Source organism: Sorex araneus, chromosome 1 (genome assembly GCF_027595985.1).
Source record: "Sorex araneus isolate mSorAra2 chromosome 1, mSorAra2.pri, whole genome shotgun sequence".
Lineage (NCBI taxonomy): Eukaryota > Metazoa > Chordata > Mammalia > Eulipotyphla > Soricidae > Sorex > Sorex araneus.
The window spans coordinates 293,858,961-293,997,708 of NC_073302.1; the positions used below are offsets into that span (position 1 = coordinate 293,858,961).

Sequence of the window (138,748 nt, forward strand, 5' to 3'; positions counted from 1 at the left end):
ACTTGTGATGTGTTGACTCCCTCTTGCCTGTAATTGCTTTGTGATGCTGATTTGGTTTGTTTTGTTTTTCAGATGTTGCTAAAATAAAAGTGTTAAGTGTTTAGTCAAATCTCAAAGTTTGAAAAGCCAATAGTCTCATTCAGGCACACATCCACCCTCAGCAGTCATTACGGTTCTTTAAAAATGGAATAAAAATGGTTTTCCACCAGGGCCAGAGTGATAGTATAGTGGGTAGGGTGCTTGCCTTGCACACAACCAACCCAGGTCTGATATTCGGCATCCCACATGGTCCCGAGTACCACCAGGAGTAATTCCTGAGTAGAGAGCCAGGAGTAAGCTCTGAACATTGCCAGGTATGACCCAAGAAGCACCCCCCCACACACACAAAAAAAGTTTTCTTCCAATATATTTCTCCAAATGACCTGAAGTTGTTTGAGCACAGCCACCAAGGCAAAACTGTAAGCTACTGACCTTGGCCAAGGGTGCAGTCAGACATCTAAAGACCTCAAGGACACCAAGACCATTTGGGTAGTTCATCCCTGTTTGTGGGCCAGTGCAGTGCTCAGGGCTTACTCCTGGCTCTGTGCTCACTCCTGTGCTGTTGAGGACAGTAGACCCCTGCTCCCCACCCCACCCCGAGGACGAGGGAACTGGACCCCTATTCCCGCTGCCCCCATCAGAGCAGCCAGCAGCCAGAGGGATCAAATGCTGGGCCAAGACACGGGCGCTACCAGGGCTGTGTGTGACGGCTCCGGGGGCTCCCGGCCTGGTGACCGCAGGCAGGGCTCCGAGTGTCCCTGACCTGGGCTGACCCTGCTGCCCGCAGCATGCTGAGGTCTTTCTGCATCCGTCCTCCCCCCTCCTTGCTGCTTGCAGTGCCTCACCCCCAACAGATCCTCTATCAAATGGGGCTCCGGCCTTCGTGGGCTTGGAGTGGGTGCTCCCTGGCGTGGCTGAACCCCGCTTCTAAAGCTCTGTGACTGTTCCCCATCAGGCCTGGCTGAAACCCCGCACCAGCAGGACTTCCAGCTGTGAGGCCGTTCTAAGGTGCTGGGGAGAGGCTGGTTGGCATGTGCACGGCAGTGCCTTCCCTCGGCCCTCTCTCTCCGGGCTCAGGTGCTGGGTCTTTGCGGTGGATTCCTGTGACCCTCTTGCTTCTTTCCCGAGTCAAGGATGCAGCTGCATGGAGAACTTGCTGGAAACCAGTCTACCTATACACAGCTCTGTCAATCACGGTAGACTAAGAAGTGTGCAGCCTCTCAGCAGTGCTCAGGGCAGTCTCCGCCAGCAGGGCACCCTCAACCTTCCGGGGACCACACCGCCAGGTCTCAGCTCACCCCCCACCCCAATGGCCCATGCAGACCCTCCCCCCAACACTCCCCCCCCAAAACACAGTGAACACTCCCCCCCCAGAAAAAAAAGCTGTAGGAGTTACTCTTTTATTTATCACAGAATATCACGATTCCCATTCTCTACTGCGGATACGCGAAGGTCAGTGTGGGGGAAGCACACGAAAGGGGTCCGAGAGTGACTCCAGCACATTCCCGGGGGGCCCCCAACGTCCTCGAAATCTTCGCCACCATGGGAGCCCTGAAGTTGTTCTTCCTGAGTGTGTGCAGGGGGATGGCCCAGCGCACAGTCTGCGGGATGACCTGCAGCGAGTCTGCCGGGATGCAGGCATACACGAAGGGCAGGTGCCGGCTGCCTTCACAGCACGAGGGCGCGGCCCTCGGGCAAGGCTTCCGGGCTGGCTTCGTTCTGCTTGAGGCATGGTGGGGGGCTCCGGGCTCGCAGCAGACCCCCGCCTTCTTCCTGCGGCGCTCCCCCGGACTCCGCGGGTGGCCGTGACCGCGATCCTGGTGGCCGTGATGCTTCCGGAGCAAATCGGCCTTGGCCTTCTTCCTGTCTCTGCTTTCGTACCCCCAGGGCGGCCTGCCTTGGCTCCGGGCGAGATGTAATTTGAGGTTCGATTCGGTTAAAGGGACCAGAGAGCAGGTGGTCTTGTTTCTCGTAGTCCGAGCACCCTTCTCCTTCGGGCAGGACAGAGGAGACTTCCTGGAAGGTTCCCTAGGGACGAGGGAAAGTTCAGGCGCCCGGCCTGAGGGGTGTCTCTGGGAGGGGGCCCGGTGCCTCCTGCCGCAGTGGGACTCAGGGTGAGGAGGGGCGATGGCCAGGGAGTGGCGTTCGCACACCCAGATCTGACCGGGGCCTAGAGTGTCCCTATCCAGGGACTTCAAGTCCATTTTGATTTTCTTGATCCTGGCCTTTTCCAGCGGGGTGCCGGTCTGCACCTCGTGCAGAATCGACTCGGATTCCTCACCCAAGTAGGAGTTGGCCTCCAGCACCACAGTCTCCTCACTGCTCTGGCCGGCGGGGGAGAGACTTTGCCCCGATTTGCTCAGGCCTGTCTTGGGGCCGGGAAAGGCATCCGGTGGCAGTGCTGATGGGAATTTGATGACATCAACAACATTCTTCTGAGGCCTGGGATGCAGAGAAGGGGCTGCTTCTTGGAACCATACGTGACCGTGCCTGTGTTTGTCGGCAGGAAGGCCTGTGGCATCTCTGCGCTCCCGCCTGCTTCCCCCCGGGGCCGAAGCGGCCCCAAGGAGCGACTTCAGCGATTTTCTGATCCATAAGGAGCTTTGCAGACGCGGGTTTTTGAAAGAGAAGGGTTTCTCCGCCCGTTCTCCTCCGGCGGGGGGAAGACCACCCCCTGGAGCTTGCTGCCGGTGGACGTTGTCACTGTACCCAGGGAGTGCTTGGGGCTTCAGAACGCTTCTCGTGCCGTGAAGCCCCAGGAGGAAGCGGAAGTATTTGTACTGTAGATCAAGATCTATCTGACGCAGAGATTTTTCATCGAAGAGCAATACAGCTCTGTCCGGGGGGCCCGGGGGCCCGCGGGCCTCGGGGCGGCTGAGGCAGCTCCACGCTGCTGGCTTCCTCTCCTGGGCACGGGCTGCCCTGTGAGACGCCCTGACCATCCTGGGCAGGGATCTCACCTGGAACTCCAGCGTTCTCCTGGCGAAGTGCACGAGCAGCTTGTCTCGGTGCTCCATCGGGCACAGCTGGAGGACGGGAGGCCACGAGCTCTCCACAGCTGAGGCTGCCAGCGCCCTGGCCCCGCTCCCCCGCTGTGTCGCACCCGGCCACCCCAGCCCCCGTGAGCTCCTGTCAGAAAAATGAATGATGAGACTTTTCAAGGGGCTGCCCTCGGCCGCGCCTCCGGGGCCTTGGCGCGTGAGGTTCAGCTCAACGGTGTCCGTGCCGTCGACGCTCAGGCAGCACACCTTCGGGTGTGGGGGCGCGCTGCCCCCCTGGATGCCTGGGGAAGCTACCTCCTCTTTCGAACCCGAAGCGTGCTGCTGCCGGGACTGCGCTACTCTCTCCGGGATCGGACTCAAACAGATCTCCCGGGTCTTACACTCCAGGTGTCTCTGGAGGGTCCTTTCTCCTTCAGGGGTGAAACGCTCCGAGATGGATTGGGCCTGCGACCTGGCCTCCGACGTGGAGGTTGTGGGTGCAGGGGTAGCTTTGGCTGCTGCTTCTGGCTGGAGCACAGGAGGGTTGGGGTCCTCGTAGAGCCTCGAGGCACCATGGCCTAGAACTGCCTTGTCTTCTGTGTGTAGTGCTGGAAGGACCTCACCCTGCCATCTGCTGCCGTCTGCTCTTGGGGTGACTGAAGGACCGTTGCGTTCCTCTTGTGGTTGCACCCCCAGGGCCTGGGAATCCCTGGGAAGCGTGTTAAGCAGCTTGTGGTCTCCCGTGGACCAGACACTCCACATAGTTTGGCTTATGCCCTGCGACTTCTGGGGTTCCAGGGAACAACTCTCTTTCCCTCTTTCTTGGTGTCTCTCGGCTGCAGTTGCTTCTTCTGCCTGAGGTACAAGTACCCTGGAGAGATAGAGGTTTCCCAGGTACATTTCGGCACCATTTTCATCCCACAGAGTAATCTCCTGGGGCCCGATAGACTCAAACTCCAGCTGCTCGACATTGCCAAGAAGCTGTAATATTGGATGGTTTCGGATTTTCATAGTTAAACACTGGGGCGTCAATTCTCTTTTCCTATGTGCTATTGTTGATCTGCCCTCCCAGTCATCGCATTTGGGAGAACGAGGAATAGTGGGATATTGTGAGTAGTTCACAAAGTCACGTTTTGTTGACGGTTTTTGTAGCTGAGTGTTTTGTCTTGAGTCAGGTGCCTTGGGTTCCTTCCGGCGTTCCTTTGGTGAGATTAGGCAGCCTGGGGCCCTCCAGGGCAGAGCTTTCTGTTTCATGGGGTTGCTTCTGTTCTTTTTGAAGTTCCCTCCTTCCTTCCTTTCATTTCTCCCCTCCAGATACGCAGGACTAAGTGGAAGACTCCAGCATGGGCAAAGAGAAGTGTGTAGGGGATGGAGGATGAATGGCTTCTGTCCCAGAACTAGCCACGTCAGTTGGTCATCTCTTCTCTGGGCATCACACTCTGTAATGGCCAGGTGTGTGTCCGATAGTTTTTGACATCTGGGGTACCCTGCAGTTCGCATGTCTACAGTGATTGTTGAGAGCGTCGTCTGCTTCCCATGTTGCAGTGGAAACTTCAGGTAAAGGCCAGAGCCCAGTCTGGTTTTGGCTTCCCTTTCACCGGGAAACCCCCTTCGTGTTGGGATAGCAACTTGGTAGTCCATATTTGGGGGGATATTTAAGCCTGTGATACTCGTTTTCTCATGTGACCCCTCTGTCCACGGGTGTAGCATTTTGTTTTTTTGATAATAACTTTGTACATCTTTTTTTGTCTCATCACGTTTACATGATTTTGCAGAGCCCGGAGGTACTTTGGATCCAGGATCTCGTGGTTCATCTCCTAAAACAGAAAAGTTCTTGGTACTTGCGGGAGTGCCGCATGTGATGCATATCTCCAAGGGCATTTTTTTTATAGATGAGAAGAGAAGCCTTGGGTTTATTTTTTGGTTGAAGGTGTCCTTTATTTCCAGTTCTTTCTTCCAATTGTCTGTTGTCACTGGCTTCCCTGTGGGATAGGAAAGAAGTATAGTAGAAACCGGTGTTTTGTATGCTTCTGATGCGTCCTTTGGCTTTGGAACGATTGCAAAATGTTCTAGACTTTCCTCGTTTCTGCTTGTACCACATCCGGTGAAATAAAGATCCTCGGGATTTGAAACTAAGTGGTTCAATTTGCCTTCAGGCTTCACTTCTGGGAGGGGCTTTCTCTGCATGCTGATGGTGAGTTGGGAGACCCTCGGCTCTGCTGCCTCTTGTCTTGCTTGAGGGTGTTGTGCTGTTTTAACCACCATGGCACCCTCTCTCTCAACTGACTTTCCAGTAGCCCTTTTCTGGGTAGCTGGTGATTTCTGGAGCGTATACCTTGAGGGACAGGCCCTTGTCTTTGCTGGGACTTCTCCGTCAGTTCTGTTCCCGGGATCCAAATAAAAGGTAGGTTCTGTTGGGGTGGAAATAAGAGTCCTGGTGAGAACCACACACGGGTCATCCCCAAGAACATTGTTATTCTGCTCTATGATGTTCAAGACAAATTCCTTTGAATCAAGTATCTGTGAGATTGGCGAACCCCTGGGAAAGTTGGGTTGCATCTTGACCCTCAAATTCACTTCGTGCTTCTCTTCTTTCTGGAACTTGCATGGTTCATTTTTTCTTCCACCACCATCCTTTGCTTCCGCACCTTGTGTTTTCTCTCTGTTTGATAAGGTCAAGAGCACTATGGGCTGTACAGGGGGTCTTTGGACACCAAGCATTCCCACATCCACCTGTGTACCTTTATCCAAATGAAGATTCTTCAGGGGAGCCTGGGAAACATAGATTTTTCTTTGCATCTTACTGCGTGATTGATTTTCATCCTCACGTCTCCTTTGCTCCCTCCCTCCAATGTCGAGGTGCATCTCTGTCCTGTGACGTACAGAGGGACACTGCCAAGTCCTTGACTTCCCGGCCATTGGGGCGAAGAGCATCTTGCCCCTCTCCTCCACTATTCCTTCTTGGCTGCTCCTTCTTCCCTGAGCTTTCTGTTCCTCCTCAGTTGGAACATCTTTCAAACTACTGGGACTAACGGGCTCTGTAGGTGTTCTTTCCTTCACACTGGAGGTTCTCTGCATGGCAGTCTTTGTATGTACGAGCATGCCGTCTCCTTGTCTGTTGTTACCTAATTCAAGAGTAGAGATGGAGAGTGCTGAAAGAGGAGACTCAGTCAGAACCTCTCCTGCTTCCTCTCCACTTTCTCGTATCTTTTCTTCTTGGTGTTTGGAGCTCAGGAGGTGGCCTGGTTCCTTTCTCTCCCCTGGCTCTCCCAGTGCCAAACCTTGTGCTCCCATCTGCGGACGGATTAAAATATCAACACTCATTGGCACTATGTGTATCGGCTTCTTAGAATCCAATGACTCTTTGACTTTGACCGTGGCTACAGAGATTCTTGTCACAATTTCAATGCTTTCTCCCGTGTTTCCAGCATCCACCTTCATGGGAAGTGGGGGAGACTTGGGAGCACAGAGGTTAGTCCACCTAACATCACTCACTTCCCATCGACCTTCTGGAATCTCTCTCTCTTGCTCTTCAGTTTTCTGAAAGTCTCTTTGACTGTTTCTCAGTAACATAAGTGATTCCTTGGTTTTCAGACACATTTCTTTGGAATCCATCACGGTGTTCATGGCCACGTTTTCCTCTCTAGCCTCGTTGCACTTTTGTAATGTGGGCTCTTTGAATTCTTTTAAAGAACTGCAAGGCTCCTGACCGATTATTGCGAAGTGTGCGATTTTGGCTACATCTGAGAGTTCCGCAGTTCTCAGATGAGGTGGTTGCAGATATTTTGTTATTCTGATCATATATCCTCCTTCTTCGGAATTGTCCAACTCGACATGTGGTAGAGTAACTAACGTAGTACGAACGTTCTTCAGACCCACAACTAGATCATTTTTATTTTCCCACACCATTCGCTCGAGCTCTTTAATTTTCCACTGCAATTTCCTGGAATTAAGTCTCTGTGCATGAGATGATTTCTTTGCCTTGGGATCCATATATTTGTGGGGCATTTTCTCAGCCTTATTCATCTTATGTATTAACCTCCAATCAATCAATGACTTAGTGCATACTTTGTTGTCTGACTTGCCTAGTTCCTGTCTCTGAAATGGTGGAGAGGAGCGTTTTGTTCTGTCAAGTGGGTCTTTCTTTCTCCTCCTTCCCATGTTCCCTTCCAGGTAAGAATGAGCAGGAAAGGGAGCAAAAGATCCCTTCTGAACCACTTCTGGCTTGCCTTGGCCTTCCTGCCCATCTCTCCTTTCCCGTGCATCATTCAAAGATGATATTGTTTTGCTGGGTAGATGCCCCAGCGGGCAGCTCTCTGCTCTCCAAGTCAGTACTTGGGTGCAGAGCCTTTCCTCCTCACCTTCTGTTTTCACTCTCTCCTTGGCCTTCTCATGTCCCACACAGTGACCAGGTTTTCTCGTTGAAAAGCACAAGTCACTGCCTCCAGGGGAATCTGAATTTCTTATTTCCCCTGAGCTTGGGGGCTTGTGAACTTGCAATTGAGAAATAAATCCAGTGTTTGCCAACGAGTTTTGGCCTCCCTCCATTCTTGTCTTCGACCTATGTTGAGAGGCGCAGGACTTGGTCAGAGTCACGTCCCTCTCATCACTGGCTCTGTGCTGCTCTAGTTTGCCGTTCTCTTCAGCTCCGACCTCAGGTCTGTTTGTTCTGCTCAGAGGGCCCTGTGCAGCAATGCCGTGTTCAGGAAGGAGAGGGGCTGCCTTAGCCTGGAGAACTGTACCTTTGGGTTGCCAGTGGCTAGTCTTGGCTTCTCTGCTAGCCCCCCCTCTCTCTGGAGGGTATGATTCTCTTTCCTTTGCAGACTTATCAACAGGCTCTGACATTTGCCCAGAAGAGAATGGCTCCTTGGTATCGAGGGGTGGCATCAGACTTCCTGTTCCTGATGCAGCTTCTTCTTTTAGGGTAAACTGAAGATGAGTGGAAGACATGAGAACAGAACAGCTTTTGTTCTGAAACACGCCTTTTCTCCTACTGTATAATAGCTCCCCTTTCACTGAATCTCTGATGTTCGCTTGCACAATATTTGCTAAAATGGAGACAAGAGATGTCTTTTTTGCTGGGTACCTGAAATCCATCTGGTCTTTGTCCAAAGTACACGCTTTATCTGCTTCTTTCTGGGTAATGGTTTTGACGCTGTGTGAACAGCCTGGGACATCATCCAACGCTGACACTGTATTTGTTAGCTGGTCCGCAACTGCGCCCCTGTGCCAGGAAGGAGGGAGATAGCCTATTGGGCCTCTGTCCTTGTTGTCGACACTGTTGGCTGTTTCACTTTGAGGTAGGACAACTTTAGTGAGAACCTCATCTGGTTCCATTCTTCTTTTTTGGGCACATTTCAATTGGTCTTTTATTTTTGTCTGTTCTTCTGTAACTTGGGTGCCACAACTCCCAGAGGTAGCCAGCACCTGTGGAAGTGAGAAAGTACTTGCCTTGGAAATTCCACCTTTGGAGTACATTAGATAGCTCATAGCTACTCTGTCCTCTCCTCTGTCCTCTCCGTTCTGTGGCTTGTACTGTCGTGCTCTTTTGACACACACAGAGATATCATCCCCATTTAATTTTGCATGTAATGTCTGTCCTGCATCAAATGATGTCTGTAGCCATGCTTGTGGAATACCACATCCTGGTATTCCCTGAACATCTTTTTCTCTCATGTCCAATTCATGATAACTCGCAAGAGAATCAGAATTCTGTCTGGTCAGAATTACTTCCTCTTCACCTTTACTCTTTCCACTCTTTCTTTTATACTTTCCACTTCTTGAATCTCCTCTTTCGTGCTCTTGAAGCTTCAATAATTTGTGCTGGAAAAGTGCTTTGTTGCCTTCATCCTTTGTGCATTGTATATCTTCCTCGGCTTGTATATTTATATTCCCTTCATCCTGCAGTTTATGTGATTTTACTTCTTTGACATGATCAGCAATTCTAGCCTGAGTGGACTTATTACTTGTTTTTTTCACTGCAGTGAATGATTTCCCCTGTGATGGATTTGGAAGAGGGGATCTTGCTAAACCAATTAGAAAGTCTGATTTTTTTGTTTGTGTGTATGATTCCACATGAGAAAGGGCAGGTATAAAAGTGCTATTGCTCAAAACCATGCTTGCTTCACTCTTAAGTTTTTCTTTCTTTTTCTCTTGTTCCTGGGAAGCCAATTGGTTCTCACATGAAATTGCTGTTGTCTTTTTCTTCCCAAGTATGGATTTTGATGTCTTTTCTCTCTCATATTCCGAAATTATATGCCTGTCGGTGTCTTGTACACTAGTTGACCTGTCACCACTGATAGACTTTAAAGAGACTATTTTCGGGGTCTTTAACTCATCCTGAAGTTTTGGACACAGGAAAGAGGATATTGTATTTACAGCAATGACTTTTTCATCATTTGTTCTTCTATTCACTTCAGAGTAATGTGGAAAAGATGTGGAGGCACATGTTTCTTCCATAACTTCAACTTTATTTGGATTTTTCTGTATCTTTTTATCTTCCTCTTTGATCAACTCTAATCTCTGTGTAATAGGAGACATTGTCTCCTTCTTGGCTATTCTGTCCAGAGAACCAATTTCTTCCAAAGTCTTTTCCACCATTCCTTCATCTTTCTGTGACACATGCTCTTCTTTTTTCATTTTTCTTGCAATGTTGTTAGTTGGTTCCTCGCATATTCCCTTTGTAGTTAATACGTCCTGGAGAGTTATTATTGGATAGCTGGATCTCATTTTTCCTTGCACATGTACTTTAATTCCTGCATCCCGGTCCATGTAGGATGAAGAAATATAAGTATGTGGTTTATCTAGGTTGTGTTTATCTTTCTGTGTTAATTTCTTTTCTTCTATATTGTTCCACTGGGGTTCTTTTCCAAAAAGTAGGTGTTTGAAATGTGTTCTCTTTCCTTTAAAAGCAATACATTTGAGGCCCATTATGTCATTCATTTTTGGTACATTTTCCATTTTTCTGTGTGGGAAATAACGTCTTGATTTTACTCCATTACCCAAATCACCTATATTGGTGGACTCTACAGATGATGTTGGCCTGGTGCTACCAAATGCCTGGAAGATGAGTGGTGGAAGACAAATCTTTGGTATTCCTGAATTTTCTCCTTCTGCTAGTCTTGAATTCAAGTTGGAATATGATAAAAATGGGAGGAATGGACACATGTTTGTTGGTTTTACACCTGATGGATCTTCCCCTCCCTGTCTTGTGCCCTCTTGTTTTATTGTGTTCAATATCATGGGCAAATGCTTTCCATTGTGTGGTGACACTGATAATTTCCCTGTCCTCAAAATAGCTTTGATATTCTTTACCCCTCCCACATTGGATTCTCTTACTCTATCTTTCTTTTTCAGCAGTAGAGGTTTCTGTGTTTCTCTTTCATTATTTGAGATTATCTCATCAACAGTTTCTTGATTCAACTTGAGGCGAGGTGAAGAATGGATAAAGTTATGCACATTTGCCCCAATAAAATCAGGTTTAACCTTTCTATGCTCCATATTTGCCGTTTCCCCTGTTATGCTCCACTGCAGGTCTAGCCTGTGGTTCTGGGTTCCATGGTCAGTGTAATGGAAAGGATGTAAAAGTTCTGTTCCCTCCAACTTCAAAGTTTTCCTTCTGGAACATATTATATCTTGATTAAGTCTTTGTCTTATATTATTCTTCTGCCTTTTTCTTTCAGGAAAAATTGGCCTATGGATGGAAAGGGAGTATGAAAATATTCTAGGTAGATCTTTTTCTTTTTGTACTTTACTATATACCTTACAGGATTGCCTTTTATTCCTAATTCTTTGCTTAGTGTTGCTGCCATTCAATAATGAAATAACCACCTGGACTCTGGCCAATAATTTTTTCTCTTCTGGTAATAAAACATTCTTAGAGTTTGAAGTGTTGCTGTTTGATTCTAAATGCAGCCCCGTGTTTTGTTTCATCTGCTCTAGAGGATTCCATTGTCCAGTCCTTTTCAGTCCACAACTATATACTTTCTCAGTTTGTTTTTTCGGAAATAAGTCTGACCTCCTTGTCCTCCTTGGGACACTGACGACCTTCCATAATGCTTCCTTTATTGGAGACATTAACTGTTGCAGGATCCAGGAATCATGTTGGGAGTGAGGTAAGTTTGGCTCCAGAGAGTCCTCCTGGGGAGCACAGGGGGGCTGCTCCTGGTTTTGTCCCTCACGCCTTAGGCTTTGTCGGTTTTTATTATTTTTTGTAGACTCAAGTGGGATGTCTGTTACCTTTCTTGCTTTTCTAGCCACTGGAGTTGAATATTCGCAATATGACACATTGATGACATGTGATTTTACTTGCTGCCATGGGATACTGACTTGAAGTCGGTCTACTGTGGAGTGAGAAGCTGACTTGGGAAGAGCCTCACAGCTACGTGTTTCTGGCTGGTCTCTCTCTCCTGGTATAAGTGAGCCAGTTCCTTCTGCACATGAAGGATGTTCCACAGGAATATCTTTGCTTGATACTTTGTGTGTCATTGAACTCCAAACATTGAAACACATACTTTGCCCTGTGGCCTCTTTTTCTTCTTTTGGCTGCAACAAACCATCAAACTCTGTTGTGTTACTAAAATGTGTATCAGGTAATGATTCCTTCGCCTTTCGAATCATCATCTTAGGGTCTCTCAGTCTTTTCCAGTTTTCAGATCTATCTGTTTTCCTCCACCCTCTAATTTCAAGTAGGTGTATCTCAGAGAATGGAGCAGCCCCCAGACCGAGATCTTCTTCGATTCCTGTGTTTGCTTCTTGCTCTGCTAGATCAATGTCCATTCTCTGAGGAGTGACATTGTCCTTGGGGCATACTATATAGATGGAGGATGCTTCCAATTTGAAAGGACCTATATCTCTCTTTCCATCTTCTCCAGATTCAGATGGTTGGGTATCATGTTGTTCGGTTGTCCTTAACAAAACCTGAGCATCACACTGTCTCTCCCCAACTTTTGCTTTATGTAGGAAACTTCTCTTTCTAGAAGATTCTTCACAGATATCCCAGGAACCAGATGATTGGTTCATTTCTGGGTGCAGTGTAATAGGCACAGGGGGTTGTGTTGATGGTAGGTCTGCATTTAATGCAGTTCTAGCTCTCACTGTGTCTACCCTCTGTTTCTGTTCCATAGTAATGCTTAAAGTAGCAGGATCTGCCCCATTAGATGACTGTGAACATAATAGTTTCTCCACTGGAAACTCTATCTTTGCTGGCTGTGCAAGACAGTTTGATGTTCTAACCTCCTCTATGTGCAACTTGCTTTGGACTGCTGTATCAACCACATCCAGCGCCGAGCAAATGGATTTCATAATGGGATCAACCACATCTTTAACTATCTTCATCACTTTCATACTGGTTTCTAAATGGGACTCACGATTTTTCCTATGTTTGGAGGCGAATTTCCCATTAAGCACATGTGAAAGCGATGGTTCCTTTTTTTTTATTGTTAAACGTATGGGATCTAACATCACTTTATTCCCTGATACTTGGCTTTCAGAGTCAGATAAAACTGGCCTGTAGCAATCTAAAGGTTCCAAAAAAGCTGTCGTTGAATTTTCTCCTAACTCTGCCTTCTCACCTGTGAGGTGATTATCTGAGGTTTTGTGAAGTGTTCTCATACATTGAGTGTCCCCAGCTGTCATATGGGATGGAAGTTTATCACTCACTAATCTGGATGGTGAGATCTCCTCTCTCTCAGTGGCACAGAGTGAAGCCTTTCTGGCACATTTCTTCGTTTGCCGCTTTGCTTTGGAATGGCTTCCTGTAAGATATCTTGTGATATTAGGCAACTGTGAAGCTGATAATGTCTTTTCTACCTTCAAACTTATGTGTTTGGGAATCATACTTTCCTTGTCTCTAAACTCTAATGAGTAGCCTTGGCTTCTGGGTTTAGATAAGTGAAAGTTGGAGAAATCCGAAGATTTTAAGACTGTTCTTAACTCACTCTTAATCCATGTCTCCTTTTCAAAAGAATCACAATCAAATTTCCTCCTAGAATCTCCATCCTCAGGAATCTTATGTACTGATTGGGTCTTTGGCTTCCGCTCTCCCCGAAATGGAGTCTTTAGACTTGCCACAGCTTCTCTTCCCTTTTGAGGATGAAGATGTTTTCCCATTCTTTCAACCTGAGAGAAATCTGTGAGATATCTAGAAACAGATTTCAAAATAGTTTTCCTAATGCTCTCTTCTCGCTTTACCCGTTCCACCAGACAAGATACATCCCAAGTCTTTCTCCCTTCTGAACTACTCAGTTCAGATTCCAACTTGCAAGGAGCAGGATTTGTTCCACAAAGGACTCCAGACTTAAAATGTTGGGCATTGTGTGGGGTTGATGACAATTTGGGGGTATTTTCCTCTTCCTTTTTTTCTTGTCCATTAATTTCCATTGTGCTGCTGGATCTCTTTTGTAGTTCTGTTGAATTGGTCTTCAAAGCACCTCTATCACACGATTTATCTAGTTCTCTATGGGTATAGTTGCCTCTTTCTACTCTTGTTTTATCTCGCTCTGCTTTTAATGCTTTGGATAATGTAATACATAACTTGTTAGCAATTAAAGTTAGTGGGAGAAATGAAAATTCATGAGTTGTCCTTTGCTTTCCTGGCATGCTTTTTCTCATAGATCTTGAATTGTTTTCCTGTTTTTTCCTGCCATACAAATGATTAGATTCAGTAAGCACCTTTGCCTTTCTGATTTTACATCTGACACCCATAAGATCTTTCCTCTCTAGAAATTTTAATGGCTTTTTCTGCCTTTTTGAATTAGATAACTTAGACATTATCAATAATGTTAGTTTCTCTCTTTGAAACTCTTTATATCTATTGACAAAAAGATCACCCACTCTGTTCCCAGTGCTTTCACTCCTTGGGTCTGTATATAGGAAGTTCCATGATGCAGTATATGAGGCGTCTTGGTTATCTGTCCTGAACACGTTTCGAGTTTTTATGTTTTTGTCGACATCTTCAAGTTGCGAGGAAACATCATGGTGGACGTCTAATGTCCTTATGGGATCCCTGTCAGATGGAACACTCAGTTCTGTTTCAGCAATGGAAAAATCACCCGGCATTGTTCTCACCTCTTTTGGACGTGAACTCTTTTCATATTTCCTAAGAAGTGTGTCTTTCAAGTCTAGACCTGATTTCACTGAATGAGGCGCCTTTGCTTCAGTTATATTTAAGTTGAAGGGGTGATCACTCTGGGGAGCTTCCTCTCCAGCATGCTCCTCAGCCTCCTTCCTGTCCTCGGGTGCACTGGCCTTTTTCTTCCTGGAATTGGTCCCAGGGGTTCCCTCTCTATCCGGACTTTGTCCCTGCTGAGGCAGGAATGAACTGGATTTTGATTTCCCCACTATGTCTGTCTCTGCTTTCATTTGATTATCAGAGGAAATTGGTACGGCAGAAAAAAGGACATCTAGGATGATGTCTAGCTTGGGCTTACCGTGGTTCAACATGGCTTTGAAGTTGCATTTTAATTGCATGGTGTGGCTTGGTGCACCCTGTTTTGTAGTATTAAATGTCTGGGAAATGGGTACCTTCTTTGTCTTCAGGAGTATGTATTTTGGGTTCACTTTCTTTCTCCTGGTAATATGTTTTAAATCGTATCTTTTTCTTTTCAGTTCAGGTGTAGAAAGAATCGGTAAATCCAAAGATGCTAGAATCTTTTTTGGTCTATGCAGCAGTAACCTTTCAATCTTTTCCTCAGTAGTAAGCTCTCCAAGTAACCCAGAATATTTGACATAACTGAAGAAGTCATAACTCTGTGACACCAGGGTCTTTGGAAGTAGGTTTTTTAGATAATCATTGTGAGGGATATTAAATATCCATGAAATGGGTGCTTTCTTAGTCTTCAAAATTACACGTCTAGAACCCTTTTCACTTCTCAGGGTTTCATGTGTTAATTCAGTGAAATCAGGTCTAGACTTTTTAGATTCAGACAGGCCCAAGGTGGAGATATCTGAGGACTCTGGCATGGTTGTCTGTTGATCCTTTTTAAATTCTTCTTTTTCTTCATTATCATAACTAGCCTCTTCCCCTGCAAGGCTCATGCCACTTGGGAGACTTTTTTTACCTGCTCCAATTAAAACTCGACCTACTGGCCGTTTCCTTGGCATTAGCAGAGGAAACTTGGAACTCTCTGGACAAATCACGTCATTTGGTGTCTCATGCTTCGTCTTTGACTCTTGCACCGGTGTGGGTTCTACAGACCGTGCTTGTGAGATGACTTGTTCTATGATAAATAGGATTTTCTCACTTCCTTGGTTTTCTGGCATGTCAAGGTCAGACTTCTTCCTCTGCCCTGATTGGAAGGTGAACTGTTGAATTGTATTAAATACACTCTTTTCACTCTCTTCTTCTTCCTCCTCTTGAAAATTGGTGGAATGTGAGGTCATATCCCAATCCAGTGGTGAAACCTCCTCCCTGATGTGTTTAAAACTAAGGTTCTTTTCTCCTTTGTCTATTTTGCTATGGATACTAATACTAGGTGTAACAGTCACAAAGGCATCCATTGTATCTGCCATGTTCAGACCTAGAGTGACTTTCGTTTTGGATTCAAAGCTGCTACATCTCAATGTCCCTCTATGTTTCATGGTACTACCACCACGAACACGAAGCATACACAAAGTGGATGGTTTCTTCACTTTTGTAATTCCACAGCTAAGATTTGCTAAAATGTTCATGTCTGAATTCTGTTTGAAGTTTCTCTTCCTTTTGCTTGCAGATAAAGCAGTCCTGAATAAATTAAAAGATGTTGTATTTTCCTTTTGAACACTACCAGCTTGTTCTTTTGGATCATTTGCCTTAGATGGAAGATCATGTTGTTGTTCTGCGGAAGATTCATTCATCTTTGCTTCCCCCGACTTTGGAGGTAACAACCCAGACTGTCTCTCCAGATTTTCAGGTGGAAGTTGATACAATACGGGGCATGAAACAGAATGCAAAATAGTTTGTGTAAGATGAGTCTGTGGTTCCACTGCAATACTTGCACTTTGTGGCTGTCTTGAGTCCTCGTGTAGTTCAAGAAGGTCACGATCCTTCTGATATACATCAAATAAGAAGCCTTGGCAATTATCTAGAGTCGGTAATGTTTTATTTTCTTCAACCTGCTTCCGATCCTCCATACTGTTAGAAAAACTGCTCAGACCAACAGAATCTGGGTCACATATTCTCTTTCCATTTGGCGATGTCTCTTGCATTTGCTGCATATGATCACAATTTGTGTCTGTCTTTTGCCTGTTTGTCTCCAAATTGAACTTACTACTCATTTTGATGTTAAGCAAAACAGGAGCCTCAGAGTGAATTATATCTGAAAAATTATTTCCTATCTTTCCCTTTAGCTCTAAATTTTTTGACTTCCTCTTCAAATTGCCTTGCAGTTCTTTGCTCCCCGTGCACTCAGGCATGTATGAAGTCAATGGCCTCAGAGTTCTAGATCCTGGTCTTTGGAACATTTGCTTCCTTGTTAATTTCAATATATTTATCTTTTTATTATATTTCAAATCATTGGCAGGAGCCTGCAGGAGTGGCACTTGCAAATCATTTGATAACTCTGGATTTCTCAGGAAAAATTTAAAACAAAGGTTTCTTTCAGGTTTCTCACAAGCTGGTGATCCGTCCCACATAGTTGGGTTTAGACCTTTATCAAATGACGCATCATTCCCTGGCATGGGAAGTGGGATCTTTGTATCCTTAGAGACCAGTAGGTGATTTTCTGTCTTGGTTGCTTGGAGTCCTGTAGGTGCTCTAGGAGTCCCCTGGACTCTCTCCGGAGCAGTCTGTGCCCACTGTGTGTAGTCCTGCACATCATGCTTCTTACCAGGCAGCTTCCATGCTAAAGAGCCTGGTTCTGGCTCTACTGTGTTAGGGCCATTCTCTAGCTGACTATTTGTATTGAGCTGAATGTCTGGGGGGCCATGTGGAGCTGCTTCTGGACCAGGCTTCCCCCCTTGTTCCTCTCCATCTTGTACCTTTTCTTCTCTGTCATTCATTGCATCACCCTTAAGAAAAAAATCCACATACCATGGCTTCCCTTCATTTGCCTGTCCTTCTTGCTTTAATGGAATATGATGGGACCCATCTATGTCTCCTTGCAATCGGCTAGGCCTGGGAGAGAAAAGTAGATTTAGAGATTTATAGATCGGTTCATGTACTTGGTTGACCTTTTCATACCCGGTCTTCAGGTTGAGTTCTGAATTCTTCCCAGCTTGAGCGCTAAACTCTGGCAGGTGTGTTGGCTTCTCTTCTACAGTCTTGGCCCCCTTAGGACACTCTGTAAGCAAAAATCTTACTTTCTTAGTTATCGTTTTTGAACAATGTAAAGCAGGCACACAGTAATCTTTAGTTTCTGAAAAAGAATCTAGTTCTTGTTCTGGTAAGTCTAACTTTGTTGATAAAGAAGAACAACTCATTTCCTCTGTGTCACTTCTAGAATATTCAAGTCCACCTTTTCTTGTTTGATCTAAAGTCCACAGTTGTTTACTGGATGTCAGAGGAGTCATCCCCATACCCACTGAGTCTTTGAACTTATATTCCGCCATTAAGCGTCCCTGCACATTTTCAACCTCCACCGAATCTGTGGGGTAAGAACAAACAGGCCTGGTAAGGATTTCTGCAGAAGGGGTTGGCTGAGGAAGTTCTTTTTCTGTTTTAAGTTCCTTCTTCAGATCTAAATTCACTTTGAGGTTCAAACTCTTTTGAAGGACTTCTGTAGGGTCTGCTTCTTCATCCCCTCTCACTCCATCTTGCAATTTAGCTGCTAGTGAGCTTTTAGAATTACTTCTTATATTTATGGAATCTGAGCATTTTCCTTCCTTGTCAACTAGTGATTTCTCTTGGTTTGGATCCATGTGACTGAGCGTTTTTGGATTTAACGTGCTATGTATGTGAATATGAGGTAAACTAGATTTGTGAGGGTAAATAACATTCAGAAGCCGATCTGTCTTCTTATATTGTGGCATCTGTTCTAAGATGTTTTTATCACCTCTCAGTCTTTCTCTGTGACTTGGTGTGCCATGTCTATGGTTATCTGGTATTAGTGAAATTTCTGGCTCTTTTGATTTCATAGTGACATATTTGGGTCTGAATACTCTTTGCCTTCCTGGTAACTTTTTTTGGATTTCCTGCCTCCTCAAATTTGGTGAAGTAAGCAGATGGTTAATGAAAGACCCCACAACAATTTTGGACAAAGCTTTGCTTAAGACTTCCTTTTCTCTTGCAACACCTGCAATCTTTCTGGGGTCCCCACCAAGTGGGGGACCACATTCCGTGGTTCCACTGGAAACTTCATCGATGGGTATATTCTCCAGCATGGCAACAGGATTCTTTGGATCTGCACTTTTTCTCCCCCTTGGTGTCTCTATGCATTCCTTCACATACCCATCTCGGCTGTACCCCTTCATGGGACAAGTCCCCCAAGTTGTTTGTGTTTGAGGAGTCTGTAGTTTGATCTCTGGTTCTCTCTCTTGTTTTTTCCTCTTTCCTACACTGCTCTGCTGTGCTTCAGATTGGACACATTTGGTCTTCTGGTGCACTTGCAAGCCCAACGGGAAATTTTGGATCAGATGTGGAGCATCTTGCTCATTAATAGGTAGTAGCCCCTGTGCAAAACAGCTCAGTTCCAGATGTGGAGCATCTTGCTCATTAATAGGTAGCCCCTGTGCAAAACAGCTAAGTTCCAGATCAGATGTATTTTGATGACTCTCCTCCTGATGACACAAAGAGAGTGGAAGGCATGAAGGATGCCGTACAGCAGAATTTTGCTCCCCTTCCTCTCCAGCTTGCACTTTTTCTTCTCCACCACAAAATAAAATAGTTTCTTGTGCTTCTTCCTCTTTGTCAAATAATTGGGGCATCTCAAATCTATATCTTTCCTCCATGTTTATTTCCTTTTCATTTGGATTTTCTTCTTGTCTCCTTGCTAAATGATCTATTGTTCTTAGTATATCTGTCTTGGCTTTTAATCTGCTCTCCACTTCCATAGTAGGAGGTTCAGAAATAGCATAAGGAGTGTCATGGAAAGCATCACTTTGTGTATTTTTTGTGTTGCTTCTAGGCTGACATCCCAATTCTTCACTTTCACTTATTCCATAATTCTGGTTACCATATTCTGTAATATTAAGTATGGACGGTATCTTTTCCTTCAAAATCTTATCTTCTGCACTTTCTTCATTTTTTACACATAATAATTGCTCACTATTCCCATGCTTTTGGGTTCCTAGTGAAAAGGATAAATTGATGTCTATAGATTTCAGAGCAGTTTTCATAAAATCTTTTTGTATATTCCCCTTTGGAAAGCTCCTTTCCATATCTGGCTTACTGGTTGTTATTTTTTCTCCATTTGAGACTAGAAGATGAGAATTTTCTGAACTTTTTAACACCTTCATTGTTTTCAATCTTCTGTTTGATTCCATTTTGAAAGAGGAAATCAACTTCTGCATCAGTCGTGATGTAGTTCCATTAAAAAATATCTCGTATTCTAGATCTTGCTGACCGGATGTGGTTTTACTACTTGAGGCACAAAACTCTGCAATATCAAATTTGATTGCTTGTGTCAGTGAGTCTTTAAAAGACTCTTGATCATTCCAGTTTGTTTCTGTTGAAGAACATGTTGCAATTCGTTGAGTATTGACCATGAGAGGCTGTGCTAGATTAAGTGAAACTTTTGGTGAAATGTTTAGTCCCTCTTTATTTCTGTGATGCTGCTTTATATTAACAGTATTACCTGAGACTCCTCTTTTCTCAATAGATTGTTTTTCTACATCTGATGACTCATTTCGCTTTAGAAAAAAAGCTTTACATACCATCAAGCCTAGCACAACTTTCACTAGATTTCTTTTGGAATACTCCTTAACATAAGGAAGAACCGGCCTGGAAATAAGATACAAAGCTGTGCTTGATAGGGCTTTCCTTTTATGCTTCTTAATGATAGGGAAAAGAGGTAATGAGTCAGACGGAGAATCCTGCCTTAATTTTGATGAAGCAATTTGTGGTTGGTCCTTTTTCTTTATGCTCTTTAGTTGTGGTGTTTCTTTAACAACCAAATATGGCAGTACAGCAGAAACCAGATGCTTGGCATTCTTGTACCTAGTAGCTTGATTCTGAGTTGACTCTTTAATTTTGTTCGAATCTTGGAACCAAATAGAGGATTGGGCCTCATTTAAGTGTTCATTAGATTCTAGGATCTTGATCAAATCTTGAAACTCAACAGAACATGAGGTATCAGTCAAATGTAGGCTCCTGTCTACATCTTTGGCCTGAGTGGACTCTTGCATGCTGCTACAAAATGGGTTCTTCTTCACATCTTGTGGCAGAACCAAGCATGTGGCTTTTGTGTCATGCTGGCTACTGATTGATCCCTGGTTGGAAGCAAACTGTTGCCCCTGAGAAGTTAATTTGGCTTCATAAAAGTGTTGATTCTTAATAGTCTTGTGTCCAAGAAAGGAATTTTGTGCTTGGATCACAGTATCCACTTGAACAGAATGTTGCTTCTGAATCAATGATTCTTGAGATTTGGGGAGCAGAAAAGAAATTTTACCCTCAAAGGTCACTTTGGATTTGAAAGAAATTTGATTTCTCACATTTTCTTCCAGAAGACTAATTTGGTCTCTAGTGAGAAATAAGTGAGCAAGAGGGCACGGGGCCACCTCTGGAGTTTCACTTTCTTGACTAACTGTAGAGGTCTTTGTCCACCTGTAGTTAGAAGAATACATTAAAGTATTGGGATTTTTGGTTTTCATTATTGAAAATAATTTATTTGATGAAAACTGTACTGGTTCTTGTTCCTTTTCTGGATGGTCTTGATGACTCAGGAAAATCTTCTTTACTTCTGAATGAATCATTGACTGAGATGAGTTACTCCTCTGTGTGGATGCCTCAAGACTTTCACTAACGTAACTTACATGGTATTCACTCTCACTGCCACAAGAACATTGTGGGAGAAATGGTGTTTCATCTGGAGATGGAACTCTGTCTTCAAAAGGACCTTCATTTCTTTGAGGTATAAGTGGGGAACATACAAGTGATGAAATCATTGTTCTTTCTGAAAAATCATCAGTACTGAAAAATCAAACAAAGTAAATGATTTATCATTTTGGTCTAGATTTAAAGAAGCTCAATAAAAGATATGAAAATATGGCATATTAGAGAAGTAAGTAGGAAATTTATTGCCGCATTATTCCATTCATTTAATAAATTACCAAGATGGTAGCACTGTAGCACCGTCATCCTGTTGTTCATCGATTTGCTCAAGTGGACACCAGTAACATCTCCATTGTGAGACTTGTTGTTACTGTTTTTGGCATATCACGGGTAGTTTTCCAGGCTCTGCTGTGCAGGTGGAATACTTTCGGTAACTTGCCGGGCTCTCTGAGAGGGACGGAGGAATCGAATCCCGGTTGGCCATGTGCAAGGCATATGCCCCACCTGCTGCACTATTGCTCCAGTAATTTAATAAATTACCAACAGAATTAATTATTTCACAAACCCGAAAATCATAAACATTTTACTAAAGAAAGTCTGTATGAGTTTATTTATAGGGTACAGTTGCAGTTTAAAGATTTTGTCTTTGGGGCTGGAGCGATAGTACAGCAGGTAGGGTGTTTGTCTGGCACGTTGAGACAAACCCTCTATCAAACCCAGGTTTGATCCCTGGCATCCAATATGGTCCCCCGAGCACCGCCAGGGGTAATTCCTGAGTGGAGAGCCAGGAGTAACCCCTGTGCATCGATGGGTGTGTCCCCCAAAATGAAAACAAATTTTAAAAGATTTTGTCTTTTTACAGAGAATATAAGTTTGTTTCTGTTCTCTGTACAAAAAGTTTGAAAATGAAAATACTCATAGGGGTGGGGGGAGGTAGCTCATTTGTAGGTTGCATGCTTCACATATAACAGACCTGGTCTCAATTTACAACATGTATACAAAAAGAATAACAATTGAGGGGTCACACCCATTGGTGCTCACTGCTTAATCCTGGCTCTGTGCTCAGGGATCATTCCTTCGGGGCTCAGAAGACGATACAAAGTTCTGGGGATCAAACCCAAGTTAACTGCACACAAGGTAAGCACCTTACTCACAGTACTACCTCTACAGCCCCAATATTGAGATTCTAATAAAAATTCAGTCACTACAACAGAATGTCAGTCATAAATGATAGAATTTTAATAAATCCCTTACTATTTTTAGCAGATTTTTTTGTCTTTTTTTTCTTTTTTTGGTCACACCTGGCAATGAACGGGGGTTGCTCCCAACTCTGTACTCAGGAATTACTCCTGGTGATGCTCAGGGGACCATATGGAATGCTGGGAATCGAACCCAGGTCGGCTGTGTGCAAGGCAAATGTCCTACCCACTTGTGCTATCACTCCAGCCCGATATTTTTGTCTTTTTTTCAAGGGAACCAAATTTTGCTTCTTGGCACAATACTGGGTTGGATCAATAATTCTAGAAATGCCTTCTACAACATTTCTCCCTCAGATGATTTTCTTTCCAATTTTTTAAATTTTATTGAATCATCGTGAGAGAGTTACAAGCTTGAATGTTTGGGTTACAATCTCAAAATGATCAAACACCCATCCCTCCACCAGTGCACATTCCCCACCACCAATGTCCCGGGTATACGCCCCCTTTCCCACCCTCCCCTTGCCTCTATGGCAGACAGTATTCCCCATACTCTCTCTCTACTTTTGGGCATTAGAGCTTGCAACACAGACACTGAGAGGTCATCATGTTTGGTCCATTATCTACTTTCGGCATGCATCTCCCATCCCAACTGGTTCCTCCAGCCATCATTTTCTTAGTGATCCCTTCTCTATTTCATCTGCCTTCTCCCCTCTGCTCATGAAGCAGTCTTCCAGCTATGGGGCAGTCCCCCTGGCCCTTGTATCTACTGTCATTGGGTATCAGGCTCATGTGATGCTACCCTACACTCCACAAATGAGTGCAGTCCCTCTATGTCTGTCCCTCTATTTCTGACTCATTTCACTTAGAATGATACTCTCCATGTTTATCTATTTGTAACCAAATTTCATGACTTCATCTCTCCTAACAGCTGCATAGTATTCTATTGAGTAGATGTACCAAAGTTTCTTTGACCAGTCATCTGTTTTAGGGCACTCGGGTTGTTTCCATATTTTGGCTATTGTGAACAGTACTGCATTGAATATATAGGCACAGATGTCATTTCTACTGTGCTCTTTTGAATCCTTGTGATATATTCCCAGAAGTGGTATTGAGGGGTCATATGGAAGCTCAATTTTTAGTTTTTGAAGGACTATCCATATTGTTTCCCAGAAAGGCTGTACCAGTCGGCATTCCCACCAACAGTCAACTCATCAAACTAAGAAGCTTCTGCACTTCAAAAGAAACAGTGACCAAAATACAGAAAGAGCCCACAGAATGGGAAAGAATATTTACCCAATACCCATCTGATAAGGGATTAATATCCAGGATATACAAGACACTTGTAGAATTGTATAAGAAAAAAACCTCCAACCCCATAAAAAATGGGGAAGAAACGAACAGAAGTTTCCTCAAAAAAGAAATACAAATGGCCAAAAGGCACAGAAAAAATGCTCCACATCCCTAGTCATCAGGGAGATGCAAATCAAAACCACAATGAGATATCATCTCACACCACAGAGACTGGTACACATTCAAAAGAACAAGAGCAACCAGTGCTGGCATGGATATGGGGGAAAAGGGACACTCCTTCACTATTGGTGGGAATCCTTCAGATGATTAAGCTTGATCAAACAATGTTCAATCTAACAGGATAAGCATCAGCTGCATCTGAACACTTACTTGAAATGTAAATTCCCAGACCTCACCATAGATCTTATGAATCAGAAACTCAAGGAATGGGGTCCAGAAGTCTGACTTTCAATAATTCAGACAGACGTACTACAAGTTTTGTTTTATGAACGGGCAAGCTTCAATTCAATTCAAGCTGAGGTTCAAGTAATAGAACCCATGCCTTATAGAGTGAGGCCTGGGATTCAGTCCCTGGCACCACTTGGGCACCTCTCCCACACCAAGCACCATGGGGTATAGCCCCAACAACAACAACAACAACAACAAAACGTAAAAAATAAATCATAAACTGAAGCTCATATAAAAAGGTCTGATAATTCTAGAAACTTTGCTTAGGAAATAGTCTTCTAAATTACTGGAAGAACGAACATATTTTAACCACTCCCCATCATAAACAAAGTAAGATTATATATACAATCAAAAAGTTTACCCAGCCATCAAAATTATTTTTTCTAAATATTTATTTACAAAACAAAATATCACAATTTAGATTATGCTGATTAGAACTTACAGTATTTGGAGCAAAACTTTGCACTATTCTTTTAGATATCACAAGTAAAATATTCAAGTGCCCTTAATGATTCAAACATTTAATAATGCTCAATAGGCTCCAGATACACTTTTGTTATCTCTTCTGTGAGGCTTCATCTCATGTATCAACTTGAATGGGTCAAGGAATACCCAGAATGCTGATAACTGTTCCTAGGTATGTGTGAGAGTGATTCTGGAAAGGATTAGCACTCGAGTCAGTAGGCCAGTTAAGGAGATCTGTTCTCGCCAATACGGGCACCACCCAAACCATTAAATGACCCCTCCAAGAACAAAAGGTAGAAGAATAGTGAATTCTCCCTTGAGAGGAACATCCATCTCTGCCATCAGACAGCAGGGTTCCTGCCCAGCAGGAGTGCAGAGCACAGAGCCAGAAATGAGCCCCAAGCACCTCTAGGTGTGGCCCCAAACCCCAAAGCCAAGAGCAGGGCTCCCGAATCTCTGGGAGTTCCCTCAGGGCCCAGCCAATTGCTATCTGACCTTCGACTTTACGTAGAATCACATCACCAGCTTTCCCGATGCTCCGGCTCGCAGAGCGAGAGTTGTGGGACTTCTTCATAGCCATCTGTGTCAATTCCTATGGTCTCATAATTACACCTACAAATTGAAGCTAGTGACTTTGTTTCTGGAAAGCCCTGACTAATACAACTACATAATACCCTTTCTATCAGATTACTTTTAGTAACAAGATCTGTTTTACTAAAACAAAATCTTATTTAGCTCTTCACTCAGTATAATCTATTCTCAACAGAGCAGGCAGAATAATTCTTTAAAATGTGACAGAGGGGCTGGAGCGATAGCACAGCGGGTGGGGCGTTTGCTTTGCGCGCAGCCAACCAGGGTTCGATTCCCAGCATCCCATAGGGTCCCCTGAGCACCACCAGGAGTAATTCCTGAGTGCAGAGACAGGAGTAGCCCCTGTGCATCGCCGGTGTGACCCAAAAAGCAAAAAAAAAAAAAAAAAAAAAGTGTCAGAACTGGGGCCAGATATATAACAAAGCAGGTAGGGTGCTTGTCTTCCCTGCAGCTGACCCAGGTTTGATCCCTGGCACCTAGATAGCCCCCCACCCCGAGCCCCACCAGGAATGATCCCTGGGTTAAGAGTCAGGAATAAGACCGAGTACCACCAGGTGTGCCCCCTCAAAACAAATAAAAAACATACGATGGAACACATTCTCTTGTACAACAATCTGTAATTCCTATATTTAGTTCTGCCTCCTAAAATGAAATTCTAGTGCCACGGTAAAAATATTTTTGTTTTGTTCTACATGGCCTAAGAGGTCATTATAGCTACAGTTTTGAATAGTAGATAAATGTAGCATTTGCCCCAGGCTACGTCATCATAAAAGGTTGAATTATGATATGTAAACCCATTGCGGCTCTTTTTCTTGCCTGCCAGTTCTGTGGTATTTAATGTTTTTAATTTTTTAATTTTTATTTTATTATTATTTTTTTTTTTTGCTTTTTGGGTCACACCCGGCGATGCACAGGGGTTACTCCTGGCTCTGCACTCAGGAATTGCCCCTGGCGGTGCTCAGGGACCATATGGGATGCTGGGAATCGAACCCGAGTGGGCCGCGTACAAGGCAGCCCTACCCGCTGTGCTATTGCTCCAGCCTCAAATTCTGTGGTCTTTAATGATATGGGAGCCTCTAACCCCTGGATATTTCAAACCTAACACTTATCTATCGACTGACTTTGGCCAATCACTTATTCTGAGAGTACCAAAGCAACTGAGCTGCCCGTGGCATTTCTCCCACCATGAGGTCCAGTACACTAATAGCCCACATCTTCAGAGATCACCATCGTTTCCCAGAGCAACGCTCTAATACTCATACGAAAATAGAGCAGTCAGGAGCTGGAGCAATAGCACCGTGGGGAGGGCGTTTGCCTTGCTCATGACCGACCCAGGTTCGATTCCCAGCATCCCATAAGGTCTCCCAAGCACCGCCAGGAGTAATTCCTGAGTGCAGAGCCAGGAGTAATCTCTGTGCATCACTGGGTGTGACCCAAAAAGAAAGAAAAATAAAAGAAAATAAAGCAGTCAGATTAAATGAATAAAGGTCTTTGACACAAATCAAACTCAAAGTATTTCTCAGATTCATTCTTCGGGCAGCAATTACTGAACTAGTGAAATACAAAATGGTACATCAGTCCTTTCTTACCCACCTGCAGCAGTGACTGCACAGAATGGAACATAAGTGCCCCCCCATGGTACAGAAGGGACCTTTGACCTGACTACCCCTCTCCATCCCACGACTTCCTGAGCCCATGGAACATGGTGTCCACTATGAACTAATCCCAGTTTGAACTAATCTCAATTTATTGCACACCCCCCACTCATTTTTATTTCCTGGGCCTCTGGTTCATGTCTCAAAATGCCCTTTCCCATTTCTTTTGGGGTGGTACCTGGCGGTGCTGGGAGCAGGGGGGGTGTGGGTGGTGGGGTCTTTCCTTGAAGTGATGGTGATTGAACCCGGTCCTCCCATGCAAACCAGCCCTGGTCTTATCTCCCGGTTCCCTGAAGAGTGTTATTTAATGCAAACGCTCTTTCCCCAGCGAGCACTCACTCAGCCTTTAAAGCCCAGCTCTGACAGAATCTTCCTCATGAAGTGATTCCAATACTATGAGCTGGCTAAGTACTCACAATACTGCCGTCACTGAGTTACTACCCTGCAGACTTTGCTATAAAGTTCAGTAAGTTTTTACCTAAATGTCTCATCCATAAGAAAGCAAACACCTAAGAATGCAAGATAGTCTGCTGAATGAGAACAGACACTAGCCTAGGGCTTGTGTCCCCGTGCAAAACCCAGTGTGTATAAGCGGACAGATACCAGTGGTTGTTGAGTGGATTTTCATGAAAACAGTGAAAATGTTAGTAATAACAAGAGGAGTGGACAGTGTTTAGTACCTACTGTGACACATATTTAGAATATTGACCAATTCTGATTGTAAATCCCCTGTATGACAATCTTGAGTTGCCCGGCTCACAGTTTGCCTGGCCCACATTAAGTACTAAAGGAATGTTTTCAGTCAACTTTTGTGAACTGCAATTTTTACTGTTTGGGGGCTGAGGATCAAATCCAAGACATCCTGAGGCGTGTGCTTTGCCAAATAGCCACATTCAGCCCCTGTAAATTACTCCTTCGTGTAATGAGAGGAGGAGAGCTTAACCTCTTAAAGCTACTTTGCCGCCCTCTGCTTAATTTTCCTCACCCTTCAAAACAGTAGTAGAACAGCTGAGTCAAAGGATAATTTCAAAAATAGAGGAAAAGCCACCAACACAGCTTGGAAGAAAGCAACAACAATTTAAAATTAGTTTGAATCACAATGTTGAACATCTGTGGTCCACAACACACAGGGAGAACTCCTTTCCAGTAATTAAGGTGTAAATGAAAATTTGAGTAATACTTTAAAAGTTTGATTTAAAAATATATCACTTACCTTTCTTCCGTAGATGAATATATTGATTGACTATCTGGGAGAGAAATGAGAAAAAATAAAGTCAGCACCAGTAGAAGTTCAGACTGACAAATTTTAAATTAAAAATTATAAAACAGCGTATTTACCAAATGCCATGCTTCTCAGACTACTGTCTTCATTCTATCTCAAGGGAGATGGCAAAATGTTAGCAAAGTGATATAAATATGAAACTCCATCAGTTTAATAAATTATTCTTAGCAAGTTGTGATTTGGCAAAATAGAAATCAAGCACTGGCTCTTACCTCCCGGGAATCGGAAGTCCTCTCTTCTGAAAGGGCAAGTTTCCTTTGCAAGGAGGTGCAAATCTTTATAAATACCATCTCCAAGACAATTCCCAGGTAAATTATAAAGACAATTGCAAACCAATTATTTTGAAACACCTCCGACTGCAGAAATTCCCATGCTGCAAGAAATCCATTATCTTTCAGCACATCCAATATACTTTTCAAGAAATATTGGCTTGACATTTTTACAGAAATGGGACATAGGCTGATATCTCATTCTGAAGTCCTGGATTTTGGATGCTCCCAAATAGGAAAAGTTGACGAGTCCATCTCATATCCACATGCCACAGTCTGCCTGGGGAACTGCCCGATGCTGTTCTGTGTGACCCAAGCCAGGGGGGCTTTCTTGGGGCCCGGGAAGGGGAGGGCATGTCACAATGGGTACTAAACTGTCATAATGGGTATTGACTTTGGTGGTAATTCAAGTTCAGAGGTAAGGTCTGGTTGAATTACAAGTAGTGTTATCCTTTTATTTTTCGGTAAACGGGGGCTTCCCAAGTTTTGCTCAGAAAGCCGGAGGGTCCCTTGTAGCATTCTCGACCCATGGTGTCAGCTTCACTGTAAGCCAAAGGATGTAATTGGCTTAACCCTCTAGTCTGGCATTATCCAGGTCACTTCAGTGGATATCAGGGGCCTTCAGGGGCCACACCTGGTGGTGCTCAGGAGGACCATGTGCTACTGGGGTTTAAAACAGATCAGCCTCATAGAAGGCATGTGTCTTACTTAACCCCTGTACTATTTCTCTGCCCTTAAAAAGAATTTCTTAGATAAAAATTTTATACATCATCCTCTGTGAACTCCACAAGAGACACAATTCTTAAAAAAAAAAAATCCCTTAACTCAATTGGATTATCACTTGCTCTAGAATTAAAATATTTTAAAATCAGAATTGAAACCATTTTCCATTACCACCAGGAATAGTAAATTCTGTGGTTCTTTTTTGTTTTGCTTTTTGGGTCACTCCTGGCTCACGCACTCAGGAATTACTCCTGGCAGTGCTCAGGGGACCATATGGGACATATGGGATGCTGGGAACTGAACCCGGGCTGGCCGCATGCAAGGCAAATGCCCTACCTACTGTGCTATTGCTCCAGCCCCGATTCTGTGGTTCTTGGTGATCAGGAAAATACAAATTGTGTTGCCAGATTAAAAAATATATTAAAAAATTATGAGAGATATCATACTAACTTGAATCTTATATTAACATTTTAATGTCTCATTATTGTCCCATAGGATATGATTGCTTCTCTCTGGAGGTCCTGCATAATTTTTTTCGTAAGAGTACCTCAATTTTTTTTTTTTTTGGTTTTTGGGTCACACCCGGCGATGCACAGGGGTCACTCCTGGCTCTTCACTCAGGAATCACCCCTGGCGGTGCTCAGGGGACCATATGGGATGCTGGGATTCGAACCCGGGTCGGCCGCGTGCAAGGCAAACGCCCTACCCGCTGTGCTATCGCTCCAGCCCCCAAGAGTACCTCAATTTTATATTTCTTTTTATTAGAGAGGCTTGAAGAGAGTGTTCCTCTTTCATAATCTCCTTTGAGCACGTAACGTTGTGTGTGAAAGGCTTATTGGGTTCTTTTCCTCCTGCAGCACTGTCGGTAACAAGACCAAGGGCACAACCTACAGTCTACGGTCCACTAGATCATACCTGCAAGTATTCATGATTTTTATTCAAGTTCAACTGTGATCTTGGGTTTTGTCTTTGCCAAAAATAGCCCTCCTAAATGCACGGGAGGCTTATCACTTCTAGAAGAAATTTCAGTAATCTCTCTGACTTTTCTTGGGACAAATACACCCTCCTCCATGTATGTACACACACAATCCACCTTTTTTTCTGCCTTTTGGGCCTCACCCAGCTGTGCTCCTGGATTAGTACTGGCTATAGACTCATAAACTAAACTTGGCAGTGCTCGGGGACCACATGGGATGCTAGGGATCGAACCCAGGACAGCCGTGTGCAAGGTAAGTGCCCTACCCGCTGAACTATCACTCTAAGTGATTTCTGCTGGGTTTTGCTATAAAATTCAATGCAGCTGGTAAAATACTAAATTTTTTTTTGCCTCATGGCATTCTCTAATAAGTACCTTAATGGGCGAGTCCATGCTATAACATTGTTCCTTAGCTCTCAGTGATTAGTATGTTGACTCACTGACATACAACCACTACGTCAGTGAACAGCATTTACAGAACTGGAAAGAAGCCTTTAGGTAGCATTCCTGCTGGTTCTATTTCTGCTGAGGTAACGCTTTGGCTCCTCCAGGCCTTTCTCCCGTTAACTACTGAGTACCTACGAGTAAGAGCCCTACCAGGGGTCGCTCCTGGGTACAAGCCAGGAAAGGTTCGAGAACTGTTCGAGATGGTTCGAGGAATGCCTTCTCCCATAGCTCCCCGTCAAAACTACCATATGAGCCAGCAGTTCCACTCCTAGGTAGGAATCCAAAGAAGTCAAAACACGTTTGAAGATCCACTCACACCTGTTATGTTCATTGCAGCACTACCTACAACAGGCAACATTTGAAGACAACCCCATGGCAGACGAGTGGATAAAGAACATACGGTCCACATGTATGACAGAATACTGTCACCAGAAAAGATGAAATCTTGTCTTCTGTCGCAACATGGAACCGATAGGGGCCAAGCTAAGGGAAGTAAGTCAGGAGAAGAACAAGTATCAAATGCTCTCTGCTATGTAGGCTCTAATAAACCCTCGAACTCTGCCTACAGACCTAAGATTACCAAAGGGAAGGGCAGGACAGGGTGTGGGCTAAAAGGAGCAAATGAAGTGGGATGGACACAGTGTGTGCTGTACACTGTATCCCTAAAACATACTCTCTTGCAAATCAATGTTACTGCAAGAGAATAAAAGAAGACCGCTGCAAACTCAGCTGTATACAATGAAAACACCAGAGTAACAAATTCAAATGTTTAATATTTTCTCAAAACGTAACTATATTAATGAAAATAAATTATATTTAGACCACCTTCGCTATTTGTACATCATCTTTATATAACAGTGCTCTCCAAAGACATCTTGTAAAGGACTTTCATTCACAAAACATGTTTCGAAAAAATAGGGGGAACATCAAAGAACATTAAATTAGTCTGAAATATATCTCATAATGCTGAGAGGTACGCTTTTTTGAAAATCAAATGAACTGTATTTGTATTCAAAATAACATGGCTTCTAACTAAAGACAGTTATTTCTTGTCCATTTCAGTGATTTTCTGAATCCAAAACAAAATCTGTGTGTTGATTTCTCTGAAAACGTCATTTGTTGACCGTCCTTTTACTGCCATGGAATGATTTGCCTTCTCAATCCAATGGATTTTATTAGGAGCTTGCATTTTCTGTGCCACTTTCTCCAACAAGTTCTAAAGGAGAGAAAATAAAAAAGGAAGAGTAGTAAAAAGATTCTTTTTGTCTTACCTTGTCTGGTTTGACTTCAGTTTACCAAATTCATTACAAATCGACTCTTGGGTCAGAGAGAGCACAGGGGTTACAGGGCTTGCTGTGAACGCAGCTGACTGGGTTCAAATCCCAGCACAGCAGATGCTGTTCTGAGCACACAGGAGTGGCCCCTACGCAGAGCAGGGGTGAACCCCGTGTAAGGAGAAAGAAAGCTCTGCCCAGGTGGTCCAAAACCCTAAACAAAAATTAAACCTACTTTACTATTTTTGGGGGAGCGCTGGGGCCACCCCTGTACTCAAGATCGACCACTGGTGATGCTCTGGAGCCATATATGGTGCTGGTGTGCACCTAGGGTCAGACATGCAAGGCAAGCACTGTAGCCCCTGTACTCTCTCTCGGGCCCTCTACAACTTTTGAAACAACATATTACATAAGAAAATGTTTACAGAAGTAAAAAATCCCTGTCTCTCAAACACAGTAGTATCATGAAACAGAGAAGCATATTTTTGTTAAAAACTGAAGCAAAAAAAATTCTGAAAAACACAAGAAAATAACTTTCTGTCAGTATATTTGTTTAGGTTCTTGAAAAAAATTAATCAGCTTTGCAGTTTGTTATTTTGAACCATACCAGGGGGATACCAGGGCTTACTCCTGGCTCTGTGCTCAGGATCACTCCCAGTGGGGCTTAGGGGACCAAAGATCCATCCATCCATCTACCTCTCTCTTGCGGGTCAGCTGTGAGCAAGGCACAAGCCCCATCACCTGGACTGTTGCTCCGGTCCCTCAAATCAGAAGTTTTCAAGAGACTGAAAGTTGCAAAGTACCAGCTTACTCCCCAGATATTTTTCATTCCTTCTCTCTCACGCACACAAACACGTGCGGTCATTCACCTTTTCACACATTTCATCTGCCGAACCGGACACAAACAGTACGGGATCTTTTATGCGAAAGAGGTCTTCGTCTCGAAGTTTCTGCTGCTGCTTCGGACGGTGCAGGGGGTAGGAAATGCAAATGAGGCCGCGAACGAAACCATCAGCCTCTTCTGGCTCCACGTGGCACATTACAGAGGCAGCTGCTCTTGCGCCCATGGAGCGACCTGAAAGGAATTAAGTTCAGTTTGAAATAAAAACATACACAGAAAAGAGTGATGAACCTCTAAAAAGTGGCAATTAACAAGTTGTTATTTGATCCTGAGTCAAGTCAGGGGGGAGAAAAAGCTACTATTTTCTAATTAATACAAAGAGAGAGCAGGACACAACTAATAGATGATGATTTAGCTGTAAGTTAAAGGAGAAACTGGTTTACAAAACATGTGGTTTATATTTAAACTTGTCTGGAAGAGAGAGACGCAGAGTCTCTTGCCCCCGCGCCTGGATGTCTTCACTGGGGGCCCTTGGAGGGGGTGGGCTGAATCTCCCTCCCCACCTTGAGCAGAACCCTGGCAGCTGAAGACCTCTGGAACTCAGCCACAGCCATGCTCAAGGCCACTCTCCACACGGTTGGATGAGCCTCAAGCGTGAAGGAACGGCAGAGTAACCCAGGTGTGTGGGACCCGGGGCTGAGATCGCGAAGCTCGGATCCGGATTGGGCCTCTTCCACCCAGATCCCCCATTTTCCAGTAGCTAGGCAGTCACACCCAGAAACTGCCCCCAGCATCGTGTAATCTCATCAATGGCCAACATCCAGAGACTATATCCAAGCTCGAAATATCTTATAGCCTAGTTCTCCTTCTCAGAGAACCTGGCAAGCTACCGAGTTTCCTGCCCCCATGATAGAGCCTCGCAAGCTCCCAGTGGCGTATTCATATGCCAAAACCAGTAACAATGATGGGTCTCATTTTCCTGATCCTGAAAGAGCCTCTAATGCGGCACTGTTGGGAAGGATGAGTGAAGAGAGGCTGCTAAAATCTCAGCGTTAGGACAAATGAAGACGTTACTGGGCCCACTCGAGCAAATCGGCGATCAATGGGATGACAGTGATAGTGATATTTAAACTTGCTTTAAGTTAATGTCAAGGAGGTGATTTACTGAAACAAAATATCCTGAATTAGCCTGTTAATTTTAATTACTGATTATCTATTCCTACATCAATATTATTATATTTAAAAATAAGTACTGATAAATACTGCACTTACCTCCAAGGAAAACACCTGCAAGTTTGTATTCTGCTGAAGTCTTTAGGTAATTCTAAAAAAAAAAAAAAAAATCAATTCTTGTCCTACAAAATATTCTATTAGAAAACCAACATGTTTCTCAACATTACTGAAAAATAAAAATCTTTGCAAAGACAACCACAAAATATTAAGACATTTTTCTGAAAGAGGTATCCTGGGTTCTGCTATTCTGACTATGCTTTCCGATACCAAATCCTATATTGGGTAATAACAGCAACATGTCAGCAAAATCACACATGACTGGTCTACAAATATTCAATCAAGTATTTTCTTTTTTTTTAGAAATGTAAAACAGTAGCAAAAGCTTCTGACATCACTTAAAATAGTACACTTCTACTATAAAGTTCTGAAAAACTTAGCAAGAGTAAAATCATTCAAAATTTCATGTTCATTTTATCCAGGAATTTAACACGTGCCTAAATAAAGACAGAAAACAGTGCCATGTTCATACACTCACAGTGCAGCTGGAAAAATATCCAGAAGTATACTCAAAAGTTGTTCCAATGAGAGAATCACATTGTAAGTAATTTCCCGTGGCAGGATCAGGAAGGAACATTTAGGATGTGAGCATTCATCTCCATGGAAACTGAGACAGACAAAAAAGGGGTACCTAGGCACTCAACAGCTCTCATGTAGTCTGAAGGTTTGTTTTTTGTTGTTGTTTTTGAGCCACAAGTGGCGGTGCTCAGGCCTACGCCTGGTTCTGCGCTCAGGGGTGACTCCTGGCGAGCTCTGGGATGAAACCCAGGCGGGCTGCACGAGGGAAGCACCCTGCCTGCTCCACGGCACTCTCTCTCCAGCTCCATGTGTACTGAGCTTTAAGAATATTAGAAAACTTCCTAAATTTGGCGCGAGGGTGGTGCCAGGAGCCAAAGCCAGGGCTCGCAGTTCCAAGTTCTCCACCACTGAGCTACATCCCTTGCCCTCAAAGATTGAACTAAAACAAAGGACTGCTATCAGCTCTTACATTTCCATTAGTAAGGTAGAAAACAATTTTCTTACCAACACTGATTTGTATGCCTTAATTCTATGTACAATATTAAGGCCTTTACAGGTAAATCTCAGGCAAAAGAAGCCGTGAGACGCAAGATGGGATGCCAGTGACATCAAATGAGGGAGGTTCATGTCTCCCGACGCTCCGTGGGTAAGAATTATTCCGTATGTCAGGCTCTTGTTGGGCACCAAACACACAGCATCTAGTAATTTATTTCCAAAAGGTATTTTTAATTTAACCTGGAATTCAAGACAATAAAATAATAAAAAAATTACTTTCTTACCTATTAAAATGACTGAATAGTGTACACACACACAAATACACTTTGCTCTGTGAGACCCACAATTCATGACTTCTGAATAAAAACCCAAGATATCGCTAATATTTAGGAGATAGTTATTATGTGTCAGAACTGTGATCAGTGTTTTTTATGTCTTAACGCTAATTTTTCTGTGTGTCAAGTACTCTTATCAGCATTTACAGAATCAAATGCTGAGGCACAACAGGTTAAACGATATGCCCAAAGTTAGAGCCACTAGCTAGTATTGCAAGCAGTCCTAAGTTCGGATCTTTATTTTTATTTTGGGGCCGTACCTGGTATGTTCAAGGCTTACTCCAGGCTCTGTGCTCAGGGATTATTCCTGGCAAGGCCAGTGGACGATACGGGGTGCTAGGAATTGAATCTGGGTCGGCCACATGCAAGGCAAACACCTTACTCGGAGATACTGTGCTATCTCTCTACTCCCCAAAGTCTTTACTCTTAGCCAAAAGCTGTACTGTTTTACAGCACAAGCTGAAATGAAGACATTACCCTGGAACTATTTGATTCGGGGGTAGGGGGAAAAGGAGCCCCGAAAAATGGAAAGTATACAAAAATATGTATTACCTCTGTAAGACTCATTTTCACTGTTGAGTAACAAACTTAAAGTGCATTACATCTACGAAGCAAAGGACATCTCCCTGAAAAGAAGGTTCACTGTGAAGATGGGTTGGCAGACAAGGATAAGAATGAATAAATTCAGGAGCTAAAATAAACACATTCAGAATTAGTACTCTAAGAACTGGTATCTTTAAATGTGCAGTATTTGATTATTTCATGGTTTCTATGAGCACTCCAAATTGGTTATAGGCCTAGGTATGGGGGCTGACATGTTACATAAGACAAAGCAAATTTGATATTGACATGGAAGACCGAAGTGGGGGGAAACCTTTTTTTTGGGGGGAGGGCACACCAAGCAGTGTCCAGGGGGCTCTAAGGAGTGCCAGAAAACAAGCCAAGTTGGCCGCAAGGCAAGTACCGTCATTGCTGTAGTACTATCTTCTGGGCCTGAAAATTCTAATCTAAGTAGAAAGGTGTGCCTTGACAGATATGCATAAGTTTGCACTTGAAGATTCTATTTTTAAATTTTTTTTTCCTCAACTTCCTTCAACTTATTTTCAACTTCATCTTTCTAACTCATCTCCTTGGTCATTCTTGTTTCCAGATCTTCCTCCCTTCCTGCAATAAAATAGTAGCCATCCTACCCTTCGTCACATGCCTCTGCAGAGGGTCCCAGCAGACAGAACATACGTAGTCAGTCACTAGGGACTCTGGCCTTGGCTATGTGACTTGCGTTAATCAACAGAATATACAGAGAAGATTCAAAGAGCCTTTTGTGACCTGAGGCACGGCAGTTTTCAGAAGTCTTGTTGAATTCTTGCCATTAAAAAAAGGGGGTAAGCTTCAGGCATTTTAATTTTTTTTATTTTTTTTTTTTTTTTAGCATGAGTCTCAAAATGAGGACACATAGAGCAGACTGGAAATCAAAACTGGCGTGGGCACAGCCTATCTAGACAGGGTCTAGAGCACGAAAGCAGTCTGAAACGCTGAACCAAGAACACCAAGTCAGAGGAACCACTGAAAACTCAGGGTTGTGATGTAGCATGCCTCTCTACCTCAAGAGAGCTTCCATTATTCGGGGTTATCAGCATAAGGATCTCCATTGTACCTCTACGGTTCACGGATCAAAAGTTAGCAAATAACTGAAAAAACTCATCCCGCTTCGTGCTGCCACCCAGATCTCCTCATCAAAGGCCCCCGGCACTCGCTGACCGTGGTACCATGCTGAGTGCTCGCAGCACACCTTTCCTCTTTGCTTTGCACACTGGTCAAGCAGTTTTTTTGGGGTACAGTAACACTCCCATCTCCCCACTCTATCTCCAGGTGATGATCTTTTCCCCCTTTATCCAAAAACTTTCACTTCCTTTTTCTTTTCTTTTTTTTTGTTGTTGTTGCTTGTTTTAGGACCACATGCGGCAATGCTCAGGGGTCACTCCTAGTGGTGCGGGGGGGAGGGGGACATCTGGGATGCCAGGGACTGAACCTGGGCCAGCTGTGTAAAGGTGAATGCTCCACCCCCTGGACTACCTCTCCAGTCCCTGTCTTTCGAGTTCACTACTGCCAAGGCAAAGGCAAGACTGTACATAATTCCACCACCTCTTATTGAACAGCACGCCTGTGTCCAGTCACTTGCTCTACACTGCAGTGAGTGGCAGGCACTACAGTGACAGTATTTTCACAGGGTGTAGGTGTATGTATGAAGATCACTTTCTGGAAGAGCTGTGCCAAGTGTTACGTCCACCTGCAAGTTTTCAAGAAATACATTTTTTTTTTGTACACAGGACAAAACATTAAAATGAAATGAAAATGTAGTATGCTCCTTACTATTCCTTCAGAACCTGAAGCCACAAAGATCCTTTCCCGTTCCAAAAGCAACAACAGTGACTAACAAGTTGAATTCCTGTGAGTCTGTGCATGTGTGTCTTTGTGTGTGTACAGAATTCCCTTTGGGGCATGTGTGCACTGGGATGTGTATACTAGTGTGTGTACAGGGTTGTGTATGTACTTGACATGTGTACATTGAGGGTTTATGTGTAATGGGCGTGTGTAGTGGTGTGTGTGCATGCACAGGGCTGTGAACACTGCAATAGGGCTGTGTATCGGGGTATGGGTGTGTGTGAACGGCATGTGTATGGGGCATGTGTGTATGGAGGTACATGTGTACGGGTATGTGTGCGTATGGAAGTGTGTATATGAAAGAAGGTGTGGGTGTGTACAGGGGTATGTGTGCACTGGGATGTGTGTCTGGGGGTATGTATGTACTGGAGTGCGTACATGGTGGTGAATGCATATGGGTGTGTGGAGGCTGTACTTATGGGGTATGTATGTACTAAGGGCGTGTATGGGGGTATGAAGATGGGTGTGTATGGGGGTGTGTTTGTATGGGAGTATGTGTGTACTGGAGCATGTGTGTATGGCACTGTATATGGCAGTGTATGTGGGGATATGTGTATATGGGAGCTGCACTGGGCTGGGCATGTACCAGGGTGTGTGCAGGGTGTGTACAGCGGTGTGTGTGTGTGTGTGTGTGTGTGTGTGTGCGCGTGCGCACGCATGCAGGGGTGTGCTCCCTGGGGTTTGTGCCGGGTGTGCAGGGCAGTGTGCAGGAGGCGTGTGCACTGTGTGTGCACGGGGGTGTGTGCTCGGTGTGCAGGGCAGTGTGCAGGAGGCGTGTGCACTGGGGCGCGTGCACGGGGGTGTGTGTGCGGGTGTGCAGAGCGGTGTGCAGGAGGCGTGTGCACGGGGGCGCGTGCACAGGGGCGTATGCACGGGGGCGTGTGAGGAAGGCGTGTGCACGGGGGTGTCGGCTGTGCGGGATTCCGTTAGCGACTCCCGCGTGTGCCCGTCAGGTCCCGGCATCCCCGGCCCCGCGTCCCTCCTGACCGCAGCCCCGTCCCCGCGGGACCCCCGCGGCCGTCCCGCGCGTCTCTCGGCCCCGCCGCCCGCCCCGCCCCGCCCCGCGGGAAGCCGCGTCCCCTCCCGCCGCCGCCGCCGCCGCCGCCGCACTCACCGGCCCCGAGCTCGGCGCGAACCGCCCTCACCCCCCGCGGGGAGCGAACCGCCGCCGCCGCCGCCCGCGCATGCGCGCTCGCCCGCACGCCCGCCCGCGCGGCATGCCGGGAGCGGGAGTCCTCCCTCCTCCCCGCCCCTTCCTCTCCTCCTCCTCCTCCTCTCTTCTCCCTCCTCCCCTCCCCTTCCTCTCCTCCTCCTCCACCTCCTCTCTTCCTCCTCGCCTCCTCTTCCTCCTCTTTTCCTTCTCCCCTCCTCCTCTCTTCCTCCTCCTCCTCCTCCCCCTCCCCCTCCCCCTCCTTCTCCTTCCCCCCCTCCCCCGCCCCCCTCCCGCGCCTCCCCGTTGCCCGCGTGCGTGGCCGTGGCCCGAGGCCGTTGACGCTCTCGTTCATCCCCCGGGCCCTCGCCAGCATCCTGCGGTGCCCGGGCGCAGCGGGGAAACCGAGGCAGGATGCTGGCGGCCCTCTTCCCGGGTGCCGGCCCGGGCCCACAGGCCGCCCAGCGCCGCCGCTGCCTCGGGCGCAGGGCCGTGGACGGGTCCTGGGGCCCGTGTGCGCCCTTCCCCGCGTGGGGGGACCCGCTCTGCCCGGGCCCGCCGCAGCCCGCGCCGCCCCCGCCTCTCCCGGCTGCCCCCCGCCCCGTTCCCTGGGCTCTGGCCTCTGCTGGCCTCACCGAGGGGCGTTTTCCTGGCTCTGGGCGGTGGGGCACAGCGTGTGGGCTGGTGCCCAGGGGCCACAGACAGAGTGGGGTGCAGGGGACCCAGCTGGGACCCCACGCGAGGCAACAGCACATTAGTCCCTCTGCTATGTCTGTCCCCCAAAATCCGAGTTTTTTTTTTAACTGCACCCTTGCCTACTGATTCTCAGCTGCGCTTGAAAAACCACTGATTTCCATACAAAGCACAAGTCAGTGATTTTCAGTACATTGGCACCCCTCGGCCCGATCTAAGAAAAAACACAACACGCCCTTCTCTCCCTCCCCTCCCCCCTGCACCTGTGCCCATTTGCAGTTACTCTTTGTTCTGAGCGCTCACCCAGGCAACCTCTTACATACTTTCTCTGAAGATTTGCTGTTTTTTTTTCCCCCAGAAAGTTTTGTACAAAAGGCTTATTTATGGTAGGTGATCTTTGCGGGGTGTTTTTGTCCCCTTAGAAAAATGCTTTCAAGGTTCATGCCTATGGTAGTAGCTAATACAACTTCTTACAGTTCATTTCTTTTTGTTGCAGAGTACTCAACTCCTTGGATGTACTACTTAGAGATCCATTTACCAGTTGATGAATGTGTGGATTGTGTCCTGTCCTGTGATTTAAATACAAGAATCAGAGAGACTGAGGCCAGGGTGGGGAGAGAGACGTGAAGGTGCTAAACTGCCATCTGGAAAGACGGAAGAAGGGGCCACCAGGTGAGCGTCAGAGCAGGAAGTGGCAGGTGCATGGTGGCCCCCGCGGAGCCTGGAGGAGGAACGAGCCCTCCCACCCCCATGCAAATGTGGTTTCAACCTCGCATCTGCACAACTACCGGAGAACAAATCTGTGTTGTCTTGAACCACTAAACTTGTGGTAGTATGTCACAGCCACAACGGGGAACTAATACAGAATTTGATGGATGTACAGTAAAATTTGCCTTCCATGTGACTTTCACATCCCGCCCCCAAATAGATTTCTCCTTTTGATTTCCCATCTATTTAAAATCATTTTAAATCGTCCTTAGCTTCTAGGTGCTGGTTCATATTTGGCCAAAGGACTGTAGTTTATAATATTCTGAATTGGCTATAATCAGGTCAGGTATAATGATGACCATGGAATTAGGTTTCAGAATGAGGATGCTGTTAATATAATTCATTATGGGTTAGTAGAAGAAAAGCAAATTAAAACATGAGCATTTTAGTAGACATCTAAAATGCATTTGATAACATTTAATTTCCTTCCCTTCCCCCTCCCTGCTCCCTCCGTTTTTTTCTTTTCTTTTTGCTTTTTGGATGCACAGGGATTACTCCTGGCTCATGCACTCAGGAATTACTCCTAGTGGTGCTCAGGGGATTATACGGGATGCTGGGAATCGAACCCGGGTCACCCGCATACCAGGCAAATGCCCTACCCGCTATGCTATTGCTTCAGCCTGCTCCCTTCATTTTAAAACTCTTTTCCTAATTGTCAGACATGACAGAAATGAAGAGCATGGTAGGTGATATTAAAAAGTCAGTAGAAGTTCTGAACAGCAAAATAACAGATATAATAATAATAATAGATGCTGATCAGCATCTATCACTGGAGCGATAGCACAGCGGGTAGGGCGTTTGCCTTGCACGCGGCCGACCCAGGTTCAATTCCTCTGTCCCTCTCAGAGAACCCGGCAAGCTACTGAGAGTATCTTGCCCGCATGCCAGAGCCTGGCAAGCTACCCTTGGTGTATTCGATATGCCAAAAACAGTAACAACAAGTCTCACAATGGAGACGTTACTGGTGCCCGCTCGAGCAAACTGATGAACAACAGGATGACAGTGACCGTGCTACAGTGCTTCCTAATTGTGGTTGCTGAGACCACACACAGGTGATTGTGGGGAATCTCCTACTGCCTCCTTCCTTCTCCATGTTAGTACCACAGTGACATTTTACGGTCCTGACATGGGCTGCGTGTCACACAGCACGCAGTTTCTGAGCAGTGAACTGTGTGGGCCCCCCTCCCCGCCCGTGCTGACTTGCCCACCGCCCTGCTCTACTGAGTGCTCTGAGCGGCTAAAATTCATGCAACCTCCAGTCCCACCCACAGCTGAAACCTCTGGGGCGCCCTGGGAGGGTAGTGGGCTAAGCACCGCCCCCGCCTCAGCAGCTGCACCCACCCCCTAGGCTGCAGCCACGCCACGGGTCCAACTCCACCCCTTCATGAAGGTTCTCTGCACAGACACCGAACTGCGAATAACTCCAGGTACCTGGTGCCCAGGCTGAGAACTTGGCGGGGGGTCTTCTCGGAGTGGGGATGGGCAGCCTCCTGCTCCCCGGGACTTCCAGAAGCCCTGGCGGCCACGCCCCACTCCCACAGCGGCCTCGGGAGTTGGGATCAGTGCCCCCGACCCCGGAGCCTGCGTAAGCCTAAAGCAACAAACACCCCATCAATCCTGAAGACGAGAGCTGGGCAACCCTGAGGTCCGACATGACAATTCTCACATACCTTTTTTATACTGATTGAGTTTAATACTGGAATTTGTTATCTAATCGAATTCAATTGTAGAATTGCATCAACAGCTGTGGCTTTTTTTCTACATTAAAATTAAAAAAATGATATTATTAAAATAAAAAGAATCCAAGGAAAGATCTGCAGCAATTTGAACCACCTGATTAAAATAACCAACACCACCTACCTTATTTTTTCTCTGGTATTTTTTATTTCTGAAATCCCTTTCTTTAAAAAAAAAATTTATCTTCCTAGTCTTTTATTTGGAGGAGGGTGTTTGGGCCAACCTGGCAGTGCTGGGTTACCCCCGTCAAGACATGCAGTGCCAGGGATCAAACTGGGATCGACTGTATGCAAAGCAAGGGCTTTAACCCTTGTACTATCTCTCTGGCCCTATTTTCATTCTCTCAGAATACTGTCACTAGAGCTAGCTTACTATGGTGATGGCACTTATTAGGTGCTCATTAAATATTTGTAGAATGACTTCCTTTGTGATGATTAACTGTGTCAACTTGGCTGTTAGTACAGACAAGGTGCCAAGTGTAATCAACACCATGCTATCTTTGTGTGTGTGTGTGTGTGTGTGTGCACATGCCATGGATCAAGCCCAAATTCTATTCTGGATATTTCTAGCAGTGTTTTATTTTGGGGGGGTGGAGGGGAAACCTGGCAGTGCTCAGAGAGTACTCCTAGATCTGAGTTCAAGGACAACTCCTGGTGGGGCTCAGGGAACCCCATGGGGTACAGAGATTGAACCCAAGTCAGCTGCATGCAAGGCAAGAGCCCATCTGTTGTACTAGCTCTTCAACCCCCACCACAAAAAGATAATGTGGTAACCATTAGAAATACAAGTCAACACACACACACACACACACACACACACCCCTTGTCACACTGCGGTGAAGATAATTTTTTTGGGGGGGTTCACACCCAGCCGTTAGCCGTTCTCACACTCAGAACTTACTCCTGGCCCTGAACTCAGGAATTACTCATTGTGGGCATCAGGTGTCTACATGGGGTGCTGGGGATTGAACCTGGGTCGGCTGCAGGCAAGGCAAATGCCCCCACCCATTGTACTATCTCTTCAGCCCCAGAAGTTGGATGATTTGGCTTATGGTATAAACCCAGTATCTGCAGGTGCTGAGCTACTATACCGCGACGTGGAGTCTGGGTCCCAGACCCCTCTGCTTTTTTACTCCTCCTGGTCCAAACACAGCCAGAAATTAGCATGACCACAACACAGACCTTTCAGATAAAAAACGAATTTATTATAAAATTCTAAAAATATGTGCTTCCAAGGACAATGATGGGAATACTGATCAGAAGAATTAACCTGTCTTCATAATCCAGAGTAGACTGTATACTGTCCGTGGAATTCACGTTTGAAAAACAATTCTCTTTCCAAATATGGAGAGTCTTCAAAGCACCATGATTTGAAGGGGAGGGGAGGTATTCTGCAGTCAGAGTTCATCTTTGGTCTGCAATGGAGAAACAATATATTTAGAGACAAAAACATCCTTCCCAAGCCAGGAAGACTTGTGTGAATTAGCCTACTACTTTCTAAGATGGAAAAAAGGGGAGATGACTGTGAGAGGCTTTTGGGGCCCTGTTGGGGACGGGCCTGGGCACCCTCTGCCTCTGTCCCTGTAAACAGGGACTAGGTGAGGAGGGGGCCTAGGCACCCCTTGCCTTAGTTCCTGTAAACAGGAATGAGTATGGAGAAACGTGGCGTGAGGGCGAGTCATCCCCTGACAGCCAACCTTGACAGGCGGCCGAAGCGCCACCATGCTCTGGCGGCCAGCCTGGAAAGGGGGTTGAAGGGCCACCATGCTCTGGCAACCTGCCTTGAGAGAAAAGTTGAAGGGCCACCATGCTCTGGCAGCTGGACTCGAGAGGAGGCTGAAGGGAGGATTGGCTCGCGCCTGCCATGGCCATGCTCAAGGCCACATCTGCTTTCCCATGTTTCTCAAGGCTGAGAGAAGGAACCGAAAAACAAGTAAGATTGGCAAAAATAAAGTTGCCTGCACCGCTTGAATAATGTTTATGCCACTTATGTAACCTGCTGATCGTTGCTAAAATAAAACTATATAAACCCGCTTGGATTTCAATAAACTTGCTGTATGCTGCATATTGCATGCAGTCCTCCCTAGCCCACTCAACTCTCATTCCCTCTCTGGCCGAGGTTCAAGTTGGCCGCGCAGGCCTCGGCAGGGCCCAGGACTACTGCTGGAGTTGTCCGTGGGTAAAGTCACTGTGTTTCATGGATCCCTGACAAGGGAGCCTGACCATCCCCACATCAGTACTGTGAAGGGCCTGGTGTTAGCGATGGTCTTTGAAGGACACGGAGTCAGGAGCTAGACACAAAACTTTCATTCCAGCCCCTTTCTTGGGCTGACCAAGGGAAGATACGAGTTTGGCACCTTCCAAATCACTTAGGCGAAGATGGAAAATGTAAAAAGAAGACTGGAGACAGGAAGCTGTCCTGTTTCATTTGGGACCCATCGAGATAATCCTGCACCCAAGCATGAGCCTTGGGTGAGGTGTCCCCTTCAATTCTGTTTCGTCACCAGCTTTAACCAATACTGAGGCCTTGGCAGCAAGGACAGGGTGAACACAGATTCTGCACGACTTCTGACAACTGGTTAGTGGCCAATTGGTTCTCCAGAAGTCCAACAGCAGAAACAGGACCAACCAAAGTGTTGATCTTGCATTGATGCTCATGGTCGTAAAAATACAAACTGCCAAAAATGGAACCAGTGTGCAGAATTCCTGACTATATCCTGATTATATCACAGCCCCAGAGCTCTGAGACCTCGTGTCACCACACCACTGAGGCAAGGGGCCCCTTTAAGCTCTGGAACCCTCATCCCACACCTTGAGAACACATTGTAGCTACAATCACCCAATTTTGCATGTCTATTTGGAGACCTAATTATATTACTTAAAATAATGCCACACCTGGGTTTCTTTCTAGATATCATAATCTTACACATGTAACTTCCTTCAAACCCAAACAACTGCAATCAAAACCTCTCTCACTGGCCACATACAACCCGACACACAATGTGATGAGGAGAAATTCTCTTGGTGCTCATTGGGGTATCAGCCAGCTCTACAATTCAGAGCTAAGTTCTTTTCTGGGTTCAGTTTTGCTAAATAAGAATTAAGATACTGACAGCCTCGGAGCTCCCTGCTAGCCCTCAAAGTGTGGATGGAAATCAGCTGCCGTGCGTGTGGGAGATCAGTTAGTGGTGAGTGATCTCATAGTCACAGTTACAAATTTCTCCCCCTGCCCTAAATTGGATGATGAACCTGGCTAACCCTATCTGACAGGGAGATAAAGTTATACATGGCACCTATGAAAACCCTTTCCAATAGTCTATCTACCGGAAAGCCAGGTGACCCAAATTATCATGAAGAGACTTCACATTTGGGGTGGGGTGGGGGGGTGTTTGCTCGACTGCCCCTTGGCACTGCCCCATGCCTCAGGGTTCCCTGGTCCATCAGTCTCCAGGGCTGACAGAGGTGCCTGCAGGCTGCAGCTGGAGCTGAGAGTTGGAGCCTGACCCGGTGACTCCAGGTGAGTGCCCGGCTGGCATGGGTCTGGCTCTGGTTACCTTTTTCCTATGGCACGTGCACGGGAAGAGGTCTTCCTCGGTCTGTGGTTCTACCCGCTTCATACCTTCTCGGACTTGAGGCTCGCTCACCTGTAACTTGGCATATTCCTGCAGAGATAACGACACAAAAGCACTTCTTAGACAACATAAGAACCGTTACCAGACCCGGGCCACTGGGATTTCTTGGAACGTGGAGCACGTCAGTTGCATAAGCCAAGCCTGCCATGCCCCGATAATACCGAGCACAGGGCTGCTGATGACTCCTCTGTTCCTTCTGTAGGACCTGTGTGATTTCGTCCACTAGCCCCTGCCTCCCGGTGAATCATCACAGCCGTGATTTCCCTACACTGAGACTGAGGAGGTTCTGTCTGTCCTACCCACCTCCACACACCATCCCCATATTTAACACACTCAGTGCCTATCCTCTAGTGTAGGTGAACTGAATAAATAAACGACCCTGCAGCCTTCTGGGAAACCCTGCAGACCGCAAATCTCAACCTTCCAGAAGCCTGCAGACCGCAAGCCCCCAGAGCTGCAGTCACACTGGGGTGGAGGTGGAGGATAAGGAGAGGGAAGGGCCAGGGCAGACCCCGAACTGGTCAACTTTGCTCCAGGAGTTGGGGCCCAACAGCTTTAGTTCTGAGACCTCAAGCATCTCATGGGGTGGTGAAAGAGACGCAGAGCAATGACCTTGGCCTGCCTGAGGCCTGATTCAGTCCCCAGTCCTCCCCCAAGTCCAAGTCCAGTGTTATTACTAGCCAGTTCCTCAGTATTGATTTGCTTTATATTTTTTTTTGGCGGGGGGGAAACACACCCAGTGATGTTCAGGGCTAACAACTCCTGGCTGTGAGCTCAGGGCTCACTCCCGGCAGGGCTCCGAGGACCCTATGCAGTGCTGTGGATCAAACTGGGGCCAGCTGAATACAAGGAAAATGCCACAACCCCTGGACCAGCTCTCCCTCTTAAAAAAAAAAAGAGAGAAAAAGAATAAAGAAGACTTTAACATCATCAGCGATGCTTTAGTTATAAATCCCTACATGCTCAGGTCCAGGAAAACAACCTCCAAGCAAAATCAGGCTGCGCTGCGGTTAGCTTAACAGGCCCAAACACGGCGGGTACAGCACCAGAGCCCGAGAGCCGCTTCCAATAACACTGACGGCTCACTGCTTAGGCCGGTGACACACTGCCACTCGGGCCGGGGGAGCTGCGTCCGTCCTTCTGTCTGTCCTACCCCCCTCCATACACCGTCTTCCTATCTAACGCACTCACACACACAGGCTGTTCGGAACAAATATCGGCAAAGGCGGCTGCGACACTGCCTACGGTGTCAGTGCACACGGAGCAGCGCTGAGCCCAGGGCACGCGCCTAGATACAGGCCACAGGGAGGCGTCCTCCAGGAGGGAAGCCCGGCTTGCCCGAGATTAGTACTTGTCCCTGGTGTTGGCCCCAAGGGTTGCGCCAAGGCCTCCTGCTACAGTCTTGGAAATGACATGAGACACTCTTCGCTCCCAGTGGCTCTTGCTACGAGCCGAGTGGCTGCTGACTGTCTTGGAAAAGAGGACTCACCTGGAAAAGTTTGAAGTAGTAACAGAATATGTTATCACCCATGAGATTGTTTCTGGCGAATTCCTGCCCTGCTTTGGCTATCTTCTTTGCCTACAGTGAAAGCAGAAAACACCCGTGAGCCGACCACGGCTTCTCTGCCAGGCAAACTGATCTCGAGCATCTGCTTAGAGCGCGGCAAGAAAGGGAAAGAGCACAGATGGGGCAGCTTCGCTGGGAATCAAAATACGGAATGGAGTCGGATGAGATCTGAGAGTCGGAGGATTGGCCTTTGTAGGACTGTTTCTGGGAGGGAAACGGGGACGTTAATGACGGCTTGGAAGGAAACGGGAACCGCTGAAGACAGCTTAGTGAATGCAGTGCAGGCCAAGATACGCCGCCTTCCCGTCTTCAGTGGTTATTCTTGGGTGTATCCCGCACTCCAGTCCCCAACAGACCACTCTCTCTCCTGACAAACTGGCTCCAGGTGCCTAAGAGAGCTCTGCCCAGGCTGGAGCAACAGCACAGCAGGGAGGGCGTTTGCCTTGCACGCGGCCAATCAGGGTTCAATTCCCAGCATCCCATATGGTCCCCCGAGCAACTCCAGGGGTAACTCCTGAGTGCAGAGCCAGGAGTAAGCCCTGTGCATCGCTGGGTGTGACTCAAAAAGAAAAAAAAAAAGAAAAAAGAAAGAAAACTATGCCCATGCTTAAGACCCAGGTCACCTTGACGGAAATAAAGAACCTAGTCAAGGCCAACATTTACCCATTTATCCTCTTTTGTTTCGTTTCTCTGGGAGGGACTCCTAGCTTGGTGCTCAGGGGTTGCTCCTGGTGTGGCTCGAGGGATCGGGCAGTGCTGGGGATTGAACCCCAGCCCCGGCATGCCGGGCGTGTGTGCCAACCCTCCGAGCCAGCTCCCGCCCAGGGGCTTTACCTTCCCGTGCAGAGTGGACAGTCCATGCAAACCCCGGGCCCGCGGTCGCCCGGACGGGGCCCACTGTGCTGCCCGAGGGGAGGCGGAGCAGCTCCCGGGGACGCGCCTCCCCGAGGACCCGAGTGCCAAGCCAAGGGGTCCGTCCCGGCGACTTCACCTCTTCGTCGTGGGCCTTGGCCCATCTCAGCTTCTCCAGGAGGTCGCTCAGGTTGCTCTTCACCGGGATGTAGTGTCGCCAGGGCTGCAGCTCACTGTAGAAGTGCTCGTAGTAGATGGAGTCCTGCTTCAGCACCACGCTGTCACCCACGAGCAGGTATGGCAGGCGGTAGGCGGCCACCGTGCCGTCCACGTTGATCTGGTACTTGTGCTGCCAGAGAGCAGGGCATCAGGGCGCCCCGGCTTCCACGGCCTCCCTCCCCCCTGCTCCCGGGCCCTCCCTCCCTCCCCCCTTCCTATGCCCTCCCTCCTTCCCCCTGCTCCCGGGCCCTCCCTCCTTCCCCCCTGCTCCCGGGCCCTCCCTCCTTCCCCCTTCCTATGCCCTTCTTCCATCCCTCCTTTCCTTCCTCACTTCCCTCCCTCTCTCCCTGTTTTATAGTCCTTTTTCCTTCCTTCCTTCCTTTCCTTCCTGCCTGCCCTCCCTCCTTCCTTCTTTCCCTCCCTCCCTCCTTCCTTCCTTTCCTCCCTCCCTCCTTCCTTCCTTCCCTCCCTCCCTCCCTCCCTCCCTCCTTCCTTCCTTCTTTCCCTCCTTCCTTCCTTCTTTCCCTCCTTCCTTCCTTCTTTCCCTCCCTCCCTCCTTCCTTCCTTCCTTCCTTCCTTCCTTCCTTCCTTCCTTCCTTCCTTCCTTCCTTCCTTCCTTCCTTCCTTCCTTCTTTCCCTCCCTCCCTCCTTCCTTCTTTCCCTCCTTCCCTCCTTCCTTCCTTCCTTCCTTCTTTTCCTCCCTCCCTCCCTCCCTCCCTCCCTCCTTCCTTCCTTCCTTCCTTCCTTCCTTGCTGCCCGCCCTCCCTCCTTTTGCTTCCTTCCGTTCCTCTACTCCCCTCCCGGTGGTGCTGGACCCTGGGCCTCTCCCCCCGGCCTGGGGCTCCTTCCTGCTCTGTCCCTGTTCTCCTCCGCCCTACAGTACAGTCCCTCCCCCACCCCTCAGACACACACCAGCTGGGCTTTGCCCTCCGCGTGGCCACTTGGCAGCATGACCGTCTCCCACTGACCAGAGTCAACCGCCCGTGTGGAACACGCTGATTTCACAGAGGGGCAACACACTGGGCCGGCCTCCTCGGGTGACAGGGGGCCAGACTGGCTGGTCACCTGGCCCTACTCCCTGAGAGCAGAGCAGCCTTTCGCCCGGGGCTGACCGTGTCCAGACCCCGCACCGGAAATCCATAAGCGCCCGGTGCCGAGGGACAGGCCGGGTAGGAATGGAGCAGATCTGCTCCAGGACCGGGTCCAAGGAGGGCTTGAGGGCATCAGTGCTCCTGGGTGCTGCTTTTGGGAGGGTCCCCTGTAGAGACCAAGGGTGAGGGCACAGTGCCCCCATCTGTGCGGGCCTGGCAACGTGCCCTCCGGGACGGGGTCCGTGGGCTGCCAGGGCGACCCAGAGCGGCCGGGCGGGGGAGGATTGGGCGTCTGCCTGCAGGGCCCGTGTCCTGCCCTCAGAGCTCTCGGGCCCTGCTCAGAAGCGCTTAAAAACCAAATCAAGCCAAACCCCTCCGGGGCACGGGGAGAGCCCACGAGAGCCTGGGCTTGAGCCTCGGCCCTGCACGGTCCCCAGAGCACTGCGGGGAGGGCCCTCTGAGCACTGGCAGGTGTGGCCCCTAACCAAAAAAGACTCTGATGTGCAGATGGCAAGAACCGCCCACCAGGCAACACGACGCTGCTGGGGCTTCCTGTGGTGTGAGCTATGGGAAGAAAGATGGGGCTGGCGAGAGCTCAGGGACCCCCGAGTGTCACACCCACAGGGCTGGTCCTCGGGGGCCCCGTCCAGGGCCCGGAACAGCAGGGCCCAGGCCCTGACGCTGACCCTCTGCTCGGGCTGGCAGAGTCTGTCGGCCCTGCGCCTCTGAGCACTGCTGGGGGTGCCTTGGCCGCCCTAGAGACCCTGGGCAGCCGTCTGGGCACACACAGCACCTGCTTTCTCCTCTTTCCCTCTGTCTCTAGGGCACAACCGGCAGTGCTCAGGGTCACTCCTGGCTCTGCACTCAGGGGTCACTGCAGGTGGGCCTCGGGGCACCGCGTGGGGTCGGCTGCCTGCAAGGCAGTGACTTGGGGCTCGTCACTGTCTCCCTCGCCCGGTGTGCTCCCCAGACAGACAGCAGGGGCCTTCCTCGCCATCCGCCCTGCCACTGGGACTTCAAACACCACCTAGCAGGCAAGTAGGTGGGGGGGGCGCTGGGGGAGAAGGTCCCTCCGGGAGATGCGACCCAGCCCCAGGCTGCCCACAGGCCAACCGCGCAAGGGGCTCCTGTGTACCCCCAGGAGGCTCAAGCTTGAGCCTGTAGCTGTCAGGGGCATTTGTCCACACGGAGGGATTCACCCCCACAATGCGTGTGGGGCTAGCAGGGAGCCTCCAGCTGCAGCCCAGCCCCGAGCCCCACAGAGCAGGGGCCGAAGTGATGACCAGGCCCACCCTCAGACAGGATGCACTGCCCAGCCCCGATCCCCAGGCAGGACCCACCCCCAGCCCCGAACCCCAGGCAGGATCCACCCCCAGACCTGATCCCCAGGCAGGATCCATCCCCAGTTCCGATCCCCAGGCAGGACCCACCCCCAGACCCGATCCCCAGGCAGGATCTACCCCCAGACCTGATCCACAGGCAAAATCCACCCCCAGACCCGATCCCCAGGCAGGACCCACCCCCAGACCTGATCCCGAGGCAGGATCAACTGCCCAGGTCCGATCCCCAGGCAGGACCCACTCCCCCCGCCCAATCCACAGGCAAGATCCACTACCCAGGACCGATTCCCAGGCAGAATCCACTGCCCAAGACTGATCCCCAGGCAGGATCCACTGCCCAGGCCTGATCCCCAGGAAGGATCCACTGCCCAGGCCCGATCCCCAGGCAGGATCCAAGCCCCAGGCCCAAACCCCAGGCAGGATCCACCCCCTACACCCGAGATCCCCAGGCAGGATCCACTCCCAGGCCCAATCCCCCAGCAGGATCCACCCCAGGCCCGATCCCACCCCTGCAGCCCTGGTACTGGCTAAGCTGGGGTTTCCTCACTCTCCCCAGGTCCTTATCAAGACGCTCTGGCCACTCCCGAAAGGCACGGGAAGAAGGGCAGGGCCGGGCGGGCGCGCGGCGTACCTTGAAGAAGTCGAAGAAGGAGATGTGCTTGACGATGGGCCCGTACAGGCTCTCGTCGTGCTGGAAGAAGAAGAAGTTGGTGAAGGCGGCGTCAAGGAGCTCCGGGTGCTTCCTGCTGAGCTTCACCAGTTCCAGCCTCTCCTTGCGGCTGTCCCGGCCCCTCCACAGGGCGGTGCCGTTCTTGCTCTCCCAGGGCGGCCCCGTGTTGGCCTGCACCGACATCATGTCCAGGCTGACCCTGGAAGGCAGAGAGCGCGGCGGCGTGGTGGGGGCTGCTGGCTGGGGCGGCCCCGTCGGGCCCCGGGCAGGGGGTGGGGGGGTGGCGGCCGCGCCTCACCGGCCCATGCTCTCCAGGACGGACTCGGTGAGGTCGTAGGTGGGCATCACGATGTCCCTGGAGTCCGTAGAGCCACACCAGGAGAAGATGGGGTGGGGCTGTGCCCGGGAGGTCTTCCTCTCCAGGGGCCAGTCCCCCAGGTTGACGAAGAACTCCACGTCCGGCACCTTCACCTGCGACAGGACAGCGGGCGCGGTCACTTCCCGGCAGCAGAGCTCCCTGCCCGGCGGGACGGGGGCTCACGCCGAGGCTGCGAGCCCCGAGAGCCCACAGCGGACAGGGCACTGGCTCTGCCGCCGCCGGGATCGGCGTCTCCCGTTTCAGACACGTGCACGCTCGGTGGCTCCCAACTCCACCCCTGCTGGCTGGACCCCCGAGCCCACCCCTTCAGCGTGGACGGCGCTGAGTGCCTCGATGGTGGCAGGAGGGTGGGGTGCACGCAGCCAGGCTGCTGGTACGAGTGATGCTGAGGAGTAAACGCCGTGCCACAGGGCCCACGGGGACACTCCGCATTCCCAGGGCCTGCCAGGAGTGTCCCTGAGTACGACGGGGTTGATGCAACCCTTTTCCCTACCCCCGGCCTGCCCAGGTGAACTTGCTTCAAATGAAATAAACTAGCAGGGCGAGAGCTGTATCGTGGCTAGGGCGCTTGCTTTGCACGCCACTGACCAGGGTTCGATCCTCGACCCCCACCAGGAGTGGCTCCTGGGCACAGGGTCAGGAATAGGCCCTGAGTACAGCTGGACTCGTCAATAAAAATTCCTCCACGAAGAATTTTTTAAATTTTCTTTTGGGTTTTGGTGTCTCTCCGAGAGCACCGCCTGGACCCTAACCCGGCTACCATATGTGACAGAATGTTTTAGGCTAAGCGTTCAGAAGACTATTCCGGATACGTGTGTGTGTGTGTGTGCGCGCGTGTGTGCGCATGTGTGTGTATTTTTGCGGGTGGTGGTGAGGAATGAAGGGCCTGGGGAGGCCACAGCTGGTAGTTCTTTGGGGCTTCTCCCAGCTCTGCTTGTGTCACTCCTGGCGGTGCTCAAGGGACCATGTGGTTCCCGAGGTTGCTGCGTGCCAGGAAGTGCCATCCCTCCACACTATCTCTCTGGCCTCGGATATGGGTATTTTTTTAAATTAAAGCATAAAATACTTTAATACATTGAATTAAATTAAATCAATTTTTCCAAATTTATTCATTTAAATTCATTTAAATTTCCTAAGTCCCTTACAATACACATACTTATTCTCTTATTACTAAAACTGCAGTGAAATGTAAGCAAATATCAATACACTGGTTATTTTTGTTGTCGTTAATAAGTTATTTACATATAAAGAGGACTAAGGAAATAATGGGAGGAATAAAACTGTTGCCGGTTTAGTAATCTTTGTTTTAAATTTCTTTGTGTATTGCAAGTGGGTCAAATAAACCTGAGAATTTCCTCCTGTGGTGTCTAAGAAAACAGAGTAATGAACAGGATTCTTTGTTCTCTTCACTCCAAAAGAATAATGTAAAATTAAGGTGTGCACAAATCTTCATAGAACAAGTTCTGACCCTTGAGAGTTTGAAAACATTCATTTTTCCCTCAATGTTTTGATAACGCAAGAGACATGTTTGCAAATATATTAACTCCATGATCTTAATTCAGTCGATATTTATGTTGTAGGCATTGTGTCTCTGTTACTATTCCATGTGATGAAATATGATAGAGTATTATTCTCATCCTGAGCAACTGCACTGCAAAACCTGGGCCTGAATTGTCTATAGGAGCCAAGACATAAGCAGCACTTACCTTTCGAGTCAAAGACAGCAGAATGGCGTCCATGAAAATCCTGAAACCTACATGTTCCCCGTGAGTCTTGATGTAGACCTGCAAGCAAAGCAAAGTGAGTGGGTTGGTCAAGAGTGTGGCAACCCAACAGCCCTGGCCCAGAGACTCAGCAGCAAGTCCCAGAGGACACCACAGCACCGGAGATCTCTCCGAGCCCCTTACCGAGACAATTTCACGGGGGCACCCCAGATGGAGCAGGCGCAGTCTCCCCGCCCACTCCAGATGGAATCCCAGCGACCAAGAGCTTCCACAAGCAAGGCCCAGGTATGTGGGTTCCAGGACTAATCTCCATGCTGCATGGTGTCAGGGACCTGGGCTGTCCCTCCCCGGCTGCCCGCCCACTCATCAGCCTGGCTGTCATGACCACAATGTGCCTCTGGATGCCACCTTAGCACACCAATAACCCTGGTCCAGACGCCCAACTGAATCCCAAAATGGATTAGTGCCCTACAGAAATATCTCTGGAACCCAACCATTTACAATCTAGGATTCCGGAAGTGCATGGCCGGGGCACCCATGATATTCAAAATCAGCAATGGACAATAACTGATTTAGCATCTGCCCCTGGCAGGCAGGCTTGAATGGTGGCGGGAAAATTCGATCAAAACATAATGCCCCAAAGTAGAGAGTATTGGGGAAATTGTCTGCCATGGAGGCAGAGTGAGGACCAGGATGTGAGGGGGGGGATATACTGGGGACACTGGTGGTGGTGGAAAGTGTGCACTGGCAGGGGATGGGTGTTCGATCATTTTACGGCTGAATCTCGAACATGAAAGCTTTGTAACTGTATCTCACGGTTGTGTATTAAAAAAATAAATGATGAAAGGCAAAGCAAACAAATAACAGCAACAACAACAATAAAACAGTGTGGCGAGGAGCAGCCAAACAGTCCGAAGAAGACACGGTAAACCCTACACATGGCCTGGCCACACTCTCTACCTTGTTGTCCTTCACTGTATAGTGACACAGGCTCTGCCTCTGTCCGAATCTTTCCGGGATTTCCGTGGCGATCTTCCCAGGATCGACGGTCGGGAAAGGTTCCAGGTCTCTCTGGATCTGGCTGATGGAGTCCGGGCAGCCCATAGCCTGGAGCCAGGCGGCACTGTCTTCCACGGGGCAGTCACAGTTCTCGTGGTACACCGGCCCTATTCACACATTCACACACACAACAAAGGGACAGGAATGACGCCCTCAGCACTGGGACACGCGGTAAGCCTCCTGCAAGGAGCTTCATGCAGGGCATCCGGAGCCACAGCACAGCAGCGAGGACATCTGCCTGGCACGTGACCGACCGTTTCGATCCCCAACACCCCTGGATGCAGTGCCAAGAGTATGCTCTGAGCACTGCGGGGTGCAGCCCCCAAACAAAACAAACAGAAAAGGGGCTTCTTATATCCTTAGTACGGAAGGGCATTCACTATAAATTGAATTTTTACAATAAAGAAACTTCTATTACACTCACACATCACAATTAAGCCAGCTTTCTATTTGTTTGTTTTTTTACCTATAAAATCTTTTGTCTCTGTGAAATTAGAAAGTTATTCATGATAAGGTTTCAGGCATGCAATTTTATGACACCAGGCCAGTGTTCGCCTGACAGCCTTCTGTCTGAAAAGCATTGTACGGTAAAGTGGCTGTACAATGTACGGTAAAGAAACTGCAGAGAAGGCAACTGGGTACTGTATTTTTCTTTTTAAAATCTCTGGTGACTGCTATTCATTAGGCTTTGTGAACTGAAGAATAACCAAACGTCGTCAGAAGGGCATTGGAGGAGCATACCTCTGGAAGACAACTGTGAAGGAAATATTTCCTTCCTTCCTATTTTTTTTTTTTTGCTTTTTGGGTCACACCCAGAGATGCTCAGGGGTTACTCCTGGCTTTGCACTCAGGAATTACTCCTGGCGGTGCTTGGAGGACCATATGGGATGCCGGGGATTGAATCCGGGTTGGCGGCGTGCAAGGCAAACGCCTACCTGCTGTGCTATCACTCCAGCCCCCCTTCCTATTTTTTATATGCCACACCTGCTTCTGTCCACAGCTTACTCCAAGCTCTGTGCTCAGGGACTACTTCTGGTGGTACTCAGGGGCCTGTATCTGATGCAGGGGATAGAACCTGGGTAGCTGCGTGCAGGGCCTGCCAAGCGCCTTACCCACTGTGCTCTCTGGCCCTGCAATGGATACTTTTAATAGTCTCTCATACAAGCAAGGTCTCAAAAGGTCTCAGTTACTTTTCTTGGAAGAGTAAATCATCACCAGTACCAACATAATACACTGATGTGTGTGGTGTGTGTGTGTGTGTGTGTGTGTGTGCATGTGCGTGTGTGTGTGTGTGCATGTGCGTGTGCGTGTGTGTATGTGTGTGTGTATGTGTGTGTGTGTATGTGTGCATGTGTGTGTGCGTGTGTGTGTGTGTTGGTTTTGGGGCCACCCACGGCTGTGCTCAGGACTTCCTGCTGGCTCTGCACTGAGAGCTCACTCTGGTTGGTGCTCAGGGGAACAGACAGGGGGCAGGATTGAACCCTGGCTGGCTGTGTGCAGGACAAGCACCCTACCCGCACCTGCTCTCAAACCCTGTCCCACGTTACCTTTTAAAATATACGGGGACTGGGCCACATGGCGACCTTGGAACTTGACTTCCACCTTCAGGCTTTTGTAGCTCGCATACATCCTGTACCGCACGATGAAGGAGCCGTCCTTCCGGTCCAGAACCTGGACGCCGACTCTCGTGAACTGCTCGTCTGGCGCTGAGATCTTGACCTGGAAGGCCTTCTCACCGGGCGACGATGTCAGTCTGGACGGGGAGGGGAGCGAGACATGGAGATGACAGCGGGCACCACACCCACACAGATCCTGCCCCAGTCTGAACCTGTGGTCCCGAGTGGGCTTCTGCATTGGGACCGGCACGGCTAGGCGGGCTCAGAGAACATTCACTGCCATAAACAACGTGGCAAGGGCCAAATGAGCGAACAAGTTTCGTTAGAAAACGGCACGGCCACCTCCCAATCACCCACAGCCCTGCTCTTCAGACTCGAGAATGACATATCCAAGGAGAGGCCAGCCAAGGGGCTGAGATTCCCGGACACACGGGTCTCCCAGCTGAAAATTTCGGGGCTCCCTTGGTCCCAGCCCTGCTGAGAACCCAGCACCTATCCCCCCACAATGCACTCGTGCTGAGGGCTCAATCTCCCTGCTTCACAAATCATCCCTGCAGAGACACCAAGCTGCGGAAACCGCAGGTCCTCTACTGTTGGGCTGAGAAAACTCTGGGGCCTTCTTAGAGTGGGGGGCTGGGCAGTCTCCCCACCAGACACCCACACCCCACCACTCTCCTGAAAGCCCCGGCAGCCATGCCCACCTCCTCCAGGGCCGCCGTTTCGACTCACTAGCCCAGACCACTGATCTTGAAGTCTCTGGACCTTGTGGCCACACATGTGGCCACACCATACTTCCAAATTCCACAGCACTGATATTCCAGTAGGAGCAGACCCCATTAGATGGGGAAGTAACACAGGAGCCAGCTGAACTCGACAGACAGACACAATTAACACCGGAGGCTCAATGAACAACCGCCCACCTTCAGATGTAACAATTTTCATACATTTTATTTCACTGAAGCATTTCTGATAATTCCACCAGCCATTTTAGTTGCAACAAGCAACATAAGACTGATTGTTGTGTGCCTGCCAAGGAGGCCGGCTTAGGGGGTGGCAGGGGAAACGGGGACAATGGCGGAGGAAGGTCACTCTCGGGGTATGACTGGTGTTGGGACAACGAAAGGCCCTAACAACTGTGTTATGAACAAGTTGCAAGCATGGTGTTGAAATAAATGTATTTAAAAAAACTCGAAGGAAGGGACAATGCGAAAATTACTTACCTATTCCCCACCTCTGTCTATAGCACCAGCCCTGCCCCGGCTTCAGCTCCTGTGAAGACCTGCCTTGGCCTCCGTGCTCATAAGAGTCTGTGCCTTTCCGTGGTCCCGTATCTGCTCTCAAGCTGCTCCTCTATCCAGAAACGCCCGTTCCCACCTGCCTTCTTGTTGTGTTACAAACATGCTTATTCTTCATCTCTCCTCCACTGGCTCCATGCTGTGGTCCTGATTAAAACTGCCCGTTCAGTGGCTGGCATCTGCTCGGGGCGCTGCTCCCTGCCCATCTCCAGAGCCCTGTCCTCATCATGCCCAGTGACTGTCATACACGCCTGTTTCCGTTCAGAGGGAAGGTCCCTGAGGGTTGGAGCGGTTGCTCAAGTGTCCGAGCATGTGTCTAGCGTGTGTGAGCGGGTCTGGTCTCTGGCACTGTTTGGCCCATGAAGCACTGCAGAGTGAGACCAGGTGGCCCCTGGGCACTGCCCAGAGTGGTCACCACAATTCAGTAAACAAGCAAAAATTTAAAATAATTTCCTTGAGGTTGACTTTAGGTTGACCTTGCGACCACTCACTATTTTCGGACTAGCCTGGGGCTGGAGCGATAGCACAGTGGTAGGGCGTTTGCCTTACACGCGGCCGACCTGGGTTTGATTCCTTCTCCCCTCTCAGAGAGCCCGGCAAGCTACCGAGAGTATCTCACCTGCACAGCAGAGCCTGGCAAGCTGCCCATGGCGTATCTGATATGCCAAAAACAGCCACAAGTCTCACAATGGAGACGTTACTGTGCCTGCTCAAGCAAATCAATGAGCAACAGGATGACAGTGATACAGTGAATTTCCTTGAGGGTAGGAGACATTTTTTCTCCTTCCTTCCTTCCTTCCTTCCTTCCTTCCTTCCTTCCTTCCTTCCTTCCTTCCTTCCTCCCTCCCTCCCTCCCTTCCTTCCTTCCTTCCTTCCTTCCTTCCTTCCTTCCTTCCTTCCTCCCTCCTTTCCTTCCTTCCTTCCTTCCTTCCTTCCTTCCTTCCTTCCTTCCTTCCTTCCTTCCTTCCTTCCTTCCTCCCTCCCTCCTTTCCTTCCTTCCTCCCATCCTCCCTCCCTCTCTCCCTCCTTCCTTCTCAGGACTTACTCCTGCCTCTGTGCTTATTCTTGGCAGGATTCAGGGGCCAATATGAAGTCCCAGGGATTGGACCCAGGTTGCTTGGGTACAAAGCAAGCATCTTACCTGCTGTCCTTATCTCTGGCCCGAGAGCTATTTCTAATTAATCTTAATATATATGCAATAAACAATTCTTTGAAAGAAGGACTACTCATCCCCATATGTATTCACTACATAAAAATAATATGTATGATCTACAATTTATTCCAGGCATAAACCAACTGGAAATTTGTGATCAAATGATCCTTCTAAAGAAAATGGTCTCTTGGCAAGGCAGATGGCTCAAAGGGCCGGAGCACATGTAGGACCCCCAGGTTTATTCCCATTACTGCATGGTTTCATGAGCACTGTACAGGGAGTGGCCCCTGAACACAGCAGAGTGAGAACCTTTCCTCCCAACGATAATAGCCTTTTGGAAAAGATTTCCTATTCCTTTAAAAATCCACATTACAAATCATGCTCAGTCATGGACGAAAGCCAGTATGGAGGGTTCCATCTGAGTGACATCATGGGAAATTTTCCTTTGGATCCATGTCCTGGCTCTTAGGATTTTTATGACAGTATTTAGGTTCCTCAATTGCACTATTTATAGCCAATGACAACATACTAACTTTCCTTAACTTTCTTTTTTTTTTTTGAAAACGTCTTACTCCCAAGACAGATTCTCCTTACAAAATCTCTGAGTCAGCATTCAGCAATTTAAAAAAGATAACTCTGGTGAAGGATCAAGATCAAGTCTGAAGGATACGGTAAGTGGCCAAACTCAACGGAAGACATCAGCACCTGTCTTCCCAATGCACAGAAGATCCACGTTAGACCCAGGCCCTCCACAGATATGTTCTATTTTTCTTTTTTTTTACTTTTCGGGTCACACCCGGTGATGCTCACTGGTTACTCCTGGCTTTGCACTCAGGAATCACTCCTGGCAGTGCTCAGGGGACCATATGGGACGCTGGGACTGGAACCCGGGTCGGCGGCGTGCAAGGCAACTGCCCTACCCACTGTGCTATCGCTCCAGCCTCACGGTATGTTCTATTTTTCATTTATTTCTTTGAAGTTTTCAAACACGCTTACGAGTAGGTATAAAGCCCCAAATAGCGGCTCCAAGGAAAGATGAAACCAATCAAGATTGGGAAAAATCACGTTGGAAATTCCTTCTTACCCCTGGTCCACAGGCAGGCAGGAGAGGGGGCACCTTTCCGAAGGATGCGAAGGTGCGGGGGTCTCTCTCCAAACAGCCAGGAGGAGACTTAATTCGGAATCGTCTCTCCCCGGCTACAGGGGAAAATGACTTGTCGGGGGTGGGGGGGTGGGGGGGGAAGATGCCAGTAGCCAGAGGGTCCCCAGGCCTGCCCAGAGGTCCTGGGTTTTCAAGCGCAATGGGGAAATAAGTTCTCGGGCGGGTGAAACTCGAAGGGAAGCCCCCACTTTCCAACTGTGTCCCCCCCCCTCAAAGTTGGGGGCGCGAGGGTCGCTCACCGACTTCCCGAGGCGTCCACGGCCTGGATGTAGAAGTAGCGAGCGGGGAGCACGACGGCCGCGTTTAAGCCGGGCCCCCATACCTGGGTCTTCTCGGGGCTCAGCGGGCCCTCCCCGCGCGCCCCCGCCAGCGCCGCCCCCAGGACCCCGCAGCACAGCAACACCAGGCTGGACATGGGCGACACGGCCGGGCCGCACGATCCGGGCGGCAAATGACGCGTCGCCGGTGGACGTCACCCGCGGCGGCCCCCCACGGCGGGGACCCGGGAGGTCCGCAGCGCCCGCGGGGCGGGGAAACGACCCCCCCGGGCGAGGACTAGCGGCCGTGCGGGATGCCCGCGGCGGCACTGCACCCGGGGGCGGCGGCGCGGCGGCGCAGGGTGAGTCTGCGGGGCACTGGCCGCCGCGGCATCCTCGGGGGGCGCGGGCGGCGGGGCCGGCGGCCCGGGGTGCGGGGCGCGCGGATTGGGCGTTGCGCGGGGCCGGGCTGAGTAAGGCCCGTTCCCAGTGGCTGGCGGGGCGCACACGCGTCCCCATCCGGGCTCCCTGGGACCTGTAGTTTCGGCGGCCGGCCGAGCGGAAATCCTGCCGGGGCTCCCCCGGGCTCCCCCATTGGTCTCCTCGGCGCGGCCCCGGCCCGGCAGGAGCGACGCGGACCCTCCCGATGCCCCGGCGAGGGGCGCGCGCGCCCGCAGGCCCGGCGATCGCCCCCCGACCCGCGCGTGCCGGGGGCCGCGGGGTCCCCACGCCCTGAGAGGAAGGCATTGTCCATGCGAGCTGCCGGCCGCTCGCCGGGCGCAGCCGTCCCGGCCGCTGTCCCCGCGCGCTCCGATGGGACGCCGGACGCCGGTCCCTGGGTGACCAGAGGCCGTCGGGAGCCTGGGCCCGGCGCCGCCGCAGCCGCGGCCTCCCGCCCCCGAGAGCGTGGCCAGAGGTGGGCAGCGCGGTGGGCCGGGGTGGACGGGGTGGCCGGGCCTGGCTGCGCCTTGGCCGCCGGTGCCCGGGGCTGCCGGGGACGCCGGGGGCGCGGGCCGATCCCTGGAGTCCCGCGGCCGCCCGAGCGGGGGGTGGCCCAGCGTCGATGCCCACCGTCCCGAGAAAGTGGGGCGAAGCGCTGGGGGCACTAGAGGAAGAAGGGACGCGCGATCGCGGGAACAAAGCTCGATTTTGGGGGGTGGCTGGGGGCGCGGATGCTGGTGGGCGCTACGCAGGCCCCAGGCCCTGAGCGCGCGGTGGCTGCGCCCCGAGTCCTTGCACGGGCATCCCCGGGGACGGGGGCCCGTGGCCACCAGGAGAGACGGGCAGACCCAGACCGAGGGCCTCCCGCCCGACCTCCCCGGTTCTTTCGACCTTGCAGGTGGCCCCGGACGCGCCGGGCAGCTCCGCCGACTCGGCGAGCCTGGCCCCTCGCACGCCCGGGTTTTCCTGCGTCCTGGGTGTTGCAATCGTGGCTACCAAAGAAACCGACATGTGCGTTCAAACGCTCGGTGCGGGACTCGCCTTTGGCGCGGGCGGAGTAAGTCTGCAGCCCCGCGCGGCGGAGCCCCGAGCGCCCCCCCAGCCCCGGGACCCTGGCCTGCAGGAGGCGGTCACTCCCAGGCCCCCCGGCCAGCCCCGGCTCGCGGCCATCTGGAGCTTCCGGCCGAGCCCGGGGGCTGGAGCGCGGAGGGCCTCGCTGAGCGCAGGCGGGGGGCGCCGGACCGTCCCCAGGGGGCGCGGGCGGGGGAGGCTGCCCCAGGGGCGCGCAGGGGCGCAGCGGCTCGGCGGGGCCCGCCCTGTGCGACTGTCACCAAAGATCCCGGCATCCTTCCAGGGCTCGCGGTCCCTGCTCAGGTGTGACCCGGGAGACGGCCCCGAGGGCTGGGGAGGGGGAAGGGGAGTCCCCCGGCCCCCCCGCCCCCTCCCCCCGCCACTGCGGCGCGCGTTGGGTCAGGGCTGGCGCATCTCCTGCCTGAGTCACTTTCCTGCCCCAGTTTCTTAGTGACCTTTTGTGCAGGTTCTGGGAGGGTGGCCGGACTGTAGAGACTTTGAAGGAGGTTATTTTGTTGTTGTCATCATTACTATTATTATTTTTTTCTGTAAGCTGATCTTATCGTTTAGAAGAGACGTGTTAAATTTTTTTTTTCCGCAAAAGAATGTAACTTTGCCATGTCTGTGGCTAGGCCTTGTACCCGGGTCGTTGCCTTACAGATCTATTTCTTCCCTAGACTTAAAGCTCTGTCGCGGTAGTAGTGCATTTGCTAACAGTTTGATTGTATTCCGGGAATATTTGGGTCGACAGGACATAAGCATTTTTTTCTTCCCTGAATAAATCATTAAACTGAGCCTTACGTCCTGCCATCACTCTTCCTGGTAAGGATAAGTCCAGGTCACCTCGTTGATCTGCACTAGGGAGCCCGAGCTCTCACTGTGGAGAACCCCCCGGGACAGACCTGGTTTCTGGGGGCACAGCCATGGAGGTGCCAAAGCCACTCTGGGTCAAGTTATCGGCGAGTTGGGAGCCTGGGCCGGGGCGGCAGAGAGACCTGCATGATGGAGGCACTTAGAAATCGTGTTTGTGGACAGGACTTCTACAAATACCAGGGGGTGCAATGGTTGGGAAATCCCGAGCTGCAGAAAACTGACATTCGCTCACAGATGCTCACCGCCCTCGGGCAGATGAAAAACTGTCCCTTGGCAAGAGCTTTGAAAGCATGTGGCTGGCACTGGGTGACCGTCGGCTCCAGCTGCCAAGAAAGCATCCCCCAGTCTGGGCTCTGCCGGAGCCAGGGGTGAACTAGGAGAGGAGTGTGAGTGGGAGAGGGGTGAGGTAGGCAGGGGGCCCCCAGCACAGAGGCAGGACAGAAGAGACCCCTGCTTGGGGACAGAAGAGTGTGGCCTTGGGTGTCAAGTGTGGGAGATGTGTGCTCCTATAGGCATACAGGTTTCATCTTTTGTTTTGGGGCCGTAGCTGGCAATGCTCAGGGTTTTGCTCCTGACTCTGTGCTCAGGGGTCATTCCCAGTGGTGCTTGGGGACTTTTTGGGATGCCCGGCAAGCCCTGCCCACTGGACTATCTCTCCAGTATCACTGTAGCACTGTCATCCCGTTGCCCATCAATTTGCTTGAGCAGGCACCAGTAACATCTCCATTGTGAGACTTGTTACTGTTTTTGGCATATCGAATACGCCACGGGGAGCTTGCCAGGCTCTGCCGTGCGGGTGGGAGACTCTCGGTAGCTGGCCGGACACTCCGGGAGGGGTGGAGGAATCGAACCCCGGTTGGCCGCGTGCAAGGCAAACGCTCTGCCCGCTGTGCTATTGCATCGCTCCAGTACCTAGATTTATTTTTCTAATGTTGTGTACTGCTAGGAATAGAAATGCAAACTCCAGGACACGGGGCAGGCTCTGGGGTGGTGAGCCAAGAGGAGAGAAGGCACTGGGGATGGCTTGTCCTGCTAGGGACCCACGGGGCGCAGAGGGGGACCGGAAGCCCTGGGAATCTGGCGTTTCCACAGGCTGGAGCTGCACGAGACAACTGGCATGGGTGTTGAGGAGGATCTTTTCCGCCCTGACTTGTGCTTAGTCGCTTTTTAGAAGGTCCGAGAGCACAGCTGCATCAGACTCCGCCAGACAGACCACAACAGAAAATGCACACGCATGGGCTGGGGTCAGGAGTTAGGGTCCCTTTCCTTTCCTGTCTATTATCTTTTGGTGTTTTGGCCCTAGTTTTGTATATTCTAGTTTACTTAGATAATCAAAAAGTGTTTTCTGGCCTAACGATTTGATTATTCCTATTGGATGCTGTTTTATGATATGGTAGAATGACGTCGTATTTCAGAGAGAAGTTTCCAGAAATAGTGATTCAAAATAAAAAGTTTCTTATGCCACTCCAAACTTATCCCGGATTCTACTGAGAGTCAGTATACAATATGTTCCTCTGTTGATGATCTTTGCTGGTTTTATTTAGTGAAAGTGAATAATGCTGTTGTGAACATTTGTGTGAACATATGTCTACGTTTCTCGGGTATTTATCGAGGAGTGAAGTTGCTGGATCAGATGCTAATTCTATATTTAAAATTTTGAGGAACTCTTCCAAAGTGACTAAGTCATTTTTCGTTTAGTCACCAATGTCTGCAGAATGTCCATCTTATTTTTTGGGGGCTGGGGTGGGCGCAGGGCAGGCATACCCAGCGATGCTCAGGGGTTACTCCTGTCTCTACTCAGAAATTACTCCTGGCGGTGCCCAGGGGACCATATGGGCTGCTGGGATTGAACCCAGGTTGACCTTGTGCAAGGCGAACGTCCTTGTGCTGTCTTACCCTAATCTGCCTCTGAGTCTCACCCTCCTAGTGGGTGTGCGGTTTTATGCTCATTTCCTTGATAACTCATGGTGTTGAGAATCTTCTCATGCTCCTCTTGACCATTTTATATCATCTTTGGAGAAGTGATTTCAGCTATTCCCACTTTCTAACTGAGTTGTCTTTAAAACAAAGAGTTGAGTTTGTTTTTAGGCCACACCCAGCGGTGTTCAGGGATTACTCCTGGCTCAGCACTCAGGAATCACTCCTGGTGGCCTCAGGGGACTCTAAGGGGTGCCAGGGATGCAAGGAAAAAAACAAAAACAAAAACAAAAAACTGTCCTGCTTTCTGCCTGTCTTACTGTGGCGGTCCAGATTGAATGAGAGAATACAGGGGGAAAAAAACCCTTTAATTTCATTATTCTGTTTTATTTTGTTTTTGGGGGCACCAGTGGTGCTCAGGGCTTGTTCCTGGCTCTTGCTCAGAAATCACTTCTGGCAGGACGCAGAACCATATGGGGTGCCGGGGTTTGAACTTGTGTCACATCCATGCAAGGCAAGCACACTGTACTGTATCATCTTTCTGTCCTGCTTTTATTGTTACTTGAGCCACAATGAGCTGTGCTCAAGGCTGATTCCTGGCTAAGTGCTCAGGGACCATGTCTGGTGGTGACGGGAACGCACATACTGTGTGGCCCTCGGGTTGTCTTTTTATTGTCCTAATGCTGTTTTTTGTTTTGTTTTGTTTTGTTTTGGGGTCACACCTGGGGTTACTCCTGGCTCTGCACTCAGGAATTACTCCCGGCGGTGCTCAGGGGACCATATGGGATGCTGGGATTTGAACCCGGGTTGGCCGCGTGCAAGGCAAACACCCTCCCCGCTGTGCTATCACTCCAGCCCCTGTTCTAATGCTGTTGATCTTAAAAATCGGCTTTGGTAGATCCTGCAGATCCTGACTGGTCGTATAGTAATGAATTACATCCAAATGGATCAAAGGCAGGGAAACGCCTTGTAGACTTTTAGGGCCAATTGCTGATCTTCTTTTTTTCTCCTCCTTCTTTTTCTAGAAGCCCCTTTGTCATCCTTGAGTGTTTGTAGAATGCTATAAACAGCGCTCAGTCGTTCGGCAAGTAGCGGAGAGTTGCAGCTTCTTCCTCCTAAGAGAACTTTGACCAGTACGTTCAATGCCTAACGTCGCCGAGCCAGAAAGAGCAAGTGATTCTGGCCATGGTGAGCACTGTGCTGAGAGTCGGTCTCCTGGAGAGAATCTCCCCAGTGCTCTGCAGTCTTTCTGTTCTCGTGCCTCGGGAGCACCCTTGGGTCCCAAGGGAGATGGTCACTATCCGTGGAGCTGTCCAGTGACCCACACTCGGGAGAAGATCTACGCCATCTGTTCAGACTATGCCTTCCTCAACCAGGCGACCTCAATCTACAAAACTCCAAATCCCAGCCCCTCCTCCTGCCTCCCCGAAAGTACCTCGATCTCTGCTGGGAATAATGGCTCACGGTACGTCGGCATCCCCGCCAATACGTCGGGAATCATCCACAACGAAGAAAACAGCCTGGAAACCTTATCTAGCAGCCTGGGCAAGCTACCTCTGGCGTGGGAAATTGATAAGTCAGAATTTGATGGAGTGACCGCGAACTTGAAACACAAATCAGGTAAGGAAGGGGCTGTGAAGATGTAGAAATAACAAGGGAAACCCCATATCCTGCTTGAGCGTGTTGGTAAACATGTTTTTCTTTCAGGATGTTCAGGCAGGAACCGTGCTATTATGGTGCCTGCCCTCTAGTTGAAAGCGTAACTGGGGGCTGGATGTTTGTTTGCCTTGCATGTGGCCAACCCCGGTTCGATCCTCGGCATCCCATGTGGTCCCCCAAACACCACCAGGAGTAATTCCTGAGCGCAGAGCTGGGAGTAACGCTGAGCATTGCTGGTGTGACCAAAAAAGCAAAAAAAGCGTAACCATGGGGCTGGGCAGAGGGTTCCACAGACTGGGACCCCGGCCCTGCCTGCTGGAGATCGCCAGGAGCAAAGTTCTCAGAGTTCAGAACTGTGAATAGTCCCTTTGTTCTGAGCATTTCCAGGTGGGGCCTCAAAACTGTAGCCAAAAGGGGCTGGAGTGATAGCACAGCGGGTAGGGCGTTTGCCTTGCATGCGGCCGACCCGGGTTCGAATCCCAGCATCCCATATGGTCCCCTGAGCACCGCCAGGGGTAATTCCTGAGTGCATGAGCCAGGAATGACCCCTGTGCATTGCTGGGTGTGACCCAAAAAGCCAAAAAAAAAAAAAAAAAGAAAGAAAGAAAATAAAAGTAACCTTCCGGCATAGATGTTTAGTCCATTCAAGGGCTGCTTTTGTAGATCTCATAATCCTTGTATTTTTGGGTTTGTTTGTTTGGGGTTTCTGTTTGTCCAGGATGCTCAGGGTTACTCCTGGACCTGCACTCAGGAATGACTCCTGGAGGTGCATGGGGGACCGTATGGGATCTCAGGGATCGAACCTAGGTCGGCCGTGCGCAGTGCAAGCTCCCTCCCTGCTCTAGCCCCACAGTCCTTGTGTTCTGAGAGCATTGAAAGCCGCAGTGCCATGAAATACAGGCTTTCCAGATGGTACCCCAGACGTGGTTCATACGCTGACGAGGATAGCATGATACTGTTGCATAGCTTTGCAAGGACACGCATTCTTGGTTTCTAACTGAAGATCTGGTTTTCTTTTCGACTCGACAACATTGCCACATTGCCGCTTCTTTTTGTTGTTAAACCTTTATTATTTTATTTACTTATTTTGGTTTTTAAGCCACACCCGGCTTATCCCTGGCTCTGTGCTCAGGAACTACTCCTGGTGGGTCCTGAGGACCATAGGGCGTGCCGGGGATCGAACCCAGATTGTCCTCGAGCCTGGCAAATGCCCTCCCCGCTGGACTAGCACACCGGCCCCTGAGTCCTGTTTTCTAAGTGAAGCGCCGAGTCTCAGGGCAGTCCCCGGCTGAGCACGGCTAGACAGCTGTTCCTGCAGACACGCTGATGTCTCCATATGGCAGCTCATTCCTTTGTCACGTCTTAGCCTGTGTCTCTTAGCCTGTGAGGTGCATTCGTAATTCTCAGGTTGGCCAAGGAATTTCAGCTTGTGCCTCTCTCTTTTGATAATGTCTTTGGGGGCGGAGGAGTGTTGAATGTCTTTTTCTGATTTTAGAGCCAGTGCTATTTTGGTTTCCTGAGACAGCCTGGGAACCGTTTCTCTCTCTTCCATTAGGATCTCAATGATGATGAGAAGGTCTTGATGCTCTGAATTCAGTCGGATTTTAGTTTGTTCGTTTCATCGGGCGGGTGGTGGTGCTTGACTTGCAGTTGTCTATGAGAGTCTCTTTGCACCCTTATGTGTCCTAGTGCCAGTGGGATCTAGTTTTCTGTTTTTGTTTGGCTTTAGACCACACCCAGTGACACTAAGAGCTTACTTCTCTGTGTGTGCTCGGGGGTCGGTCATTCCTGGTAGTTGTGGGGGCAGTTGTGTGCAGGTGAGCCCCCTGAGCCCCCCTACGAACACTCAACCCCAATATCTAGCCCATCTTTACTGAGAACTTCTTTTTCTTTCTTGGTCCTGGCAATTTATGCCCTTCTTTTCTTTTCTCTTATCAGTCTAGCAAGGGCATTGCGTTTCCTTCATGTTTTCAAATACCCAGCGTTTCTCTTTCATTTTCTTCTGTTGTTTTCTGCTTCTTTGACTTCTACCCTTTACTTCCCTCCTGCTCGGAGTTGTCTTTGTCTTTTTCTGGATTCTGCAAATGGAAGCTTTGGTGATTGATCACAGACTCTGCCGTGATGGGCCTCTCATGCTCAAAATTGCTTCTTTAGAACTCCTGCTCTCGCTGGACACACACAGCGGGGCCCACTCGATTGTGTCATTTGACGCACTTTCTAATTTCTCTGATGGTTTCTTCTTTGATCCGTGCATTATTTTGAAGCATCCTAGGTAATTTTCAGATGTCTGGGGTTTTTATAAGCAGTGATTTCTAATTTCGTTGAGTTGTGGCTAGGGTCAGCTTCAGACGCTGCACACGGTGACCTTGATAGAGCACCACGCGTTCTCCTGCGAGGAGCTGGATTCTGTAGTTGTTGCTTATATTGTTCTCGAGATGCCTACTAGGTCAAAGTATGTCAGTGTGTTCTTGGCATCTATTTCTCTGCTTAACTTTTGTCTTGTTCTTCTACTCATCGCTGAAAATAGGCTGTTAAAAACCTCTAACTGTGATTGCAGGGTTGTCTTGCTTTTTCAGAAGAGATTAATTCTCTAGTTTTCAGGTCCTTCGGAAGCTCTGTTACTAGGTACTCATGTATTAAACATTTTTATTTCTTTGTGAATTGACTTTTATGAGTCTCAAACGCCCCTCATCCTACTTGTTCTGAAAAACACTTCGAGATACATGTGAAAATGTTTTTTTGCTAGAGTTTACTTGATACAGTTATTTCCCCATCTTCTTCTCCCCAGCCTCTCTTTTTATATTCCAAGAGCATCCTTTAAAGATCGCTGTAACTATATTCAACGAGGTTAGATTTTGCATATCTATTTCCATATTTGGGGCCACACCCGGTGGTGCTTAGGGAGCACTCCTGGGAGGGATGAGGGACCAGATGTGGTGGCGGGATAGAACCCAGGTGTGTAGCGTGCAGGGCACATGCCTTATGCATCCTGTACTGTCTATTTCTCTAGCCTGATGTTTACTTTAGCAAAATTAACCATGTCACGAATCCGAGGGATTTCTTTCTTTTCTTCTCTTCTTTCTCCTCCTCCTCCTCCCTCTCCTCTTCTCTTCGTCGTCGTCGTCGTCCTCCCCCTCCTCCTCCTTCTCCTCTCTCTCCTCTTCTTTTCTTCTTCTTCCTCCTCCTCCTCCTCATTGTGTTCTTTTGTTTTTTTGTTTTTGGCCACTCTCACTCCCTGGTGCCCAGGGCTTACATCTTACTCTGTGCTTAGGGATCACTCCTGGGGTTGACGAGGGACCAGCCTTATGCAGTGCCAGGGATCAAAGCACGGGCCCCCCTGTCCCGCCTGTCCCCCCAGATCTGTGGTATTTGTGGCAGCCTTTGCTCCGTTGTGAGCCAGGGTTTGGGGTGGGGGTGGAACAGTCACCACCAGTCAGATTTCTCTCTCATAAAGATAGTTTTCCAACTCACTAAGATCCTCATCTTCAAATTAGGGTCATCTCAGACTTGGTCATAGGTTTTCCTTGAGAATGTGTCACTCTTTCAGTTTGTAACAGGTCTCCTTGCATGCTGCGTTCTGGGAATGTTGGAACTTGGTGTCTTGGCTCTGAAATACGCCCCAGGAGCACTGGGCGTGCTTCTTCGTCTTCTGCTCCGACATCAGTTCATTGGTTTGGACTAAAGGACAGACCCTGGCCCTCAGGACATCCTAAGTCTTGGTTCCATTCTTTTCATGTTTTAGTTTTTGTCCTTTTGTAGGGGACGGGCACTGCCAGCTGTACACGGGGCTTACTTCTGGCTCTGGGCTCATGGATCACTCCTGGCAGTGCTTGGGGAACCCTATGGGGTGCCAAGGATCGAACCCGGGTCAGTTATGTGCAAAGCGAGCACCCTACCAGCTGTGCTATCTCTCAGGCCCCTTTTCTTTTCATTTTTATGGCACATTTATTTTGTTTAAAACATTTCAAAGTGTTTGTTGCTTAACTATTAGAAATGTTAGTGGCATTTTGGGGAACTGAGGCCTGTATGTTATTAATTTACATAATCAGCATGGTTCAACCAAATGGGAGATCAACTGGACAGTCGGTGCTGTGGGTAAGGAGGTATTTTCCCTGCATGTGGCTGACCTGGGTTTGCTCCCTGCCACCAGATGTGCTCCCCTGAGCCCTGCCACGGGTGATTCCTGAACACTGTCAGAAGTCAGCCCTGAGCGCAGCTGGCCGGGCCCCAACCCCCAAATAACTAAATAAAAGAGAATAAAATAAAACAATAAATGAGAGAGGATACGGTGTAGCCTTCATTGCCCGAGATCTTGCTCCTGACTGCTGTTTGTCTTCATGCGTGTTTTTGGAAAGTGTGATTGTGTGTGTGTTGTGCACACATGCACAGGCATACATGCTCGAGGAAAAGAGATGTTTGCTTTCCCTGCTAGCGCCTGGTGCCAGAGTCTCAGACTACTCCTGTCCACAGTCCCTCACTCACAGTCTGTTCTGTGGCCCCCGGGGGCCCGGGATATTTTTAAACCCCACCTCATCACATTAGTGCATGCAGCGCATTTGCCTTCTTAACAGAGTCACGTTCATGCGTTTCCATGGAGAGGGTTCATTTCTCTTCTGGACACTGGCCGAGCTAAATATTTCATACTGTAGGTAATTGGATCCCCTCGGTGGTGGCCAAAGATCTTGTGATTGATTCTTTTACTAGCTAAGTAACCAGCGGAAGGAATGAGAAGACGAGAATCCTCTAGGAAAGCAAATTCGAGGCTGGTTAATGGAATTTCTCGTCTGCCTTGAAGGTAGAAGCATGTTCTTGAAGAGGCGCGTGTATCTCCCATGTGTTTGTCGAGTCGAGACCATTGGAAGCACCCGACTTGAAACTTTTTGTCCCCAACTGCCATGCAGGTCGCTTCATCCCCTTTTGCCTATTTCACACTCTTCCAGGCAGCGCAAAGAAACAAATTTCCAAGAAAAAGACCTCAGATAAGAAGGGAAGACACCCAAGGGACTGGCACCAGCACTCTCCCGTCGAGGACATTAAGCAGCGGAAAGTCTTAGACGTCAGACGGTGGTAAGCCGGCCCGGGGTTCCCTCCCACAGTGTGAGCACTGCTTCCCGAGTGCCTGCTTTGGGGTCCCTCCAGGGGATGCGAACCCCTGGGAGGATGGGGAGCACTGGGCCCAGCTCTGCCACCTGCCCTGCTGTCCTCTCGAACCCCGAGTCTGGCTTCACCAGGAACAGTCTTAACTCCTCCTCCCCATTTTAACTTCTAGACTGGCCTGTCAGGCGTGGCCAGAAGGATCCAGATTGGCCTGATGGTTTCCCTGTGAGTTGTCGCCAGTATTTGCGTGGCCTTCCCCGTGCATCGGAGGGTGGCTGTGTCCGAACTGGAGTGGGCACCGGGGGTAGGAGAACAAGCTCTTTTTTTTTTTTTTTTTCTTTTTGGGTCACACCCGGCGATGCACAGGGTTTACTCCTGGCTCTGCACTCAGGAATTACCCCTGGCCGTGCTCAGGGGGACCATATGGGATGCCGGGGATTTGAACCTGGTCGGCCGCGTGCAAGGCAAATGCCCTCCCCACTGTGCAAGCCTTTTTTTGGGAAGCTCCTTTCAAGGTCCCATGGCCTTCATACCGTATGGTTCAGTGGCAAGTCCTGGATGGGGGTCAAAGGGATGGGTGGGCTCAGGGGTGATGCGCTGTGTTTGGACCCTGGCTACTCTAACCCCCCATAGCCATTAGGATCCCAAGTGTTGACCGTGACTCAGGTGCCCCCCCACCGTCACACTCAGTAGTGTGGGCCAAGCCTGTGGCTCACCCCCTGCCTGAATCTCTGTCACTTACTGAGGCTTTCCTCAGCCTCCGTCCGTTCTTGGGTTTCTCACCAGGAAAGCTTTTACTTCCCCACGGGACGGTTATTTATTCTCCTCAAAGCACACTTCCTGCTTTATTGCCTTTTTTTATTTTTATTTTATGGTGTTTGGATGACTTCCTGTGGTGCTCAGGACTGCTCGCGGCTCTGTGCTCAGGGCTGGTGCCTGGCAGGCTCAGTGGACAGTGTGTGGTGCCAGGGATTGTGCGAAGCTGGCACCTCGCCACTGTACAGTGCTCGGCCCCAGATCGGGGCTTTCTGTGGGCTCTAACAGGTGCACAAAGAATGGTGTTCCTTCTCTCTTGGTTTGGCATCTAGTTTCACCCAAGAGGAAAAACGTAAAATGCTGTGGGCAGTTGGTCGGGTGCTGGCTATAAATACACAACCCAGAAAGGGCGATGCTGAGCAGCTGGGTCTAAAGGGACCATGTCTGAGCACATGGAGAGTCTCACTGTCACTGTCACTGTCATCCTGTTGCTCATCGATTTGCTGAGTGGGCACCAGTAATGTCTCCATTGTGAGACTGTTTTTGGCATATCGAATACGCCATGTGGAGCTTGCCAGGCTCTGCCGTGGGGGTGAGATACTCTCAGTAGCTTGCCGGGCTCTCCAAGAGAGACGAAGGAATCGAACCCAGGTCGGCGGTGAACATGGCAAACGCCCTACCCGCTGTGCTATCATTCCAGCCCGGAGGGTCTCAGGGTCTTTAATATATATATTTTTCTTTTTTGGGTTTTGGGTCATACCAGCAATGCTCAGGGGTTATTCCTGGCTCTGCACTCAGGAATCACTCCTGGCGGTGCTCAGGAGACCCAATGGGGTGCCGGGGATCGAACCCTAGTCAGCTTCGTGCAAGGCATAGCACTTGCTGTACTCTCACTCCAGCCTCATCTCAGGGTCTCTAGACAGTCGGCAGGAATCCGCTGTCAGAGGTCCAGACCCTGTGTCTGGAGTGAGGCTCAGAGAAGCCGAGAATCCTACCCAGCCTCACACAGCAGACAGTAGATCCCATGATCGCACATTACAACTAGACTCAACTTTCTTTTCCCTTTTGGGGAGGTGAAGGGGACACACCCCGCTGTGCTCGGTCACGGCTTCCTCCTGGCTCTGTGCGCAGGGATCACACCCGTGCCCAGGATTGAACCCAGGCTGACAGCATGCAAGGGGAGCTCCTTCCCCATTGTTCTGTCTCTCCGACACACCCCAACCCCACCCCTCCCTCGCCTGACTCCTTTTATGTTATCAGTCATGATTGATTTCTTGGACAGTAGGCTAAGGATTAGGTCGAGTCCCGTACCCACTCCTCCAGGTTAAGCCTCACGGGACTTTTTCCTTCTTTGTGTGTGTGTGTGTGTGTGTGTGTGTGTGTGTGTGTGTGTGTGTGTGTGTGTGTGTGTGTGTGTGTGTGTGTGTGTGTGTGTGTGTGTGTGTGTGCTCTGTCTTGAGCCATGCCTGACCGGGCCTTCAGCGTGCAGAACTGTCTCTCTGTCCCCATGGATAGATTTTCAGCCACGCTGATGCTTCTGCCCACCTAGTTCTCGCACTGGCCCTTCAATAAAAATACGTTCAGTGAATGAAAGCCTTAGATTGTGAGGTGGGCGGGGTAGTGCCTCATGCAGCTGACCCTGGTTTGGGCCCCGGCAGCACAAATGGTCTCTCAAGCATTGCCAGGTGACCCCTGAGCACTGAGCGAGGAATTGCTACTGACCACCACCTCCCTCCCCGCCCCCCAAAAAAGAAGAGATTACATTGGGGTTAGTCATCAGGGCTCTCGGAACCGAGCAGCTCGCTGCAAAGATGCCAGACTTGAAGCCGATTTCGCCGGCTGCCTCAGATAGGCGCAGCTCTTGTCCCTCCGCCTGCCCTAAGAATCCAGGCCGCCGCCAGCTTTCAGAACCCAGTGAGAAGCGCAGGTACACAGGCTCAGAGACGGCAAGCCCCAGGCCTCAAGGAGTCCGTCCTTCTCATCCCCTGTCCCCCTGGGACCCTGGAGGTCACGCCCACAAACTGCCTCTGGCTGCTACGTAAGCTCCTTAATGGCATGATCCAGAGACACACAAAAGAATCTCTGAACTGAACAGCTGGCTGTAGGGATTTCTCCAGACCCTAATGATGTAAGATTTTAGAATCACAGGAGCTATTCATAAAAAGCAATACGAGAGAAAGTATGGGGAGATTGTCTGCCAGAGAGGCAGGGGGAAGGTTGGGATGGGGACGGATACTGGGGACATTGGTGGTGGAGAATGTGTACGGGTGGAGGGACGGGTGTTCCATCATTGTATAACGGAAACTTAACATGAAAGCCTTGTAACTGTATCTCACGGTGATTCAATAAATAAAAAAAAAAATCAAGGTTCACACTCTGGTGGCGTTTTCAGCTGCAGTGTTCATTCTGTGTTTCGTGTTCTTTCAAATGAAGACAAGGGTTTTGTTTTCCCAGGTACTGCATCAGCCGGCCGCAGTATAAGACTTCCTGTGGGATCTCGTCTCTGGTCTCTTGCTGGAATTTCTTGTACAGCACAATGGGAACTGGAAGGTAGGCGTGCTGGGATTTACGGGTATCCCCTGTTGAAACGCTATCTGTGTTGCTTAAGGATAGGTTATGAATTGTGAAACAAAAGCTGCTGTTTTGGGGGAAAGGGCAGTTAGCTCTACATACATGCATGTATTCATTCTTTTTTTATAAATTAAGAAATAGCTAAAATTGTTTCCAAACCAGACCGACCGTGTCCGCCGAGGCCAGCGGTTACTTGCTGATAGCGGGCTGTCGTGCACTGAAGGGAGCTCTTTCCTTCTCTTCATTCTCTCCTAGCCTTCCGCCTATTACCCAAGAAGAAGCTCTGCATATCCTGGGCTTTCAGCCCCCATTTGAGGATATTCGCTTTGGTCCTTTCACGGGAAATACGACGCTGATGAGGTAAAGCCCTTGGTTACAGACATGGCCTGATTGCTAGATCCACAAAATAATTCGGTGGGGAGTTGGTAGAAAACATTGCTTTTTTCTAACTTATTTTAATTAATTAATTTTGTTTTGGTTTTGGGGCCACACCTGGCATTCCTCAGGGCTTAATCCTGGCTCTGTCCTCAGGGATCTCTCCTGGTGAGCTCGGGGGACCATATGGGCTGGCGGGGACCTTGCAAGGCAAGCGCCCCCCCCCCCTGCTGTCCTGTCACTACAGCCCCCTCAAGACCAAACGTTGTATCTCACGGCCACCCAGGCCGGGTCTCTGCAGGAATCTCTCCACTGCTGGACTAACCCCATTCTTGTCTTCTTGTTCGTTTTGTTTGTTTGTTTGTTTTGCTTTTTGGGTCACATCTAGCGCTGCTCAGGGGTTCCTCCTGGCCCTGCACTCAGGAATTACTCCTGGTGGTGCTCGGGGGACTCTATGGGTTGCTGGGGATTGAACCCGGGTCGGCCACGTGCAAGGCAAACGCCCTACATGTCTGTACTATTGCTCCAGCCCTGTTCTTGTTCTTTTTTCAGGTGGTTCAGACAAATTAATGACCACTTCCACGTGAAAGGGTGCTCGTATGTTCTCTATAAGCCCCACGGGAAGAATAAAACAGCTGGAGAAACAGGTAGGTAGTTACCGAGAATATTTGCGCACACATATCACATGCACACTCTCACATACACACACATACACACACGTGCTTTCGGTTTCATCTCAGAGCGGCTATTTTGGTTCATGGGGCATTATGAAAGTCCTAAGGACAATATGTTAATTTTAATTTATTCTCTTATCAAGGGAAAAATTGTATTAATCTCTAGGGCAATTTCCAGGGCACCGTTGATCGGCTCTTATCGTCATTGCTCTTAGAGCTTTAGTGCATGCCAGGAATCCTGCTTTAAAGCATCCGTTTTCTTATTCGGGACTACGGCAGTGGTCTGCATGTGTCCCTAAAACAGTCTGGCGCCAGGCCTGCCTGATCCTCAGCAGGACACATGCGCGTGAGAGTGACGTTCTGTCCTAGGCCCTTAGTGTAATAAGGGGACAGAGCTCATCTCCAGGACTCTTTGAGTTTTGCACTAAGTATTTGCCTTATGTGACAGTGCTTGCTTTTCTTGATGGCCCAATAATCATGATTCAACAAATTAAAAAAAAAGTAATACAGAATTCTTGGAAAGAACCTGGGGTCCTTGTTCAAGCGGTCAGTGTGTTCCAGGGGTAGTGGCAAGCCAGGGGGAGGCCCTTTGCTGAGAAGGAGCGGGGCAGGGGCTAAGGGGGTTGGCTGCGTGGCTGGAGAGAGAGTGGGGGGCCCACCCTAGTCCAGTGCCCGCTACTGCCAGTCATCCCTGAGCGAAGAGGCAGGAGTGAGCCCTCGGCACCGCTGGGCAGGTCCCAAGAGACGGAAAGGACACTTTGGAGTGAAATAGCGGCTCCCACAAGGACAGACGCGCTGGTCTAGTGCTGATGGCCAGGGATCACCCACCAGGAACTGCCGTTCCGGGGAAGAGACTCTGGGTCACCCGAGGGCAGATAAGGTCCGCCTCGGGCCGCAGCAGAACCTAACCCTGCCTTGGGGGAGGGGGGGGCGGGGGCAGAGGACTCTCCTCGGTGCCTCGCTCCAGACCAGAGGCAAGTTTGGAGGGTTCGAGTCTGGCGCCCACCTCGCTCCGTCCAGGCTGTTTCTTGAACGCCTGTTGCCATTAAAGAGAATCCCCTACAGTTTCTGGGGGTGAACAGACAGTCGTCCCCCTCCTGCCTCTCCCCTGCCTTAGGAGCTGCACCCGATGGTGCTCAGGGCTCCCTGCCCTGCCCTGCCCTCCCCTCCCCTACCTTTTGGGCTTCACCCCGCTGTATGGGGGCTTCCTTCTAGTCTATGCTTACGGACCTCCTGCTGGGGATGTCGAGGCCAGCCTCCTACCTGCTCTGCCTCTGTCTTTGGCCCCTGGTTTTTAATTTTTTTGTAGTGGTCACTGTCACTGTCATCCCGTTGCTCATGGATTTGTTCAAGCGGGCACCAGTCACGTCTCTCATTGAGAGACTTCTTGTTACTGTTTTTGGCATATCCAATACACACGGGTAGCTTGCCAGGCTCTGCCACTCGGGCTCGATACTCTCGGTAGCTTGCCAGGCTCTCCGAGAGGGGCGGGGGAATCAAACTCGGGTCAGCCGAGTGAAAGGCGAATGCCCAAATTATTTTGGTCTTCTTTTGGTTTTATTTTGGGAACTTGGGTCATACTCAGCTCCTAGTGGGGCTCGGGGGACCATTTGGGGGTCTCAGGATGGAGCCCGAGTAGGCTGCCTTCGAGGCAGCACCTTAACTTCTGGGCCGCCTCTCTCTCCCTCCCGCCCCCACCATAGTTTTCTCTTTATCAGTCATTTACAGCAGTGTAGAGTCTCAGGGGGCATAGTCTGACGCTTCCTGCCATGTACAGGGTTCCGCATACCCCCACCTAAGTTTGGGGACCGTCCCTCATCAGAGGGACCCCTCTTCCCCCTCCTCCCAACCCCCGTTCCCACTGTCCCTCTGGAGTTCTCACCAAGCCTTGCTGTTTCTTGCCAGTTATTTGCGTTTGTCGCATCCCGCAGGTGAGGGAAATCAGCCACCAGCACCTCAATTTCCTGACTTAACTCCTCAGCTTCGTCACCTCCTGTCCCTTTTGTGTCCTGAACGACACAACATTACCGTTTTAATTTTTATTATTATTATTTTGGCGGGGGTCTTTGCACACCCAGCGATACTCAGATACTACTCCTGGCTCTGTGCTCAGGGATCACTCCCGGTGGGCTCTGGGGGTCCCAGCGGGTGGCGGGGATTTGAACCGGGATGGGCCGTCTGTAAGGCAAGCGCCCTGCCCACTGTTCTGTCTCTCCAGCCTGAGTTCGGTCCTTTTTCAGGGGAGAGGAGTATTCCGGTGAGTCTAGGGACCGAGGCGGTGGCTGCTTTGTCCTCCCCTGCGGCTGGGGGAGTGAGGGGTCACCCTGATCTGGCTCCTGGGTCCCGGGAATCCCGTCAGCTCACACCAGCTCCCCGCATTTGCGGAACGAGGGGAACGATCCTTTATCCTCCTCTCCCCCGTTTTGGGGTCGGGTGCAGGGGAGCGTAGTTGCTTTGACTTTTTCAGGCCCATTTTGAAGTGTGTTCCCGTGCAGTTCCTGCGCCCCCTCCCCACCTTCCCCTCCCCGTCCCCGTCCTTTTCCCAGGGTGTTTCTGTAGGAGAAGCCCCCAGCTGGCCCTGGGGGGTTCTCATCACCTCTGCTATACGGAGGTGAGACCCGGCTTCATCTCTGAAGATTCCAGGCCGGTCCTTGGACCCTGCTCCCTTCTGTGGGGACGGTGCTTCCCTAAGGTGCTCGTGCTCGGTGCTCGCTATCCTGCCCCTCTCCCCGCGCACGGCGGGGTCCTGGGGGTGGGGGAGGGGGTGGGTGCCGCCTGGGCCCCTCCAGGGCTGTGCCAGGTGGTGCCCGGCTGCTGTGCAGTTCCAGGCAGTGAGCTTGCTAGGTGTGCCCTGACCTTAGCCCCGTGCTTGCTCGCAGGAGAGGGCTGGCGTTGGGCTTATGCTCCTCCCGCATCTCTCCGGCTCTCAGGGCATGGGGGGGTCCGTGGCTGGTGCCCCTGACCTCAGCACTCCTGCTGCATCTCAGGGCTGTCCCAGGGCAGCGGGCACCGTGCCGGCTGGTTTCTCTCCTTCAGGAAGGCAGGGAAAAGCGCTGCTCTGTGTTTCTGGGAGTTGCGGCCGTGGAGACTGCTGCTGTTGGAAATGCTTTAGATGCCTCTCTCTTCGCTGGAATTGTTTTTACAGACTGACTGGGCTCTCGTGTCTATTCTGGGTCTTTCGTTTCCCTGGCCAGCTCCCTTCTGTGCCCGGGCAGCTGTGCAGGGCTGGTCACTCACTCCTGTGAGTGGGCTGCAGTGGTCAGTGAGCTCGCTCATGGGACCGAAACAAACCCCCCTGGGGAAAAGTGAACACAGCTATTAGTGTGCGTTAAGTGGCCTTATTTTGTTTGCTTGTTTGGGGGCCATTCTCAGCGGTGGTCAGGGCTGACTCCTGGCTCTGCACTCAGGGGTCACTCTAGGCTCAGGGGACCCTCGGAGTGCTGGCTGGCTGTGGGCAAGTCTCAGGCCCTGCACACTCTACTATTTCTCCACTCCAAGTGACTTATTTTTTTATGCATGATTACTCATGATAAAAGCTGTGCTAGAAATTGTCAACAGGACTCTCAGACTATTACCTCACTTAGGATCTTTTAATTAAAATAAAAAAAATTTTAATTGAGTCATTGTGAGATATAGTTACGAAGCTTTCATGATTGAGTTTTAGTCATACAATGATCAGACACCCATCCCTTCACCAGTGCACATTTCCATCACCAGTGTCCCCAGTATCCCTTCTGCCACCCCCACGCTAGCCCACCCCCTGCCTCTATGCCAGACAGTTTCCTTCTTACACTCTCTCTGCTTTTGGACATTATGATTTGCGATACAGGCACTGAGAGGCCATCGTGTCTGGTCCTTTATCTACTTTCAGCCCGCATCTCCCATCCCGAGCGATCCCTCCAACCATCATTGTCTTAGCGATCCCTTCTCCATCCCAGCTGCCTTTTCCCCCAGCACATGAGACAGGCTTCCAAACCATGGAGCAGTCTTCCTGGCCCTTGTCTCTACTGTCCTTGTCCTTGGGTGTTAGTTTCATATTATGTTATTTTATATCCCACAGGATCATTTAATTTTTTTCCTCTTAAATTGAAAATTTGATTATTCTTAGATAATAGCCCATTTATTTTTATTTTCTAAGATAACCAATTTCTTTTTTTTTTATTTTTCTAATTTTATTGAATCACCGTGAGATAGTTACAAGCTTTCATGTTTGGGTGACAATCACACAATGATTAAACACCCATCCCTCCACCAGTGCACATTCCCCGCCACCAATATCTCCGGTATACCACCCTTTCCCATCCTCCCCCTGCCTCCATGGCAGACAATATTCCCCATACTCTCTCTCTACTTTTGAGCATTATGGCTTGCTACACAGACATTGAGAGTGCTGAAAGTAGATAATGGATCAAACATGATCATTTGCTTTATATATTTTTTGAGTTTTAATTTTTATTTTATTGAATCACTGTGAAAAAAGTTACAAAGCTTTCAGGTTTAAGTCTCAGTCATATAATGATCAAACCCCCATCCCTTCACCAGTGCACATGTTCCACCACCAAGAACTTCAATATCCCCCCTCCCACGCCCCCCCACCTGAGTGGCTAATGATCGTCACTTTACTCTCTATACTTTGAGTACATTCAATATTTCAACAGAGAACTCACTATTATTATTTGGAATTTTCCCCCAACAATCAAACCTGCTGAAAAGGCATCATTTGATAATTTGTTTTCCATTGCTGAGCGTGAAGAATATATGAGCTTGCGTGGCCGCAACAGCAGCCACGCGGTTTTGGATTTCTGATACTTTAGTAATTAAGTCCAGAGAGATTTCTGCCAGAAGTCACCAAAAGACAAGGCTGAGAGAGGAAAAACCTTTCCCCGGGCAGCCTGGGGTTGTAGCTCCGTTCACAGTCTGGATGCATTTCTGTAAGGAGCCGCTGGGTGCCCAAAGTGATAAGTAGCCCTCTAGGATCATAGTCTTTAAGGAGCAGAGGAGCCGTTTCATGTGTGTGTGGCCGCTCCGGTTCTCCGATTTCACTTTTTAAAATGAACTTTCATTGTTTGGGCAACTTCGTACCAGTGGTTCACTTATTTGCTGGCATTTGTGACAGGGAAGGCCCTAGTCATTTAAAAAAAATTCATTTGAAATGTCTACTGCAGTTTATAAAATTGATCTCTTAATAATTATACTAGGTGCTACCACTCATTATTTTTTTGATATACAGAGAACAGCCGCCTTATGCCAGCACAACCCCCAGAGACCATCACTGCACCACTGCCCGTTCCAGGGCCACTAGGCCTTCGTAGTCTGTTTCCCCCATCCATTCATTTTTCTCCACTTCCTGTTGGACCCAAGGCCAGTTCATCGTGTTCATGCCATACAGAGAGATGCCCGTCTTCCCAGGAGCTCTCGGGGCTTCCTTCCTAAGCATCATCCAGAGCTAACCTCCACTGGCATTCCAAAGTCGTCTCACCTGTGCAGAATGCATTAAAAAGCATCAGTTCAGACCCTGGGGGGGAGGGAATCCTAGGTGCTTGCTGTTGTATTGAATGTTGTAAAAATATATTCACGCAATTATCATAGATTTTTCCCCCCCACAGGAGATAGGCTTTAAGAAAAAGTCCCTACTCAGCTAACTCAAAGCTGATCAGAATGTTATCTGATCAATATCAAATAATGTTATCTTATCTCTGATGGAGACTGAATATTATTTTGAATTTAGGTTCTGTTCGTTCGCGCCTCCACCTGACCAGAACTGGGCTGTCTGTTTCCATTATTATTAAATCCTGCATTTCCTGTCTTTTATTTCAGAGGACCATCTCTTTTCTGCCCTTGCCCCGAAACTCAGGGGGTGCCCTACGGTAGGCCTCTCTCTGCCCTCGCACCCTCTGCTCTCCACAGACGTGGCTGTCCCCCGACTCTCCCTCCCCCCGACGAGTTTGTTCTCACCCCCGTCATGCTCTTCCCTCTGTCCGGACTGTTCACTCCTGCCGCTCCCCTGACTTCCGTCCTGGATGCACCCTTCCCGGATACCTGATGTGCTCTTGCTCCTTCGAACTATGTCCCCTCTCTTGTGACACGTGTCCTCCTACCCTGCGGGGAAGTTCCCTGGTTTTCCTTCCCTGGAGGGCAGCTCGGGATACTGTATATTGGGGTTTCCCTGGGTTTCCAGAAGCTCTTAGCATCCTCGGTTCAGTGTCTGGCAGTTTCTTATCGAATTGCCTTAAATGAATTTCCCTTCTTAGGGCCACACTAGTGGTCCTCAAAATGTGGTTTCTAGAGCACCAACAGCACCACTAAGCTTGTTAGACTTGCAAATTCTTTTCCGGTTGGTTTTTGGGCCACACACAGCGATGCCTGGTCTTACTCCTGGCCTGGCACTCAGGGAGCACTTTTGGCGGTGCTCAGGGGACCATATGGGATGCTGGGGATCGAACCTGGGTCGTACATGTGCAAGGCAAGTACCCTACCCGCTGTACTATGGCTCCATCCCCTTAAGACTCATAGGTCATTTGTCCCCACCACAGACCTCCTCCTGGTTCTGGCACTTGCCACCCGCCTTCCAGTGCTTCGTTGCCGCCCAGTTCTCTTGTGCACTTTTTAAAGAGTCACCTCCTTTTTAAAATTCTTTTTTTTGGACTTTTTTGGTTCCTCCTGGCTCTGCACTCAGGAATTACTCCTCTCGGTGCTGAGGGGGTGCATATGAGAAGCTGGGAATAGACCCTGGGCTGGCCGCGTGCAAGGCAAACAGCCTACCTGCTGTGCTGCCGCTCTGGTGCTCTTCAGCCTCTTTATCTGGAGCTGCTTCCCCCAGGGGCAGGAAGTTCAGTGATTTTCAGGGTGCAGGGGAGCCTGGGATTTCCAGGGGGCGCAGGGGAGCCTGGGATTTGGAGCTGGCACCCCAGGGCTGCTGGTGGAGAAGCTGGAACCTAAACTCCCTCTTTCTTCCCAGACAGCAGCGCGGCGTGGACGCTTTCCCCGGCCTGTGTCCCGTGTGCTTCCCTCCATGTGAAAGGCCAGGGCAGGCGGAGGAGGATTGATGCAGACGGGAGTTTGGCAGACTGTAGCCCACTGCCAGCACCGGGTTTTGTCTGGGGCACATCAGCGTCCACTGGCCCTTATAGGGAGTCCCTTAAGGAAAGGTAGCCTGGCCTCAGAGTGCCCAGGTACCTTGAAGTAGAGAGGGGAAACTCCCCAGAGTCATGCTGAGTTCACACACAGGACACCGTGGAAGGAAAAACCGCCTCCTGACTTCCAGGAAACAAGCCTGCGAGCTGCAGAGGGACGTGAATCTGGCGAGAGAAAATGTTCTCACCTAGTCCAGCTCTCCCGAAGCCCTGGAAAACACTCCACAACTGTTCTTTTGCTAAGTCCATGTATACAAAGTTTGGGGGCCACACTTGGCTGGACACTTGGGTATTTTCAAGACGTGCCACTTTGTCGCTTACTCCTGGTGGCACCTGGGGGGCCCGTGTCTGTGGGGCTGGCATGGGCTGGCCCCACCCCTCCACCCCGCCCAGTCCCCAGCCCTGCTCCAGGCCTTTGAGAGTGACTGTCCAGCTCTTAGGGTGTCCTGACACCTGGGTTTGACACCAGCACTACCTGTTCCCCTGAGTACCTTGGGTGCGGTACAGGTGGCCCCGGTAATCCCCAGCACCCCAGCACACAAGCTTCAAGGTCTCTTTGTCCCCTTGTGTAGAAGTGCCCGGGGCTGCTGGACCTCCTGAGCCTCCCTTGGGAACTTGCGCCTCCCCCCCATGCATAAATGAACCCTTTGCCCCTTTATGTCACGTATGCGATTTGGGATTCCACTGAACCTAAGAAAGGAGGGAAGTGTGAAATAAAGGATTTTTCTTTAATAAAAGAATATTGCAGGGGGAGCTGGAGCGATAGTCCAGCAGGGAGGCCTTGCACGAGGCCGACCCGGGTTCGATTCCCAGCATCCCATATCGTCCCCCGAGTACCGCCAGGAGTAATTCCTGAGTGCAGAGCCAGGAGTAACCCCTGTGCATCGCTGGGTGTGACCCCAAAAGCCTAAATAAATAAATAAATAAATAAATAAATAAATAAATAAATAAATAAATAAATAAGAATATTGCAGGCTGGCAAGAGCCAAAAGGAACCCAGGCTTTGCAAGCTGGATACTCAGGCTCCAATTCCTGGCCACACGTGGCTGTGCTCAGTGCTGACTCCTGGCTCTGTGTTCAGTGGTGGGGTTGGGGCGGGCGCTCTGGGGGTGCTGGGGATGTAGTCCAGTCGGCGGGACTGTGGCCTGCAGGGACACTCAGACTTGCCAGCGCTACCCCTATTTTTAGAGATTCTAATCTTCCTGGGCCATTATTCATTGATGATGAATAATTCAGTTTCCTCCAGGAGATGTGCACTGAGGAAGTGTGGCTTGCTGCTCCGGACAGACACAGGGCTGGGGGCGGGGTGGGGCATCTCTGGCCGGCCTGTCTCTAGAGCATTTTCTCCCATGTGCATCCAGGGGAAGGGGGGCAGTTTGTGTCCTGAGAACTTGGGTTCTCTTCACCTGTGGGTACCAGTGCTCTTTGCCTGGGGGTGGGCGTCATGCACTCTGGGAATCCCGCAGGATGGTGTCTGGAATGGGAAGAAATCTGCCTTTGAGAATCTAATGAAACAATTCCAATTTTTTGTACATTTTTTTTAGATTGCTTTTATTTATGTTTTTATTGAATCACCATGAGATACAGTTACAAAGCTTTCATGTTTGAGTTTCCATCATACGATGATCTAACACTCATCCCTCCACCAGTGCACATTTTCCACCACCATTGTCCCCAGTGACCCCCATCCCGTCCCTCCCCCTCCCTTTATGGCAGACAATTTCTGCCATACTCTCTGCTTTTGGGCATTACGGTTTGTAGTAGATACTGAGAGGCCATCATGTTTGGTCCTTTATCTATTTTCAGCACACATCTCCCATCCCAAGCCATCCCTCCAACCATCATTGACTTAGTGATCCCTTCTCTATTCCAACTGCCTTCTCCCCCAGCTCGTGAGGCAGGCTTGCAATTGTGGAGCAATCTTCCTGGCCCTTGTCTCTACTGTCCTTGGGTGTCAGTCTCATATTACGTTATTTTATATTCCACAAATGAGTTCAACCATTCTGTGTCTGTCCCTCTCTAAGTGAAATAAGTGATTTACTTCACTTTAGCATGATATTCTCCATGACCATCCACTTATAAACAAATTTCATGTCTTCATCTTTCCTAACAGCTGCATAGTATTCCTTTGTGTAGATGTGCATCTTTCATATCAGCAGCTCAGTCCCCTAATACGTTTTCATAGTGGAGGGACAAAGTTACTGACTCAGAAAGTTCTAGTGGCAGAGTGGCATAGCTGGCACAGGGCACTGGGCTTTCTGCAGAGCTGATATTTCATGGCTGTGTGTGCTGGGAGTTTGGTAAGCAAGGATGCAGCCTTGACCCTTCTGTTTTCTACTCGGTGGGTCCGAACTTCAGTCTCCAGGGTCAAACGGAAAGCAAAATCCTTACTTTCCCCCCACTCCCCAAATCTGTCAGTAGTGTCTCATTCCCCTCAAACTGTCAGTGTTCCCCTCCCCCCCGCAGGAATGCACCCGTCCTTCCGTCCTAAACAGCGGGGTTGTGGGGATTACAGGTGGTGTGTTTGGTCCCTGAGTGTGTGGGTTTGTTCTTTTGCAGCATCGGGCGCCCTGTCTAAGTTAACGCACGGACTGAAAGAGGACTCTCTGGCTTATATCTATCATTGCCAGAACCATTACTTCTGCCCCATTGGCTTTGAGGCAACCCCCATTAAAGCAAATAAAGCGTTCAGGTAAGTGTTTCTGGGTTTTGAGTGGCAAAACATCAGGAAAATGTGTTGGGGGAAGTATTCAAGGAACAGTCACTTACACATTCAAAGATCTGCTTATTTACTTTTCTTTACATCACATTAGACGTCTCCTTTGCATACTTCATTCTCCAGTTTCCTCCTAGCACTCCCCCTTACTCCAGATGCCTGTCAAAATGCGAATCGTGAAAAAGTAAGTCCCGCTAATTTGAGGGCACACTTATGCACCTCTGCCTGCACCTGCAAATCTCCGAGATGCTTTAAAAATTGGGCAGATTCCAGACCTACTTAAATTGTAGTCCGAAGAGAAGGGCTGCAGGTATCAGAACGATTCCAAGTTCCATAGGCAAAACAGCTCCCAGGGTTTATTTTTAGGATACATTTTGACCTTCCTGAATGCACTTGAATGGAGAGAACTAGACAAGAACATTGGAAGCAGGCGAGGGTTTTTGTTTTCTTCCTAGATGCTAGAAAATTCATACATGTTTAGCCTGAGATTTTGTAATAGGGCATATAAGTATAAATTGAATTTTTACTTCCTTTTAATGACCTTCAGAAATCAGCTCAATCTAAAGCCTATTCTAGCACTAAGAGATACCATATTCCCTTGAATAGACTTAATCCATCCTTTATTAACATACAAATATCAAAGCAGAATGTCCCAGGGAGTGAATGGCCTGGTTAAGCTTACTGTGAATGTATTTTACATTTAGCAGGGGGCCTCTCTCATCGCAGGAAGTTGAATATTGGATCCTAATTGGAGAATCTAGTCGAAAACATCCTGCTATCCACTGCAAAAAGTACGTTGACCTCTCTTTTGTTAAGTCTGATGCACAGAGTGACACACAGGTCTTTCCTGGGGAGGTTGTGCTAAGTGAGTAACATGCCATTGAGCTGTGGGACATTTTGAGGACCACGGAGAACACCCGTGCACTTTCTTAGAGGGACATGGAGCGTGATTTCCTCTGAGAGCAGCTTTGCTTCTCTTTGAATCTCATGTTCATGAAATCATGAAATATTCTTTTTGTGTCTGGCTGGCATCTTCCATTTAAACAGTCCAGGAGACTCACCCACTGTTTCATAGGTACAATGGTTACTTTGGCAAAAAAATGCAATCCCTAAGTAGTATTGAGTTTGTGTGTGACTAGAATCAAAATTGAGTTGTGTAGGGTTTTATTTATTACGAGCATTTGGATTTCTTTGACTTATCCCATACAGTTCAGTCTTTTAAAACACGGATTCTGGTAGACTCAGAGAAAGTTGAGCATCACTGTCTAATGCCAGAACATTTCATCAGCCCTCAGCGAACCCCAGACCCCATTAGCAGAAACTCGCCATGGTCCTTCCCCAGCCCCTGGCAACCACTAATCTACTTTCTGTCTCTGTGGGTTTGCCTGATGCGGATATTTCAGGTAATGGAACCACACAATATGTGGCGTTTTGTGTCTTTGTTTTCACTTAGAACAATGTTTTTAACATTCATTAGTGTTGTGGTTACGAATGCTTTAGATGGCCAGATAATATTTCTTTGTGTGGCTATGCCCTATTTTTTTTTTATTTTGGTCTTTTGAGGATCTTTTTTAGATTCTTTTCCATGGATAGATACCTAGAAATGAACTGCTAATTTATAGAATAGATGCATATTTAAGAAAATGAAAGGTCTCCAGTGTGGTTGTACCACTTTAGACCTTGACCAGCAATGAATGAATGTTCCAGTTGTTCTCTTTATCTTCATAGTATTGATAACCACGTTCCTTTAACAGTTTTACTGAAATTTTATTGTCTCACTTTTATTAGGGCATATTTGATAAATTGTATATATTTAAAGCCTAAATTTGCTGATGTGGTTTATAATGTAAACCGATTGCCACAATTCACTGTTAATATGCCAGACAGCTCACAGTTACCTTGTACGTGTGTGAGTAAGGACATTGAGGATCTTCTCTCCGGAGCTGGAGAGACAGCACCAGGGTCAAGCATAGGCCATGCATGTATGTAGCCAACTTTGGTTCAATCCCTATAACTACAGAGATTCTCTAAAGCATCACCAAGAGTGACCCTGTGCATAGAGCCAAGAGTAAGCCCTGAGAATCTCTGGATGTGCCCCCCACCCTCCGCTCCAAAAAACGCAAAGAGGAACCTACTCAATAAATTTTGAGTAGCATTATAGCACTGTCATCCCATTGTTCATCAATTTGTTTGAGTGGGCACCAGTAACGTCTCCATTGTGAAACCTGTTACTGTTTTTCGCATATCGAATACGCACGGGTAGCTTGCCAGGCTCTGCCATGCAGGACGGAGGAATTAAACCCGGGTCAGCTGTGTGCAAGGCAAATGCCCTTCCTGCTGTGCTATTGCTCCAGTCCAAATTTTGAGTATACACTATAATATACAATATACTGATTTTGCTGTATAGACCACTGTAGTATGTTTTTTAATGCGCTTTAATGCTCTTATCAACTGATTTTAAAAATGATTGCCAGGGGCTGGAGGAATAGCACAGTGGGTAGGGCGTTTGCCTTGCACGCGGCCGACCCGGCTTCAATTCCCAGCATCCCATATGGTCCCCTGAGCACTGCCAGGGGTGATTCCTGAGTGCAGAGCCAGGAGTAACCTCTGTGCATTGCCGGTGTGACCCAAAAAGCAGAAAAAAAAATGATTGCCAATTGGGGGCTGGAGCAATAGCACAGCAGGTAGGGCGTTTGCCTTGCACACGGCTGACCCGGGTTCAATTCCCAGCATCCCATATGGTCCCCTGAGCATCGCCAGGGGTAATTCCTGAGTGCAAAGCCAGGAGTAATCCCTGTGCATTGCCAGGTGTGACCCAAAAAGAAAAAAAAAAAGATTGCCAATTATTTCCTGGTAACATACAAAAAATACAATAGATTTTTCTTTATTGGCCTTGATTATTACATTTCTATCAAATTCACCTATTAATTCTAGTAATAGTTCAGTAGAAAACAATTTGTAATTTCTTTGGACTGTCATACTGCCTGTGAATATAGATTTTGCCATTTGAAAAATGCACATAACTCTAAAAGGAAATATGGAATATTTCTACTTTAGCTTGTAGGTGGCATCTAGCAAGTTGATATATATTTATTTCATAGAAAAGTAATCATTTTAAAACTGAGACCCTTGGATATGTAGACTCTTCTTAACAAGACTTCATTAGAGCTTATAGGTGGAAGAATCAATCCAGGCATTAGAGAATTACTGCCTGGTAGTATATAGCAAATTGCTTGTGTGAGAAGTTCCAATGTGACGGCATTTTGTACTTAAAACTGTGTTTTATCTTGACTTCTTAACTGTAGATGGGCGGATATTGTGACTGATCTAAACACTCAGAATCCAGAATATCTAGATATCCGGCACTTAGAGAGGGGACTACAATACCGAAAAACAAAGAAGGTAAGAACACCATCAAGTGCATCACCATGGAAAGGAGTTCCAGACTGACCAAAGTGAAGGCCTTTAGCCTGCATCCGCTCAGTGGTAAATAGTGGAAACCCAGTTCAAACCTTAGCAGGGAAGAGGAAATTATTTTAAGGGTCCTGGGGTACCTTCAACAGGAAGGGGCAGGGAGTAGAGTTTGGAATCTAACACACCTGGAAATAGGTCACACCCTGTCAGCAGGAGCCATGTAACCTTCTCGTTCTGTGTTGTGTTTACCTGGTCACTTGGTTATTTGGTCCCTGAAAAATCTGGTCCCTGAAAAATCCCCGTCCAACAAGTGCTGTCTCCTTCCACAGAAGCGTTCTAACCCAAGGCAGGTCTGTCTCAGGCGCAGTATTTCTGCTCTGGCCCAGCATGGGTCAAATACGCATTTGTGCACCAGGTAAACGCCTGGCTGATATGGTCCCGTGTCATACAGAGTGTCCGGTGGGAAGGATGAGGAATGATCTGGGTCTTGGGTCCAGCCAGTGGGGAGGGGCGAGAGCCCTGGGGGTTGAGATGCTCTTGAAGCTGTGTTCTCCCTTGCACACGCATCTTACTTGGCTGATTTCTTTGCTTGCTCTTTTCCATACTAAAGAAGCCTGTGTTTTCTTTTTTTTTTTTTTGCTTTTTGGGTCACACCCGGCAATGCACAGGGGTCATTCCTGGCTCATGCACTCAGGAATTACCCCTGGCGGTGCTCAGGGGACCATATGGGATGCTGGGATTCGAACCTGGGTCAGCCGCGTGCAAGGCAAACGCCCTACCCGCTGTGCTATCACTCTAGCCCCGCCTGTGTTTTCTTTTGAACAAACACACACACACACACATACACACACACACACAAAGTACTCTTGAGGCAAGTGAAGGAGGAAATAAAAAGGCAATCAAAGGACTCTACTTAATAGTATAGCTCATTTCCCATCATTCTCTTTATCCAACATACTTTTTTTTTTTCCCTGTGTCAGGTTGGCGGAAATTTGCATTGTATCATAGCCTTCCAGAAACTTCACTGGCAGCGGTTTGGCCTTTGGAATTTCCCATTTGGAACCATCAGAGCAGAGTCACAAACTCCCACACACAGCCAGGGCATGGCCAAGTCGGAGAGTGAAGACAACATCTCCAAGAAGCCGCACGGGCGGCTGGGCCGCTCTTTCAGCGCGAGTTTCCATCAGGACTCGGCGTGGAGGAAGATGTCCAGCATCCATGAGCGGAGGAACAGTGCTTACCAGGGCTACAGCGATTATGAGGGCAATGACTGAGCCTGTCGGCTGCTGGCCAGATGACAGACTTGCTGCTACTGAGTAACCGTTGTCATGTCCACAACGGTTCGAGCCTGGACCGTGCTAAGACAGTAGGCGAGTTGACTGAGGCTACCTTCAGTAGGAACAGATCATGTGGGACGAAACATAACCTTGTAGTTCTCCGGTAAATAAGCTTGTATAGGGTGACGGTGATGTGACTGCACATATGTGAGCAGATAAGCACAGATTATCGTCCTTTTAAAGTTTAGAGTATGTAGATATTCTGGACAATTTCACAAACCCCAGTAAATGACAGATCAGTCGAACACAATTTCATTTACTAGATTGCAATTTGGAATCCTTCAGCATGATTTCCTACGGCTCTATTCCCACTTGTTGCCTAGATTTCATTTGTAAGCTCAAGATGTATTAAAGCACCCTCGGCCCTTTTCAGAAAATGGATGGGGCCGTTGAGTTCTCATTTTCTCTCATGGTGAAAGCTCATTTGAAATTGTTTAGCTAGTCTACTCATTGTTTCACTTGCGGCAGTTTCTCGCCAGCCTCACTGTGTCCTGCTTAAGTCTCTCAGGATCCTTAATAAAGAGGCAGAAGAGAAAGGCTCCAGAAGCTGATCTTTTCCACTGTGCAGATGGGTGATTTTGGAGCATGATTAAAGCTATTCTTGGTTTTCTTGACTTGGTATGGTACAGTCAGATATTGGCAAGAACTTTAGGACTTCAAAGGCTTGTCAAGTTCAGAATGGACCTTGGTTTTAGAGTGAAAGAACACGTTTCTGTACGCCAGGTATTCTGATGAGATCCTCAGCTATGTGATGACCTTCAATAGCAGGTTCTGTGTTGATAACAGCATGAAAGATGTGTTAGGAATTTCTCCCAGAGGGTCACTCTCCCACATAAGACCCTGAGCTGTTTTTTTGTGTAGATGGTGAGCTAGAGTGAACACTTCACTAGTAACCATCCATTTTTCTTCTCTCTGTGATTTGCAGACAACCAGGATCTCTTGTTCTTTCATTTCAGGATCTTTTTCTGAGACTTCAGTCATTAACTTGATGATTACCAGGTGCTGGGTATGGTGGTGAGTGTACCTCAATACACCTCAAGCAGAGGGTTCAGATTTTTATTTTTTAAATATTTTCATTTTATTCTCTTTGAATTTTATATCCATCTCCATTCAGACATGCCTAGCCTATAGAAGGAGAAATATATAATGAAATGGTCTTTTTTTCCTGAAGACAGTATTTTGCTTGGAATGCGAAGGATTGACCGATTTGTAGGTTGTTGATTTTGTTACTTCATACTGAAACTTTTAAGAAGTTTTCATCAAATAAAGTTTTGTTTTCTACTTTTAATCATGTGAATGTTTTGGACTTTTGTTTTAGGTAGGAGGTACCTTTATGATTCCCTTTTGCGCATGTTGTTTGAATACAGTTGATCAGTTCTGCCTAAGTAGATTATTATTAAATCATCACACCTAAGACTTTTATAATCAAGAAAAAAATTTATATTATGATTTTAACTATTGATTCCTGTAAGACTTTATAATAGGAAGTAGAAAATTCTTTTTTCTCCTCCCTTTTGAATTTTATATTTGGGTCACACTCAGCAGTGTTCAGGACTTCCTCCTGGATCTGCACTCGGGTCACTCCTGGTGGGGCTCAGGGGACAGTATGTGGTGCCAGGGATTGAACCTAGGTCAGCCACATGCAAGGCAAGTGCCTACCTGCTATACTATCTCTCCGTCCCATATGTAGGCAGTTCTTACACTAACCTGAACCAATGAAGTAGTCCTTATTGTAGGCTGAACATGGTTGACAATCAGCAATGAATTGAATTCAGTTTGTCAGAGAAGAGGCCAGGAAAGCTGAGACAGAAGTAGATAGTTGTAGCATTAGGAAGCTGAAGAATACAGAGACACCTAGCAAAGGAGAACGAGTGGACACAAGCTGTTCACTGACCACAATCAGATTTTACAGTCATCTTGATAAGTGTGATTAATAACTTGGTATATCAGTCTGGAAGCTACAAAAGCACACTGATATTTAAGAATCAGTCTGCTTTTCCAGAAACTGAGCGAATCACATCATACCTGTCTTCAAGATTAATTAGATGTCAGGACCGTCAGAAACAGTCCTGATGGTTAATTTCATGGTCAGCTTCTACCAGGCTTCACCATATAATAGCCATGAAGGTTCAGATACTGGCTTTGCACTAATTCAGATGAATTTTCTGTGATTATTTCCTCAACAGTATCTTATGCTGTTTTGGAGAATATGTTTAATCCACGTTGTGTTTCCAACTGTGCTTTTTAGACAAGAATGGCTATTTAAGTGCCTGCTATAACTATTACTCCAAAAGAGCTGTCTATAGTCTTGAATTATATATTCTATATTCTTGAATTATATCATCTATTCTAAGATGGATAAGTGCTTAGAGTATCTGAAGGATATCCCCTAGTTGCTGTGCCTGTGGAAGAGTAGTTTCTGCTCAAGATAACATTGCAGTGGCTGTGAACTACTCCAGTCCACATAGACTTGGTTGCCTTTACTGTGTCCCAATGGTGCCTTTGCCTGGACTGTGGTCTGCTATTGGGCCACACTGGCACCACAGCTCTCATACTTCCCATCTTTTGTTCTGGATACTGCAGGGGAGTAGGCAGTGGGGCACTGGGCACCATCTCGCTCTGTGCCTGTGTTACCCAGAGCATGTCCCTGGTGTCATTCATTCTACAAACAGACCTAGGCACCATTACTGAGTCCCCCATGAAACAACCGAGCGCAGAACCAAGAAGATGGGGGGCGCCTCATTTGTGCTCATCCATTCCGACTAGTGGGGACACTAACACGGAATGTCACTTTTACTCAGGCTCTCAGAATGAAATACCAGATGGGTGGTGTTGGAACAGGAAGACATGTTCCGGTAATTTAACTAGGGCCTGGGGATCATGACAGCCTGGCCTTTTCCTGAGCTCTTCGGGGCTTGCAGATGTTTGTCTGTCTGCTCATCTTCTGCGTCCCCCGTGTCTCTACCGACAGCTCCTCTTTAAAAGGGCACAAGTCGGACTGATTGCAGATCTACCCTGGTGGCCCCCTTTTAAGGCATTTAGTGCTGTCGCCCCCTCTGAGGCTTTGGTTTTGGGGGTTAGGGTTTCCACAGATGAATCTTAGAGTAACCCAGTTCCTCCCACAGCACAAATTTATTTGGCTTGTAAGGTCCAACCACCATTTTTCCCGATTTTTTGCGGAAGTTCATCTGGTGGCAAAGCGCTTGAGCCTGGAGGCCAAGAAGAGGTCCTGGGCATAATATTTATGGGATCGCTGTCAAGTGTTAGGGTGGAGATATAAGCAAGAAAATCGTTCCTGGCCTCAACAAGTACACAGTGCATTGGGGTGGGCAATTAATCTCAGTGAAAGGCACAATTTATTGGAATTTCTGTACATATGGAGGCAATGCAAAGAACAAAGACCAAATGTCCCAGCACTCTCAGGGTTATTATTCCTACAGAAAGAAAATTATAGCTAGATCAAGTAAACATGGCTATGATCAATGATGTGTTTAGGTATGAAAATGATTTTGCTACAGACTTTTTCCCACCCCTCACCCCCGACTTGGGGGCTGGCACATGGAGAGGTGCTCAGGCCTTACTCATAGACCTGCACTCAGGGATCACTGTTGGTGAGCTCGGGGGTGGGGGAGGGTACATATGTGTGTGTGTGTGTGTGTGTGTGTGTGTGTGTGTTGACTGGAGCAATACCACAGTGGGTACGGCGTCTGCTTCGCACACTGCCGACCCGGGTTCCATTCCTCCGTCCCTCTTGGAAAGCCTGGCAACCCACCGAGAGTATCTCGCCCGCACCCAGGGCAGAGCCTGGCAAGCTCCCCGTGGGGTATTGGATAAGCTGATAACAGTAACAAGAAGTCTCACAATGGAGACACATTACTGGTGCCCACTTGAGCAAATCGATGAACAACGGGACTACACTATATCCTATAGTGCCAGGGCTAGAAACCGGGTCGTCAGGGTGCAAAGCAGCCGTCCCACCTGCTATGCTAATCGCTCTGGCCCTAAGGGCTGATTCGAACCCAAACACGCCTTGTCCTAAGTCATTCCCTAGCAGGATAACCGAGTCAAACCAGCCTCGTGAATCAATCGGAGCTTCGTTTCAACTTGAGGGACGCTGCACAAACCCATCTCTCTAAGTCTCTGTTCCCACCGAGGGCTCTGCACGTCTCGCCTGCGCCGCCCCGGCCGTGTGCACGCCCGTCTTCTCGGCCGCGACCCCCGCCCCGCCGAGCCCACCCGTGGAGCGCGCTGGGGCCGGGTCCCCGCGGCCGACCCGACCTGCGAGCATCGAAGCCCAAGCTGCGTAAGGCGGAAAATAAATGTATTTATAGTATCCTAACGGCGTGACTTGGGTCGCAGCGGGGGCTCCTGCAGCCAGTGTCGGGCACATCCCGGGAGCCACAGACGGCGCGAAGAGCTGGCGCCGGGGGCGGGCCGGGCGGGAGAAGCCGGTGGCGGCGACGCCCCTCGAGGCTTCCCTGTGGGAAGGAGACAGGCCGCGGCACGAATGCCGCCCCCCCAGGCCCCGGGTGCCAGCGTGGGGAGTCGCCGTGGGAGGGAAGGCGGGCCGGGACGCAGAGCGCCCGCCCGCCCCGCGCGCCAAGCCGCGGCGCGTGAGAAGTACGTCACGAAAGGGCGGGACTTCCGCCCGCCCGACGGAAGCCGGCAGGCCGCGGGCCGCGCTGCGCGTGCGGAAAGGGCCGGCTCGAGGCCCGGCTCAGGGCGAGGCGGGCGCGGGGCTGCCCGACCACAGCCCGGCCCCATGGGTGTGCAGGGGCTCTGGAAGCTGCTGGAGTGCTCGGGCCGGCCGGTGAGCCCCGAGACGCTGGAGGGGAAGATCCTGGCCGTGGGTATCCTTGCCGCTGCCCCACCGACTCGCCCTGCTCCTCTCCGCGCCATCGGGCTCCTCCTCCTCTTCCCCCTGCTCCTCCTCCTTCTCTTTTCCTCACATCCTCCTGTCCTCCTCCCCTCTCTGCCCTCCTCCTGCCTCTCCTTCTTTCCCTGCTTCTCTCCTCTCCGTCCATCCTCCTGCCCCTCCTCTTCCTCCCCTGCTCCTCTTCTCCTCTCCGTCCTCCTCTTCCTCTTCTTCTTCCTCCCCTGCTCCTTCTCTCCTCTCTGTCCTCCTCTTCTTCCTCCCCTGCTCCTCTCCGCTTCGTCCTCCTCCTCCTCGTCTTCCTCCCCTGCTCCTCCTCTCCTCTTCGTCCTCCTCCTGCTCCTCCTCTTCTTCCCCTGCTCATCCTCCTCTCCACTCTCCTCTTCTTGCCCTCCTCCGTTTCCTCTTCCTTCTCTCTCCTCCTCCTCTTCTATGCTTCTCCTCCTCCTTTCTTCTTCCTCCTCTTTTTACCCTCCCGCTCCTCCTCCTCCTCCTCTTTTCCTCTTCCTCCTCCTCCTCCCCCTTCCCCCCACCCCTCTCCCTGGGGCCCGGGGAGGAGCCCCTCCAGGAGGCCAGGAACTGCTCCCCAAATCCTGAGTGCAGTTCCCGGCTGGAGGGTCACCCGCGCCCCCGACTCTTCTCCCCGGCGGGTGGTCAGACCCCGCATCCCGCGGGAGTAGTCACTGCTTACTTTCCCGTGGGACTAGGGCGTCCGCGGGCCCCGCCCCTGCAGGTATCTGTGCGGCATCCTTTTCCTCCCGCCCCCCAGACCAGCTTTAGGGGTGTGCGATTTCCCCTTCACAGAAGCACGCGACAGGCAAAGTCCCCAGATCTTTTCATTGGTGAATTTTCTTTTTCCCCCCACTAGGATGGTGTCCAGGGAAGGAAAAGGGTTCGTTTAGGTTTTCCATTCTAAGCTGAGTTAGGAGCTCTCTGGGGAGTCTTTTTCTGAGCCTGATTATGGATAGCTTGTTTCACAGTTAACCTTTTACTTTTCATGGGAATTTGAGTTCAAATATCTGAAGTATACTTTTTAAAAAATTTTTGTTCGTTAAAAAAATAAATCAAAAACAAAAACCCAGCAACCCTGTATCTATACCAGATTCATCATTCACTCCTGGATCTATAAAATAAACTGGTCGTGTTACCACCTAAGTGTCCTGTTTATTTATATAGCTCAGATGTCTGTGTATGGTAATAAAGGATGAGCGTTTAACTTTTGTTTTTTAAAGACCTTAAATTAATAAAAAGACGCATGTAATTTGCACATGTAAATTTCTTAAAAAAACTTTAAGAAACCTGTTAAAACCCCCAAAACTTTATTTACATTATTAATATTAATGGGAATTAGTTAAAAATGTAAGACGTAACGGTAGAATATAGGCAGTTTATTTTTTGTTTCAGAATGATTATTGCTTTTTCGGACCTTGTAAAATACGTTTCACTTTGCAGCCGTTTTTTTCTTTTTAATTTTTTGGGGGTGGTCACTCGTGGCCGTGCCCAGGGCTCTCCAGGGCGTGCTCGGGGAATGTGTATGGTGACTGCAGGCAGTGTAGGCACCGGAATTTCTCTGGCCACTTTGCTATAGATTTTATCAATCTGGGATAAATATAATTTTGCCCTATATAAAAATTACTGAAAAAAAGAGTAGTTGAATTAGGCAAATATTTTCAGCTTGCCTAATTTTTATTCATTTATTTATTTTGCCTAATTTTACATATTTCAGAATTGCAAAATGAAATTCTATCCTTCAGCTGAGTATTGGCGCTACCTCTGGTTCGTTGAAAAAAAAAAGTCAGCCTCTGTGACTTAGACGAATCTATTTAGAAGTGTTCCGAAGCTCCCTGCCCAGTGCCAAAGGACAGCGGAGCTGAAATGACACGGCCTTGTTTGAGTGTAAACGCAGCTGATGGGCCGAGGGGAAGCTTCCTTGCCCCTGCGCAGCCTGACCGGGAACAGGACCCTGGCAGCAACCTTGCTGCAGGGGAGCTCACGCAGAGCCACCCCAGGGCACGCCCCTCGCCCGCTTCCAGCCGCCACCTCTGCCTCTCCCAGGACTTGTTTTCAGCCAGTTTTCCATGGCTTCTCCCCAGGGGGACCCCTAAGTTACCTCCCCGAATCTTTTCCGGCCTTCCCGGATCCGGTCCTTTTCCCCTTCTCACATGGTCCCGGAAGGGAAGGGGGTGTCCTGGAAATGGTTTTCTCTCTCTGTCACCTGGGGATGGTCCAGGCCCCCTCTGCCCACTCAGGTTTCTCCTGACCCAGGGCGGCTGACTCCCAAGCCCTGTTTTGCCCCTTGGCCATTTGTTTTTTCAGGTTTTATCCATCTTTTATTTTTTTTATTTTAAAATTTGTTTAAAATGAATTCTCATGAGATACACCGTTACAAAGCAAACTACTGTTACAAAGTTGCTCATGATTGGGTTTGAGTCAATCATACAGCTGTTCCAGTACCCATCTTCCCGTCACCAGTGCACATTTCCCGCCACCCCTAGCCCCTGCCTGCCTCTATGGCAGATACTTTTTTTTTCTTCTCTCTCTCTCTGTCTCTCTCTTTCTGTCTTTCTCTCTCTCTAACCCTTAGCTATTTTTTTTCTTAAAAAACTTTTTTTTAAGAAACCTGTTAACAAAACCCCCAAAGAAAACAGATTACTTGAAAACACAGTAGTGATAAACTCTTAATAGTTTGTTGTCTGGGCTAGTTTTTATATTATAGTATATTATCAACTGGAGTTATTCTTTTTTTTTTTTTTCAAAAAGGGACTTTTAATTTTTATTTTATTTATTTATTTTGGCCTTTCGGGTCATCACACCCAGCGATACACAGGAATTACTCCTGGCTCTGCACTCAGGAATTACGCCTGGTGGTGCTCAGGGTGCCATATGGGATGCTGGGGATCGAACCCAGGTCGGCCGCATGCAAGGCAAACGCCCTATTCGTTGTGTTATTACTCCAGCCCCCTGGAGTTATTCTTTTTGTCCTTTTGTAACTTGTTTTTACATCCTTTAGTATTTTGTGACTGCTTTATCACCATACATATGCTTCTGCAAACTTCCATTTTCAAGGACCCCTTGGTATTCCAGCAAATCAGTATACCATACTTAGTTAAAATATAGGATCTTTTTGAAAACTTACGTTGTTATAGTTTAACAATACACAGTCTTTGAGGTAATTTACTAATTCCTAGAATTATTAGTTATTACTAATTCCTAAGGAAAGTGTCAAGGTGGGGTTTTTGCTACAGGTTGCTAATTGTCCTCAGGTAATGTACTAATTTGATAAAATTCTGGAAGGCCCTTAGTGGATTTTTAGAAAGGAGCAGTTCTTCCCAGTGGAAATTTGAAGGAACACATCTGCGTCCGTCAGACTTTATAATCTAGCAAAGGGTCGGTGAAGTTGGCCGGTTTGGGCGGACCCGTCAGATGAGACTAACATGGCCGGGTTGGCGGCCCCTCTGTCAGCAGTCTCTCTCTGCAGTATGAGGAGAGGGAGCCCTTGGCTACATTTTCCTTTACCCGGTGCCACAGACATTAGCATTTGGTTGAACCAGGCTCTCAAAGGAGTCCGCGATCGCCATGGCAACTCCATCGAGAACCCCCACCTCCTCACCTTGTTCCACCGGCTCTGCAAGCTCCTGTTTTTTCGAATTCGTCCCATTTTTGTGTTTGATGGAGATGCCCCACTGCTGAAGAAGCAGACTCTGGTAAGAGTGCGCTGCCTGCCTCCTCTCGGTGGGGTCAGGCGTGGCCCTGGAACTCGGGGAACCCAGATGACTTCCGACACACACTCAGCATCTGTCACGTCCTCTCAGTAGCAACTCTGGGTTTGTTTTACTGAATCACAAACACCTTTTCTCTATCTTTGGTTTTGCGGCCACTTACTCCGGGCTCCGAGCTTGGGGATCACTCCTGCTGGTGCTCGGGGACCCTCCGGGGTGCCGGGGCTCGAACCCAGACTGGCCACGTGTGCGTCCATTCCCCAAACGCCTTCCCTTTGGAAAACAGGTTTCTTAGGGGCTGGGTGGTAGTACAGTGGCTAGGGCTCTGCAGACGACTGGCCTGGGTTCGATCCCCAACACCCCACCTGGTCCCTCAAACCTGCCAGGAGTGATCCCTCCTGCTGTGTGGCCCAAAAACCAGGAAAAAAAGTTTCTTAAGAGAGTGACATAATGGGTGCGATGGTGAAATAGGGAAAAAGGAGAATTTTTACAGTTGAGATGTGTTCCTTGAGAGTAGCCCTGCCTTTATCCTTCGAGCCCACCTCTGGGGTTGTGCTGACATGACGCCGTGAGGGGCGCTCCCGCCTAAATTCTGTCCCCCACGCCCCACGGTAGGAGCTTTCTTCTGAAGGTGAGTTGGGCGTTGGAGTAAGCAGTCCTGCGTGCTGAGGCCACCAGGGGCTCGAGCAGGAGAGGAACCTGAGCGGGAGGGAAGAGGCGCGTGGTTGCCTGAAGCCGGAGACGAGGCGGGGGTGCTCAGACAGAACCTCACCACGTTGGGCCACGCCCGGTGATGCTCGGGGCCTCCTCCTGGCTCCATGCTCAGGGAGCACTCCTGGCAGGGCTCGGGGACTAGTTGGGATGCCCGGTTGGAACCTGGGTGGACTGCAAGCAAGGAGGGCGCCTGGCCTGTGCTTCTTCACACGACCCTCTCCAGCCCTGCCCACAGCCCCCGCGAGGGCTGGCAGGGTCAGCGGTGTTTCAGACTGAGGCACGGGCACTCGCTTAAAGGCACGATGTCGTATCACACGGCACCACAGTGCAGCGTGAGCGGGAAACCCGAGCCTAGGCGGGAATCACCAGTTCTTCACATTAGTATCTTAGTTTTTCTTATTTTTTGCTTTTTGGGTCACACCCGGTGATGCTCAGGGGTTATCCTGGCTCATGAACTCAGGAATTACTCCTGGCGGTGCTTGGGGGTCCCTATGGGATGCTGGGAATCGAACCCAGGTCAGCTGCATGCAAGGCAAACACCCTACCTGCTGCACTATTGCTCCAGCCCAGTTTTTTTTTTTTTGGTGGGGGTCACACCCGGTGACGCACAGGGGTTACTCCTGGCTCTGCACTCAGGAATTACTCCTTGCAGTGCTCGGGGGACCATATGGGATGCTGGGAATCGAATCCGGGTTGGCCACGTGTAAGGCAAATGCCCTCCCCGCTGTGCTATTGCTCCAGCCCCTGCTCCAGCCCAGTTTTTATTTTCTTAAGAAGCCCCAGCAGTGGGGCTGGAGTGGTAGCACAGTGGGTAGGACATTTGCCTTGCACACCACTGACTCAGGTTCGAATCCCAGCATCCCATATAGTCTGCTGAGCACCGCCAGGAGTAATTCCTGAGTGCAGAGCCAGGAGTAACCCCTGTGCCTCGCCGGGTGTGACCCAAAAAGAAAAAAAAAAAAGAAGCCCCAGCAGTGCTCAGGGGCCACTCCTGGCAGGCCCGGGGGACTACCTAGGGTGCTGGGGGTGGAGCATGGGCCAGCTGTGTGCCCGTGAGCACCTGGCCCGCCGTCCTACCTCTCCAGCTCCTGCTCATCACTTTATAATCTCACCAGGTGGGTGTTACGGGTCCCATGAGGACGCAGGGTAGAAGTAAGGATTCCTAACTGCACGGGGCTTCTTCGAGAGGCTTAGGGCGAATGCTGCAGTTTCAGCTTCCCGTGAGCACTGTAGAGTGAGCACTTCATGGAGTTGGGAAGGGAAAGGGAACGTTTAGATGTTCCTGCCTCTTATTCAGCCATAAGGGCTGGCACTTCCATTTGGACATCTCTCCCAGCCTGGATCTCCTGACCGCGTTCTGCACGTTTAAAGCTTCCTTATGCTAAAATCTGGAACGTCGGGTGCAATTGATAATTTTGAAAAATAAAACTAATTGGCAGCCTTCGGTTTAACAGTAACTTTTCACAATATATTACCTTGATAGACAACTCCCCGAGGAAGCGTTTGCTTCGTTGTATACTGTTAGTGCAGAAACTGGACATGTGAGGGAAAGTATTAAAAAGTACCCGCCAGTCCTCCAACTCGCGGTATAGGACAGCTGTCCACAGCCTGCTCAGACAAGCGGGGCCACGGCGTGGGGCTGGAGGCTGGACGCTGACAGACCCCCTCTGGGGGGAGCCACACGAGTGCTTTTCCTGTGCGGGTGGCTGGAGTCGAGTCCCTCCTCCCTCCTCCTCCCAGGCCAAGAGAAGGCAGAGGAAGGACTTAGCCAGCAGCGACTCCAGGAAAACCAGGGAGAAGCTTCTGAAGACGTTTTTGAAGAGACAAGCCATCAAAACCACCTTGAAGAGCAAAAGGCAAGAGGGACCGCGGCTGGGTCCCCGCGCTGTCCCCAGCGGTTCCTCCCGGTGTGGGGGCCCGGGTGCCTCTCCCCGCCCTGAGAGAGGAGGGGGAAGGGCGCGTGCTCAGCCCTCCGGGGTCCCTGGGGCCCTGCTGCCCCGCGGGCCACTTCCCGTGACTCCGCCTGGCACCCGCCCAGCTGCCCACCCTGCCTTTCCCGAGATGCTGTTTCCCCTGGGAACGGGCGCAGCGGGGTGAGCCCGGCGCCCTCCTCCCTCCATCACCCCTCCCCAGTGTCTGTGCAAGGGGCCTGAGTCTCCTGTCCTTCCCAGGGGTGACCCGCTCCCCAGCCTGACGGAGGTGCGCCACCAGGAGGATATCTTTGCTCTGCCACCCCTGCAGGAAGAAGCCAAGAACAGGTAAACCCCCGCCTCCCGGAGGGATGACTGAGCACGGAGCCACGAGTCAGCCCCGAGCATCCCCGGGTGCGGCCCCCAAACAGAGCAGAGCAAATCAGGGAGACGTGGGCTGGGAAGAGCCGAGGGCTCTGTGCCCGAGGGGGCTGAGAGGCGCGGGATGGGGGTCTGGAGAGTGTCCCCCTGGACCCCTTTCCCCTCTCCCCGTCATTCCCCTCCCCCAGGCCGGCCGTTTTAATTCCTTAATAGCGTCACTGGTCTGGGGGTGCCCGTGGCCGGTGGGAAGCCGAGGGGCTGTTTCTTTCCCTTTGCGGGCCCCGAGCCCTCAGGCGCGGCCGACCCCTCACCAGGGCGTCTCCCCATCCCCCAGGCCCGCGGGGACCCTCCCCCGCCAACACTGCCTCCCGGGCTGGCGCCCCTGGTGGCGTCTGCCCTGCTCAGCGGCACGGCTGTGGCGCAGGTGCAGGTGGAGGGGCAGGTGCCTGGTCCCTGTCCTCCCCCCCTCCCCCCTCCCCCCCTGTAATCAGCCCGCGCTCTGCCCCGGGGCCTCGCCCTCTTCTCTCTCTCTCTCTCTCTCTCTCTCTCTCTCTCTCTCTCTCCTCTCTCTCTCTCGCTCGCTCACTCTCGCTCTTGAATTAATTTTTCATTTTATAAGGTAGTTGACAGTATGCGATTCCATTTAATATTCAAACTCCAGTCCCACCACCATGACACCTTCCCACGCCATATTTGGGATGTTTCCATCCCAAGCCCCAATCCCTGTCCCAAAGCACAACCAAAATAATATGTATTTTGTATTAGGTGTTATGAAAAACCACTGAAAATGCCACAAAAATGTCTCCATAGAAGAAAGAGTGTGAAGATTGTTCTATTTTGGCTGGGGCCATTAAGACTGTCTTTAGGATATCACTAAAATGTTTGTTAAAGGTTGAGTGAGTAATGTGAATTTTCGTGTATATATATCTGAATATTTTATATATATATAAAATATATATAAAATATATATATATGCATGGGCTGGAGCTATAGCACAGTGAGTAGGGCGTTTGCCTTGCACATGGCCGACCTGGGTTTGATTCCTTCGCCCCTCTTGGAGAGCCCAGAAAGCTACCGAGAGTATCCCACCCGCACAGCAGAACCTGGCAAGTTACCCGTAGTGTATTCAATATGCCAAAAACAGTAACAAGTCTCACTTGGAAACGTTATTGGTGCCTGCTCGAGCAAATTGATGAACAATGGGACGACAGTGATATATATATATATATATTTCCCTCTATGATTGGCTGCCTACTATTTGAACCCCAGACTCTTGGAGAATGCGTAGGGAGTGTCCTATGAAAGGCGGTCGCATGGTCCAGGGAATAGGGTCACTCAGGCATGAGGCTTGGCCCGAGCTTGTGGGGAGCGGCCTTGAGCGTGGCGGCGGTTGGGGTCTGGAGGTTTTATTTTGGCTGCTGGAGCTGGGTCCCTTGGCACAGGGAGGGCTCTCACCCGCCCCCTCTGGGGCGCCTTGAGTGAAACAGCCTGGCTCGGGGTCCGGTGGCATGGTTATGGGGGGCGTCCTATTGCTCTCTTCTGGGAGAGAAGCTCTGTCTCTGTCTCTGTCTCTCTCTCTCCCACTGTGTCCCCTCCCATATGCCCCTTCTGGAACTCTCCCCACAAGCCTCTGCTTCACCAGGGCGCCCTGCTGAATGTCACCATTTGCTTACAGTGCTCCCCTCCTTCCCAGCCCCGTGACCGACTGTCCCTGGCCATAACCATGGAATTCCAGAGCCTTCTGGAATCCCAGAGAGGGCTGAGGTGCCCCGAGGTGACCCTGTGCCACTCCCCGGCCTGTGTCCCGTCACCCTCCCTCACCCTCCCAGCACCCACTTAGCCTCTGGGCCTGGCTGGAGGCCCCCACCGGCCCCCTAGCCCAGACCAGACCAGCGCTGCCCTGCCCTGCCCGGGAATGCTTTGTAAAGGGTGGAGTTCACAGGGCCGCTTCCCTTGCAGCTCAGAAGAGGAAGATGAAAAAGAATGGCAAGAGCGGATGAGCCACAAGCAAGCACTGCAGGTATCTAAATAATTCCCCAAGTCAGAATGTTTGGACAGGAATCACTGTCACTGTCATCCCGTTGTTCATCGGTTTGCTCAAGCGGGCACCAGTAATGTCTCCATTGTGAGACTTGTTGTTACTGCTTTTGGCATATGGAATATGCCATGAGTAGCTTGCCAGGCTCTGCCGTGCGGGTGGGATACTCTCAGTAGCTTGCCGTGCTCTCCGAGAGGGGCGGAGGAATCGAACCCGGGTCAGCCAAACAAGGGTCCCCCATGCAAGGCAAACGCCCTACCCACTGTGCTATCGCTCCAGCCCAGGACTGTGAATCTTTTTTTTTTTGTTTTGTTTTGGGGCCAGCAGTGCTCAGGGTTCTTCCTGGCTCTGCACTCAGGAATCACTCCTGGCAGTGCTCAGGGACCCTGTGGGATGCCGGGGACTGAAGCCCCGTCAGCTGCATGCAAGGCAGACCACCCGCCCGGCGCTGGTGACCCTCAGCTGTCCCAGTGCTTTCCCAGGGCGGCCCTGGGAGCACGGGGAGCAGGAGCCCCCCGAGGGCAGCTCCCGAGTCCTGGGGCTCCCGAATCCGGCGGCTCCTGCCCGGTTAACACAGCGGACACAGTCGTGGGGGACCCCATGGCCTCAGGAGCAGAAGGTGGAGCCACTTCTCAAGGGTCTCGTCCCCTTGAAGCAACACCAAGGCCGGCCCCCCCTACTCATACCCGTGCCAGACGGTCACACGGCTGCCGGCCGCACGTTCCCCCGCAGAGGAAAGGCCAAGCGGGACTACGAGTGTCGCCAGAGGAGCCGGGCTGCCCCGCCTCTCGGGTCTTTGTGGGCCTGTGCACGGCTTCAGAGCCGTCTGGGCGGTTCCGAGTGCGGGGACCAGGGACTGGGTGCTTCCCTGCCCTTCCCGTGGGGCTGCCTGCGTAGACGTGGGACTCGGGGTGCCACCGGCACAGTAAGCACCCGCCCCGGGAGTAAGCCTGGGTTGGGGCTCACGGGCCGACGTCCCCTCCCAGGAGGAGTTCTTCCGGAACCCGCAGGCCATCGACATCGAGTCCCAGGACTTCACCAGCCTGCCCCCCGAGGTGAAGCACGAGATCCTCAGCGACATGAAGGAGTTCGCCAAGCGCAGGAGGACGCTGTTCGAGGCCATGCCGGAGGTGGGGCCGAGGAGGACTCCGGGAGAACTCCTGGCGTGCTCTGTCCAGAGGCGGCGGCCTGGCTGAGCCCGCGAGCCCGGGGAGCAGCGGGTGTTTCGAAGCCTTTGCTCTTCGGGGAGGGGGCCTGGGTCGGGGTGCTGGGGGCGGCCAGGGCTCCCCCGGCAGGATGGGGGTCACGACCTGCTCCTGCCCCCAGATCTTTCCCTTCCCAGCCCATCTGTGGCGCAACCGGCTTCTTGGTGTAGGACTGAGACCGCGACGCCCATCTCCTGGGGGGGGGGGGGAAGTCAGGCGGGCCAGCGTGGAGAGCAGTGCTGGGCGGAGGCCCTTCCCGGGAAGGCTGTGTAGGTGCTGGTCTGGTTAGAGGCTGACACTGATGACCAGGGCTCGGGCCGGCGCTTTCCTGGCACACATGCCCGTGCTCTAGGGCACTGCCTACCTGCTGCAGCCTTGCCCGAGCGCCCCCCGCTGGCCAGGCCTGGCATTGCGGGTGTTGTGAGTCAATCATTGCGTCATAAGCAGGACCTGGCTTCATCTCTTTGGTCCGATTCCTTTTGTCGTGAAGAAAGCTTTTTTTTCTTTACTTTTTATTTATTTATTTGTTTATTTATTGCTTTTTGGGTACACCCAGCAATGCACAGGGGTCACTCTTGGCTCATGCACTCAGGAATCACCCCTGGCAGTTCTCAGGGGACCATATGGGATGCTGGGAATCGAACCCGGGTCTGCCGCGTGCAAGGCAAATGTCCTACGCGCTGTGCTATCTCTCCAGCCCCCCGAATAGCATTCTTGTTCTGTTTTCGTAGGACCCAGGTCTCTAAGGCATATGTTAGTGCAGGAAGAAGGGTGGAATTGAAAAGATGTGCCTGGAACTGGAGGTTCTTCGTCCTCTTAACAACTTCTTCAACACTCTTGAAGGCGTTTCACGCTGCTCTCTTCCTCCTGCACAGCTCAGGTGCCAGGTCGTTTGTCATGTTGAGTTCTTGACCCGGGTACACATAGCTGCTGCATTCGGAGATGTTCGTTCTGTTGAGAGCAAATGGAACATCAGGAACTAGTCCGTTTCTCATGAACATTGTCCAACCTTTCCACACTCATGGTCAAAGTCGGCCAGCATTGGTGCCGCGTGGCTAATGTTTGGTGTTATGAGAACGATGTCATCATTGAAGGAGAGGTGGTGTAGTTGCCTACTGTCTCTATCTTCACTCCCATTCCTTCCCATTCCAGTCATTGCATAATGTTCTCGGTTCATATCCCACAGATGTATGCAGTGATTCTATGTCTGTCCCGCTCTTTCTGACTCATTTCACTCAGCATGATACTCTCCATGTCCATCCATTAATAAGCAAATTTCATGACTTCATTTTACCTAACAGCTGCATAGTATTCCATTGTGTAGATGTGCCACAGTTTCTGTATCCAGTTGCCTGTTCTCAGGAACTTGGTTTGTTTCCAGATTCTGTGAATAGTGCAGTGAACATAGAAATGCAGATGGTGTTTCTGCCGTGTGTCTATGGGTCTCTGGGGTATATTTCCAGAGATGGTATTGGTGGGTCATATGAAAGCTCAATTTCTAGTGTTTGGAGGAATGTCCATATTGTTTTCCAAAATACGCTTGACCAGCCAGCATTCCTACCAACAATGAAGGAGAGTCCCTTTCTCCCCACACCTGTGCCAGCACTGGTTGTTCTTCTTCTTTTGGATATGTGTCAGTTGCTGTGGTGTGAGTTGATATTTCATTATGGTTTTGATTTGCATCTCTCTGATGATTATCAGCGTAGAGCACTTTTTCATGTACCTTTTGGCCATTCGAGTTTCATCTTTGAGGAAATTTCTGTTCATGTCTTCTTCCCATCGTTTGATGGGGTTGAATGTCTTTTTCTTGAAAAGTTCTACCAGTGCCTTATATATTTTTTATATTAATCCCTTATCATGTAGGTATTGTGTCAATAATTTGTCCCATCCCGCGGGTTGTCTGTATCTTGGTCACCATTTCTTTTAAGGTACAGAAGCTTCTTAGTCTCATGTAGTCCCATTTGTTGATCTTTGCTTCCACTTGCTTGGTCAGTGGTGCTTCATCTCTGAAGATGCCTCTAACTTCAGTGGAAGCAAGTTCTTTCATAAGGCAGCTCTACTTTTCCCTTCCGATTTTTATTTTATACTTCGCAGATACCACCAGTTGGGTGGTAAAATCAATCGTTTCTTGTCCCAGGTTGGGGAAGGGGCTAGGAATAGAGGACTAGTGTCTCTCCATGACACAGGATTCATCTTCTTTCTTTGTTTCAGGAGTCCAATGACTTTTCTCAGTACCAGCTCAAAGGCCTGCTGAAGAAGAACTACCTAAACCAGCACATAGAAAACGTCCAGAAGGAGATGAACGAGCAGTGCTCGGGCCAGATCCAGCGGCAGTACGAGCAGGAGGGGGGCTTCCTCAAGGACGTGGAGTCCCGCCGGGTGGTCTCCGAGGACACGTCTCACTACATCCTCATCAAAGGTACCCAGAGCCGGCACATCCCCTCGGGGCCAGACCCCAACCATGCTGGGGGTCACCCACATGCAGATCCCCCAGCGCCACTGGGGGCTAAAAACAATGACAAAAAACTCCCAAGGGACAAAAACCCATCCACCAGAGAGACCAATTCTATGACCCGCCCCAGCTAATCATTTATCATTAACCTGCCTCGTTCCTCCTTACCTGTCCTGGGACTGGACACAGCCATGAGTGCTGGGTTGCAAAGGAGGGTTTAGTTTGTGCCCCTGCCTTTGTCCACACACCAAACCCAGCCCCTCCCTGGTCACGGCCAGCCCTGTCTGTCAGCCCTGATGGAATAACACGCGCATAGACCCTGTCCGTCAGCCCCGATGGAATAACGCGCGCATAGACCCTGTCTGTCAGCCCTGATGGAATAATGCGCGCATAGACCCTGTCCGTCAGCCCTGATGGAATAATGCGCGCATAGACCTTGTCCGTCAGCCCTGATGGAATGATGCGCGCGCATAGACCCTGTCCGTCAGCCCCAATGGAATAACGCGCGCATAGACCCTGTCCGTCAGCCCTGATGGAATAACGCGCGCACAGACCCTGTCCGTTAGCCCCGATGGAATGAAGCGCGCACAGACCCTGTCCATCAGCCCCGATGGAATGACACACGCGCAGACCCTGTCCGTCAGCCCCGATGGAATGAAGCGCGCGCAGACCCTGTCCGTCAGCCCCGATGGAATGACGCGCGCACAGAGCGCGCCGGGAAACGGGAAGCGTCGGCCAAAAGGACGCCTGTTCCAGGTGGAGGGTTGGAGCGAGGCGCGGGCAGCGGTGTCCCCCCTGAGTGCGTGCGTCTCTCCGCAGGCGTCCAGGCCCCGCCCAAGGCTGCCGGCCTGGCAAGGCCCCCTCTCAGCCCCCCGCCCAGCGCCCGGGCCTCGCCGGAGCCGCGCCCCACGTCCCCGCGCCCCCCATCCCCGCGGACGCTGCGGGCCCTGCAGGCCGCCCTGCTGGGCAGTGGCTCGGACGAGGACAGCGAGCCCGGGCCGCGGGAAGGCGCCGTGTCGCCGGCCACCCTCCGGGCCATCCAGAAAGCACTGGACGACGACGAGGACCGCGACAGGGACGGGGGAACGGCTGACCCCGCCGCGCACACCCTGCAGGGTGCCCCCGACGTGCCACAGCGGCCCTGCCAGGATGCGGCTGACCTCGTCCCCATCGTCCCCATGGCCCCTGGCCACAGGGCGGAGTGGGCACTGAGCGGGGCCTCCTGGGAGGAAGGAGCAGGGCCCGCACCCACGGCCAGCAGTGGAAGGGCACTGTCCCCGCCGCCCCCGCCCCAGGTGCAGACACCCCCCAGGAGACCGGGGGCCAGCCCCAGTGCCACCTCGGCCGGCCAGCAGGACCCCTGTGCTGCAGGGGACCAACGTACACCCCAGGCCCCCACCAGCACAGCTGCCCACCCAGAGGCCAGCGGGTCCGTCACAGCCCCAGGCTCGGGCACGGCAGGGGCACTGGGCCTGCAGGGAGGACCGAGCGTGCAGGGAGCACCGGATGTACAGGGAGGACCAAACATAAAGGGAGACTCGAGCATGGTGGGAGCACTGGGTGTGCAGGGAGCATTGGGCATGGCAGGAGCACCTGACAAGCAGGGAGCACCGAGCACGCAAGAAGGACTGAGCATACAGGGAGCACCCGGTGTGCAGGAAGCATTGGGCTTGACAGGAGCATCTGACAGTCAGGGAGCACCCAGTGTGCAGGGAGCACCAGGCATCCAGGAAGCGCCAGGCATGGCAGGAGCACCCGACAGGCAGGGAGCACCTGGTGTGCAGGGAGCATCAGGCATGGCAGGAGCACCTGACAGGGAGGGAGCATCCGACAGGCAGGGAGCACCAACCATGGCAGGAGCACCTGACAGGGAGGGAGCACCCGGTGTGCAGGGAGCACCAGGCATGGCAGGAGCACCCGACAGGCAGGGAGCACCGGGCATGGTGGGAGCACCCAGCGTGCAGGGAGCACCCCACAGCCCTCCTGAGGCAGCGCCCAGCTGTGACGAGTCTCGCAGCCCCAGTGCAGCCGGGCAGGACAGGTCCCTGAGGGCCGCCACGCCGGACCTTGCCCACCAGGATCTCCCGGGCCCCACGTCCGAGGAGCCAGGGGACGAGGACACGTCAGGAAGTGACTCTGACGGTAAGTGCTGGGCGTGGGGCGGGGTGGGGGGCCCCTGCTCTGGCCTGTGGGGCCGGGTCTGGCCTGGCGCACCCCCGTGGGCTCTGGAGACACCCGCTGGGCCCGGACTCGGCCTCGTCAGTTCCACTTTGGCTTTTCATTGACGGTTTCCACATTTGGTTTCGGTCCTCACCCAGCAGTGCTCGGGCCTGACTCCTGGCCCTGTGTGGGGATCCTGTGGGGTGCCGGGATTGAACCCGCTGCGCCACGTGCACGGCCTCCCGGCCCGTCCTGGCTGCCGTTGGGCCGGTGCCGGGCCCAGGGAGAGACGGGAAGGACGTTTCCTGCGGCGTTTCTTCAAGTCTCAGCAGCTGTGACTCCGCACGGCGCCTCCTGGCCCCCGCCTCGCCGGGCTGCTGTCGAGTGCTCGCTTCTTGCCGCCTCTTGCCCTCCGGTGGGGCCGGCTTGGCCTGTGCTGTCCCTGTAGCTTCCGGCACTTTCCCTCTCTCTCCTGGCCCTCCCCGATCTTATGACCAGGGCCTTTGGTTTGTGGGGGGGCCTTTTCCTGACTCCAGGGCCCCCGGTTCCTTGAAGCAATGGGTGAGAGTTAGAACCCACACCCGGGCCCCGGGGGGCAGGGAGGGTCCGGTCACTACTGACCCCGCCGCTGGCCAGCTCCTCACCAGCTGCCCTTTCCTGGGCACACAGCGGCGTCTGTCTCTGTGTCTGTGTTTGCAGATCTTTGCGTCCACGCTGGCCGTGCACGGTGGCCGTGGCCTCTGCTCATTGTGTCAGCTCCCGCCCTCGTGGCAGGGACATCATCCCCGGAACCCCGAATTGCTTCTCAGCGCCTCTCTCCTCACCCTGCCCACTCCCCCCCCCCCCCCCGGCCCTCCTGGGTCCGGGGCCGCCAGGAACACAGGCTTGGAGCTGGGAGCGAGTCCCCGGGCCGCCCCGTCCCTGAAGGGTAGGGAGCGTCTAGTGTAAAGGTTCTTCCAGGTAAAAGATGTTCAGTGGGGAGGGCGGAGAGTGAAGAGGATGCACAGTTTATTCTGTTCCAGCCCAGGCTCTTCCTCCCAGCCTCGCCCCTAGTCAGGACGTCTTCAGTGACACGTGAACACACTCAGCTCCCATCTCCTGGTTACGAGCTCTGACTTGGGGACTGTGTCACGGAACCCCATGGCCGGGTCTTGGCTGACGGCAAGGACAGCACCGCGTGCGGAGTGGACAGGGTTATTTTGGTACCAGATGTCCGTCGCTGTCCCGTGTTTTCCAGGACTCCGGGACTTTGGGGACCTGCGGGGAGCCCCCGACTCTCAGGGAGTCTTGATGCTCCACTCGCGGGTAAAGGGATCTTCGTGTGTTGGTGCAGGCAGCTTCATTGAGGTGCAGAGCGTCGTTGAAGACGATGAGCTTCAGGCTGAGCTGCCCGCCGGCTCCAGCCCCTCCTCTGGACGAGAGGAGGGGTCGGCGGCGGCCCCTCAGGGGGATGAAGACTCCATGGACTCCGAGGGGCCCCCCCAGGGCAGCTCTGAAGGCCAGGCCTCGGATATCGACTCCCCCGAGACCCCCAACGAAGCTGAAGGAGACGGACACGAGTCGCCCAATGAATGGCAGGATATTGATTTGGTAACGCAGGGACGACCCCCTCCCCCGCCCCGTCACCCTTGCTCAGGCAGCCCCGCTCAGTGGCAGGCTCTCAGTGCTACGGGGTCCCGGGGGAGTATTTACCGGCTGTTACTCGCATCTCCCCGTCTTGCGGGCACTCCTCTTGCATGCCTGGGACTGGCTCCATTCTCCTCGTGGTTTTGCAAGGGAGCCTCTAGAGCCTGAGACGCGCTCAGGGCCCCCGCGGAAAGCTTGCTGGGCAGCAAAGGCCAGTTGGCGACGTCAGACTAAATGCAGATGCTTTGCATAACCAGTGCCCTTAGGGACTGGAGAGACAGTCCAGGTAGGAGGCGCTTGCCTTGAGCACAGAGCCCAGAGTGAGCCCCGAGCAGTATCAGGCGTCTCCCCCGGACTGAGATAATGACATTGGGCAGTGCCCTTTGCTGCATTACTTACCTAATAGTCAACAGGTGAAATTATTTTCCAGGAGGAGCTGGAAGCCCTGGAGAACGACCTTTTAACCCAACAGAACACACTGAAAGCTCAAAAGCAGCACCAGGAGCGGATGGCGGCCTCCGTGACGGCGCAGATGTTCCTGGAGAGCCAGGTGGGTGCCCCCAGCACCCCGTTTCCCGTAGATTTCCCCAGGGGGAGGGGTCTGTGGCACGGCTCCCCCTGCTGGTGAAGGAGCAGGAGTGCACCGGGGCAGAGCTCCTGGTGTCCGTGACTCTGCTCCCCCTGCTGGTGAAGGTGGGTGTGTGCGCTGCTGGAGTTTATAGCGTCTGTGGCACGGCTCCCCCTGCTGGTGAAGGAGCAGGACTGCACCGCTGCGGGGCTCATGGTGTCTGTGACTCTGCTCCCCCTGCTGGTGAAGTTAGAGAAGTGCACCAGGGCAGAGCTCATGGTGTCCGTGACTCTACTCCCCCTGCTGGTGAAGCTGGGCGTGTGCGCTGCTGGAGTTTATGGTGTCTGTGGCACGGCTCCCCCTGCTGGTGAAGGAGCAGGAGTGCACCGGGGCAGAGCTCGTGGTGTCTGTGACTCTGCTCCCCCTGCTGGTGAAGTTGGAGAAGTGCACCAGGGCAGAGCTCTTGGTGTCCGTGACTCTGCTCCCCCTGCTGGTGAAGGTGGGCGTGTGAGCTGCTGGAGTTTATAGCGTCTGTGGCACAGCTCCCCCTGCTGGTGAAGGAGCAGGAGTGCGCCGCTGCAGGGCTCATGGTGTCTGTGGCACTGCTTCCCCTGGGGGTGAAGGTGGGCGTGTGCACTGCTTGGGTTTGGCTCCCCCTGCTGGTGAAGGTGGAGGAGTGCACCACTGCCTCGCTCGTGGTGTCTGTAGCACTGTGCCCCCTGCTGGTGAAGGCAGGTGCGTGCACTGCTGGAGTTTACGGCGTGTCGGTGGCTCTGCCCCCGCTGCTGGTGAAGGTGGGACCATGCCCCACTGCCGAGCTCCGGGCCTGTGTGTGGCGCTGCGCCCTCTGCCGGCGAAGGCGGGGCGTGCACTGCCATCCAATTCACGTCCTGCCTTTGACTCTGCAGGAACTTTTGCGCCTCTTCGGTGTCCCCTACATCGAGGCCCCCATGGAGGCGGAGGCGCAGTGCGCACTCCTAGATCTTACCGACCAGACTTCCGGAACCATCACGGACGACAGCGATATCTGGCTGTTTGGGGCCCGGCACGTCTACAAAAACTTTTTCAATAAAAACAAGTTTGTGGAATATTACCAGTACGTGGACTTCCACAACCAGCTGGGTAAGGCCGGAATCGCGATGACTCCCCGACATTCACCTCGGGAGTCTGTCTTTGGCAAGGAGCTCACTTGCTTCGTGCCTGAAAGGGAAGGGCTCGTTCGAAGAAGTAGTTTTGCTTTTTTGTTTTCCCTTATGTCGAGGAATAAGATTTTTTTTTTTTTTTTTTTGCTTTTTGTGTCACACCCGGCGATGCACAGGGGTTACTCCTGGCTCTGCACTCAGGAATCACTCCTGGCAGTGCTCAGGGGACCATATGGGATGCTGGGAATCGAACTCAGGTCGTCTACATATAAGGCAAATGCCCTACCTACTATGCTATTGCTTCAGCCCTGAGGATTAAGTGTTTTACAGTAGATTCAAGAAGTTCAAATCCATCCAGAGTGATAGGGAAGTGGTCAGAGCATTTGCCTTGCACGTGCAGACCTGGGTTTGAGACTCAGCAAATGTGGTCCCTGAGTACTGCCAGGAGTGATCCCTGAGCACAGAGCCAGGAATAAGCCCTGAGCACCACTGGGTGTGGCCCCCAAACCACACACACACACACACACACACAGAGTTAAAGCCCTGGTGTTTTCTGCAGTTTAGTCACTAGACCTGGTCAGTTGGAGGCCAGCTGAGGTCCAGAGTGAACCCAGGTGGGCGTGTCCCCTGTCTGGGCCCCGTTGCCCTGGAGGCTTGCCCTGGCATTTCTGGCCGAGGCTCCGTCTTCATGCTTGTTAGGGCCACAGGGTGAGGGATTCCCGGGTGCCAGTCGTGCCTGCAGAGGCTCGCTGGCTGTCAGGAGAGACCTGGTCAAGGACAGGGGACCCGAGTGGACAGGGAGTGGGGCAAGAGTCCCTGGAGCACAGCGATGCCCGAGGGCTGGTAGGGGCGGTCTGCACGACAGGCCCTCGCGGGGGCTGGGTCTCCGTGGAGGAAACAGGGTAACCGAGTCATCACCCTGGGCTGGAAGCAAGCCTGGCAGGTGGCAAAATATTTTCCCGCCCATAGGGTTGGACCGGAGCAAACTAATCAACCTGGCGTACCTGCTGGGAAGCGACTACACAGAAGGCGTCCCCAGCGTGGGCTGCGTCACGGCCATGGAGATCCTCAACGAGTTCCCCGGGCGCGGCCTGGAGCCTCTGCTGAAGTTCTCGTGAGTGCAGAGACTGGCGGAGCCCAGGGCAGGCCCCCTCTCTCCCGCCTAGGCTGGGCGGGGTTGGCCCCCGGGCCCCACTCCATCCCGGACCCCGAGTTGGACCGTGCCCTCGGGCCAGGGGGCCCAAACATGGTGCCGGATCTAACTGGTGTGTGTGGGGGGAGCATACATGATGCAGGATCTAACTGGGTCTGGCGGTTCTGGAGGGACCATACCTGGTGCAGGGATGTAACTGAGTCGGGCTGGAGGGACCGTACATGGCTCCGAATCTAACTGGGCCAGGCGGTTTTGGTGGGGGGAGGGGTCACCATACCTGGCGCCAATCTAACCGGGCCGGGTGGTTCTGGGGAAACCATCTGTGGCGCCGGATCTCACTGGTCGGGCCTCTCCCAGCACTGAGCCCAGGGCCGCGTCGGCCTTCAGGGAGCGAAGCCCCTGGACTGCCCAGCGCAAGGGGCGTGTCCGGGCCTGGGCATCCTCCTCCCGGGTGACCGGGCTGTCGCCCCCCCTACCCTGACCGACGTCCACTCTGTCCCCGCAGGGAGTGGTGGCGCGAGGCCCAGCAGAGCCGGAAGGTGCGGCCCGACCCGCGGGACACGCGTGTCAAGCGGAAGCTGCGCACGCTGCGCCTGGCGCCCGGCTTCCCCGACCCCGCCGTGGCCGACGCCTACCTGCGGCCCGTGGTGGACGAGTCCACCGGCGCCTTCCTCTGGGGCAGCCCCGACCTGGGCCGGATCCGGGAATATCCTTGTCCTGATCCCCGAGGCGGGGCGGGGCGGTCCCTCGCAGACCCCGAGCGCGCTCCCCGCCGCGCCCCCCGCCAGGACCCTCGGGCGCTGCCCAGAGGGCGGCCCCCGGGCGCCGCCTCCCCGCCCGGCCCCTCCCTGCACATTCTGGCCAGGCTTGGGCCTGTTTGCAGAGTTTGGGAATATTTTCTCCAGGGTTTTATTATTGTTTTTCATGTTCCAACTTCTCTTAGCTGATTGAGGTTCTGTGATTTGCAGTGGATGGTGCGGATCATCTTAGTAACGGTTCCCGGTGTCCAGGATCGCGGCACCCCCACCCGCAGGGTCCCCCTTTCAGCCCGTGGTCAGTACTGCCAGCCGTGGGCAGCTCTTCCTGCCCGGCCCAGGGCATCCTGCGTGGTGGCCAGGTCTGTCCGGTTCTCTGCGTGCACCTGGGGCCGCGCGCGCGCGCGCTTCCCACCTCAGGATGTTCTTCCTTCTAGGACCCAGTTGCGCCACTGGTGCCTCGCGTTGCACCCGAGCTGCGCTGCGTCAGGGCTGGCCTATATTTAGAAACGACCCATTATCCTCTTTTTTGTTTCGTTTTGGTTTTTTGGGTGCCCTACCTGGCTCACTCCAGCTCTGTGGTCAGGAATCACTCCTGGCGGTGCCCAAGGACCATAGGCACAGGGCCAGCGTCCAGCCCGCAGCCCTCTTGCTCCTGGGCCTCTTGTTTTTTTTTTTAATTTGGTACACCCAGCAATGCACAGGGGTTACTCCTGGCTCTGCACTCAGGAATTACCCCTGGTGGTGCTTAGGGGACCATATGGGATGTTGGGAATCAAACCTGGGTTGGCTGCGTGCAAGGCAAATGCCCTCCCCGCTGTACTATCACTCCAGCCCCTCTTCACCGTTGTTTTTCAAGAGCATCTTGATCTGAAATAGGTGGTCACCAAGCGTTGGTACACAGCACTGCATACCGAGCTGTTCCTTCAAAATGGAGAAGCTGCTTCCTTCTGTTCTTTTCATTTCTGCGTGCCTTTCTGCATCTTTAAATAGTCAGTTTGGATAGAGGTTTAAAAGTGTGCAGTAGACTTGATCTAATGATATGAATCCCCTCCCCCCCAGTGATAGCTACATGGTAGTTGAAACATGTCCTTATTTTAAGCTAACTTTTCAAAATTATTTTTAAAAATAACCCCTAGTCTTTGATTTCCTAAAACAAATGAGGCATGAGTTTTCTTAGAGGTTATTCAGGAGAGTACGGCAGGGAAAGGGTGAGGCGTGGTGGTCGTTGCTGGTGTTACCCCAACAACTGAGCACTGTGGGTGTTACCCTACTAACTAAGCACTGTGGGTATTACCCTACTAACTGAGCACTGTATCTGTTACCCTACTAACTGAGCACTGTGGGTGTTACCCCAGTGACTGAGCACTGTGGGGGTTACCCTACTAACTGAGCACTGTATCTGTTACCCTACTAACTGAGCACTGTGGGCGCTACCCCAGCAACTGAGCACTGTGAGCGTTACCTCAGTGACTGAGCACTGTGGGCGTTACCCCAGTGACCGGGCACCCACATGCAAAGCCGGGAGTCAGGCCACTGAGCATATATTGGTGTGATTTGTTTCTTAAGACCACTTTTGTTTTCAAAAGCGTTTCTGAAGCAGGAGGAAACTCTGGAGATACGGGGAATGGAAATAGTGGGGCTGGGGGGGTCGTTGGCTGTCTCTCTCTGTCGCTTGCCCGGGGACTCCGGAGACCCAGACAGGCCTTAACTGCCGGCACGTTCTGTCAGCGCTACTTCGGCTGGAGCAGGACCAAGACGGACGAGTCCCTGCTCCCGGTGATGAAGCAGCTGAACGCCCAGCAGGTAGCCAGGGGCAGCCGAGGCAGCGCCTCTTCACGGAGGGCACCCGAGTCATGTGGCGTGACTGGGCCTCAGGGACAGAGAACGCTGGCCCTGGTCTTCCGTCCCGGTGTCAGCTCAGGAATGGGCCCTGGCGTCCTTTTGAGCCATCCTTCCCCCGGGGAAGAAAAACCCTCCGGCCCTCAGGGATGCTGAGCTGCTGGTCACCGACCCGTTAACCCGATTCTCTGCCCGTCTCCCAGCCCGGAACCTCCTGTGTGTGTTGTGCGGGTCTTAGAAAGCGTCTCACTGGGATTCTGCAGGCGAGCCCCCCCAGTCCCAGTCAGTCACCCCGTTTCTGCGGGAGGGATGTCAGGAGAGAGCCTTTCCCGTGGTCCCCAGAGCTCCCTGTCTTGGTCCGTCCATGCATGTGTCTCTGCCATGCCGAGCCCGGTGCAGTGTGGGGTGTAGATGGGCCTTGGCACGGGCCCCCTGCGGGGCGGGTGTAGCCGGGCCTTGGCTCCCGCGCGTGTCCGTCCCTTGCAGACCCAGCTGCGGATCGACTCCTTCCTGCGCGTGGCGGAGCAGGAGCGGCGGGACGCCAGGGGCATCCGGGGCCGGAGCCGGCGGCTGGACCGGGCCGTGACCTGCCTGCGGAGGAAGGAGCGCGAGGGCGCCGGAGCCGAGCCCGAACCCGAACCCGAGCCCGAGCCCGGCCCGCGCTCCCGGGGCGCCAAGCGGGCGCGCGGCGGCTTCCTGGGGGCCACCTGCCCGTCCCCTGCCTCCTCCTCCTCCGACGAGGGCCCCGCCAGAGACACCGGCCGCCCCACCCCGCCGGCCGCGCCCCCCGCGCCCCCGCGGAGCCCCCCGCGGCGGGCCCCAGCCGGGAGCACCAGCAGCTCGAGCGGGGAGGACGAGGAGCCGGCGGGGCGCGGGCTGGTCACGGCCAGACCCGTGTTCGCCGCCAAGCGCAGGAAGAGAGGGGGCGCGACCCGCGGCAGGAGGGGGGCCCGGCGCTGACCCCGCCGGGCCGGCTGGGCTCAGGGCCCCTCCTGGGGTGCTCGGGGCCCCTCCCGGGGTGCTCAGGGATCACAATCCTAACGGTGCTCAGGGATCACTCCTGCCTCTGCGCTCAGGGATCCCTCCTGGCGGGGCTGCGGGGACCCTGTGCCCTCTGGGGCATTAAGCCTGGCTAGCCACGCAGTTGCTAGTGTTTTCCAGAATCCCGGGTGGTTCCTGGCACCCGGAAACTCTTTGTTTCCTTTTTCCAGTCTTGGGCAACGCGAGCTTTGTGACATTAAAAGCCCAAAAGCGCCGTGTGGGTCTCCGAGCCTTTCCCTCTGCGCTGCTCGCCCTCTCGCCTCGGTGCCCCCACCCCTGCCCCCTGCAGAGGGCAGCGCTGCTGGGTCACCGCCAACTCGGTAGGTCACTCTCCAAACAGGAGGTGACTCCTGCACGCCCAGGTGGGACCCGCAGCTGGAGCGTCTGGTCGGGAAGACCCTTAAGGCCCTGGGGACTCTGTGTGTGTGTGTGTGTGTGTGTGTGTGTGTGTGTGTGTGTGTGTGTGTGTGAGAGAGAGAGAGAGAGAGAGAGAGAGAGAGAGTTTGGGTCACACCCATCAGTGCTGGGGCTCCCTCCTGGCTCTGGCTCTGTGCTCAGGGGTCCCTCCTGTGGCCTTGGGGGCCATATGGGGTGTTGGGGTCCAAGCCCGGGTTGGGCGTGTGTGTAAGGCCAACACCTGCTGCGCTGTCTTTCCAGCCTGTTATTATTATTATTATTATTGTCACTGTCATCCCGTTGCTCATCGATTTGTTCGAGCGGGCACCAGTAACGTCTCTCATTGAGAGACTTATTGTTACTGTTTTTGGCATATCCAATACGCACGGGTAGCTTGCCAGGCTCTGCCACGCGGGCTCCATACTCTCGGTAGCTTGCCGGGCTCTCCGAGAGGGGCGGAGGAATCGAACTCGGGTCGGCCGCGTGAAAAGTGAACGCCCAACCGCTGTGCTATTGCTCCAGCCCGTTATTATTATTAATGACCCTTGTCCTTATTATTGGTTTGGGGGCTCCCCTGGCAGTGCTCGGGCTCCATCCTGGCTCTGCTCCGGGGACCACTGCTGGAGGCTTGGGCGGGGGGGGGGGGCGTGTAAGTGGTGCAAGGCAAGCGCCGTCCTGTCCTACGACTCAGCTCCCGGAGCAGCAGAACCCCCCATGCTCACTGAGCCCTGGATCCTCTGCCGGGTGCTCCTCCCTAGGTCCTCCCACAGGTCCTCTCCCGGCTGCCGCTGAGGGCAGAAATACAAACAAGTCACTTTCGCAGTCTTTGTTTTTTGGGGGGCCACCCCTGATTTGGGGGTGGAGGTGGTTTGGGCTCCTCCTGGGGTTCCCGGAGCTTCCGTGCAGCCAGCGCCCTGCCCGCCCCTCCCCCCCTGCAGAGCCGTGCTGCAGCGCTTGGAGCATCTCCCCCCACCCCCATGTTCTTTTTCAAATGTCTCGTCTATGTTATTTCCAGCCTGAACAGCCCGAGCGCAGCGACTGCTCTTTGCTTGTCGTTGTGCCCGTATCTGCCTTTCTGCACGGCATTCTTCTGAGGTGAGCTCTCCTACGGAAAGAAGCCCATTGTTTTTCAAATTAAATTTTTTGTTGTTTTGGCGCCATCCCTGGCAGTGCTCAGGGCTTACCCTGGCTCTGTGCTCAGGGCTCACTCCCGGCTCTGTGCTCAGGGCTCACTCCAGGTGGGCCTCAAGGTACCACAGAGGGTGCCGGGATGGAAACTGGGTCAGCCACGTGCAAGGCAACCCGCCCTCCCTGGTGTCCTGTCTCTCCAGCCCCCAGTTTTTTTCTTTTCTTTTTTTCTTATTTTTACACTCTTCCCCTTTCTTCTCAGCAGCTGGGGAAGGAGAAGAGAGGAGATACTCTTTGTTTCAGCTTTAGTTTTTGGGTCACCCCTGGCGGTGCTCTGCATTCAGGAATGACTCCTGGCGGAGCTAGGGGGACCACATGGGATGCCAGGAATCGAACCCGGGCTGGCCACGTGCAAGGCAGATGCCCTCCCTGCTGTGCTATCACTCTGGCCCTGAGAGGAACTATCCTTATTTCTCTACGTCTAATTGGGAGTTTCCTGCCTATCTGGGGGTGGTACAGCTCCCTGTGTGGAGAATCAGTGAGCTGCCTTGACGGACAGTCTCGTGCGCTTGCAGGGCAGGGGGGGGGTTTCCAGACCACACTGCAGGAACGAGGAGAGATGCGCGTCCCAATGGCCTCTGGAGTTGGAGCACTGGACTCAGTCTGGCCCCTGAGCAGGGGGACGCCGGGGTGCAGGAGGGGCCTCACACCCACTCACGCCCAGCGGGCTCGGGGCAGCACTGGGCTTGCAGCAGCAGGGAGGGAACTCGGGCACCCGGCACGGATGAACCCCCGGCCCCCGCCCCCGCCCTGGCCCCGGGTTCTTCGTTACGTCTGAAATAGGCCGCTTAAAGCCACAGCAGCCACGCAAAGTTGCCACGACAGAAAACAAACGGCTGTGCCCGTTGCTCACGTGGGGTGACGGGCTTTATATCCTCTCGTGTGAAACTCTCGGAGCTCGTACCCCTTTCTCTGCATTGGCTGCTGAACGCTCTGAGTTCCTTAGTGCCCTTACCTGCCCCTTCAATTCGTGTTTTATGGGCTCCACAGCCCCGGTGGGATTCTTGCCAGGTAGTTTTTTTGCCGACGTGAATGAGTCACTTTAAAGTCTGTCAAAAAACGCAACCACGCCTCCTCTCTGAGTCCGAGTGAGTTCCTGCTCAGGCCTGCCTCGGGGTCCCCCTCGAGAGCCGCCTGGGGTGCAGAAACGGGAGGTGCTTAAAGGAGGCTGGAAGCTCTTGGTGCTGAGGGCCACGTGTCGCCCATCGGGTGGGGTGGATCTGTCAGCCTCTGTCCTGCGCTAGATGTCTCACGGCTGTTTGCCAGCCGCCGTCCGGCATCTGGGGTGTCTCCTGGGCATTTTGTTTTGCTTTTGAGCACCTTAGTCTTGGAAAATTAACCTTTACCAAATAATTTATCAAGTAACACTGTAGCACTGTCATCCCGTTGTTCATCAATTTGCTCGAGCGGGCACCAGTAATGTCTCCATTGTGAGACTTGTTGCTGTTTTTGGCATATCGAGTACGCCACGGGGAGCTTGCCAGGCAGGGCAAAGGCAGATGCCTTGCCAGGCAAACGCCCTGCTTGCTGTGCCATCACTCCAGCCCAGGTATTTATCAAGTAAATATCTTTCCTTTGGGGAACGGTCATGAACACTTTAATTTTATTGAATTAATTAGTTTTCATTCTGGTTTAGACAGTGGGCTTCCCACTGTGCCCAAGAGTTTGGGACCGATGGACAGGACTTTAAACACATGGCCTCACCCCAGCCCGCCCTCTGTCTGCCTCCGGCCCGCCATCTCCATTATCAGTCATGGTCTTGGGCATCTCGAATCCCGTGTCTCCACCGTAGCCCCACCCACACCCTGCCCTTCGGCCGTGGGTCGGAGCTGAGCGTCACCCGCCACCCATACTCCTTAGATCTTTTCATGGTGGGATTTGTCCCGAATTCCTGGGTCTCTCGCCAGGCCCAAGTCCCCTGCCTTTGTCTTCGGGTCTGGAGAGATTGCTGGAAGTTCTGCTGGCCTTCTGCCACGCAGAACTCTCGTTTGCTCCCCAGTCTCTACGCCAGGGGAGGCGAATGTGTGGAGGTTGGCTGCCTGGATCCTGCATAACAGGGTGTGTGTGTGTGTGTGTGTGTGTGTGTGTGTGTAAGAGACAGAGAGAGAGAGGGAGAGAGAGAGGGAGAGAGAGACAGAAAGGGAGAGGGGGGTAAGGAGGGAGAGAGAAAGGGAGGAGGCAGGAGGAAGCAGGAGGGAGGGAGAGGGAGAGAGCACTCCTGGGAACTGTAGTAGAGTCTCTGCACTTTTAAAACAATTTTTAAAAATAAATTAAGCATGGTCGTCATGTTGTTTTAGATAATTGATTTGGGAATTTTATCTCTTAATACAATTAATCATACAACTCTGAGGTTTTGGAGTATAACTCAATGAAAAATACAGGTAGGTGATTTTCATTCACTAAAGAATATTTTGTTCTTTTTTTTTTCTTCAAAAAATTTCTTTACACTTTATGTAAACACTGTGGTTTACAAAGTTGTTCATGATGATTTGTTACAGGCATTCAATATTCCAACACCCGTGCCACCACCATTACACCTTCCCCAGCCATTGTCAATAATTTTTTGTTCTTGTTCTTGGGGGGAGGCGTATATATATGGAGAGAGACAGACAGAGAAACAGAGAGACAGATGGAGAGACAGACAGAGAGACAGACGGAGAGACAGAGAGACAGACAGACAGACAGACAGAGAGACAGATGGAGAGACAGAGAGACAGAGAGACAAACAGAGAGACAAACAAAGAGACAGACGGAGAGACAGACAGACGGAGAGACAGACGGAGAGAGCTCATCCCTCGGCCTAGAATTAACTGCCGGGAATGGTCGTTTCCATTGTTCACGACCTGCAGTTTCCAGGGTATCTTTGCTCGTCTGTTTCACCCCACAAGTACTCAGCAAGTGCTTTTTAAAGAACTCCGTGATTGGTACATGTGGGAGCAAAGAAACACACAACATAAATTCTTAAAATCACAAACTATTATTATTCAGTTTTTGATTTTTGATTTTGGGGCCACGCCCAGCAGTGCTCAAGGCATAGCCCTGGTGGGGCCCTGGGGCCACATGGGCTTCTGGTGACGTGCAAGGCCAGTGCCCTGCCCACTGCACCGTCTCTCGCCCCCTCAAGCTTATTGAAAGGAACAACTCAGTCAGGCCGCAGAGACTCTGCCCTTCCCAGTATATGAACAGGACACTGCTCAGTTCGTAGGCAAGCCAGCCTCATCCATGCCTCAGTCTTTCTCAGAACTGGTGACCCAGACGCCTGAACTTCTGTGAATTCCCAGGGTTGCCTGGTTTTATTAGAGACCTGGGATCTCAGGAATAGTATGTCAGTGATGTGAAGTTTCCAGACCGTCTGCGCTGCAGGGGCACACGGAATGCTCAGGTGTTGGGGTGTCCCCCCACCCCAACAAGACACAGACACACAGACACACACCAGACACAGACACAGGCACACACGTACACACACCAGACACAAACACAGACACAAACATAGACACACACACCAGACACAGACACAGGCACACACACACACCAGACACAAACACAGGCACACACACACAGCAGACACAGACACAGACATAGATACAGACACCAGACACAGACACAGACACAGGCACACACACTAGACACAGACACAGACATAGACACACACACACACACACACACCAGACACAGACACAGACATAGACACACACACCAGACACAGACACAGACACAGGCACAGACACAGACACAGACACAGGCACAGACACAGACGCACACACACACACCAGACACAGACACAGACATTGACACACACACACCAGACACAGACACAAACACAGGCACACACACACACCAGACACAGACATAGGTACAAACACACACCAGACATAGACACAGACACAGGCACACACACACCAGACACAACAGACACAGACACAGACATAGGCACACATGCACACACCAGACACAGACACAGACATACACACACCAGACATAGACACACACACACACCAGACATAGACACACACACACCAGACATAGACACAGACACAGACATACACATGTGCATGGGCGTGCGCATACACACACAGACACACACACCCCCTCTCAGCATTTACTAGAAGAAACCCTGATGTCCTGCTCCCGTGCCCGTGCTCGGCTGCTCCCCTTCTCCAGTCTTCTGGTGTGACCCTCTGAGGCGACGATGGATGTTCGCACCAGGACAGGACGCACAAAGCACACAGCCCCGTTTCCCAGGACGTCACAGCTGGGTCCTGCCCGGGCCAGGCCCTGTCCCCACCTGTCGCAGGAGTGAGTGACGGTCAGCCAGCAGGCAGCCTGGCTCTGCCCAGGACACACCCCCCTGGAATATTCCTCCCGCTCTCCAGCCCTCTATTTATGGGCTCTGTGCTGGACGGTCTGAGCTCTGAGACCGAAGGCGTGAGAATCCCAGGGCGTCGGTGAGGACTGGCCGTGGGCCCGGCCTTACAGTAGTGACTGTGGGCGTGGGACGCCCCTCGGGGCACCACCAGAGCTCATGGCCGCAGAGCCAAGGCGGGGTGATGCCTCTCGCTGCCCAGAAACGCCACGAGGCACGTCCACACCGAACAGTGAGTCGATTTGGACCATCAGCTGCCACTTTCTTTGCTAGAACAGAAGTTGGCTGGGGACGAGGCGGGGGACACTCGGCCGTGGGGAGAAGGGGGCGCCCAGCTGTGCCCCTCAGCACTTCATCTTCCTGTCTGGGAACTGCAGGGAAAGTCCCTCGCCTCTGGGAGTTTTGGGGTCCTCAGGAGAGAGGAGTGCCGTGTAAATCTGTGCTAGTAATTACTTACACAGCACTCCTCGGGAAGGGCAAAGCATCAGGTCATGGTTTATTCTAAAGTGATTCTTTCCCCAAAGCTTATTTATTGGTACTCTGTGCTTTGAGAGCCTTCTAATACTTCAGGCTCTTATTTTCCCACGTGTCTGTTGGAAGATTGTGAAGTGGAAACTGCCGACTGGCCATTGGGTGGGTTGTTTGGGCTTGTATGCTGATGACTCTGCAGGAACACGGAGTTGTTGCTATATGGGATGAGCACTGGATTCCTTTACAGGAGTCTCCGGCGTGTCTTACTCTGCTTGAGTGAGACCCATTTTCTCTCCGAGCGCTTGAATCACTGCTTACATTGCTTCCGTTTAAGAATGCTATCTTATTAGTCAAGACGCTGTGTTCTTTCTCTATGAAAAGAGTGGATGAGACGGTTTTTGGGAAAGAATGTGTTTTGTTCCCCCTACTGCCTCCCCCTCCCCTTTGGTCATTCTCAACTTTTTGCATCTGTAGCTTTTGTGCAAATTATGATTAGATGAGATGGTGAGTCCAGGGCTTTCTTCAATCATGTTTTATTAATATATAATACATAACATTTTTCTCTGTTTTTTTGAGCTTTGTTAGGTAAATATAAGACTCTTGGCATGTTTGGAATTTTCACTGTTTGCTATTTTAAGGTATTATTTGCCTACTTTTACAAGAAACGATCAAGAAAACATCCATCTAGAGGAATCTATTAGCTGACTGCTTAATGGATCCCGAAGCTCAAAAAGGTAAATAATTTTAGGTTTCCTTATGTAATCTAACCTGGGATTAAGGGGCCATACAGCTGATCTTTGCAGTGTCCATGGATGTCCCCGGAGAGAGTATGCTCCAGCGAAGATCAGTGCCTTGGCTTCTTGCTAGCCATCTGGTCCTCATGACATCTTGGAGATAATTTTGTCAGATAATAAATTTTGTACATTTGCTAAGTACTTAGAACTCATTTTTAATCTGCAACCGTGGATCGTTTCTCCCAAGTGTTATTCACTGAGTGTATGATTGTGCTTCTAGCTTATTTCATCCCGACAGGGAGCCCGAGGAGAGATGCAAGGAGCTTCATGGAAGACCGGATGTCTTCACTCATGCTTGCACGAAAGATGCGCTTGGACTCTAGAAAACATTTCTAGCTCGAGTGTTTAGTTTCTCTGACCTATGACTTCATGAATACCTAGTGCATTCTAGCCTCTGTCAGGAGAGTTAGTGTTCGAGTTATATCACCAGTCTTCGAAATCATCTCAGGCACCAAGGTTGGCTTCACCAAAGTTGCCATGGTATAACTAGCCTCATGGTCTTGAGAGAAAAAGTGCAGATGTACATTTTTGACATCTGCAAAGGTTAGAGTGACCACATTTTGAGGAGGATTTATAGTACAAGTTTTATTATGTAGCTATACTTACCCTCCTTAGGAGCACACTGTGACTATTTTCTGAGCTCTCTGGTGCTGTCATTTTCTCCTTTCAGGGAAGCCAGGTGGCTTCTGCCTAGGTGAGCATAGCTCGCGGGTGTCTGTCCGCAAAGGCAGCCTGCGGGCCCCGTGTGGCTTCAACATGATCAGTTTCACTAGCGAGTTTTGCAACCATAAACATTTGAAGCCACAGTCACCAAGAGAATCCAGCCACAGAGGTGATTTGAGTGAAGATGCGGTTTCTAGGTGATGTGCACGTAAAATGACATCATTATCCTTCTCGTGGGTAGCATTGTCTGGTTTCAACCATCATTTGGCAAATTACAAAGGAAGTGGAAGGCACGGAAGGCAAGGTTGAGACAGAACCAGTTTGAAAATGTTTTGCACCATGAATAAACACGCCCTTCGTCATCTGTATAACCAATTAGAGATTTAAAAATATGTTCCTGGCGCTCAGGGATTAAGTGTGCTACTGGGCAGAGTCAGATGGCGTTTTTTTGGAAAGACTTTCACTCACTAAAGGAACACTGTGTTCGCAAACCCTGAAGGTGACCGACCCCCCACCCTGTCCCATCTCAACTCTGACATCCTGGAAGGGGTGAGGCGGACTCACAGCCCAGTTCTCGTCTATGCCAGCCCTGAGGGCCAAGAGTTATAAAATGTCACTTATTTCTGCACAGATTAAAGTTCGGAGTATGGCAGAGGCTAAAAATTCCTCCGTCTCTGGTTGCTCGTGCTTCATTACCAGGCCAGCGGTGCAGTCTCCCCCACGCGAATTGCTCCGAGGAGCTTGTGGTGTTCCCCCTTCTCCGGAATCCAGTGTCCAGGTGTTACCCCACTGCACATCGTGTTAGAAAGTGCCCGTGTGGGGCTGGAGCCATAGCACAGCGGGGAGGGCGTTTGCCTTGCACGCTACCGACCCGGGTTCAATTCCCAGCATCCCACATGGTCCCCTGAGCACCGCCAGGAGTCATTCCTGAGTGCAGAGCCAGGAGTAACCCCTGAGCATTGCTGGGTGTGACCCAAAAAGCGAAAAAAAAAAAAAGAAAATGCCCGTGTGTCGCTCTCTGTTTGGGGGGTGCCCCAGGACAGGGGCTGCCGTCTAGGTCCACGCTCAGTCTGCTCAGCGACGCCAGGGGGCCTGCCGGTTCCAAGTTCTGCCCCCGGATGCTTCCTCCCCTCCTGCCCGCTGCCTGGGGCCAGTGGAAAGTCTGCCCCTTCCAAAGGGACCATACCCCCATGGGCTGGGGACAAGAAGCCTCTACCTGCACCCCAGTTCTGAAAAAAGTCTTGGGTCATTCAAAGGGGAGACCCTGAGCAGGAAGCAGCCCTTCTAGAGCGGTGTCCTCCAAGGTGTGGGGGTGGGGTGTCGGGAAAGGCCGTGCGGGGGTGCTCGGACCCTCTGCCCTTATGCAGTTCCGCTACCTGGGTCTCTCTCGGTTTACAGCAGCACCATCGCCCCCAGCCTGGGGTCAGCTCCTCACCATCGCATCTGGGGGACTTGGAGGCCTGTCCCCTCCCCGGCCCCTTGCCTGGCCTGTGGTCTCAGGGACCTGACTTGGGTTCCCATCGAAGGCCTCACCCTGGCCTTGCCTCCCTTATTTCTCTCGAGCTCTTTCTCCACACCTGGCATAATCTTTAAAGAAGTTCCCGTCCGGGGGCTGTGCTGAGAGGGCAGAGGGGAGGGCGTTTGCCTTGCAGGTGGAAGACCCCGATTTGATCCCCAGCGCCACAGAAGGCCGCCTTAGCCTGCCAGGAGGGATCCCTGAGCACAGAGCCGGGAGGAAGCCCTGAGCACTGCCAGGTGTGGTCCCCCAAACAAAACCCAAAAGTTCCAGCGAGGCGTCACCCCCTCTTCAGTGCCTCATTGTTATTTTTTGATCGAAGAGAGTTAAGAGTGCTGAGGACGGCCCGGAGGTTCCATCTGAGGCAAACCCACCGCTTGGTCTACTCGAAGCTTCTCTGGTTTTCTCCACGTTGGACGACAGGCCAAGAGTCTTGCTTTCTGCCAAGTGGGCTTTGCCATGGCTCTGGCTGGTCTCACCCATAGTCCTCAGGCTGGGCCTATTCTCGCCTCAGTGGCTCGAGACATGAAGCTTTGAGTTTCAGTCTCCACACATTTCCACGCTGATCTGTCTTGGAGTGGAAAGTGCCCAGTACTTAATGAGTGCACTATGAACTAGCCAGAAGTCAGGCCTATTGGCTCGGTTTAACAGTTGCTAACAAGTGACGCTCTTGCTCATCTGGTCACCACTTAGCAGCCTCTTTTCAGGACCGAGGATGCCAGAGAACTCGAGACCACAAGCAAACCTTCCCCAGGGATCCAGGTGAATGTGAGATGAAATTTTTGTAAGCAGCATCGCCTGGATTTATGAAGAAGAAAGTGTATTTGTGTGATTCTATTACTGTTTAAGAAACAGCCAACTATAATATGAGACAAGATAATTTGATCTGCTAGTTGGAATATAATACTAACATGGGACATGTTCTTTACTTAGTTTTAACTATTTTAACTGATCTAAGATTTACTTAGAAAGGTGGCCTGAAGTTGAGATTCAATTAAGTTTTATTATACCACTATTTTGGGGCCACACCCGAAATAGTCAGGAGCTATTCCTGGCTCCGAGCTCAGGAGTGAGTTGAGAAGTGTTGGGGGTTGAAGCAGAGCTGGCCAAAGTGATTGCCTTCAGGGCAAGTGCCTTGCTTCCTGTCTCATCTTGCCAGCCCTTCAACTTCTTTTTAATTTTTTTTCAGATGACCCGTAACGTCACCACCATTTACTATCACTGTCCTATATTCTAATCACTGAGCATCCTTGTGGCTATAATCCTGGTGCTCTGGGGGTTCCAGGATTCTACCTACCTCTTCTCACACACTGTAGATGCTTAAAAAGTAATCTGAATAGGAACCAACTTAGATACCAGAACAAAAATAACTGCAGAGTTCAATGAAGACAGATTCTCTTTTTTCACAAGCTGAGTTGAAACAACTCCTGACCGTAGCAAGCTGCCTTTGGTATCTGCAAAATTCGAGCCTGAATGTCCAGCTCGGTTGTGAGTCTTACGTGGGGCCCATCTTTCCTGGCTGCAGAACCCCAGATTCCTCCTTGGCTGCCGGTCCCAGGGATGCTGCCTCGCTCAGATGCTTGTCCGCCCTACTGATCACTCCCAGCTCCCCGCCCCCGCCCCCCGCCGGTGAGCCCCCCACAGTCAGAGGGGCGCTTCAACAGCAGACCCGTGCCTGTCTGCTCCGTGCCAACAGCCTTTCCAAGAAGAACCCGAGTCCCATCCCCACCTGCTCCTCGGGCTTCTTTTTCCTCCAGAGTCCGACGTGCACCTGAGACCCAGCTCCAGCATCTGCAGGGCAGGGCATGTCTGTCCCCACACCTCCAGGACACTCGTCTCCCCTGAGTGTTTCTTCCCCTTCTCTCTTCCATACCTGCCAGCTCTGCTCCAGTGGCCTGTCCTTAGAAATGCCTCCCCCATCCCCACCGCTTGCCCCAGCAGACGAGAGCTGATTCCTTCACTGCACTGACCAAACCTCATCGGCATTTGTCTAGTTTTGTCTGCCCACTCGTACCCAACCGGGGACTCAGAATGCGTCTGACTTATCCCCCCATTACTAGCCTCAGTTGTCCTGGTCAAAGAAGGTGTTCTCTCTTCTGTAAGTGTGAGGTCGTCTGTCCTACTTGACTGAAGTCACGTTCTCTGTGTCCGCTGTGCAGAGGTGAGCAAGGGGGACACCTAGGAATCAGTCTCAGCCCCAAGATCTTGCCTTGGAGAATTCCCTCTCTGGGCTTCACTTGCGACTGACTGTTCGCTAATCGAGAAACATCTTTAGCATCCCCCCTTCTCACCCCCTTCACCCACCCCCGAAAGCTCCAGGTATTTCTTAGAAGCAGTTGACATCCGTCTTTGAACAAAAAATGTGCTTGAATGACAGTCTCTTTCATTTAGCAGACGGCCTGCCGCTTCACACTCCGCTGGCAGGGTTCTGGTGACAGCCCACAGAGGGGAAGCTGCAATTCACTTGTCATAGCTATTAAAGATTCTGGGGGGTGTCTCTCTGCGATCTGATTCCTCCATTTATTGTGGCTGACCTTCAAAGTGGAAAAGAAAAGAAGGGAGTTTTGAAGGCTGCAGACACCAACCCACCATCAAAGTTTCCTCCTACGATAATCCTCTGCATCGTGGGGCCAGACTCGTGCTAATTTTCATTTCACACTTGAAACTCCTTTAATTCTCAGGGGGGAACAAGTGCACCCGGTAGGTTGGCTTCACGATGGCAAAGACTGAATGGCAGGAAGATGGTGTTAAGATGCTTTTGGTGTTGAGGAGCAGAGAAATAGCTATGTGTAAGGCGATAAGGCTGTCCTGAGTCTATTGCATTTCACTTTCTGTTGTTGCTGCTTTTGGCTTTCTGGATCATACTTGGAGATGCTCAGAGTTACTTCTGGTTCTGCACTCAGGAATGACTCCTGGACCGTATGGGATGCCGGGGACCAAATCCAGGTTGGCCGTGTGCAAGGCAAATGCCTTACTCGCTGTACTATCACTTTACCTCCCCTCATTTCAACTCATCAAATTTTTTATTTGAAGCTCATTTGTAAAACAATATTCTGATGGCGGTAGATAGCTTTAAAGCTACAAAAGTCAGGAGTATTTTTTTCACTTTTAATTTGTTTCCTAATTTATTATCCTGGGGCCATGCCATGCTTGGGAGGGCCATTCCAGGGAGGCCTGGAATGGACTGAGGCCCCTGAATGTGGCAAGTGTGCCCTTTGGCATGTCCCTGGCTGTTTTTATTTGTTCCAAAAGGTCTTTATTTCTGTCCCCTTTCCCTTCCCTTCGGTGGTTGAGGTGACTACAAGTCACTGAGGACTGGTGGCACTCCCGGATGTTGGGCCCGGGTGTCCCTGGGGGCTGCACTCTGGTCTCTGCCTGCCCTCTAGTTCCAGGGCCTTGTGCTGGCGGCACGCTTTCAGCGCTGGTGCTCCCGGCTGCCTGGCTGTGGGGCTGTGGGGGTGGCACATCCTGTCACAGAGCTGGAGGGCCTGTGCCCAGCGGACTGGGAGGCAGCGGACATTCAGCTCCAGGCTTCACACTTGCAAGGTTTGCCCTTTTGCCCCGGAGCCACCCAGGTTTTGCTTTTTAAACGATGTGTTTGGGAACTAGAAAGAGAGTTGGGGGGGGGAGGCACTTGCCTTGCATGGACCCAACTCCACTTTGATCGTGGCACAGCATGGCCCCCTGACCTCTGCCAGGGGTGATCTCAGAGCCCGGAGCCACAGACAGCCCCTGAGCTTTGAGGGATGTGGGCCCACCTCACCCCCAATAGATATTTTGTGTAATGGTACCTGGTTTGAGTTATTTGTCTTGGGGCTAGATAACAAGGAGAGAGAATCTGTAGAAAAGTCATTTTTCTGAAGTGTCCATTCAAATTCCACTGGATGATAAGGCTGCTAATTTTAGGGAGGAAATTTATGGTCAGGCTTGAACAAAAGACCTAAAGAATACAGGCTGTCTACTAATCCACTGATCTTCTCAGGGTTCAATCCCATACTTAACAAATGACAAACATGCGTGCTGAAGGAAGGGTCCCTTCTTTGTCATTTGTCTCAGGAGCATGGATATCTCTCTTTCCCAGTTAGGCAGCTTAGCGTGTAGCTCGCCCCAGAGACGGGAGTTACCTTGGTGTTACTTCGAAGTGGACGGTGGTATTCTTGAGGCAAGACAGTAATTCTTGAGGCTTCCTGTCAAACAGATCTTTGACTTAAGTAACAACCACTGCTAACGCCATTCCCACAAAATCCTTAGAAGTTAATACTAAAAACAAACATTTTCAGATGGAAGTAGCTATGCTTATGAGTCTGTGTGTAGTTGCTTTTGTTTTACCTTTCTGGTTTGGGGGCCACACTCCGTGGTGCTCAGGGCTTACTCCTGCCTCTGGGCTCAGGGGTCACTCCTGGTGGTGCTCAGGGGACCGTTTGCAGTGCTGGGGATCAAACCAAGGTCAGCTCTGCGCAAGGCCAGCACTTTATCCCCTGTGCTATCTCCGTTGTAGTTGCTTTTAAAATCCCACATAGCCTATCTAGACAAACGAAGTATCTAAGTTCAGCAGGTTTTGGTTTCTGGGGGAACAAATTATTCTAATCTTCATGAATATCATTCTTTTTTTTTTTTTTTTGCTTTTTGGGTCACACCCAGCGATGCACAGGGGTTACTCCTGGCTCATGCACTCAGGAATTACTCCTGGCGGTGCTCGGGGGACCATATGGGATGCTGGAAATCGAACCTGGGTCGGCCGCGTGCAAGGCAAACGCCCTCCCCGCTGTGCTATTGCTCCAGCCCCATGAATATCATTCTTCTGACAGTTGTTTTCACATACTACTTAAACGCAAATAAAACTGCATTGATAAGAAATGTCAGTTAAAATTGGGCCAACCTGAAAATGTTTTTCATAGGCGATATCATCATTTTCGTTTTATAGTACTCTATTCATTTGTGCTCTTTTGTACATGAAATCAATGATCAATACTGTTTTTATTGCTTCATGCCTGTGTCTTTTACACAGGAAACCCTTGGTAGATATTGCTGTTTCATGAGATCTCTCAAATGTTTTCTAGGAGGCTCTCTTGAATATTCTATAGTGACATTTTAAAATTAAAATAATAGATTCTTATGTTATTATAAGCCTTGCATTTTTCAGGAAGGTAGCGATGTAGTCTTTATGAAAGATTGTTTAAATGCCACTCAAAGATGGAAACCGTTGGTTACTCTGCCGTGGTTAGAACAGCAGCGCTTAAGGCGGCCAACTCACCTTTAAATGCAAACGCAATGTCAGAGACATCAGGCTGTAGCAGCAAACATTCACTGGCAAAGTTTTTATATCAAAAACAGGAATCTGAGGAGCCACTCCCGGGACTTGGCGTGCTCTCACATCTATTAATCCTGGAGACGGTGGGTGACCTGTCGGGGCAGCGCTGCCTTCCCCGGGAGCAGTGAACACCCAGGAGGGCACCGCAAGCTAAAGGTCAGGGAAGCAATTAATGTTCTCTGCTTCTCCCCGGAGAACCGCCCTCCCCCCGCCCTCTTAGCAGGCAAGTGAATGTAATGAAATGAAAGCTAAAGTTCACATAAAACCCATTACCAGTATTACTGGGTGCCCGGAGCAACGCCCAGATGGGACACAGCGCTGTCGGGGAAGAATCCCAACCACAGGGCTGACAGGACTCCTGGCAGGAGGCCCAGACTCCATCCAGCAGGCAGGCCGGGGTGGGGTGCGGGAGGGACAGTGGGGACCCTGGCGAAGGTGGGGACGCTATACACCAGACACGCTCATGAATGACTTTGTCAGTAATGGTGCCGACATCAGAGGGAACCCCAGGGAGAGACGAGAAGAGCGGGTGTTGCGGGCACGGTGGATGTCTCTTGGCTTCGCTTCCTTAGCGTCTCTGCCAAGGGGCAGGGGCGGTGGTGGAGGACCAGGCTGTGGGCAGGGCAGAGTAGCTAGGGTGAAGTTTGGGGGCGTCAATGCCTGCCTCTGTCTGGTTCCCAGGAAGTGCCCTGATGAGGAGTCGGGGGTAGGAACCCAAGGTGGCAGACGGTCCCTGGCAGCGGCCTGACCCCCCAGTTGCTCTTGTGCCCTCTGAGCACTCGGGAAAGACGGGGCTGGAGGTCAGTGAGCAGAGGCCCTCCCTGCCCTGGGGACCCTGAGCCCCTAAGGCCCGAGACCCCTGCTCCTTTCCTGTCTCAGTAGAAGTAGAATGATTCGAGGTCTTCACTTGAGCCCCAAATTAAAAATTCTGGAACCATAATTATTATTTTTTCCTTGCCTATTCTCCTCCGTCCCCAGGTTTTTTATTTTTATTTTATTTTTTTGGCTTTTTGGGTCACGCCCGGCGATGCTCAGGGCTGACTCCTGGCTCTGCACTCAGGAATTATTCCTGGCAGTGCTCAGGGGACTATATGGGATGCTGGGGATGGAACCTGGGTTGGCCGCGGGCAAGGCAAACGCCCTGTCCGCTGTGCTATTGCTCCAGCCCCGGGACCTGTTTTTAAGAATAAAATGATGCTCATCTCGGATCTTTCCTTTAGAAATAATGTGTCAGCTTTGTAAGGAACAATTACCACCCACGAGGACAAAAGCTGGCCTGTCAGCATGGTGGGGTGCAACCTTCCCGTCAATGTGGTGGGGTGCAAACTGCCCATCAGCCTGGCGGGGTGCTACCCAGAGAGAGGCAGCTCCTCTCTTTCAAGGAGAAGCGTGAGGGGACCCAAGGAGGGGCTCATATGTGGGGCAGGGGGCAGTGTTTTCTCACCTGTCAGTTCACCTGTTTCTCGGGCCGTCCTTCCGCCGGGCTGCTCACAGATGACCATCCTTCTCCTTGAGTGCCTGTCACCTTTACTTGGCGTGTCACCATGACATCCCCTCTCTGCCACAGATATCTGGACTCTACAGTGGGTGGCTCTTCTCTGTCCATGCAATCTTTGGGGGCTGTCCTTTCTGGGCCATGGCCAGCTGTACTCAAGTCTCCCTCCTGACTCAGTGCTCACGAGGCACTCATGGTGGTGCTTCGGGGGACCAGATGCAGTGCCAGAGATAGAACCTGGGTATGCTACATGCAAGGCAAGCACCTTACCGGATGTGCCATCTCTCCTGACCTTCACATGTGATTTTTATAATGGTCACATCCGGTGGTGCTGGGGTGGGACCCCTCAGGGCCACAGTCCGTGATGCTCAGCTTGAGTCCAGGTCCCGGTGAACTGGGTGCTGGGCTGGTGGTGCTGGAGCTGCAGGACCCCCCTGGTGGTGCCTGGGGCCATGGATGCCAGGGATGGAGCCCTCAGGCCTTGGCATCTGTGGGGATGTGCTCGACCACTTGGGCTCTGAAGGCTTCCGGTGTTACTTCCTCGGCATTTTTATTTGCTTTTGTTTTGGGACCAAGCCTGGCAGTGCTCAGGGGTTACCCCTGGTGCTGCATTCAGGGATCACTTCTGGCAGGGCTCAGGAGACCATATGGGATGCCAGAGATTGAACCCATGTCAGCCGCGTGTACGGCAAGTGCCCTCCCTGCCGTACGACTGGTCCAGCCCCGATGTTATTGCTTAACTTTACAGAGTCGGTTAGATGCATATGAAGATGCCACGGGCTGCTCTAGAACAGCAATTGAAAGATAAGTAATAATAAAATAATGTAAGGGTATTGAATGATGCCAATTTCTTTGTATAAAGGCAAATCTTAAAAGATATGCTACTTAAATTACTGAAATAGCCATATTAGTACTGTGCAGCCACTGGACTTAGGGTCTTATGTATATTTTTATGTGCATGTATATATTTGTGTATTTTATTGAATCTTAGAGTATGATGCCCACACGGCAGAGCCTGGCAAGCTAGCTGTGGTGTATTCGATATGCCAAATATAGTAACAGGATCTCCGCCGAGATGTGACTGTTGCTGGATGATCATGATCCTGGAGTCCACCTATCTACTTTTGGCACCAGCAGCTTCTTGCAGAAATGTCTCTAGACTGTGAATTGAGCCACGGCCCCATGCCACCCCAGGAGGGGAAAGGTTTTTCCCTCTCGGCTTTTCCTCTCCGGGGGTGGGCGGAGTGGCGTGGTGACAGTCATATTATAAGGACCACGAAAGAGAGGTACGAGCTTGCAATGGTGCAATTTCTGGCAGAAATTTTCCTGGACTTATTTAGTTACTAAAATACTAAAACACAGAAATCCAAGACCTCATATCTCTTCATTCTCAGCAATGGAAAACAAATTATCAAATGCTTCCATTTTAGCAGGTCTGATTTTGGGGGGGGGGGGGAAACTCCAGACAATAATAGTGAGTTTTTTTTTGAAATATTGAATGTAATCAAAGTAAAGAGCAAGTAAAGTGAAAATTATGAGCTATGCAGGCAGGGTGGTAGGGGTGGGGTGGGAGGTAGACTGGGGTTCTTGGTGGTGGAACATGGGCACTGGTGAAGGGATGGGTGTTTGACCATTGTATAACTGAGACTTAAGCCTGAAAGCTTTGTAACATTTCACATGTTGATTCAATAAAAAAAAAAAAATAGTAACAAGTATCACAATAGAGACGTTACTGGTGCCCACCCAAGCAAATCGATGAGCAATGGGATGATAGTGACAGTGACAGATTTTATTGAATCACCATGAGATAGGGGCTTCTATTTTATCCCCAACCTCTCTCTTGTTGTAGACCAGATTCTCAACCTATTTGGTTTAGCAATTGCTTTTTCAGAACAAAGTCACTCAGTGCCCTGCTGGAACTCACCTTGCTGCCAGGTTCTTCCCCTTTGGACGTAACCACGGTCTGTCCCTTCTCATTCCAGAGAGCAGAGCCGGCAGCGAGGATGAGGCCGTGGTGGCCGAGATCCTGGCCAGGTGTTCTGTGCCTGCCCTCATAACCACCACCTCGTGGGAGGCCTTTCGATTCGTCGGTCACGAGATTCGCATCACTGAAGCCATGGACTGCTATGGCGCCGTGGTCTGGCCGTCGGTATGGCGTCCTGTCAAATTGGTTGCGTGTCAGCTTCTTTGCAGCCCTTTTGAAGGATTCAGTGCCGGTGGAGGGAGGGCCCGGCAGGGAGGGGCTTGGCTTGTACACAGTCGGCCCCTCACAAGGGGGGAATCACTTTGCCAGAGTGATCCCTGCGTGCAGAACCAGAATAGCCCTGAGCACTGGCTGGTGTGACCCCCAAAACAAAACAAAACAACACTAGTATCTAGAAAGCATGAAATTGTGAAAATGGTCCTATTAATGAATTCTATGTCAAACTTTATGAAAACTTGTAACACTAATAATTTTGTTATGCCCTCAGACTTCCTTTCTAATGACAGAAGTATTAGAACAGCAATTTTACTTCCTATTTAACTGACATCACTCGAAGTGAACAATTCTATTGAAATCTATTGGTCTTGACATGCTGGAGTGATAGCACAGCGGTAGGGCGTTCGCCTTTCATGTGGCCGACCCGTGTTCGATTCCTCTGCTCCTCTCACAGAGCCTGGCAAGCTACCCATGGAGTATTGGATATGCCAAAAACAGTAACAGTAAGTCTCACAATGAGAGACGTTACTGGTGCCCGCTCGAACAAATCGATGAGCAACAGGATGACAGTGACAGTGACAGTGGTCTTGACATGCAGATTATTCTAGAAGATGACAATTCTTAAAGAATTCAGCTCAGTGTCCCCAAAGATCTGCTAATCCCACACCCTTATTGAGAAGCCTATTGTTATTAAATTCCTTTCTTTAAATATTACTAGTCAAAATCAACTGAGTGCCATGTTCGGGATTGAGGACAATAATCCCCAAGGACTATTGTTTTTTGGCCAAAATATTGAACTATTTTGTTCAATATTGAGCAATTGAACCTATTGAACTTCTACTGAATCTTTTTGGTAGTAACATGTATATACACATGCATGTAGTATATACACACAGGTTCATACGCATATAGATATATACACATGCATGTAGTATATACACACAGGTACATACACATTCAGGTATATACACATTCAGGTATATACGCATAGTATATACACATGCAGGTACATACATGTGCAGGAATATACACACATGTAGTATATACACATGTGGGTACATATACATGCAGGTATATACACACATGTAGTATATACACATGCAGGTACATACACATTCAGGTACATACACATAGTATATACATACGCAGGTACATACATGTGCAGGTATATATACACACATGTAGTATATACACATGTAGGTACATATATGTGCAGGTATATACACAGGTACATACAAATGCAGGTATATACACACATGTAGTATATATACATGCAGGTACATACACATTCAGGTACACACATAGTATATACATACACAGGTACATAAATGTGCAGGTATATACACACATGTAGTATATACACATGTAGGTACATACAAATGCAGGTATATACACATGCATGCTTTAATGTGCACACATATATATACTCACGTGCACACAAACATATCATAGCATCAGTGTGGAATATTTCTAATGGAATTTCCATTTTTCATTCTGTTGTTACTTGCCAACCACAGCTTCTTTCTTTCTTTTTCTCTGTTTGATGTCCCCAGGCCCTTGTTCTATGCCATTTCCTGGAAACGAATGCGAAGCAGTACGACCTGGCTGACAAGCACGTGATTGAGATCGGCGCTGGCACAGGGCTTGTGTCCATCGTGGCGAGCCTGCTGGGTAAGTGGGCTGGCTGGCCGCAGGGCTGCCCAGGGTCCGGCTCGACAGCGGGAGTCACGCACCCGGCCAGTGTACAGTGAGCTGGGCCCGTTTCAGCCCTTCATTGTCTGGCTGAGCCTCACCCATGTCTCCGTGCATGGCAAAGTCACCTGCCCGACTCTCCCTGCATGTCCGGCGAACCCTATTCCTGGTGCTCCTGGCGACCCGCAGCCATGCAGGGTGAGTGACATGGTGCGCAGGCCCCGAGTGCTTGCCATCAGCCTGGGTGGTGCCCAGCTTCCTCCTGCCACAGCACACAGGGATGAGCCGGGGCGGGGGATGTGCAGGGATTGAAGCTGGGCTGTGTGCCAGGGCCGTGCCCTCGCCACTGCACCGTCTCTCTGTCGCCACCCTCAAGCTTTGATTTATTTATTCATTTTAGTTTTTTATTTTTTACATTTTTGCTTTTTGGGTCACACCTGGCGATGCTCAGGGGTTATTCCTGACTCTGCACTAAGGAATTTTTCCTGGCAGTGCTCAGGGGACCATATGGGATGCAGGGGATTGAACCCAGGTCAGCTGGATGCAAGGCAAATGCCCTGTCCGCTGTGCTATTACTCCAGTTCCCCTCAAACTTTTAAAGGGGAATCATAGAGTTGCCTCCATGTCACTTTGAAAGGGGTCTCCCACCTGTACGTACTGACGCCTTCCCCTTGAAGTCAGCCATTGTGCTCTCTGCCAAGTGCTCATTGACAGGAACTCTGATGGTGAAACCTCCTCTCACCAGGAACTTTTCGCAGGTGCCCAGGTGACGGCCACCGACTTGCCCGAGTTACTCGGAAACCTACAATACAACGTTTCCCGAAACACAAAACTGAAGTGCAGGCACCCCCCGAAGGTGAGAGAGCTGTCCTGGGGTGTGGATCTCGAGGCCAACTTCCCCAGGTCTTCCAACAACTTCGACTACGTGCTGGCGGCGGACGTGGTGTACGCCCACCCGTTCCTGGACGAGCTGCTCGTCACCTTCGAGCACCTGTGCAGAGACACGACCGTCATCCTGTGGGCCATGAGGTTCAGGCTGGAGGAAGATGACGCCTTTGTAGACCGGTTCCAGGAGTTGTTTGAGCTGGAGGAGCTCTCGGGTTTCCCCTCGCTGCATATTAAGTTGTACAAAGCGGTGAAGAAAAGTCGGGGGAGTGCATGACACTCTCCAAGGACTTTTAGAAAGTGAAAGCAGTT

At 50.7% G+C, this 138,748-nt stretch overlaps 6 protein-coding genes across 14 annotated transcripts; 3 read left to right on the forward strand and 3 right to left on the reverse strand.

Annotated features, from left to right (window-relative positions):
* Positions 1–1,472: 1,472 nt before the first annotated feature.
* LOC101550088 (leucine-rich repeat transmembrane protein CCDC168) lies at positions 1,473–28,312 on the reverse strand. Its single transcript, XM_055127733.1, has 15 exons — positions 28,088–28,312; positions 19,730–20,867; positions 19,185–19,531; positions 17,516–18,401; positions 17,179–17,353; positions 15,930–16,131; positions 12,255–13,439; positions 9,399–10,685; positions 9,053–9,179; positions 8,497–8,563; positions 7,284–7,437; positions 6,639–7,118; positions 5,356–6,314; positions 4,650–4,926; positions 1,473–4,220 (listed from the first exon to the last, which is right to left on the reverse strand). Exons 1-15 carry the CDS (start codon positions 28,310–28,312, stop codon positions 1,473–1,475), a joined length of 10,257 nt encoding a protein of 3,418 aa, XP_054983708.1.
* A 2,731-nt stretch (positions 28,313–31,043) lies between these two features.
* TEX30 (testis expressed 30) lies at positions 31,044–38,716 on the reverse strand. 4 transcript variants are annotated; one of them, XM_055138670.1, is made up of 7 exons: positions 38,601–38,664; positions 37,187–37,331; positions 35,597–35,670; positions 34,719–34,949; positions 33,678–33,729; positions 32,434–32,639; positions 31,044–31,506 (listed from the first exon to the last, which is right to left on the reverse strand). In XM_055138670.1, exons 3-7 carry the CDS (start codon positions 35,609–35,611, stop codon positions 31,333–31,335), a joined length of 678 nt encoding a protein of 225 aa, XP_054994645.1. In that variant the 5' UTR covers positions 35,612–35,670; positions 37,187–37,331; positions 38,601–38,664; the 3' UTR covers positions 31,044–31,332. The 4 variants fall into 4 exon arrangements, with proteins under 4 accessions (XP_054994645.1, XP_054994626.1, XP_054994640.1 ...); XM_055138651.1 differs by having other exon boundaries at positions 35,597–35,735; positions 38,601–38,663; XM_055138665.1 differs by lacking the exon at positions 37,187–37,331 and having other exon boundaries at positions 38,601–38,716.
* A 4,300-nt stretch (positions 38,717–43,016) lies between these two features.
* On the reverse strand, positions 43,017–60,008 carry POGLUT2 (protein O-glucosyltransferase 2). The gene is made up of 10 exons (XM_004614072.2): positions 59,832–60,008; positions 55,914–56,119; positions 54,268–54,473; positions 53,290–53,367; positions 51,503–51,675; positions 51,166–51,403; positions 48,024–48,233; positions 46,955–47,044; positions 45,388–45,495; positions 43,017–43,248 (listed from the first exon to the last, which is right to left on the reverse strand). The coding sequence occupies exons 1-10, from the start codon at positions 60,005–60,007 to the stop codon at positions 43,231–43,233; spliced, it is 1,503 nt and encodes a 500-aa protein (XP_004614129.2). The 5' UTR covers position 60,008; the 3' UTR covers positions 43,017–43,230.
* Positions 60,009–60,074: 66 nt separating this feature from the next.
* Positions 60,075–91,171, forward strand: BIVM (basic, immunoglobulin-like variable motif containing). Of its 3 annotated transcripts, none has more exons than XM_055124154.1 (10): positions 60,075–60,211; positions 65,177–65,771; positions 70,751–70,877; positions 74,118–74,213; positions 74,490–74,594; positions 75,162–75,256; positions 84,976–85,108; positions 85,837–85,923; positions 88,438–88,534; positions 89,527–91,171. In XM_055124154.1, exons 2-10 carry the CDS (start codon positions 65,294–65,296, stop codon positions 89,818–89,820), a joined length of 1,512 nt encoding a protein of 503 aa, XP_054980129.1. In that variant the 5' UTR covers positions 60,075–60,211; positions 65,177–65,293; the 3' UTR covers positions 89,821–91,171. The 3 variants fall into 3 exon arrangements, with proteins under 3 accessions (XP_054980129.1, XP_054980130.1, XP_054980128.1); XM_055124155.1 differs by lacking the exon at positions 60,075–60,211 and adding an exon at positions 60,355–60,765 and having other exon boundaries at positions 85,840–85,923; XM_055124153.1 differs by lacking the exon at positions 60,075–60,211 and adding an exon at positions 60,362–60,765.
* Positions 91,172–94,547: 3,376 nt separating this feature from the next.
* Positions 94,548–117,676, forward strand: ERCC5 (ERCC excision repair 5, endonuclease). Its single transcript, XM_055124152.1, has 15 exons — positions 94,548–94,733; positions 98,285–98,460; positions 100,930–101,045; positions 101,361–101,447; positions 103,440–103,500; positions 104,505–104,648; positions 106,935–107,142; positions 107,995–109,317; positions 110,669–110,925; positions 111,392–111,511; positions 112,438–112,651; positions 113,641–113,785; positions 114,330–114,530; positions 116,301–116,385; positions 116,908–117,676. Exons 1-15 carry the CDS (start codon positions 94,646–94,648, stop codon positions 117,379–117,381), a joined length of 3,699 nt encoding a protein of 1,232 aa, XP_054980127.1. The 5' UTR covers positions 94,548–94,645; the 3' UTR covers positions 117,382–117,676.
* A 3,576-nt stretch (positions 117,677–121,252) lies between these two features.
* LOC129405920 (putative methyltransferase-like protein 21E) lies at positions 121,253–138,713 on the forward strand. Of its 4 annotated transcripts, XM_055143645.1 has the most exons (5): positions 121,253–123,641; positions 124,519–124,614; positions 135,642–135,808; positions 137,413–137,530; positions 138,310–138,713. In XM_055143645.1, the coding sequence occupies exons 2-5, from the start codon at positions 124,593–124,595 to the stop codon at positions 138,711–138,713; spliced, it is 711 nt and encodes a 236-aa protein (XP_054999620.1). In that variant the 5' UTR covers positions 121,253–123,641; positions 124,519–124,592. The 4 variants fall into 4 exon arrangements, 2 of the variants coding, with proteins under 2 accessions (XP_054999620.1, XP_054999618.1); XM_055143643.1 differs by having other exon boundaries at positions 121,253–124,614; XR_008630787.1 differs by lacking the exons at positions 135,642–135,808; positions 137,413–137,530; positions 138,310–138,713 and adding an exon at positions 124,895–125,969 and having other exon boundaries at positions 121,253–124,614.
* The last annotated feature ends 35 nt before the right edge of the window (positions 138,714–138,748 follow it).

Excerpts from the sequence above, each read along its gene's own strand:
- LOC101550088 (XM_055127733.1), bottom strand. The coding sequence starts at position 28,312 with ATGTCAAGCCAATATTTCTTGAAAAGTATATTGGATGTGCTGAAAGAT. Across the intron at positions 18,402-19,184 it reads ATAGTGAGCAATTATTATGT|GGGTACAGCCGAGATGGGTA; the intron begins GTAAAAAATGAA and ends TGTCCCATGAAG. Across the intron at positions 4,927-5,355 it reads ACAAGGGCCTGTCCCTCAAG|GCTTCTCTTCTCATCTATAA; the intron begins GTATACGCTCCA and ends AATAAACCCAAG.
- TEX30 (XM_055138665.1), bottom strand. Across the intron at positions 33,730-34,718 it reads AGGCATACAAATCAGTGTTG|AATTACCTAAAGACTTCAGC; the intron begins GTAAGAAAATTG and ends TTTTTTTTTTAG. Across the intron at positions 31,507-32,433 it reads CAGATGAAATGTGTGAAAAG|AACTTGTTGGAGAAAGTGGC; the intron begins GTGAATGACCGC and ends TCTCTCCTTTAG.
- POGLUT2 (XM_004614072.2), bottom strand. The coding sequence starts at position 60,007 with ATGTCCAGCCTGGTGTTGCTGTGCTGCGGGGTCCTGGGGGCGGCGCTG. Across the intron at positions 53,368-54,267 it reads ATACAGTGAAGGACAACAAG|GTCTACATCAAGACTCACGG; the intron begins GTAGAGAGTGTG and ends CTTTGCTTGCAG. Across the intron at positions 47,045-48,023 it reads CCAAGGCCCACGACGAAGAG|GCAAAGAAGATAGCCAAAGC; the intron begins GTGAAGTCGCCG and ends CTTTCACTGTAG.
- BIVM (XM_055124154.1), top strand. The coding sequence starts at position 65,294 with ATGCCTAACGTCGCCGAGCCAGAAAGAGCAAGTGATTCTGGCCATGGT. Across the intron at positions 65,772-70,750 it reads GAACTTGAAACACAAATCAG|GCAGCGCAAAGAAACAAATT; the intron begins GTAAGGAAGGGG and ends ACACTCTTCCAG. Across the intron at positions 85,924-88,437 it reads CCTGCTATCCACTGCAAAAA|ATGGGCGGATATTGTGACTG; the intron begins GTACGTTGACCT and ends TCTTAACTGTAG.
- ERCC5 (XM_055124152.1), top strand. The coding sequence starts at position 94,646 with ATGGGTGTGCAGGGGCTCTGGAAGCTGCTGGAGTGCTCGGGCCGGCCG. Across the intron at positions 98,461-100,929 it reads TGCTGAAGAAGCAGACTCTG|GCCAAGAGAAGGCAGAGGAA; the intron begins GTAAGAGTGCGC and ends TCCTCCTCCCAG. Across the intron at positions 109,318-110,668 it reads GTCAGGAAGTGACTCTGACG|GCAGCTTCATTGAGGTGCAG; the intron begins GTAAGTGCTGGG and ends GTGTTGGTGCAG.
- LOC129405920 (XM_055143643.1), top strand. The coding sequence starts at position 124,593 with ATGGATCCCGAAGCTCAAAAAG. Across the intron at positions 124,615-135,641 it reads GGATCCCGAAGCTCAAAAAG|AGAGCAGAGCCGGCAGCGAG; the intron begins GTAAATAATTTT and ends TTCTCATTCCAG. Across the intron at positions 137,531-138,309 it reads CATCGTGGCGAGCCTGCTGG|GTGCCCAGGTGACGGCCACC; the intron begins GTAAGTGGGCTG and ends AACTTTTCGCAG.